Source organism: Sorghum bicolor, chromosome 3 (assembly GCF_000003195.3).
Source record: "Sorghum bicolor cultivar BTx623 chromosome 3, Sorghum_bicolor_NCBIv3, whole genome shotgun sequence".
NCBI lineage: Eukaryota > Viridiplantae > Streptophyta > Magnoliopsida > Poales > Poaceae > Sorghum > Sorghum bicolor.
The window spans coordinates 7,264,079-7,403,758 of NC_012872.2; the positions used below are offsets into that span (position 1 = coordinate 7,264,079).

The 139,680-nt window shown below is 44.7% G+C and overlaps 16 protein-coding genes and 1 non-coding gene across 61 annotated transcripts; 7 read left to right on the forward strand and 10 right to left on the reverse strand.

Moving 5' to 3' along the window:
* Positions 5,584–6,315, reverse strand: LOC110433609 (uncharacterized mitochondrial protein AtMg00810-like). Its single transcript, XM_021456086.1, has one exon. The coding sequence runs from the start codon at positions 6,313–6,315 to the stop codon at positions 5,584–5,586; it is 732 nt and encodes a 243-aa protein (XP_021311761.1).
* LOC110433610 lies at positions 26,434–27,153 on the reverse strand. The gene has a single exon (XM_021456087.1). It carries the CDS (start codon positions 27,151–27,153, stop codon positions 26,434–26,436), a length of 720 nt encoding a protein of 239 aa, XP_021311762.1.
* On the forward strand, positions 27,292–27,819 carry LOC110433611 (glycine, alanine and asparagine-rich protein-like). The gene has a single exon (XM_021456089.1). The coding sequence runs from the start codon at positions 27,292–27,294 to the stop codon at positions 27,817–27,819; it is 528 nt and encodes a 175-aa protein (XP_021311764.1).
* LOC8061362 (chloroplastic group IIB intron splicing facilitator CRS2, chloroplastic) lies at positions 30,948–38,952 on the reverse strand. 8 transcript variants are annotated; one of them, XR_002451509.1, is made up of 10 exons: positions 38,583–38,952; positions 38,369–38,453; positions 37,240–37,307; positions 35,718–35,795; positions 35,577–35,650; positions 34,927–34,985; positions 34,768–34,844; positions 33,674–34,678; positions 31,625–31,688; positions 30,948–31,298 (listed from the first exon to the last, which is right to left on the reverse strand). XR_002451509.1 is itself a non-coding variant. In XM_021457697.1 (8 exons), the coding sequence occupies exons 1-8, from the start codon at positions 38,820–38,822 to the stop codon at positions 34,622–34,624; spliced, it is 738 nt and encodes a 245-aa protein (XP_021313372.1). In that variant the 5' UTR covers positions 38,823–38,952; the 3' UTR covers positions 33,396–34,621. The 8 variants fall into 8 exon arrangements, 4 of the variants coding, with proteins under 4 accessions (XP_021313372.1, XP_021313373.1, XP_021313371.1 ...); XR_002451506.1 differs by having other exon boundaries at positions 33,674–33,899; positions 38,583–38,947; XR_002451508.1 differs by having other exon boundaries at positions 33,674–33,899; positions 35,745–35,795; positions 38,583–38,943.
* Positions 49,732–53,223, reverse strand: LOC110433612 (glycine-rich protein 1-like). The gene is made up of 2 exons (XM_021456090.1): positions 53,125–53,223; positions 49,732–50,076 (listed from the first exon to the last, which is right to left on the reverse strand). The coding sequence occupies exons 1-2, from the start codon at positions 53,221–53,223 to the stop codon at positions 49,732–49,734; spliced, it is 444 nt and encodes a 147-aa protein (XP_021311765.1).
* LOC8061363 (protein LOW PSII ACCUMULATION 2, chloroplastic) lies at positions 53,436–60,253 on the reverse strand. Of its 7 annotated transcripts, none has more exons than XR_002451326.1 (10): positions 59,464–60,243; positions 57,326–57,727; positions 57,164–57,239; positions 56,710–57,095; positions 56,420–56,615; positions 55,110–56,304; positions 54,141–54,293; positions 53,917–54,053; positions 53,764–53,820; positions 53,436–53,677 (listed from the first exon to the last, which is right to left on the reverse strand). XR_002451326.1 is itself a non-coding variant. In XM_021456934.1 (2 exons), the coding sequence occupies exons 1-2, from the start codon at positions 60,053–60,055 to the stop codon at positions 57,693–57,695; spliced, it is 627 nt and encodes a 208-aa protein (XP_021312609.1). In that variant the 5' UTR covers positions 60,056–60,253; the 3' UTR covers positions 57,247–57,692. The 7 variants fall into 7 exon arrangements, 1 of the variants encoding a protein (XP_021312609.1); XR_002451327.1 differs by lacking the exon at positions 57,164–57,239 and having other exon boundaries at positions 57,326–57,462; positions 57,679–57,727; positions 59,464–60,241; XR_002451322.1 differs by lacking the exon at positions 57,164–57,239 and having other exon boundaries at positions 53,467–53,677; positions 57,679–57,727; positions 59,464–59,765; positions 59,798–60,253.
* LOC8061364 lies at positions 60,796–62,738 on the forward strand. The gene is made up of 5 exons (XM_021457981.1): positions 60,796–61,182; positions 61,268–61,373; positions 61,476–61,787; positions 61,863–62,356; positions 62,451–62,738. The coding sequence occupies exons 1-5, from the start codon at positions 60,853–60,855 to the stop codon at positions 62,451–62,453; spliced, it is 1,245 nt and encodes a 414-aa protein (XP_021313656.1). The 5' UTR covers positions 60,796–60,852; the 3' UTR covers positions 62,454–62,738.
* LOC8073351 lies at positions 63,494–70,175 on the forward strand. 32 transcript variants are annotated; one of them, XM_021456429.1, is made up of 7 exons: positions 63,494–64,635; positions 65,755–65,929; positions 66,032–66,104; positions 66,621–66,741; positions 67,707–67,741; positions 68,342–68,413; positions 69,828–70,175. In XM_021456429.1, exons 1-2 carry the CDS (start codon positions 63,937–63,939, stop codon positions 65,815–65,817), a joined length of 762 nt encoding a protein of 253 aa, XP_021312104.1. In that variant the 5' UTR covers positions 63,494–63,936; the 3' UTR covers positions 65,818–65,929; positions 66,032–66,104; positions 66,621–66,741; positions 67,707–67,741; positions 68,342–68,413; positions 69,828–70,175. The 32 variants fall into 32 exon arrangements, with proteins under 32 accessions (XP_021312104.1, XP_021312106.1, XP_021312109.1 ...); XM_021456431.1 differs by having other exon boundaries at positions 66,698–66,741; positions 67,681–67,741; XM_021456434.1 differs by having other exon boundaries at positions 66,698–66,741; positions 67,685–67,741.
* Positions 72,473–72,546, reverse strand: TRNAT-AGU. The gene has a single exon. It is a non-coding gene; the product is annotated as a tRNA-Thr (tRNA).
* LOC8073352 (protein ABCI7, chloroplastic) lies at positions 72,747–76,427 on the reverse strand. The gene is made up of 3 exons (XM_002457385.2): positions 75,517–76,427; positions 74,876–75,135; positions 72,747–73,440 (listed from the first exon to the last, which is right to left on the reverse strand). The coding sequence occupies exons 1-3, from the start codon at positions 76,360–76,362 to the stop codon at positions 73,107–73,109; spliced, it is 1,440 nt and encodes a 479-aa protein (XP_002457430.1). The 5' UTR covers positions 76,363–76,427; the 3' UTR covers positions 72,747–73,106.
* Positions 76,605–79,694, forward strand: LOC8061365 (uncharacterized lipoprotein syc1174_c). Its single transcript, XM_002455203.2, has 8 exons — positions 76,605–76,897; positions 77,003–77,119; positions 77,265–77,393; positions 77,500–77,676; positions 78,100–78,240; positions 78,528–78,713; positions 78,897–78,968; positions 79,071–79,694. The coding sequence occupies exons 1-8, from the start codon at positions 76,640–76,642 to the stop codon at positions 79,275–79,277; spliced, it is 1,287 nt and encodes a 428-aa protein (XP_002455248.1). The 5' UTR covers positions 76,605–76,639; the 3' UTR covers positions 79,278–79,694.
* Positions 83,640–85,273, forward strand: LOC8073353 (transcription factor Maf). The gene has a single exon (XM_002455204.2). It carries the CDS (start codon positions 83,675–83,677, stop codon positions 84,581–84,583), a length of 909 nt encoding a protein of 302 aa, XP_002455249.2. The 5' UTR covers positions 83,640–83,674; the 3' UTR covers positions 84,584–85,273.
* On the forward strand, positions 86,953–87,807 carry LOC8073354 (Bowman-Birk type wound-induced proteinase inhibitor WIP1). The gene is made up of 2 exons (XM_021457487.1): positions 86,953–87,156; positions 87,423–87,807. Exons 1-2 carry the CDS (start codon positions 87,069–87,071, stop codon positions 87,632–87,634), a joined length of 300 nt encoding a protein of 99 aa, XP_021313162.1. The 5' UTR covers positions 86,953–87,068; the 3' UTR covers positions 87,635–87,807.
* LOC8073355 (Bowman-Birk type wound-induced proteinase inhibitor WIP1) lies at positions 91,356–92,682 on the forward strand. Its single transcript, XM_002455206.2, has 2 exons — positions 91,356–91,513; positions 92,226–92,682. Exons 1-2 carry the CDS (start codon positions 91,429–91,431, stop codon positions 92,450–92,452), a joined length of 312 nt encoding a protein of 103 aa, XP_002455251.1. The 5' UTR covers positions 91,356–91,428; the 3' UTR covers positions 92,453–92,682.
* On the reverse strand, positions 92,598–98,385 carry LOC8073356 (probable signal peptidase complex subunit 3). Its single transcript, XM_002457386.2, has 6 exons — positions 98,213–98,385; positions 97,708–97,755; positions 96,758–96,820; positions 95,506–95,559; positions 93,012–93,098; positions 92,598–92,921 (listed from the first exon to the last, which is right to left on the reverse strand). Exons 1-6 carry the CDS (start codon positions 98,336–98,338, stop codon positions 92,793–92,795), a joined length of 507 nt encoding a protein of 168 aa, XP_002457431.1. The 5' UTR covers positions 98,339–98,385; the 3' UTR covers positions 92,598–92,792.
* Positions 107,096–109,097, reverse strand: LOC8061366 (ethylene-responsive transcription factor 3). The gene is made up of 2 exons (XM_002457387.2): positions 108,827–109,097; positions 107,096–108,655 (listed from the first exon to the last, which is right to left on the reverse strand). The coding sequence occupies exon 2, from the start codon at positions 108,446–108,448 to the stop codon at positions 107,414–107,416; it is 1,035 nt and encodes a 344-aa protein (XP_002457432.1). The 5' UTR covers positions 108,449–108,655; positions 108,827–109,097; the 3' UTR covers positions 107,096–107,413.
* On the reverse strand, positions 122,635–123,759 carry LOC8063059. The gene has a single exon (XM_002457388.2). The coding sequence runs from the start codon at positions 123,551–123,553 to the stop codon at positions 122,945–122,947; it is 609 nt and encodes a 202-aa protein (XP_002457433.1). The 5' UTR covers positions 123,554–123,759; the 3' UTR covers positions 122,635–122,944.

The following is a 139,680-nucleotide window of genomic DNA, read 5'->3' on the forward strand; positions in this document are numbered from 1 at the left end:
ACATTTCATTGGAATAGCATTTAGTATGATCCTAGATAATTATTCGTCTGATTATTATGTTGTGTCCTTACCATAATAATACATCCTTTTCATTTGTGATTTTCTCTTTTTGTTGGGAACTACTTGTTTAAGAGTCTGAAGTAGTTTGCCTAGGTTCTAAACATTAAACTGTAAAATTAAGCTCTCTAATTTGAGGTAATCATTGATATTGCTTCTGCACATCTTATCAGCACTTAAACATTAAACTGGAAATTTTAGGATTCTAATTTGAGATGATAACCGATATTGCTTCAGCACTTCTTATTATGCACCCAAATCAAGATTTGGATATTATCATCTGACCTGATGTATTTCTTTCAGCAAATTTGATGATGTATTTGAAGGTTTCAATTGAAGGTTTGCTTGATTTCTTTGATGGCTTGTGGTGGGAGATCTCTATGCCACGGGCGGAGAGGGCACAGTTGGTGATGGCCACGGACATGGCGCAGTGGCTCTGCTAGAGATGGTATAAGTCAATCGACCTCACTATGAACTGGATCACTCAAGATCAGAGGCTCAACTCAGAGATATGGTACTGCTGCAGAACTTGCAACTTTTTTGTTTTTATTGCATATTATTTAAAGCAGCTTTATATATATATGCAAGAGCCATGAATAGGCACCAGGAACCACTTAGTGGCTCTTAGAAACTATTCACCACTTAGGCAACTGGACACTAATAACTATGACCAATCACCCACTAACACCACACACCTGTCCTCCTAATGACTAGCTAGGACAATGTTACCTGTAAAACTAAAACAAACAACTATTTATACTTTACTCTATCTACTGCTATTGAATAATGTGCAGGGAGTACAACCAACAGATTGTTGCTGAGCAGAGAGATATTATGAAGAAAGCAATAGTCCATGCAAGGAGTTTCTCAGTGCTCAGGATTTGCAGATTTGCAAGATATACATTTGCTAACCATATTGGTCAATGTTATCAAGTTGTTTTCCATCTAAATAGTATCAGTTTTGTTAGTTAAAGGTGCTAAGTTGGGCACATTTAGAGTATTCAGTCATATTGTTGGGATTGATTTGGTAGAAAAATTATCCTACTGTCTTTGATTAAATGATGTAATGTTGAAACTCTTAGCTATACAGGAGTAGGGGGAAGTAATTAGATCCTTGGATATAGTTCAGTGATTTCTTGTGGAGGAAAAAAAGAAAATGGTCTTTTAGCGTCAGGTGAACTGAAGTGTTAGACATTGAATTAGTATTTTCTTTTTTCTCGGGTTCAATGATCAGGGAGTGAACTACATGATCCACCTTTTAATTTTATTTTACTGCTTTGTCATGGTAGAAATATGTTGCTCTTTTGAGTTCCTTGGTATATTTACATTGGCAAATAATATCTTATTCTTCGTTTAAATGAATATATGTCTATCACATATATGATGTTGTAAAAAAAGGAACCACGGCAAAGTTGAATTTAGCTTTTTTTTGTTAAAATACTGATTCATACATGCGTATGTGATGACCCGTAGCAACGTACGGGTACTCAACTAGTAATCATATAAAGGTTTGCGTTAATTAACGAAGCAAAGTATCCTTAACTGATTTCGTACTGAGAAATAATTCATAAGAATAATTTAGTTAAAAACGAAAAGCATTTTACTGTAAAATTTAAGAAGCTCAAATCCTAACGGTCGTCACCCCACTGCTTAATTAGTAGTGCATGACCAATTGGCCATGAAACACCAAAGGTGTCATTAGCCACAAGGTGCACTGACGATGTAAGAATACATACTGGTGTAGTCCCACGTTGGCACCTTGAACCCCAACATAGCCCTAGGGCCAGGCAACCGAGGAGGGGAAACAAGCAAGCCGCATGGGGATATGCCCTTGTCCCGGGGCCGCACTGGTATGACTAGCCAGCATCATCGCCAGAAAGCTCCAATGGGGAGAAGCTCAATGCAAAAAGAAGTAAGATACAACGAGGAAAAATGAAACCATGCAATTAAGAAACTGGAACACCAAGCACAACCCCACATGAAAATGGACCCGTCGGCCCTATGGCTCCCTAGGTAGGGGAACGTTATGTGTGTTCATAGATCTTTAGTGGCTCATGCCGCCATTGTTGCCAGAGCTAGTGGTGCCACCCGCGAGGGTGGTGTGCACTTTTCGGAGGAGGCCTTCTTCGCGGCATCACCTTCACCCTCGGCTCATCTCTCAGCTTTGGGAGCCTAGACTACGACCCTGTTTGTTTGGCTGGATGAAAAAAAGCTTTTTGTTGATGCTAATTTTTTGTGAGAGAAAAATACAGTTCCACAATTGAAAAATAGTGTTGATAAGTTCAAGCGAACAAGGTACGTTCGATCATGGCGGCTGGCTTCGCCTCCAGAATGGTGTCGAAAGGGATCACTCCTCTAGCATCTCCTCTTTTGGTCAGGCCTTCTGCAGACCTACTTGGAGGTTCTCTCGCCATATCCGCCTCATTTGGGCCCAAACTCCACTGTAGTGGACCATCACTGGATGTTCTACACTCTGGCTAACGCCATCATCAGATGGTTACTAGAGAGAAGTTGTCGCCAACGCTAGGGCTGGGCAAATTACCCGATACCCATTACCCGTACCCGAATTACCCGAACCCGAGGTACCCGATCCTAAATTCGGATAGCGATTTTGATTACCCGAAATTAGTTTGGGTAATTCGGGTAATATCCTCCGGTACCCGAACTACCCGAATTACCCAAATATTTGTCTATATGTTTGTATTTATCATGTGTTGTTAGTTAAATATTAGAACTTATCAATTTATTAGAACATAATTCTCTTTGTTTGAACAAGTGATAGTAATATATTATTCTCTACAAAATGCTATTGAAATTCTATACAAATTGCTGCTGAAATTATATATAAATTGCTATTGAAATTTTGTATAGTGTGTTGTTTTTTGAAAATTTGGGTAAATCGGAAATACCCGAACCCAAACCTGAATTTGCGGGTAGTGTTTTTTCGGAACTAATATCGGGTAATAATTTTCATTACCCGAATTACCCGACCCGAAAAAATCGGGTAACCCGAATGCCCAGCCTTAGCCAACGCCATGCTTCTGGTGTACTTTTTGGGACCTCCCTTACGATATTAGGAATGCGCGCGGCTGCAATCTTCGAGTTCAAGGTCACACAGCTGATGGGGGTGGAAGAGCACCGTGTGGCGGTGTCCTTGCGGACGCTAAATAAAGATTGCGAGTGAAAAGCCACCTTGACAAAGGAATGAGTCTTTGAAAAAAAAACTTTTTTAAGTGACAATCAATGAACGAAACAGTTCTTATTATTCCATTTGCGTGCTGTCTCTTATTCTTTTCATTTACAACCAATTTCCTACGCACACTAGTGTATTATATTCTTATAATCGCTTGCGGTAAAACATGAAAGCTTCTATCACAATGCCACAACAATATTTGGGATGTGTAAGTTTCCAGTCTGACTGGTATTTATATGGTCCATACAAACACAAGGCAAAAGTAACACTTTATAAAAAAAGAAATAGCTAAAGCATAAGAAATGAAAAACATATCTTACCAAACTAACTAATCAGCCACCTTTTATATATATCAACATTTCACGTCATTCAAGTAATGAAACATGACGATGTGTTTAATTATTGATAGTCTACTCATGTGAAAAGAGTTCCACTTGCTGTACTGCTACCAGAAGTGGGAATTAATCAACAGCGATAGCCAGGATCGATGAAAGATCTAAATATAACAGCTGCTCAGAAGCTACATGTTAAGAAATCGGTCTATAGTACGGAAGCAGCGGAAATTGTGCGACTGACAAAAATGGTTGGGGAGACAATTTTCTCAATCATGTTTTATGACTTTCTTCTGTACTTGAGTAGAACATCAGCTAGTGGTAGTTAGTGAGCACCGAGCTGCACACCTAAGATCATTATATATATAGGATAAACAAGGACAGACGACAGAGCCATCTGATGATATTCCTGTTGCATTGTGTAATTCTACTTTGTATCAGTCGTGTCTACCCAGAAAAAAAAAAGAAGCATGCATGTTAATTAAGAACCTGGGCAAACGCAATGCGACGGTCTTCTTGTCGTTGTACTTGCCATCACACTGCTTTGAGTGAATCACTGGCACTAACTATATTATACCTTCTCAGAAGAATATCGTGTTTGACTTCAAGTTAAAAGGTGAATGGAGCCACCAAGTATTTCAGTTCGTGCAACTTTGGTATTGTCCAGCAATATCAGTGGTGCCTGGCCTTTACAGATCTCAGCTGTAACTAGTGCGCAAAGATCACCCTCTTCCCTTGGGTGCGTTTTCACATGGCTAAACAAGTTGGGACAGCACAGCACATCAAAGCCAGTGTCGTCTCCAGCATCTATATGAGTTCAGATCAGCAAACTTTTCGGTTAGACTTTTGCTTCAACCTGGTTGGAAAGAAATCTGCCCAAATCCTACTAACCCCAGAGAAAGCTGGAATTTCGCAGCTTTTCCTAACGCAATCTCATCTCCACCATCCACGAAAGCTTCTTTGTGTGTCTTTCACCCAGAATTCCCTTCTCCACGCTCTTTCTCAAGTCTTTCCCCAACTTCCAAACAAGGCCCACCATGTCCCCTAAACTTGGCACCCATTTATTCCTCTCTTTCTATCCCTTTCAAATAACAAAACATGACTTACAGAACGCTATTGTGGCTATATAAAAACAATATGATATCTTCAGTGATCTATTATCATTTGTTTATTACTTAGAGGAGACGTGGTTACATATAGCTGTCATCTATGATGACTTTATTCCAGTACAATTTTTACCCTGTAATTTTTTAACTATTGCTTAGATCATGGGCATTTATATATGCTAGTTAAATGGTTTCAGGTTAGCTAAGTTGATCAAATACTTGATTGCATTGGTGGCCATAAAGTATATATGACCTATACTACGTACCTTTTTATTATTCTCCAAACATGGCACATCCGTAACAAATCAAGAGTCAAAGAATCATTTAAATAGGCTTCCCTGGGTGCTTTGGATCCGGTAACCTGCTGATAGCCCCGTGTCACAGCGACGAAGCCAACTTTCATCTGATTTTGACATCTATCTATAACCCTGCTAAATCACAAGGTGTGTAGACACAGAAACTAGGATAGATTATTATATATATGTATGAGAGACACAGTATTACAGGAAAACCAACTGCTACAAACTTGTAGACACGACTGATAAGAACTCACATGCACGGAATCAATCTTGCCCCCCCCCCCTGTTTATCTATTTTGTTGACGGTGCTACATATTAGATTCTAGACACAGATAGAGTAACCACAAGTTCATGAGTATATTATTCCACTATAGCAAAATGAGAGCCAATAGGTCTCGGGATTAGTAGATTGATAATCAAGGGTACAGAGTACATATATAGGCAAGGATCCCCTAAGGGTTTATAGAAACACCCAGATAACGGTGATCCTTGCCTTATCAATCTAACTTAACCACTAAGGCATTAGACCCATAACAGCCCAAAGGGCGCCTATTCTAACACACCCCCGCAGTCCAAACGTCAGCCACTTTGCACGTTTAGACTGGACCAAAACTCTGTGAAGACCGAAGAAGGCAGCCCTTTGGTGAAGATATCCGCATATTGTGAAGAAGTGGAAACATGCAGGACACTAAGATCACCATGGCAACTCGCTCTCGAACGAAGTAAAGATCAATCTCAATGTGGTTTGTACGCTGATGCTGAATTGGATTGGAGGACATGTAGACTACGCTGATGTTGTCACAATACACCATCGTGGCGCGTCTGAGGGGCGTGTGCAGCTCGATGAGAAGCTGTCGCAGCCAGGTGGCTTCTGCAACTCCATTAGCCACTGCGCGATACTCGGCCTCAACACTGGATCTTGATACTGTGTTCTGCCGCTTGGATGACCAGGAAACCAAGTTATCACCGAGGAACACTGCATAGCCCGAGGTGGACATACGAGTGTCTGGACAACCAGCCCAATCGGCATCAGTGTAGACGACAAGATCCATAGAGGAAGATGGACGCAGCAGTAGACCAAGATGAAGTGTGCTTCGGATGTACCGGAGAATTCGCTTCAGAGTAGCAAGGTGAGGCTCTCGAGGGTCATGCATATGAAGGCACACCTGCTGAACGGCATACGCAATGTCTGGGCGGGTGAATGTCAAATACTGTAGAGCACCAGCAAGACTGCGAAAGTCTGTGGCATCAGACACTAGGGCCCCGTCAGCTGCAGCAATCTTCGGATTGGTGTCAACTGGAGTGGAGCAAGGCTTGCACTCTGCCATACCGGCGCGATCCTGAATGTCCAACATGTACTGTCGCTGGGAGAGGAGTAAACCAGCACTACTTCGCTGAACCTGCATGCTAAGGAAGTGATGCAGTGTACCCAAATCTTTCATGGTAAACTCTCGCTGCAGGGCTGAGATGATCCGCCGGAGGAGATCAGGGGAGGAATCTGTGAGAACAATATATACCATCCACATATAGTAACAAGTAAGCTGTGTCGGAGCCGCGGTGGTAGATGAAGAGTGATGTATCTGACTTAGCTTCAACAAACCCGATAGAAAGAAGGTAGGTAGCCATGCGACTGTACCAAGCACGGGGGGCCTGCTTGAGGTCGTATAGTGACTTCTTCAACAGGCAGACAGACTCGGGACGAGTAGGATCCTCAAATCCAGAGGGTTGCTGGCAGTACACTGTCTCATTCAGAGTCCCATATAGAAAGGCATTCTTGACGTCGAGCTGGTGTATAGTCCAGGTGTGAGAAAGAGCCAGCGAGAGCACTGTGCGAACAGTAGCAGGCTTCACCACCGGACTGAAAGTCTCATCAAAATCCACACCAGGGCGCTGAGTGAAACCACAAAGTACCCAGCGGGCCTTATACCTCTCAAGGGAACCATCAGACTTGAATTTGTGCTGGAAGATCCACTTGCCAGTGACAATGTTGGCCCGAGGGGGGCGAGGTACGAGATCCCATGTGTCGTTCTGTAGAAGGGCATGGTGTTCTTCTTCCATAGCGGCTCGCCAGTTGGGGTCTGCAAGGGCACTGCGGAAGGTCTTCGACATTAGAGAGAGGGAGCCAGTGTGGTAAGCAGCCGGCATCCGAAAGCCACTCTTTGACCGCGATCCCATGGCATGCTGGTTGCTCACTGGGTGAACAGGAACAGCTCCCTTGGGCAATGGAGCTGCAGTCACCGGTGGTGGGGACGCGGGCACAGCTGAGGGGGCTAGTGCGGGCGCAGCCAAGGGTCGAGGTCGGCGGCTGTAGTGGTGCATGAAGTGACGCTTGGGTCGAAGAGGTGGAAAGCCAGGCGAAGGCCCACGGGGCGCCTGAGGTGGCGCTGAACCCGTCGTCGCCGTGGACGGGGAGGCGCCAGCATGAAGTGCTGGCGGGACGTAGAGGTGACGAGGCGAGGCCTCCATCTCTGGTGCCGCGCGTGGCGCGGGAGAGTGAAAGCCCAAGTTTGGTTTTGGTAATTAATGACACCAAGTTGCTAATGTCTTGTGTTTAAGTGATATGAGTTAGGCATAGCAACACATGTGATGAAGGTGCATGGTGGCATGAAAAGGTGGCCACATGATCACAAAGGGATGAAGCATGAAGTGAAGATCATGGTGATAGATGAGGAGCAAAGTTATCAAGGCAAAGGTATAAACATAGAGTTTTACTTTTGTCGGTCTAAGATGAGTAGAGAAGTGATTGACCGGGTTTAGGATAGATAGCCGACTATCAAGAGAGGAAATCACGATCATCTCTCGAATCAAGTGCTACTAGGTTCATATCTTGAGCATATGCATTAAGATCTAGTAAAGTGCTAACATAACTCCTTTGGTGAAAATGTTTGTGAAAAGCTAACACACATGCACTTTGGTGGTGGACACTTGTTGGTGTTAGCACATTTACAAAGGAGGTGGAGTTCCTAGGGTTGAGAGGGGTGTGGGATTCGGCGCTTTTGAGAAAAATAAGTGTATATTTTCTATTGCGCTGGTGGGAAATTTAGAGAAGTCACGGGAGTGTTTTTCGCTGAGAAACACTCACCGGACGCTGAGTGCAGAGGCACCGGACGCTGGCCTCAGAGTCCGGTGTGCTTGACCCTGCTAGGGTTGAGCACCGGACGCACTCTGAGAGCGTCCGGTGGTTAGCGTCCGGTGTGAGGGCGTTTTGCAACCCTCTATGTGTTTAAGTCCGGTGAGCACCGGACGCTCAGAGGTGCGTCCGGTGGCTCACGTCCGGTGTGAAAGAGCATCTAGACCCCTAGTGATTTCGGTGATTAATGACATCATGATTACTATGACTAACGTGTGTTTTGCAGAGGCAAAGTCATAGGTAAGGTCATGGTATATAGGTACTCGATGGACAGGGACGTACATGCCTACTTAATAGTGGAAATCATTTCGGTTTTCAAAGGATGGTTGGACATCGTCAAGACTAGACTAGGTCTAAGTGCCATATGGTGAAGAAGGGCACTTAGAGTAGTTTAGGACTTTGTTTTCCTTTGACCGTACTATTAAGAGGGGCTTTGATCTAGTAGCTTGACTTAGGCAAGGCTTTAGGTTTAGGTGTGGTGCACACTTGGTAAACCTAGCACTAGGCAGCTCAGAGATAGTCCTTAGATCGAGAGGAACCAACTTCGTTTTGGAGCGATCGCGTTTCGACGAAGTTTGGGTGCCCAAAGGGGCACCGGACGCTGCACCGGACACTCTGTGAGTGCGTCCGGTGAGGTCCCTAGCCGTTAGAATAGTGTGGTGCTTAGGGTTAGGCACCGGACGCTAGCACCGGACGCACCGGGTAGCGTCCGGTCCCTTACCCAGAGAGCTTGCGAGCTTTCCCTGAGCACCGGACGCGCCGGGTAGCGTCCGGTCCCATGCGCAGGGAGCATGTAAAGTTTTCCCGAGCACCGGACGGTGCACCGGACGCTGAAAGTTAGCGTCCGGTGACCTGTCAGAGAAAAGTGCAGGTAGCCGTTATGAAGCACCGGACGCTCGGTGCAGTGCGTCCGGTGCAACATAATGTGCGTTCGGTGACCACGTTTTCAGTGGAAAACGGTTGGCCGACCTTTGGACTTGGTGGATAGTATTTATACTCCTCCACCTCGTCCATGAGATCACTCTTGCCCATTTGAACATCAGAGAACCTTGTTGTGGAGCAAGAGAGTTGCAAGAGCCTAGAGAGGATTGAGATTTGAGTGTTTTCTTGAGAGAATCCTTCTCTAGTGAGTTCCAAGAGTCAAGTGTGCATCCACCACTCTCTAGAGCCTTGTTTGGGTCAAGTGAGAGTTTGTTGCTTGTTACTCTTGGTGATCGCCATCACCTAGACGGTTTGGTGGTGATTGAAGGCACGAAGACCGCCCGGATTTCTTGTGGGTGGCTCGTGTCAAGCTTGTGAGCGGTTTTGGGCGATTCACCGCGACGGAGTGTCGAAGAATCAGCCCGTAGAGAGCACTTGGTTCTTGCGCGGACCAAGGGGGAGCAAGACCCATGCGCGGGTGCTCCAACGAGGACTAGTGGAGAGTGGCGACTCTCCGATACCTCGGCAAAACATCGCTGAGCACTTTCTTCCACTACTCCTTTACTTTCTAGCATTTACTTTGTGTTTTTACATTCTTAGAATTGCCTTGCTAGAATAGGATTGGAACTAGGTTGCAAAACTTTTATTCGGTAGCACTCTAAGTCACACTAGGCACAAGGGGTTGAATTGGAGCTTATAGGTTGCTTAAATTTTTAGAGAAGCCCAATTCACCCCCCCTCTTGGGCATCTTGATCCTTTCAATTGGTATCAGAGCCTAGTGCTCATTATTTAGGCTTCACCGCCTAGAGAAAGATGTCTAACGGGGATGGACCGCCACCCATGTTCGATGGGAATGACTTTCCGTATTGGAAAATACGGATGGAGTCATACCTTGAGGCATGCGACGTAAAGTGCCTAAAAGCCGCGACCGAAGGGTTTGCCCCTCCGGAAAGAGCCACCGCTCTTACTCCACAAGAGCAAGAAAACGAGAAGTGGAATGCGAAGGCCAAAAACCACATCTTTAGAGGTCTTTGCAAAGAGGTGTTCAACCGCGTTCGGAGCCACAAAACCGCCAATGAACTTTGGAAGGAACTTTGTGCGCTCCATGAGGGAACAAAGAGTGAACGCGAGGAACGCTATCACCTAGTGATGAACAAGCTCAATACATTTGAAATGGTTCCTAAAGAAAATGCTAATGAAATGTATTCTAGCTTGAATGTCATTGTAGAGGAGCTAAATGGACTTGGGCTTACACAAATGAGTACGGCGGATGTAGCAAGGAAGATACTATGTGTGCTTCCCATTGAGAAATATGGGTACATAGTAACCGTGCTTCATCAAGGCGATCTTTCCACCGCTACACCAACCACCATATTGGGGAAGATCAATACTCATGAAATGTACATGCACATGAACCCTCAAGATGGCTCCTCGTCGGCCAAGAAAGAGAAGAAGGATTTGGCTCTCAAAGCTTCTCACAAGGGCAAAGCCAAGAAGATGGAAGTTGAGTCATCAACTTCAAGTGATGATGATGCATCTATTACCCTCTTGGTGAGAAGGACCACCAAGATGTTGAAGAAGCTCAACAAGAATGGAGTCAACTTTGATTCCAAGAAGAAGAAGTTTTTCACAAGTAGCAAGAGGAAACCCATCTCCGAGATGGATTGCTACAATTGTGGTGAGCTTGGTCATCTTGCTCATCAATGTCCAAAGCCCAAGAAGGACAAGTACAAGAAGAAGAACAAAGAGCAAGATGACTCAAGTGATGATGAGAAGAATGACAAGAAGCAATACAAGAAGAAAGGTGGCAAGAAGGAGCACTACAAGAAGAAGAATGGCAAGGCCTATATTGTTGGTGATTGGCTCACCGACATTGAGAGCTCAAGTGGTGACTCCTCCGGAAATGAAAGTGATGATGAGAAGGTTGCCGCCATTGCCATCGATGCTCCATCACCATCATCTTCACCACCATCTACATCCTCTACACACCTATGCCTTATGGCTAAGGGTGACCGGAAGGTACAAAGTGAGGATGAGAGTAGTGAAAGTGATAGTGAATATAAATCACCTTCTTATGATGAACTTGTAAAATTGCTAAACAAGTACACAAAGGTCATAAGAAAAACTAGAAGTGAAAATGAAAAGCTTGAACTTGAAAATGACACTCTTCTAGCAAAGCTTAAATCTAGTGATGAGCTTAGAGACCAAAATGAGATCATGACCACCAAGCTCAAGGAGCTCAAACTCTCTCTAAAAGATCTCAAAGAAAAACATGATAAACTTGAGAGTGTTCATGATGAGCTTATCACTAGATATAGAGCAATGAAAGAAGAGCTAACAACTCAAAAAGCAAACTATGACAACCTTGAAATTGCTTATGAACTTGCAATTGATGAAACACATGTTGCTACTAACAATGTTGCTAAGCTCGATGTAGCCACATCTTGTGATGACTTACTTGTGGAGAGCACAAGCAAATGTGTTGATTGCAAGGGCAAGAAAGTGGTAGTGGCCGAGAGCTATGAGGACACTATCAAGCTCAAGGATGAAATTGTCATGCTCAAGAAAGAGTTGCAAGAACAAGTCAAGCACAAGACCATTGTGATTGAGTCACTTGACCAAGATAAGAAGCTTGCATATGAGAACAAGTTGCTCAAGGAAGAAAATCAATATCTCAAGCTTGGTTTGATGTATGACAAGCAAGAAGAAGATGAAACATTCATCTTGGATGAGTTAGCAAGCAACAATGACCCAATCATCAAGAAGCTAACTCAAGAGAACAACAAGCTCAAGAAAGAGAAGGAACACTTAACCATGGGGTTAGCAAAGTTCACAAAGGGGAAGGACCTTCAAAGTGAGCTTTTCATGAACACCGTCATGAAGATGGACAAGAGTGGGATTGGCTACAAGGCTCATCAAACAAAGCTCATCAAGTCACTAGCTACTCATGATCAACCAAGTAAGCCAAAACCAAAGAGATGTTTTGAGTGTGGTCAAGAAGGACACTTTGCTCATGAGTGTAAGGCACCACTACCACCACCCTTGCCCAAGCATGCAAGACCATTTGCCTTCAATGCTCATTACATTGTAAGGAAAGACAAGTGTGGCAAGGTCAAGGTTAGCTTCATGGGGCCACCCAACAAGCAAAGGCCAAAGAAGATTTGGATGCCAAAGCAACTAGTAGAGAAGGTCAAGGGCCCTAAGCAAATGTGGGTCCCTAAATCTCAAGCTTGATCTCTTGTGTGTAGGTGAACTACAAGACCGGTGGATCACATTGGGTAATTGATAGTGGTGGCACTCAACATATGACCGGAGATCCCCGGATGTTCACCTCTCTTGATGAAGATGTTGACAACCAAGAGAAGATCACATTTGGTGACAATTCAAAAGGGAAAGTCAAGGGACTAGGAAAGGTAGCTATATCAAATGACAACTCCATCACCAATGTGCTCTATGTGCAATCCTTGAGTTTCAATTTGCTCTCGGTTGGACAATTATGTGACCTTGGATTTGAATGCCTATTCAAGAAGAAGGAAGTAATTGTGACCAAGGAAGATGACAATGAAGTGATATTCAAAGGCTTCCGGCACAACAACTTATATGTGGTTGACTTCTCATCCGATGAAGTTGATGTCAAGACTTGCTTATTCACCAAAACTTCACTTGGATGGTTGTGGCATAGAAGGTTAGCACATGTTGGAATGGGCACACTCAAGAAGTTGATGAAGAAAGAATTGATTAGAGGCTTGAAGGATGTGACATTTCAAAAGGACAAACTTTGTAGTGCATGTCAAGCGGGCAAACAAGTTGCAAACACTCATCCAACCAAAGCCTATCTCTCTACTTCAAGAGTGCTTGACCTACTTCACATGGACTTGTTTGGACCAACCACATATGCTAGTCTTGGAGGCAACAAATATTGCTTGGTCATAGTTGATGATTTCTCCCGGTACACTTGGACATTCTTCTTGCAAGACAAGGCCGAAGTTGCATCAATATTCAAGAAGTTTGCAAAGAATGCCCAAAATCATTGATGTGAAGATCAAGAAAATTAGAAGTGACAATGGCAAAGAATTTGACAACACCAACATTGAAGAGTATTGTGATGAAGTGGGAATCAAGCATGAATTCTCCTCAACATACACACCACAACAAAATGGGGTTGTAGAAAGAAAGAACCGGACATTGATCACCTTGGCAAGAACAATGCTAGATGAGTACAACACTTCGGAGAAGATGTGGGCCGAGGCAATCAACACCGCATGCTATGCTTCAAACCGGCTCTTTCCTCACAAGTTCCTAGAGAAGACACCATATGAGTTGCTCAATGGGAAGAAGCCCGATGTCTCATTCTTTAGAGTGTTTGGGTGCAAGTGCTACATCTACAAGAAGCGCCAACACTTGGGAAAGTTCTAGAGAAGATGTGACATTGGCTACTTAGTTGGCTATTCATCAAAGTCCAAAGCATATAGGGTCTTTAACCATGCCACAAACATGGTTGAAGAAACATTTGATGTTGAATTTGATGAAACTAATGGCTCCCAAGGAGCAAGTGATAATCTTGATGATGTAGGTGGTGAACCATTAAGGGATGCCATGAAGAACATGCCGGTGGGAGACATCAAGCCAAAAGAAGATGATGATGATGAGCAAGTCATTGAGCCACCATCCACCTCACATGTACCACAAGATGAAGACAAGGATGTGAGAGATGCTCATGAAGACACCCAAGTCACTCATGAGCAAGCGGTGGCACAAGCACAAGATGTTGATGCTTCCCAACCAACCCCTCAAGTGGCACCAAGAAGAACATCACATCTCCTCCAAGATCACTCTCAAGATCTCATCATCGGGAGTCCATCACGTGGTGTAACTACTCGTTCTAGACATGCTTTATTTATTGAACATCACGCTTTTGTGTCTCTTGAAGATGAACCAAAGACTATAGAGGAAGCTCTTCGTGATGCGGATTGGATCATGGCCATGCAAGAGGAGTTGAACAACTTCACTCGCAACCAAGTATGGACACTTGAAGAGCGACCCAAAGATGCAAGAGTGATTGGAACAAAGTGGGTCTTCCGGAACAAGAAGGATGATCAAGGCAAAGTGGTGCGCAACAAGGCAAGACTTGTAGCAAAAGGCTTTTCACAAGTGGAAGGTCTTGACTTCGGTGAAACCTTTGGACCGGTGGCAAGACTTGAAGCGATTCGTATCCTACTTGCATATGCTTCTAGTCATGATATCAAGTTATTTCAAATGGATGTGAAAAGTGCCTTTTTAAATGGGTATATTAATGAGCTTGTCTATGTTGAGCAACCACCCGGTTTTGAAGACCCTAGGTACCCCAAGCATGTCTACCGGTTGTCCAAGGCTCTCTATGATCTCAAGCAAGCTCCTAGAGCTTGGTATGAGAGACTTAAGGACTTCCTCATTGAGAAGGGCTTCAAGATTGGGAAAGTTGACACAACACTTTTCACCAAGAAAATGAATGGGGAAATCTTCATTTGCCAAGTTTATGTTGATGATATTATTTTTGGCTCTACTAATGAAGATTTTTGCAAGGAATTTGGTGATTTGATGTCCAAGGAGTTTGAGATGTCCATGATTGGCGAGCTATCCTTCTTTCTAGGATTTCAAGTCAAGCAAATAAAGGAAGGGGTCTTCATCTCTCAAGAGAAGTACACTCAAGATCTTCTCAAGAGGTTCAAGATGATGGATTGCAAGCCAATCAAGACTCCCATGGCATCAAATGGGCATCTCGACTTGGATGAGGGAGGTAATCCAATTGACAAGACTCTCTATCGCTCCATGATAGGAAGTCTACTCTACCTCACCGCATCTAGGCCCGATATAATGTTTAGTGTGTGTATGTGTGCAAGATATCAAGCAATGCCTATGGAATCTCACTTGATTGCGGTCAAGAGAATTCTTAGGTATCTAAAATACACACCTTGCCTAGGCTTGTGGTATCCCAAAGGTGCAAGATTCCAACTTGTAGGCTATTCCGATTCGGATTATGCCGGGTGCCGGATTGATAGAAAAAGCACATCCGGAGGGTGCCACTTTCTAGGTAGATCACTTGTCTCTTGGATGTCAAAGAAACAAAATAGTGTTGCCTTGTCAACGGCCAAGGCGGAATACATTGACGCCGGTGCTTGTTGTGCACAAATACTCTACATGAAACAAACTTTGCTAGACTATGGAGTAGTACTAGACAAAGTACCTTTGTTGTGTGACAACGAAAGTGCCGTAAAACTTGCAAACAACCCGGTTCAACACACCCGCACAAAACACATTGACATCCACCACCACTTCCTTAGGGATCATGTTGCTAAAGGTGATATATCCTTAGAGAATGTGGGAACGGAAAATCAATTGGCGGATATCTTCACAAAACCCCTAGATGAAGCTAGGTTTTGTATGTTGAGAAATGAACTTAATGTGCTTGACCTATCCAACTTCACTAAAAGATAAAAGTTGTGTATTGAATCTTGTAAATAACTTTTGCTTTGCATATCATGCATACTAAAACTAAAAATACAACTTGCATGTAGGGCTTGTCTAACATGGTTAAGATAACCCCCTGAGTGTGTGAAAAAGCTTAACCTTGGATCAAACTTGACAAGCATTAGTTTACTTTCAAGTGTTGCATTACAACTCATATCATATGCATGCTTGTTAATTGACCGTTTCTTTTCGGTTATTCGTTGAGCATCCGCTGTGTTCGTCCATAGATAGGGGGAGCATTCAAAGCTCATTATGATTCAAACCCCTAGCTTTATGGCCATACGATGCTCCTTGGTGATTTTCTCGAACTATCTTCATAAAAAACTACTAAGCCTATGGCTAAATATTTGTGAAAATTTGAGGGTTTGAGAGAAGTCACTCATACCAGTTCCATTTGGTGTTTAGTTGTGTGCTTTTGGAAATGGAACTTGGTTGGGTCAAAGTCGGACGTGGTGCTTAGTTGAAAAAGTGCTCAGAGGAGCACTGGACGATGCACCGGACGCTGCCTCTGTGCGTCCGGTGCGGTGAGTGTGCCAGACTGCACTCACCGGACGCAGGAACAGTGTCCCTGCAGCGTCCGGTGAGGTGCGTCCGGTGCTCACCTGGCGTGACTTGAAGCACCGGACGCTAAAGCCAGCGTCCGGTGCAATGCCAAAATGCAAACCTCTCTGCGCATGAGTCCGGTGGTCACCGGACGCGTCCGGTGGTCACCAGAAGAGCGTCCGGTGACCCCGCGGCGGGCGCATAAAGCCTGCGCCTAGAGGGTTTCGCGGGCGGTTTTCTTCCTTCTCTCCTGATTCTCTCCGAGCCGCCTGTGCCCTAGCCCGCAGGAACCGCCGCCGACCGCCGAGTTTCCTCCTCCGGCGATCCCGTGCTATCTTCCCTGCGCCAGATCTGCCCAGGGATCTCTCCCCCATCCTTCTCCTCACGCGCAGATCCATCTCGAGGGGATTTGAGGGATTGGGTGAGTTTCTCGATTGCTTGCCCTTAAGGTGTTTGAGTTTTTCGTTTCATTGCATTAGAAAAGGGTTCTTAACCTCGATCTTCCTCGTTAATCCTGTGCAGCACCATAAGGAAAGGGCTCGTGGTTTCCGGTGGTTGTCAATCGAAAATTTTCATCCGGAACACGACTCGTCCGTGAATCGTAAGCCATTCGCGTGTGTATCTTATCTATTCTTACGATCTATAGGATTGACTCATCTCTAGTCGATATGTTTTCTTATATATATCCTATCTTGTCGATTCCCTGCAGCGCGTTAATCTCCATTGTCAGTCAGTTGTTTGTCGGACGCTTGTTTTGCAATGGCTCGTACCAAGAATGTCAGTGGTCCGACAGCTGGCTCAGGAGGTTCCCCAGGAGGTGATGGTGGAGGTGATCCTCCCCGTCGCCTGTCAGCGGCAGAGAAGGGGAAAGGCAAGAAGCTGGCCACCAAGAAGCGGAAGGCCAGTGACAGAGATGCAGAGGTCGCAGAGGCAGTTGCAGCAGCGGCTGAGGCAGCCGAGAGGGGTGGTCGCTCAGGTGCTCTGAGGATAGGTGATGACCTCATGCCACGGCAGCGGCGTGCAGTACTTGAGGCAGAGGCATTCCATGGATCCCCTCCAGGCACCGTGACGATTGGAGGACAGAGGATTAGGCTTGTGGTCAGGGATCTAGCTCAGGAGGATCCAGACACTGAGACAGAGACCCAGGTAGAGGGTCCAGCACAGGAGCAGGAGCAGGAGCAGCCACTCAGGAGGTCGACTCGTGCTCGTACCCAGGCCGTTGCTCGGACCGGCACGCCGGGTCAGTCCACTTCCACAGCTCGTGCCACACCAGCGAGAGGCACACCAGCTTCACGCCCGAGGCCAGTCAGGATCCACAGGGATCTTTCTCTTGTGTCAACCAGAGAGATCCAGCAGCTGAGGTTCGTTCCGTTTCCCACCTGGTTTCCAGCTGCCAGGGATCCTAGAGCCGGTGCCAGGTTCTACACAGTCGTCCAGGAGGACATCTACGAGGCACTGGTTCGCTCTCAGGCTCAGTTCAGGGAGCACAGAGTGATCGACCTGGAGATACTGGGGAACGTGGTTGGAGCTGATATTCGTCAGTACTTTACCTACCTCCACGGACTTCCACAGTTACTAGCACTCCCCAGCACTTACTGTGAGCAGTGGGTCAGAGAGTTCTATGCGTCAGTGTGGGTTTCTCCAGATCACAGTTACATCCACTACGCACTGGCAGGCACGGACTACAGAGTGACAGCTCAGAGGGCTAGAGAGGTGCTTGGACTGCAAGCCTCTCCCACCAGGATTCACCAGCTGTGCTACGGGAACGTGGATCCCCCTCGTCGTCCTCACGGTGGTGAGATCCCACCAGTTGACTTCGTGGCTCCCTGTTTCCGTGCACCTTTTGGGGAGGGCTCCAGCAGGACAGTGGCAGATTTGACACGCCCAGCCAGGATCCTCGACTTTGTGTTGAGGAAGACTCTTCTCCCCCGGACAGGCTACAGAGACGGCTTCACTCGTATGCAGCAGTGGCTCGTCGCTCACCTTATCTCCCAGACGCAGTTTGATTTGTGGGATCTGATCGTCTCAGAGATAGAGGACACCATCTCGGAGAGCTTCAGGGGACGGCGTCAGTTGTCGTATGCACATTGGATCACTCTGCTTATTCTTCGTGCTAGGCCACTGCCCCTGCCAGCTCATTTGCAGAGGGAGTTGACAGAGTCCGACACCGTCTTCCCCCACTACGACCCCCGGCAGATGTTGAGAGCGCACCCGCACCTCCTCCTCGTGCTCCATGTGGACCGGTGCCCCCACCTTCTCCTAGGGGCACCCGCAGTGCAGCAGCAGTTGTAGAGACAGAGGAGCAGCAGGATATAGCTATTGACGTGTTTGCAGATGCAGAGGCAGAGGGCGAGTTTGACTTCGCCTCAGACAGCTCAGATGATGACTATCAGCCGCCAGTGATAGATCTCCCTCCCAGAGCTCACGACCACGAGGCAGGCGGTTCTTCGAGTACTTCAGACCCCGCCCTACTTGCTATCTTAGAGGGGATGAGGGCAGATCAGCGCCGTGCAGCTGAGGAGCAGGCGAGGCGAGACAGGGATCAGGCTGCCATCAATGCAGCCATGCAGGCCAGGCAGGATGAGCTCCAGCGTCAGCTTCTCACTTTTCAGGAGCAGCAGCTTGCTTTCCAGGCCCAGCAGACAGCGATGATGGCCGCTCTCATGGCTGCCTCAGGGATTCAGCTACCGCAGATCCAGCTCCCAGGCACGTCGACTGTCAGGCCACCTACTCCAGTGCCTCAGACTCAGAGCCCGTCTCAGCAGCCGCTTCAGCTACCAGCTCAGAGTCAGCCTTTTTCGACTCCTCAGCACCAGGTCTCTCAGGGTGCTATCTCTTCCGGCTTTGAGCAGGTACCTCAGTTCACTCCTCTTCGCTCAGGCTTCACTCCTCAGTCAGCGTCAGCATCACAGCTTGTGTGGGATTCGCAGACAGATCCGCACCTCAGCTTCACCTACAGTGCTCTGACTGGTGACCCTACGCCTCCTCCTCTGCAGGCTCCTGCAGTCTTTACGGCACCAGTTACCACTATAGAGCTTCTGTCGTCGTCAGTAGCGTTGTCCGAGCAGCTTGCACCGTCTACTACCGTACCAGAGACGACAGCTACAACGACCGAGTCCGTGCCAGTTTCGTCAGCCGGACTCGAGCAGCCAGCACAGCCTTTGACAGCTCCAGAGTAGACCCGGACCACTTCTCCAGCTCCTACAGCTTCAGAGGGTCACTCCACTTCCTCTGCCTCGACGGCCGACAGTTCAGATGATGCAGCTCGCTTCGTGGTCGTGCCGAGGGACTCCACTGCTCCGCCTCCTCCACCGTCTTCTTAGGTTTTTGGCGCTTGATGCTAAAGGGGGAGAGAGTTCGTAGTATGAAAGTTAGGAGTTAGGGGGAGCAAGAGAGGGTTTAGGAGTCTTCTTTTGAGGAGTCTATTCTTTTGAGATACCCTTTTTATCTGTGCTACTTTATCATGCATCACGTTTACTTTTATGCATTGCACTTGTGTGAGATACTATGGTTGTGAGATATGACTTGTGGTTATTGTGATATCTTAATGTCATGTGTTTTGGCTCATATTACCCTTTGCTTCCGCGTTTTACTCCGTTGTTCTTATGAGTCTTGTGTTTATATCCTGTTGTATTTCACTCACATATTTGGATGCAGGGTATTGGACTTGGTTGATATAAGCATGTCTAACCCTTTTGCTCTTATTGTATCATGCTTATTGAAACCAAGTCTCTTTAAAAAACCTCAACTCTTTTCATACTCGAGGTTGTCATCAATCACCAAAAAGGGGGAGATTGAAAGAGCATCTAGGCCCCTAGTGATTTCGGTGATTAATGACATCATGATTACTATGAATAACGTGTGTTTTGCAGAGGCAAAGTCATAGGTAAGGTCATGGTATATAGGTACTCGATGGACAGGGACGTACATGCCTACTTAATAGTGGAAATCGTTTCGGTTTTCAAAGGATGGTTGGACATCGTCAAGACTAGACTAGGTCTAAGTGCCATATGGTGAAGAAGGGCACTTAGAGTAGTTTAGGACTTTGTTTTCCTTTGACCGTACTATTAAGAGGGGCTTTGATCTAGTAGCTTGACTTAGGCAAGGCTTTAGGTTTAGGTGTGGTGCACACTTGGTAAACCTAGCACTAGGCAGCTCAGAGATAGTCCTTAGATCGAGAGGAACTAACTTCGTTTTGGAGCGATCGCGTTTCGACGAAGTTTGGGTGCCCAAAGGGGCACCGGACGCTGCACCGGACACTCTGTGAGTGCGCCCGGTGAGGTCCCTAGCCGTTAGAATAGTGTGGTGCTTAGGGTTAGGCACCAGACGCTAGCACCGGACGCACCGGGTAGCGTCCGGTCCCTTACCCAGAGAGCTTGCGAGCTTTCCCTGAGCACCAGACGCAAGCACCGGACGCGCCGGGTAGCGTCCGGTTCCATGCGCAGGGAGCATGTAAAGTTTTCCCGAGCACCGGACGGTGCACCGGACGCTGAGGGTTAGCGTCCGGTGACCTGTCAGAGAAAAGTGCAGGTAGCCGTTATGAAGCACCGGACGCTCGGTGCAGTGCGTCCGGTGCAACATAATGTGCGTCCGGTGACCACGTTTTCTGTGGAAAACGGTTGGCCGACCTTTGGACTTGGTGGATAGTATTTATACTCCTCCACCTCGTCCATGAGATCACTCTTGCCCATTTGAACATCAGAGAACCTTGTTGTGGAGCAAGAGAGTTGCAAGAGCCTAGAGAGGATTGAGATTTGAGTGTTTTCTTGAGAGAATCCTTCTCTAGTGAGTTCCAAGAGTCAAGTGTGCATCCACCACTCTCTAGAGCCTTGTTTGGGTCAAGTGAGAGTTCGTTGCTTGTTACTCTTGGTGATCGCCATCACCTAGACGGTTCGGTGGTGATTGAAGGCACGAAGACCGCCCGGAGTTCTTGTGGGTGGCTCGTGTCAAGCTTGTGAGCGGTTTTGGGCGATTCACCGCGACGGAGTGTCGAAGAATCAGCCCGTAGAGAGCACTTGGTTCTTGCGCGGACCAAGGGGGAGCAAGACCCTTGCGCGGGTGCTCCAACGAGGACTAGTGGAGAGTGGCGACTCTCTGATACCTCGGCAAAACATCGCCGAGCACTTTCTTCCACTACTCCTTTACTTTCTAGCATTTACTTTGTGTTTTTACATTCTTAGAATTGTCTTGCTAGAATAGGATTGGAACTAGGTTGCAAAACTTTTATCCGGTAGCACTCTAAGTCACACTAGGCACAAGGGGTTGAATTGGAGCTTATAGGTTGCTTAAATTTTTAGAGAAGCCCAATTCACCCCCCCCCCTCTTGGGCATCTTGATCCTTTCACGGTGACCCTGCAGGTTTGCGGAACTCTCTGCGCATGAGTCCGGTGTGCACCGGACGCGTCCGGTGTGTTGCAGGTAGCCGTTAGAATCTGACACGCGAGATTCAAGAAGGACACGTGGCTAACCCCAGTGCACCGGACGCTAGGGGTTGAGCGTCCGGTGCTCACTTGGTAGCGTTCGGTGCCCCTGATTTCAGCCCATTGAAAGTGGCCAACGGCTAGTTCTTTGAGGGGGCTTATAAATAGTTGGTGGCCGGCTTTGGGAGCTCTCTCTTACACATTTTGATTACTTGAGACATACTTTGAGCTAGAGAACACTCCCTCCACTCATCTCCTTGCTTGATTGCTAATCCTAGTGAGATTGAGTGAGATTCAAGTGCATTGCTTTGAGAGTTGCATTTAGTGGCACTTGATTCTTGAGTTTGCTGCGGATTTCTTGTTACTCTTGGGTGTTTCTCGACGCACTAGACAGCTTGGAGCAGCGGTGGTGTTGAGCTCGTGATTGGAGATTGTTTCGAGCCTCACCAAGTGATTTGTGAGGGGTTCTTGAGCCTTCCCCGCGGGAGATTGCAATTAGCTACTCTAGTGGATTGCTTGTGGCTTGGAGGATCCCCATCTTGTGAGTGGATGTGCGGCACCCGCTGAGGGTTTGGCTTTGGATTGCCAATTAGCTCGTGATCTATCAAGTGGGTGTATCGCCACAACGAGGAGTAGCTTGCCGGGAAGCAAGTGAACCTCGGTAAAAAAATCTTGTGTCATCTCTTGCCGAGGATTATCTATTGTGATTGTGATTGTGAGTGATTGGTTGGTTTTATCTCTACTCTACAACGTTGGTATAACAATCACTCTCCACTCCTTTTCTTACTTGTATACCTTGCCAGTTGTTTAGCTTGTTTAGTTTAGTCTTCTTGTTTAGGAGTGTAGCTAGCCTTCTCTTGTTGTTGTGTTTTAGTGTTTAGCCTTGTACTAGTTTGTATAGGTGGCTTGCATAGCTTAGTTGTGCTAGTGCTAGAATAGCTTCGCCTTTTGTTTTACTAATCAACTTGTCTAGTTGAAGTTTGTAGAAAATTTAAATAGGCTATTCACCCCCCCTCTAGCCATTTGGACCTTTCAGAGAGGAGGAACTCATGGTCGCGCGTGGCACGGAAGGAGGCCTCGAAGACCGAAGCACCGACGGGACATAGAGCGTAGGCACTGGGACGTCATCATCAGCAACCTCGGGCGCCCCAGGCATAGTCACAGAGGGACCGGCAGGGGCGTTGATATCACCAGGGGGTGTCTCAAGCTCAGCCACACAAGGACCGGCAGGGACAACAGGAGCGTCGGAGGTGCTGGGAGACAAGCCTACAGGAAACAAAGTGTGGGAGGGTACAAAGTGTGCGAGGGTCCAATAGGAGCTGACACCACATCATCAGTAAAATCAAGAAATTCCAAGTCGGCTGAGGTGCTGGGACATGACGCTCAGCAAAGGAAAAGGTTGTTTCATCAAAGATGACATGCCTAGAGATGATAACTCTATTGCTGGAGAGATCAAGGCAGCGGTATCCTTTATGGTGAGCAGAGTAGCCTAAAAAGACACAAAGAGCAGACCTAGGAGCGAGTTTGTGAGATGCAGTAGCAGATAGGTTGGGGTAACATTTGCAACCAAAAACCCAAAGATGATCATACGTAGGCAACTTTGCAAATAATGCAAAGTGGGGCGTAAAAAACTGGAGGGTCTTGGTAGGCAATATCTTTAGGAGGACAGTGGCGGTGGAGAGGGCCTCCACCCAATAGGAGGGAGGCATGGAGGCCTGAAAGAGAAGTGAGTGAACGACATTATTAATGGTACGAATAATGCGTTCAGCTTTACCATTCTGAGCTGAGGTGTAGGGGCAGGACATGCGAAGATGGAAGCCCTGAGCGAGGAAAAAGTGACGAGTACTCGAGTTGTCAAATTCTTTCCCATTGTCGCACTGGACCGACTTGACACGTGTGTCAAACTGAGGCCTTGTTCAGTTCATATCGAATATTGCGGCACATGCATGGAGCATTAAATATAGATAAAAATAAAAACTAATTACACAGTTTGCCTGTAAACCGTGAGATGAATCTTTTGAGTCTAGTTACTCTATGATTGGACAATGTTTGTCAAATAAAAACAAAAGTGCTACAGTACCCAAACCAAAAATTTTTGCGAACTAAACAAGGCCTGAGTGGAGACATGGGCGATGAACTAAGCCAGCGTGCTGAAAGTGTCAGATTTGAGTCGCAAAGGAAATGTCCACAAGTAACGAGTGCAGTCATCAAGAATAACCAAATAATATTTATAACCAGAAACACTGACAACTGGAGAAGTCCACAGATCACAGTGAATAAGATCAAACTTATTTGACGCACGAGAGGAGGACGCAGAAAAGGGCAAACAAACATGACGCCCTAATTGACAAGCATGACACAAATCTAAACAATCACTAATATGACACGAAGTGCTGGACGCAAACTTGGACAACGCTTCATGGCCGGGGTGGCCAAGTCGCCGGTGCCACAGCGGGGAAGAAGCCTGAGCGACAAGGGAGCGAGCTGGAGCCTATGAAAGGTCCTTGTTTGGTTTTGGTAATTGAGTGACTACTTAAGTGGACTAATAGTGTTTATGTGAGATACACAGGAGATTAGTCCACAGGTGATTATGTGATGATGGAGGTGCTCATTGCATATGAGACATGACATTGAGTCATGTGACCAAGGTGGAGAAGATCAAGATGGGGCTTGGCTCGATGGACCGGTTGCAAGAGTGAAGGGCAAGTCGGAGGCTTTGAAGCGAGGGACCGCGTGTGACGGTGAAGCTTGAGCAAGACTTGGCGCCGAGAAACCGCGTGTGACGGTGAAGCTTGAGCAAGACTCACCGGACACTGGTGTTGGCAGCACCGGACGCTGGTCCAGAGCGTCCGGTGTGGTGTCAGTCTGTGGCGCAGGTGTGCAGAGTGCATCGGACGCACCGGAGTGAGTCCAGTGCTCAGCGTCCGGTGTGCGGGCATTTTGGCGACCCTCTTTGCGCATGAGTCCGGTGAGCACCGGACGCTCAGGGTGCGTACGGTGGCTCGCGTCCGGTGACCCTGTGAGTTTGCGGAGCTCTCTACGCACGGGTCCGGTGTGCACCGGACGCGTCCGGTGTGACGCAGTAGAGCGTCCGGTGGTGCTGTGCAGGCGCACGTGCGCAGTAGCCGTTGGCGGCAACGGTCGAGTTCAAACAGCTTGTGACACATGGGTGACGCCTGAGCACCGGACGTTGGGGGTTGAGCGTCCGGTGCCCTCGTGTTTTGCCCAGTGAAGGGGCAACGGCTAGTTTAGCCCTTGGGGATATAAATAGAAGTGGTGGCTGGCCTTGGCTAGTGCTGAGCACCCTTGGGACTTAGTGTCCATGCTTGGGGAGTGCTAGGAAAGCCTCTAACTCACTTGTGCTTGCAAGAGAGCGAATCAATAGCGAGTGAGTGATTCTAGTGCGTTGCATTGAGAGATTGCATCGAGTGGCACTAGGTGTCCGTGTTGCAAGCCGGTGGTGCTTGTTACTCTTGGAGGTTGCCACCTCCTAGACGGCTTGGTGGCTTGTGACTCCGTCGAAGCACGCAAGGAGATTGTGCGGTGCTCCGGAGAAGAGATTGTGAGGGGTACGGTGCTCACCCCACGGGGATCGCGAAGAGCAACTCTAGTTGAGCGAGACGTGAAGAGCGACAAGTGGTTCGGCCGGGTCAAGTGCTAGAGCTTGTGGTAAGCACTCCACGTGGGAGAGTGTGACTTGTGGGTCACCACTAGCAAGAGGACCGTCGGCAACCTTGAAGCTTGTCTCAACGGGGACGTAGCTTGGTGGCAACTAAGTGAACCTCGGAAGAAAATCATCGTGTCAATATTTGTTCTTCCCGTTGGTTTGCAAGTCCCCAACACAAGCTTGTTCTTACATTCATATATTTGTGCTTGTGTAATTGCTCTTGTAATTAGTTAGCTTGTGTAGCTTTCTAGTTACCTTCTTACTTGTGTAGCTAGAAGTAGTTCCCTTGCGTGACTAATTTGGTTTGTGTAACCTTGTTAGTCACATTACTTAGTTTGTGTAGCTAAGTAAGTTGCGCTCTCTAATTTGGCATTAGTTGCCTTGTTATTGAGCTTGCTAGTGACCTTAGGCTTTGTGCGCTTTGCCTCACTAGTTTGTGTAGGAGCTCCCCTGGTTTGCAAAGTACTAGTTGCATAGGTTTGTGTGACCTTGCTTCTAGATTTGGTTAGGTGAGCTCTTGCTAAGGTAGCACCTTGCTTGCTTGTTTAGGATCTTTTCAAGGTGCTAGAGAACTTAGATAGAGGGGTGTAGTCTTGGCTAGACCGATAGTTTTAATTCCGCACTTGTTTCGGTTAGCCGGTGCGATAAGTTTTAAAAAGGACTATTCACCCCCCTTCTAGTCCGCCATCTCGACCCTTTAGCCTAGAGGTAGGCGCAAAGGGTATAACAACCCGGAGCTATTGCACCTGACGATCTCGGTCCGGGAGGGAAGAACCATCACAGAACATCCAGCCGGGTCAAACTCCACAGAACAATTATTGTCGATAGTAAATTAACGGATAGAGATGAGATTCTTAATAAGTTGTGGTGACACAAGAACATTATTAAGACGCAAGGAAGGAGACAACTCTGTAGAGCCCGTGGCAGTGACAGGCATGATGGAACCATTACCTACGACAATAGATGAAGGAGTAGGATAACGCGAAGGAAGAATATGTGAAATAGAGGAGGACTGAGAGGTCATGTGGGAGGTAGCACCTGAGTCGAAGTACCAGTCGCTGGACGGTGGTGGAGTTAGGGACGTGGTACTGAAGGCGGAGGCAAGCGTCGTCGGATCCTAGGAGGGAAGACCAGCCACGGGGTTGTAATACCCGGGGGCAACCCAATGTGCAACACCATCGGAAGCAGCAGCAGCAGCCGGGTTGTGATTGATGAGGGCCTGCTGCTACTGCGCAAGTAGAGCCTGCTGCTGCGCCTGCTATTGTGCCTGCTGTTGCGCCTGCTGCTGCGCCTGTAGGTGAGGGGGCACCGGGATCGGTGCTAGCGGAGGACGGGGGCCTCCTAGCCACATCTGAATGGAGCAGGCTGCTGTTGCTGAGCACTGGAGGACTGCTGCTGGGCGCCACCAGAGCCCGACGCCGTTACTGCTGCCTTTGTTGCTGCCGCCGCGTTTGTTGCGGCGGTTGTTGGATGACTTGGAGCCACCCCCAGCGCCACCAGAGCCCGACGCAGGAATGGTGCTGGAGGTGTACGGCGTAGAGGTAGCAGCGAGAGCGGTGGCAGGGGCATCCTTCCTGTTCGCCAAGGTGAGCTCTTCGAGGATGAGGTCGTCGCGAGCCTCCAGGAAGGTGGGGAAGGGACATGCTCGACGAGGGAGGGTGTCGACGTGACTGAAACGCTCGTTGAGACCGTGAGTGACGTTGAGGACAAGAGTCCGGTCAGGCACGGGCTCGCCAAGAGCGATGAGGTCGTTCGCCATCTTCTTCAATTGGCGGTAGTACTCGGTGACGGAGGGGTCGCCCTGGACAAAATTACGGAAACGTGTCTCCAGGTGGATGGAGCGAGTCTCTCGGTTGCCAAGAAACTGAGACTGCACAGCAAGCCAAGCATGGCGGGCGGTGGAGCCTTGGGCAGAGATGATCTCTGCCAGGTCGCCCGTGAGGGTGGCGATGATCCAAGCCTTGACGACGCAATCCATCTGGTCCTAGTCAGGTGACATCGGGACTGGAGGCTCCTCACGGACGTGATCGCACAGGGAGAACTTGCCGAGGATCAGCAAGAACTGATCACACCACCGACTGAAGTTGCCGAAGTCGACGTCCAGAACAGTGGTGACATGATTGTGGATGTTGTTGACAGCGACCGCCTGGGAGTGGAGTTGCAGCAGGGCCACGGCTTCATGATGAAGCATTGCGGCACGAAGATCAGGGGCAGGCGCACCACCGGCTGGTGGAGGATCAGGGGCCCCGTAGGTGCAGCAGCGGCCTCAGCGGCAGCGCAGGCCTGGGCGGCGCGATCTAGGGCATCGCGGGCGCGCTGGGCGGCCGCATCGCGCTCTTCGGCGGCAGCGGCGGCCTCTGCATGCCTCGGCCTCCTGGGCGCGGGCAAGAGTAGCGTCGCGCGCGGCCAGGCGCTCACGCTCCGCGCGTTGGGCCTCGATGGCGACGGCGGCGTTGGCCAAGTCAGCGGCCTGGCGCTTGGCAATTGCTTCCGCCTGAATCTGGGAGGTAACAGAGGAGTTGGCATCTGCGGCCTTGGGGGAGGGTGGAGGCGTCGCTATGGGGAGAAGGCGCACGCGCGAGGGGTAAAAGGTGCGCAACACGGCGAGAGTCGGCGCGCGGGCAGCGGAAGAACAGGTCCTTGACCTAGGCGGCTGATACCATGAGAGCCAATAGGTCTCGAGATTAGTATAGGCAAGGATCCCCTAAGGGTTTATAGAAACACCCAGATAACGGTGATCCTTGCCTTATCAATCTAACTTAACCACTAAGGCATTAGGCCCATAATAGCCCAAAGGGCGCCTATTCTAACACAAAATATTACCAACAAGGAAAGATGATGTACTTTTAGGCGTACATGTGCCCAAAAGACTGTTTACCAACAAAGAGTTGGAGAGAAATTTCCTCAGACAACCTCAGACAAGTCAAAATTGTGGTTAAAGTTTCTCAACAGATGGAGTCAGTATCTTCGTACAAATATAGGAGTTAAGTTTGTAGAATTTGGTGACTGCCAAATTCAGTCAGTAAGCACAATCTGACTCCATATTAGTTACTATATCAGAATTAGTAGTTGCTTTGGAAAACATGCTCCAGCACAATTACCGAAAGAGAGTATATGTAACTGAGGCTCGATCCACATGTGAATAATATATAACATGCCCATGAGAAACAGGAAAAATAGAAAAGGTTTTTGGACTTCCGTTTAATATATTGCTACATTTTTTTTCATGTCTGTATAATCAAATGATTTGATGCACATTTCGGAACAGCAATCATTTGATAAAGGAAAGTTGTTCACAACTATGAGTAACATGCATGCTACAATTGAGATAGATTCCACTCTTACATGCATATATATAGGCCAAATTTCAACTATTAACAAAACTAAATTCGGATCCAGTCTCATATACTAACAGGATACCCTGACAAAGCAGTTGAGTTGTTTCTTTCATATTTATAGTCATATTAGTACTAAAGTTATATATACCTTTAGTGTAATAAAATAAGGGGAATTGCAACAAATTATCTTTTAATTCAGTAACAGTATTCGATGTTCCATCTGATCAGCCAAACAATTATTTCTCAGTAAAAAAAGGTACAAGAACTCATCCTTTTAATTTGTATTGCATGGTAGAAGCTAATGGTTAGTTAGAACAAGTTCCAGCCCATCCCACATGCTAGTTGTGACCCTGTGCTATAAAAATACAAAAAATGTAGAGAAGCCAAGTTGCTATGTTCTATAAAGAACCTTTGTCCTCTTTAACTTCAAAAGTCGTCATCTACTTGTCCTTTTCTTCCAATTCTAAGCTTCCTTATAGGATGAGCAACTCTAGGACCCCATAAAGATACCAACTTCTTTTGGAAAAACTATTTTGTTTTGATCCCAGGAGAAATTGTCTTAAAGAAGTTTGAGTGGTTGGCGGGTAAGGGATCACAATTGCTTTCCTCACAGGCTGCAATTTGCAGCAAAGCACATGGTCTTTTCTTTTAATATATACAAGTTCTGCAGGACAGTTATTCATTAGTTTATGCCCGCCAGGAATCTAACATGCACTCTAACCAGCCAGCATTATATATACAAGCATTATCTTTTGAGTTAATTTCAAGTCATAATTAGTCATCAAATACTAAAACCCACATAGATATTAACAGAAAATTTTCAAAAGATATTAATTAGAAGAAGTGAATCAGTGAACGAAAACTAGTACACGTACTCGCAAAGTAATTTCTCGAACTATTTATATGCATATTTGGCTATTATGATACCAATTAAATTGTCAAGAAGCAAAGCTACACAGGCACATGGTCCTAATCCAAAACAATAATTCATTGATGCCTTGGGGTTTGGGCATCCCCTTTAGCCAAAATATAGTTAACACAAGAAGCTATGAATTCCAAAAACTTGTCCCAAAATCATGTATGTTGTACAAGTAAAGTTAAATAAACCAGCAAAAATCAAACCAAAAAATATCTCTGATATTGACATTTAAAAAGACACAAGTTGTTACTGACAACATATACGAATAGTGTAAGATTGACTGCTTGTCGATTTTGTTTCATAACATCTAGGTCATCAAACCAAATTAATTGCATATATATTTAAATTTATGGATTTTTGAAACTTTGCAACATGATAGATTCAGTATTGATATGGCCACACCCCGGATACGGAATCTGTACTAAGCCAAAAATCGGGTTCTTGTAATAAACTAATAACACTTCCAGCTAATCCTATACAATTTATTATTCTTTTATCCTTAGAAATGCAAGTAATCATTGTAATATAAGAAATTGCTACAGAAGAAAATGGCGGAATTAAGTCCAAATACAAGAATGATTCACCATTATTAGGCTTTTATTGTTTGTTAGTCATGGAGCTTTAGGTTTATTAGATATTGGCAATTTATGTTGGATCCGATACGTTGCATCCACGATCCAGTAGTATATATAGGAGTCCCTAGGCAGTTCTCTGTCCATGCTTATATGCCCCTTCTTGATGATGATTCTATTCTAATATTTAGGAATCAAATGCTAGGTGCATCTGTTTTTCTTTTGTATCTTTCCACTAGCCACTACCTAGTCTATGACCATAAACAAACATAGGGTCAGTGAACCATCCCAGTGTTCTCCTGATTAAACATTAGGGTCTAGACTCCAAGGGACAACTTCATTTGGGTGTTGCATAGGTCAATAACTTTTTCCTTGCTGCAGTGGTCTCCACCTTGCGCAGCAGTGTACCTCATCTAGACATTCTTTAGTCCTTAGAGCAAAAGGTACACAGCTTATCTACCCTTACTTGCTTCCACACTGTTGTTCTATGCGAAATTTTTAACATGTACTCAAAGATTTATGTCAAGAATATTCTGTCTGCAAACTAGCTATGCATATTGTATACTTTATTTTTCTTAGACACAATGTGTTAACATCTTGTAATTCAAAAAGCAAAACGTCTCATGCTGTAAAAACAAGATAAACCTGGTTCTGAAGATCCGATTCTGAATATGCTGATGAAACTACTGCGCAAATGCTCTTGGTGTGTGTAAGGCAAATAAAGAGGAGATAGATAGCATGTTGCTAACTTAGTGTCACACTAAAAGCTTCTTAGTCAGAACCCTTAAGTACCTAATGCAATAACACATGTGACCGGACATTAAATCACAATAGAAAAGAAAAACAAAATCACTACTTAGTAACCTTGATGGAGGCCTGATAAGCAACAAGAGCACGTCACTTGGGATTTGATTAAAAGCTAGGCTCCTCACTAAGGCACAAGTTTGCGTTGAGTTTGTTGTATTGCCCCTCAAGAAAGGATCCTGGTCACATCCACAACATTTTTGTTAGTTGATTGCAAGCACAAAGTAGGCAGCATTTAAGATCACCCGAATCCCAGTAGGGTCCCGCACGAAATTGTGCTGTCAAAGGAAAATCCTTCTTTTTGGCTCATGATGACAATAGTTTAGAGCGTAGTTTAAAACCCATGGTGACCTCACCCATTTCACCGCTAAGAAAAAACATATGTACAATATTCAGCAACCATATCTCTTTATTTTCTCCATAAGTGCTTTTTGGGCCACCACAGGATAATAAACAATAGCTTCCCTTAATAATTGAGCCTGATGTCTTCCTGCAGAGCAAGTTTGAAAGCTAGTTAACAAACCCAAGCAATGTGGGCAAGGACTATAAACTATATTCTATTACTCCAAGTGACATTACCTACTGCATAAAAACAAGCACTTGAGATTGGGTGGATTTCACTTAAAGTCATGTGAAGTGATTCCCCAGTATACTTAACTATGTAACAAGTGACTAAAGAAACACCTAGACCAAAATCATATCGAGAATGTATAAAGCTAAATAGCACAGAGAATAATTTAGAACACAGGGATCCAGTATAAAGCATTGAATAAGCTAATACAGCTACGATTGCGACACTTGGAAAAACTACTACACCTCTGTATGCGAGTGATCAACAGATGGAGATATATGATTACTTCACGCCCTCGTTGTGTTATGCCTTTAAGAAAGGGATTAGCAAAGAGTTTAGATAACATGATGGTGGAAGAAAGAGCTTTATAAATGTAATCTTTAAAACTTTAGAGCCCACTTGGTAATTTGAAAAGAACTAGGCACAAGTTTTTTAACAGCAAAAAGTAGTGGAAGTGAGGTTATTAGATGTTTTTAGGTCTTGAAACTAAAGTCAAAACTAAGCCTTTGACAAACATCACATCTGGTTTGATGTATTAGACAAGCCACCTTATTGTTATTTGGACATTACAGCACAAGTTATCTGGCTTTCACAGATTATAATCAGTAAGCACTCAGACTAGTTTTCCTTATTTGCACTTGGATGTCTAGTAGAAAAGCTTTAATCAGAGACTCAGACAGTGGGTGGAGATCGCAGTGGATCATTTACTCAAACTCCTCCCTCCTCGTGAAGTTATCCTATATATGGACAGCTCTTCCCACGAATACATAGTGGTCCTCGTGCTGGTATGGGAGAAGATTGAGGAACAGGACAAACACATTGCAAACTGTTGCTGAAGCAGACCTTTCAAAGAAATATATAATAGCAATTCAAACATATTTTTATCTTTGTATTGAGTATCAACAAAGAGTTAATAGCCATTAGCCCATTGCATCTTTACTTTCTGAACGTCTGTATTTGTAAGTTCATGTACAGAAATGACAAATTTATAAGTTCATGTACAGAAAGGAGTCAAATGACAAATCATGTATTTCATTTCATAAGGTTCAAGAAAAGATGCATTAACATAACATGACAACAAGGTATAACTTCAATAACAATACAAAATAAAGTGATAAAAGAGCGTACAAAGCTATTCAAATGGGTAACATAGCAAGGAAAAACAGACCCCGCAATTTAACATACAGACCAAACCTAGTTTGATTATCAGATGCCCTACAAAAACAACCTAGTAGTATTATGTATGCTCCACGCTACTTATCATGTGCTAATTCACACCTAAGCATGTTCCTGACTCATGACAGTAAAAGTATATGGTCCCAGGTCAAGAGCTACTCAACTAATTTCCAGTACATTCTGTTAGCATTTAATAGAAGATAAGCACATAGCCATATACATAGGTTTAGGTATAGGTAAACCAGGCATGAGATCTAAAGGTGATCCAATTATTATCTCCACCATTTGCTCTATCAACTAGGAAGTCCAACAGTTCTGTCAGAGGACATAAAAGTCTAACAGATTTCACCACCTTTGATTATCAAGACAATTCAAGACCTAGTTTACAAAGTTAATATATACATTGGTTGCAAGGTTGTTGTAGGCAGCATTTAACCATGAGAAAACCTGTTCAAGCTAATCACCGCAGCACTTCACTCTGGTTCTTCTAGATGGTAGTACAAGTTAACAGATGCAAGAAGTTATACTGCCTTTTAAATAGTAACACAAGTTTTCAATCCTTTGCCAGAAAAGTTCAGACTGGCATACCAGAATAAGAAAATAATAATTATATTTCACTTTCATGTCCTTATCAAAGAAGTTCTGGGGATCTCCTAAAATAGTTTTCTAAAGGACGAGATAACGTAGAGGTTTCGACATCTCTAACCATAGCATGGCACACTACTAAACAACTTTACCACATCAAGTTGATGAAAACGAGTTGTACGGACTGGGATAAAAAAATAGATATGTGATCTCTTTGCAGGGAAACTATCCAAACCAACAAGGATAGATGGTATGTATTTCCAAGGATAAAACCACAGAGTTAGGAAATGGGAAAATCAAAATGGTCTACATTTCATATTTTACAGCAAACTCCAATGCCTTATCATCAACTTACATTAAAAATGAATTATTTTACAATGCCTTGATCACAATTAGCCTACTATATATTCCAATTTCAGTCAATCATATGTTCTTGTTAGAAAAAATAAGGTGAAAATACTATGTACACACTGATGAGTACTTAATATCCTCAAAACTGCAGGAGCCTTTTGGAACAAACTAAGTACACTTGCCTGCATAGTTCAAAACTGCAAATCACCACATCCAACAGTTCAAATGATATTGGTGCATATCAGGTTTCTTGCAGAAGTAAACCCAACCATTTCACGGATCCTCAAGCATTCAAACTTTGTGGAACTTGTACTTCTGCACAAGGTTGAATCTTTCAGTACTCCCACAAAAACCCTTAAGCACAAGGGTTCTCACAGCGTCCACCCCTTGCTCCAGAGAAGCATCAATCTTCATCAAAATTATAGAGCAGGTTTAAATCAACAATCCAATAGCAGCTATATCACATAGTTTATACTAGAAAATGGTGCACCACTACAGAATGAGTAACTCGAGGCTTAAGTAAATAACATCTATCCTAGGGTGATACAGTAAAGTTTGAGAATCCTAATTCCTAATATGCTCTTTTCCAGAACCAACTTTGCACCCCCCCCCTCTTTATTAACAGCAGTTTGATTTGGTATTGTTGCGGACAGGCCTCTAGCTGAGTTGGTTAGGTGGCCCTAGTAGCACTCCTCAGATTGGGTTTACTCCCTGTGCGAGCGAATTTCAGGCTGGGGTTAAAGAAAATTTCCTTGGCTGTCCCACACCGAAGGACAAGTATAAGGTCCGGCCCAAGGTCGTGGTTGTTCTCACATGGGCTATGGTGCCGCTGTGTATGGGTGGGCCAGGGTTCAAGGGTTTTGTTGACCTATGTGAGAAGGTCTTCTTAGCAAAATGCCTGGGCAGTGTCATACCATGTAGGTTGGGTTTTTTTTTTTTTTGGGGGGGGGGGGGGGGGGGGTCGTGTTGGCACTACATGTAAATTAGGATAGTCCTGTGTGTGCGCTAATGACTCTTGCAGCACTACTCCAAACAGTGTAGTCTATCCAACATGGAACCAAGTCTTTGTTCTCTATATAGAATACGATATGTTTACTTCCCCGAGGTTTAGCATTGCCTATAGCCAACATTTATATGCACCAACTATGATAGCTCAGCCAAATGGTGGAAGGTCCTTTGTCTTTTTCCTACAATCAGTAGTGAAAATAAACAGAAGATGGTTTTAAATTTTGTCCTATCTTCTTTAGAATAAACAAAAATGTAGCAAAGGCAATACCTGGACTCGTTCCTCTGAACTGAACTTCTGCAGAAGGAAAGCTCGTGGGTCCATTTTTCCAGGTGGGCTACCAATGCCTATACTCCAGCAGCCAGCAACAAAATGGCATGAACTTTCCATCAAGTATAGAAGAGTCAGGACACGAATATAGTAGTGTACCTATAGATAAACGAGGAAATTCTCTGCGACCATCCAAATTCTCGATCACATTCTGTAGCCTGTTTCAAGAAAAAATGTTTTTGTGAAGGTAATGAATGTATACTACGATGACCATAAAGACAGCTTCTTCACAGGTATTATGTGCATAAGTAAATTATAGCATTGCAATCACAAAATGACAAAATTATGAAGTTCCATGACAATCAATTAAATTAATCTTGAGTAGAGAAACTCAAGACTATTACATCAGCGATGCACCCACATATTCAAGTATCAGAGTTTGTTACAATACTGAATTATTAGTTCTTCAGAGTCCAAACAAACATCTCTACACAAATTATCTATCAGATCATACAGGTTCCAATATTAATATTAATATTAAGATAAGTATTGCAGCTTACATTTGAGTATTTGACAAGTAAATCTATGTGTTACATTCGGCAAATACATCAGGCCAACTATTAGTGCATTAAACTAAGTCTCAATTTGGTTCTTCTTGATCTCTTACCAAAGAGTGTCACTAAATGAAGTGGCTGACTAAATCTTATGTGTTCTGTATGTGAATGACTACAGCATGTTTCTTTTGAGTTTTGACTAATAAGGTAGCCTATATATGAATTGGTCGAATGATTTGAAGATCCAAAGATTACCCGTTGTGGCGACCATGACCACCTTTCTTTTGAAGCCGTAGTACACCATTGGGGAGGCTCATATCATCATAAATCTGAAAAAAAAAGGGAACTTGCAGCAGTCAACTTTTGAATTTATGATAATAACTGAAAGTTGCATACCATCAAAAGAACACTGATGATGAGTACCAAGAGGATGTGTCGCAATGGTACTTGATAATAGGCCGCAAGAGGTCCAATCTTCACATGACAATAGGCCAGGTTAGGATAGTGAACTCATTATAAATGATAACAGATCTCAACTAGTCTTGACGTTTTCTAGTAGCACATTGCAAGACATGATGTGTGATGCTTTAGCAAGATTGCAAGAATATGAGGGAAACGAGAAATTGTATGTGTAGGCAACTCTGGATGAAATCATAAGATTAACAACATAATTGCCATGCTTTTTCTGTACTGTGCATTCAACCAAACTAACTTACTCATTTGATACAAATGGTTTCTCATTAATGAATAATATATCCATAGAATAGGCTAAACTTCAACTTCGATCGAATATATGAAGGGCGAATTTGCCTGTTGTGCACTTCATATTAATACTCCTAACAGGCAGTATTTCGTATCAACAGGCATCAATGTCCACTCCTTAACCCAAAAAAATAAACAAGTTCACAATTGTGCTCATGCTGTAATTGTATCCACTACTTTCTTAAGAGCAAATCCAGCAGTAGCCCCAAAAACAGGGCCCCTATTTTTTATTTGGGTGCTCCCTCTACTTTTGGGTGCCCAAAATTTTTGCTTCCACTCCAATAGCACCACCCAAATGAAGGCCCCCAGATCCAAATTGGCAGACAATGACATAGGGACCCACTCGTCATTGGGTCAAACCTTTCTTCCTCATCCTCCACGCAGAGGCTAGGACGCAAAGGAGATGAGAGCTCTCGGCGCATCGGGGCAGCGCCCACGTGCGCGGGGAAGGGGCCGCGCCAAAGTTGTGCACCGACGGATCCGCCCATGTTCATTGGAGCAAAGGCTGGCCATGGGAAAGGGAGGAGCAGTGTCGCTACCGCGTGGCCGCAGGAAGGGGAGGCTCGACGCTCGCGACGACCATGGCTAGGGCTGCTCTCGCTCATCGAGGAGGGGCCGCTCTCACCGGAGGGGATGAGGGTGAGGCCCAACGGTGGAGGTCGAGGGTGGAGGGAGGGAGCGCGGTAGTGGAGATCGGCGCTAGAGGGAGGTGAGCGAGGATGCATCTGTACGGTGTGGGGAGGTAATGGCCACACCATGCAGGATGGGGGTTGGGGTGTTGGGCCAAAAGGAACGGGGTCTGCAGGGGAGATTTGGGTGCCCACCCTAAATTGGGGGCTCTAGTAGGGGCCCTGCTGGAGTGTTGTTTTTAGTCTAGGCACCCATATTTAACTATGGGGGTTCAAGTAGAGGCCCTGCTGGAGTTGCTCTAAAGGTTACAAATACCAAAAAAAGAATGAAATGCATGTAAATACATTGCAAGTTTAAGCAGTAAGGAATGCAACTATCCCCATAAGTAATCAATCTTCATAGAAGCATTTATTTAAGTAACTAAAACATCATTGCCCCTTATAAAAAAAATAAAAAAAATGAACATCATTGCCCCTTACATTTCACAAGCTAATAATGTCATCTAGAAAGACTAAGAATAACTCACTGCCTCTCCACTGTAGTTCATGTATGATTGCGGTTTTACCACCAAGACTGGCACCTCGCCAATTGAACCTGCACTAAAATTCAACCCATGATGGGTTAAACAAATTAATAACATGAATACACAATTGTGAAAGTTATAGTCAATCAACCTGCAAATTGGACTTATCCTTTCAACAAGAAAATGTTCCTGGCATGCACATACATCTATGAAGATAGATTTATTTCATTTTGAATACATCACACAGGCGCCATTATGCATACCTAAAATCTCTATATTGTACTTTTCTGATGGGATGATCCACAGACCAAGTTTTAAATTTCAACCAGTACATCAGGACATTTCCTGTGATTGCCTTGGCAGCACAATAAGGACTAAGTAAACTGCACAACTTCTCACTGGATTGAATAGAACATAATGGAAACCAAATGGTAATGAACATGAGAAAATGATATCTTGTTGTCTCTTCGACCAACATTCTATTTGTCATTTTTAATAAACTTTTAGTTTGATATCGCACCCAGATTTTCAAAAGGAGAGCACGCATCAAATTGGGCCTACTTACCAAAAAAATCCCATCAAAGGGCACAAATGCACGCCAAATTTGTTATATTCAAGACATAGAAAAGAAGTAAATGATAACCATTTTTCAGTCTTCGCCAGGCAATATGTTCATTATATATTATACGATAACCAAATAATAATAACTTGAAGTTCATTCTGCTAAAACTTGCAAAAAAATAAGTTTCTACAGAAATCAAACCATAAAACTTGTCAACCTAATGGTTGGCTGAATTCTAAAAAAAAAACTAATGGTTGGCTGAGTAGAGGTACATGGAGAAATCTCCATAGATTCATCCCTCCAATTACCAGACTCCAGCTCGAATCTAAGTTTAAGTTGCTGGCCTGCAGCAACTGAAATAGACAAGTACACAGAGTACAGCCGAGATTGATGTCCAATTATACCAATACAAATGCACACCAGCATGACAAAATGATTGCAATACATATGTTTCCTTCATCACTGTCAATCCCCAAATTATGCAGTAAGGAAACTAAAGATAGAACACGGCATAAAGGAGGAACGTACAACCTAAGCACACACAATCCAGGTGATAAGCGTTTTAGTTACCAATTCCCAGCAGCGACTTGGACTGGATTGTGTTCATCGTGATCCCCTCCTCCCCCGCGATGCGATCCACCATCTCAAACCCCACCTAATCAATGACAAGAGCAGGCGCACAAGGGAACGGAGAGCGAGAAGTGAGAACCAGTGAACCACCACATCGAAGTTGCGGGAAATGAGAGTACGAACGAAAAGGGTGGCAACTGGCAACGGTTCTAACATTGTGCCGCGTGCCGTAGTACTTGTTGCCTGGGTTGCCGAGGCCGGCGATGAGCCAAGGCGTGTATTCCACCGGCCCCGCCGCGGGGTCGGGGACGGAGGCGACGACGGTCAACAGCCGCGAACGGCGGATGCGGTGGAGTGGGGCGGTGAGGTTCCTGCGGGGTACGTGGAAGGAGGGGAGGAGGGGTGCGGAGAAGTGGGAGGAAGTGGTGGGAGTGGCCGCGGCGAGCAACGACATGGCGAACGGGCGGGCGAGCGGTCGAGAGGAGGCGGTGGCGGCGCCGGCGCCGAACCGAAACGATAGGAAACGCGGAGGCCAGAGGATGTAGCTTTTTTTTTCAGAGGAATGAAATTTGGAAGGAGGAACATGAAAAAAAATATCAAACAGTGAGGCCGAGCCGGAAGCACAGAAGTACGGGTCGGACTGGAACTGGAGTAGAATACTAATGGGCCTGAAGGAGGTGAGTCATGTTGAGTTGGGCTCTTTTGGTTGTGGGCTAAACTGCTAGGCAGATTATCCGTGCGTCTCTGAATCCTAGAAATGTTTCTGGTCCGTGCCCGTAAAGAAAGTCGTTTTGAATAAAAAGTTATTTTAGACAATGTTTAAATAAAATATTAAAAACATAAATTATAAATAATTTTTAAGTTGTTGAGTTTAGAAATATAAAAATTATATAAATAGTTCTTAAAAAATACTTTTATAAAAATATACATATATCATTTTTTAATAAATATTTTATAAAAATAAGAAGTCAAAGTTACGTTTGGAGACTGTATCATTGTCCTAAACGACTTTCTTTATAGGTATATAGAGAGTACGAATTTTCAGTCCAACGCACGTGCTCAGCACATATAACACTCCAAATTTTTGAATTTCAAATTTAGTTTAAATTTGATTTAATTTTGGCTCAATTTGAATTTTTGGGAATTATTAAATAATTTACAAAATTAAATAAAATTAAATATAAGGTAGAAACATGTTTGAGTTTGCATTCATGCTGCAGTATAATTTTTGCTTGATTTTATTTACTTGTTTGTTTGTGCCTTTATTTAAATTTTGGAGCAATAATTAAATAGGAGAAATCTGTTTAAAAAAAAAAGAAAAAAAAAAGGGGCAAGCGCCCTCTCTGGGCCGGCTTCTCCCCAGCCCAGCAGCCGCGCCCCCCTCTCCCTGCTTCGGCCCAAGCCGCGGCCCAGCAGCGCCCCTGCTGCCCTGCTGCCCACTGCCGCTGACGGGTGGGCCCCACCCGTCAGGGCCGCCCCCAACCTCCCGTCCGAAACGGACGGGGCAGCCGCAGCGCCGCCTCTCGGCTTCCGTGCCGCGCGCGGAACGAGGACCCCGGGACCACCCTATTTAAGCTCGGCCTCGCCCGCACGCGCCCCTACGCGAAACCCTAGCCCGAGCTCGCCGTATTCCGCAGCGCCGCCGCCGAACTCGTCGAAGTCCGCGCCGCCGCCGTCGAGCTTCTCTTTGCCGCCGACGTTTCGCGAAGGTGAGAGTCCCATCGCGTTCGCCTCGTCAAGCCGACCCCGACGGTGCCCTTGGCTCGCCTCCCCGCGCCTCGAATCGCCGCCGCGACGAGCTCCGGGCGGCGCCAATGGCGCCACCACCGCCCGCCGGCCGTCCCTGCGCCCGCACCGCCCCTGCACCGGCGCGCGGTCCACCATGGACCGCGGCCCTGCGCCCCGTGCGGCCGGTCCACTGGACCGAGTCCAGGAGGCCGCCGCCCCGCCGCTCCGCAGGCGCGGTCCACCATGGACCGCGGCCTGTTCCCCCCCCCGCGCCCGGTCCACAGCACAGTGCCGTGGACCGGCCACTCCCGAGCCGCCACGTGGCCGAGCCGGCCAGCACCCACGCGCGCCCCTGCACGTTTTGCAAAAAGGCCCCTGTTTTTATTTAAAATTAACCCGCCATCCTATGCAGTTTAAAATAATTAAGTTTATGCCCTTAGTTCTTGCAGTTTAACCCCTGGCTCGGTTAGAATTTATATATTTAATCCTAAATGCTTTTTAATTCAGTTTTAATTAGTTTTATTACGAAAAATAGTTCAGTTTATCTACAGAAATGCCATTTAACTTGTTTTGGTCATAACTTTTGCGTCGTAACTCCGATTTAGGCGATTCTGGTCGCTATGGTTTCGTTTCATCGAGTAGAATACAGTAGTGCAGTTGCTTTATGCTTTTGCATGCTTTGGTGTACTGTTTCTGATTAAGTTTGTTTGCTTGCATGTATTGTTCCTATGATTGATGATTGTCGCGTTTAGCCAACGAGACGTTCGCGAAGGAAGAGGTTCAGGATCCCGCTGAGTTCGAGCAACCCGACTTCGATCAAGGCAAGTGCAGACACCGTTTGATCATTTTGAACCTACTCATTAATGTCATTTACTTTATATGCATGTGTCCAATGAATGCAAACCCTAAGGACATGACTAGCTTTACTTACTATTCCTTGTTCACCTGGGGTTATATATTTGGGTAGACTAGGCTATACTAGGTCTGCTTAGCTGCTCTACTCATCCTATACACATGTCTAAACAAGAATTACTCTCTACTTAACTTGATGCTTAAACTGTGCTGAATCTTTGGTCACTGCGGTGATGGCGATGTTGGATGCTTATGAGCATCGTGATGATGGTGGTGACAGGGGGAGCGGGTACCGTTGGTGGTCCGGTTTGCCGGGCGTACCCGTCTCTGCTCTCCGTAAGGACTTAGTCAGGGAGCGGCCCCCTGGGACTTACAGTGCAGCTCCAAGCTATATGGCTCTGGCTTGACTAATTAGCAGGACCTCCACTAGTAGGGTGTTACTTTCCGGGTAGGCGTGAGGAAGTAACTTGGGTAATGAATATTAAGTTGTCGGTTGATCGGTACGCCATGGCTATGGGTATCGACTGCCGAGCGCCCCGGCAAAAACTTGCGAGTGGCATCCTATTAGTTGGACCCTGTGAAAGGTCTCGTAGTGAGACCCTGCCTGCTCACCCTGGAAGTGTTTTGGGGAGTCGCGACCCCGGGCAAATGGGAATCACGACTTGGAGTGAACGTGCACACCTCTGCAGAGTGTAAAACTGATATATCAGCCGTGCTCACGGTCACGAGCGGCCCAGACCCTCACTTGATGAGCAAATTGGATTCACTGGTTGCTTGGAGATGGAACTTGGCGAGGTTGCTACCTCGTGTTTTGGCGGAATGGCTATTCCGTGTTGGCAGGATGGCTATCCTGTGTTAATAATTGGGGTTAATCCCTGGACTTCTATAATTATTAGGATAGTCATTTAAAAGATGCTAATTACTACTTACACTAATTAAGGGTTGGGTTTATGCTACTTATATTTAGTAATAGGTTGTTCCGGTAATTGTTATAATTAAAAGTGATCAACTAAAATGCTACCGCAGCCAAACCAAGTCAGCTTTACCTTGTTTTAAGCCTTGCATGTCATTACTTTCCGTCTGTGCTTGCTGAGTTCGACATGAGCTCACCCTTGCTATAATCATTAAAGGTTGCTCGGACGATCAGGAGTACAATTGCGATTTCCCTGAGGACTACCCTGAGTCTCCTGGTTGTTAGGCTCGTGTGGTTCTACCGTCGACCTTCCTGTGGCAAGGTGGTCCTGCTACGTCGGCGTTTAGTTTTCCCTTTACTTATGGAACAGTTTAGTTTATGTTTCCCCTCCGCACTTTGATAAACATTTGGCTTGTAATAATGTTACTTTTACTCTCATTTATGTAATTCGTTTGAACACTGTGTTTTGTACCATTGATGATGTCGGTCCATGTGTGTGAATTTGAGATCCTGGCGCACATGTGATTTGGCACCCGAATGCTCTTTTACATCCGGGTGTGACAGAAGTGGTATCAAAGCCGTGTTGACCGTAGGATCACGTAGCCTAGTTAGAAACAGCCGTCTAGATTGTCCCTTCTGGGTGGAATACACCATTGGATCTATTAACTACCTTACTAACCTGTCTCATTAGACTTTATCTATTGGCCTTATCTACTTACTTTTACTAACAGCTAGGTTTATTCACTTATTTCTTGCATTTATTACCTTGTTATCATTTATTGCTTTCTATTTCTCATATTGCATCTATATTCTTGTTTCAACTTTTACTACTTGTTATTTGAACCTTTCTTTTATACCTTGTCATTTATTATCATTCTACTCATATTACCTTCTTGTTCCTTGTTTTTCATTTATTACTTGAGTTATGTTTTATTTCTACCTTGGCAATAAATTTCATTACCTTGTTTTCACTTTATACCTTCATTACTTGCTTTTATATCTTACCATAAATACCAACAAAGTTCCTATTGTCCATCCATTGTATAATCTTGGTTCATCTTCATTACACATACACTTTTACCTTCATTTATGTTATTCATTTACCTATCATTGTCATGATCTATTAACCGTTTCCTGCATGTCTATGATCTTATGCATAAGTAGATGACTCGCCACCTGACCTGCCGCAAGAGCGTTATTCGTTTCCGCCCCGTTCAAGCCGTGGAGTTCTCGTTGACTGGTCGCGTGGATAACATCGTGTTCCAGCCTAACCAGCACCTTGATGACGGTGATAACCTCCAAGACGCGGAACCCTATGAAGGACAGCAACCACCTCCAGCTCTGGTGGTGCATGGAAGGGCGCCTTGCTGGGCACCTGGAGGAGATGATCCCTTCGGTGATGATGACATGGATGATGATGAGGATGATGATGATGAGGATGCACCTGGAGGACCTAGAGGACCCGGAGGACCCGGTGGACCTGGAGGACCTGGAGGTCAAGATGGACTTTTTGCTGCTGATGATGGGTGGATTGTGACAGTCTGCACCAGGGATGGTGGAGAGTGTTTCTTCCACAGCGAGCTGAAGCGTCTCCTTGACCAGCAGCTGGGACATGGCATGTTCTCAGTGGAGTACCGCAGTGAGCACTGGAGTCACCCAGACTACCCGGCGTACTGGAAGGTCTGGGCACACGTCGGCAGGCCTAACCCGACGTTGAGGGCACTAAGGATCATGTCTATACATGAGGCTGTGGCTGAGAGGTCTACCCAGATGGCGGGCATTAATGATGCTGCTCGCCAGGCTTTCTACGCATACCGTGATCACTTCTTCGAGGAGATCAGCCAGGATGAGCGTCGCTACTACCCTCGCCGTCGCCGTGGAGAGTTGGCGATGACTATTGCTTCCACCACTGATGAGCAAGACCCCCGCATGCACAGGACTGTCAAGCTGGTGGCGGTCACTAACACCGAGCTCAACAATTCACTAGTGGAGATGAAGCAAGTCAGGAAGGAGTTGGACGACGCCAGGAAGAGGATAGCACAGCTGGAGGCTCAGATCACGGGAGTGCCACCGCCTTCACCTAAGTGGCCTGCTTTCTCTCCGCCTCGTGAGGATCCCGCCTATGGGGATGCCAGCGCTCGTACTACTATAGAATAGGAGCTATTCCCAGCTTAGTAATAAAATAGTGCCACGCTCAGAACGTTAGCACGACCTTAGTTATGCGAGTCTATTGCTTAGTGGTTTGCTTAGTGTGCTTTGCTTGGTCTGTGTGAGAACTTGATTTATTATTGTGTTAATGGTGTGATTTGGTTCTTTGTAATGAGTGCGATGAGTTGTGGGTTATGTCCACAACGCACCAAGAATAAGATTAAGTATTAAGTTTATTTGAGATAGTTTGGGTTATCATCGGTCTCCTTCATTTGTGCCTTATCATATTTCATATCGCTTTATCTTATCAGTCTTACACTATCATGATCAGTTCATTATCTATATATTACATCTGTTGTGAGTACTGTGTTTATCAACTGAGAAAGGAAAGTAACTATCAGCTGGGTCATACTTTGAGGAAAGATTATTACATTGCAGTTTACATTACAGCTCAGGTTTACACATATGAACTACATCTGATTTATTATTTCTATATATCAGATGCCTGTCCACACCAGGAGCAACACCAATGGAGGAAACAATGGACAGTCCAACAACAACAACAATGATCAAAGCGGGACTAATGCCAACCCTCCTCCTCCTGGGAATCAGCCCATGACCATAGAGCAGTTGATGACTATGCAGACTCAACTGATGCAAGGGATGGCTCATATTATGAACCACATGCAGCAGAACCAAAACCAGAATCAGAACCAACATCAAGGAGGTAACAACGCGTTTGCCCCACCTAGGGACAAGCGTGGAGAGTTCATGAAGGGACGTCCACCGTTCTTCTCCCACTCAGCTGATCCTATGCAAGCTGAGGATTGGCTTAAGGCAGTGGAGAAGCAGCTGGTCATTGCTCAGTGCAATGACAGGGAGAAGGTTCTGTATGGCTCTGGGCAGCTTCAGGGAGCCGCACAGGACTGGTGGGATTCATACTGCTTTGCACATCAGGACCCGGATACTATCACTTGGGATGAGTTCAAGGCCGCCTTCAAGACTCATCATGTGCCTGCTGGATTGGTTAAGCTGAAGAAGAAGGAGTTTCTGTCTCTGAAGCAGGGCTCCATGACAGTTTGTGAGTACCGTGACAAGTTCACTCAGTTGTCGCGGTATTGCCCCAATGAAGTGGAGAATGATGAAGACAAGCAAGACCACTTCCTGGAAGGTTTGAATGATGGTCTGTCCTACATGATGTCAAATGTCAAGTATGCCAGTTTCCAGGAGATGGTGGACAGGGCTTTGGTGCTTGAGAGCAAGCGTCGTAAGATGGAGGACAAGAAGAGGAAGTATAACTCCTCTCAGCAGCAGGCTGGTGCCAGTCGTCCCCGTTACAACAACCAGCAGGGCCCTCAGTCTCGCCCTGCATATCAGTCAGGCAACCAAGGACAGCAGCAGAATGTCAGGTACAGCAACCCGAGTCAACAGACGAGCCAGCGCTACAACAACAACCAAGTGCAGCGCCCCGCTAGTCAGGCGCCTCGTCAGAATGCCCCAGCACCATCAGGCTCTCGCCAGAACTCCAACACTGTCCCAGCAAATCCCAATGCCAACCCCACCCCCACTGGAAATACCTGCTTCAAGTGTGGTCAGCTTGGACACTACGCGAATGCTTGCCCCCAGAGGCAGAAGAATAACAACAACAATGGAAGGGTGAATCATGTGAAGCTGGAAACTGCTGAGGAGGCTCCAGATGTGGTAGTTGGTATGTTTCTTGTCAACTCTTGCCCAGCTACTGTTTTGTTTGATACTGGAGCATCACATACTTTTATAAGTGCACAGTTTGTTGAGAAACATAGTATAGCCACCTGTACCATGCAAAACACCATGCTAGTTAAATCACCTGGGGGAAAGATGCATACTAATACTTTGTGTCCGGGAATGAGCATTAAAATAAGGGGGGTAGATTTTCCTGTCAATCCTATTGTGTTGGGTTCAGAAGGTTTAGATATGATATTGGGAATGAGATGGTTGTCCAAGTTTAAGGGTACTATTCAGTGTGCTGAGAAGACAGTGGCTCTAACAGCACCTAGTGGGAACAGAATTGAGGTCAGAGTTTCTATGTCACCTAGCAGTGAAGGAACAGTTTACCATGTGAGCAGTGGGTCAGTAGAAGACATTCGAGTTGTGAAAGAGTTCCCTGATGTGTTCCCAGAGGATTTGCCAGGTATGCCACCTGAACGTGAGATTGAATTTGTTATTGATTTATTACCTGGTACTGCACCCATATCTAAGAGACCTTATAGAATGGCTGTTAATGAGTTAGAAGAACTTAAGAAACAACTAAGGGAGTTACAGTCTAAGGGGTATATCCGTCCTAGTTCCTCACCTTGGGGAGCTCCAGTTATTTTTGTAGAGAAGAAGGATGGGACACAGAGGATGTGTGTAGACTATAGATCTTTGAATGAGGTCACCATTAAGAATAAATACCCTTTGCCTAGAATAGAGGACTTGTTTGACCAGTTGAAAGGAGCTTGTGTGTTTTCCAAGATAGATCTGAGGTCAGGTTATCACCAGTTGAGGATTAAACCTAGTGATATTCCAAAGACTGCTTTCACCACCAGATATGGACTTTATGAATATACAGTTATGTCTTTTGGGTTGACTAATGCTCCAGCTTACTTTATGTATCTGATGAATAAAGTTTTTATGGAGTATTTGGATAAGTTTGTGGTAGTCTTTATTGATGATATCTTGATCTACTCCAAGACTGAGGAAGAACATGAGGAACACCTAAGACTTGTGTTGCAGAAATTGAGGGAACATCAGCTCTATGCCAAGTTGAGTAAGTGTGACTTCTGGTTGAAGGAAGTGTCTTTTCTTGGTCATGTCATTTCAAATGGTGGAGTTGCTGTCAGTCCGAAGAATGTGGCAGATGTTCTTAAGTGGAGTCCACCTCAGACTGTTGGAGAGATCAGAAGTTTTCTTGGAATGGCCGGTTACTATCGGAGATTCATTGAGGGATTTTCCAGTATTGCCAAGCCCATGACTGCTTTGTTAGAGAAGGGTAAGCCATTCAAGTGGAATGAACAGTGTCAGGCTAGTTTTGAGGAGTTGAAGAAGAGGTTGACTACTGCACCAATTTTGACTTTGCCGGATGTGACTAAAAGCTTTTCTATCTATTGTGATGCTTCCAAGCAAGGTTTGGGATGTGTACTGATGCAAGAGGGAAAGGTGATTGCCTATGCATCTAGACAGTTGAAGAAACATGAGGTGAATTATCCAACTCATGACCTGGAGTTAGCAGCTGTGGTCCATTCACTGAAGATCTGGAGACACTATATTCTGGGTCATAAGTGTGATATCTACACGGATCACAAGAGTCTGAAATACATCTTCACTCAGAATGACTTGAATCTGAGACAGAGAAGATGGTTAGAATTGATCAAGGACTATGAACTGGAGATTCATTACCACCCTGGCAAGGCTAATGTAGTTGCTGATGCTCTGAGTAGAAAGAGTCAAGTAAATATGATGGAAGCCACGGAGTTACCGATGGAACTACTGGCAGAATTTGAGTATCTCAATTTGGGGTTTGTTGCTAAAACCCAAGGTACTTCCATGGACATAGAACCAACTCTTGAGCAAGAGATCCGAAAAGGTCAGAAAGAGGATGAAGAGATCAAAAAGATACTTAAGCTGATAGAGGAAGGTAGAGCACCTGGATTCAAAGTTGATCAAGAAGGGATTGTTTGGCACAAGAACCGATTGTGTGTCCCTGATATTCAGAGAATTAAGGATGTGATACTGAAGGAGTGCCATGAATCTGCTTACTCTATTCATCCAGGAGGTACTAAGATATATCAGGACTTGAAGCAAAACTATTGGTGGCCTGGTATGAAGAAAGATATTGGTGAATATGTGGCATTGTGTGACACCTGTCAGAGAGTGAAAGCGGAACATCAGAGGCCAGCAGGGTTGTTGCAACCATTGAAGATACCTGAGTGGAAGTGGGATGAGATCAGCATGGACTTCATAGTGGGATTGCCGAAAACTCAACGAGGTTATGACTCAATATGGGTTGTAGTAGATCGATTGACCAAGGTAGCTCATTTCATACCGGTCAGAACTAACTACCGTGGGGATCAGTTAGCAGAAAAGTATATGGAACGGATTGTGTGTCTGCATGGAGTTCCTAAGAGGATTGTGTCTGATAGAGGTACACAGTTTACATCAAAGTTTTGGGAGAAGCTACATGATGCTTTGGGAACCGAGCTCAGATTCAGTACTGCTTATCACCCTCAGTCCGATGGTCAGACAGAGAGAGTCAACCAGATAGTAGAGGATATGCTCAGGTCTTGTGCTTTACAGTATGGGGATAGTTGGGATGCTAATTTGCCCTACGCTGAGTTCTCCTATAACAACAGTTATCAGACTAGTCTTAAGATGACTCCTTTTGAAGCCTTGTATGGAAGGAAGTGTAGGACTCCATTGTTCTGGAACCAGACTGGTGAAAGGCAAGTGTTCGGCCCTGATTCATTGAGAATAGCCGAAGAAAGAGTTCAGTTCATCCGACAAACTCTGAAGGCAGCTCAGTCTAGACAGAAGAGTTATGCTGATGTGAGACGAAGGGAACTTGTATTTCAGGCAGGTGATTATGTATACCTGAAAGTGTCTCCGATGAGAGGTCTAAAGAGATTCAATGTCAAGGGAAAGCTAGCTCCAAGATACGTTGGTCCTTTCAAGATCTTGGAAAGAAAAGGAGAAGTGGCTTATGAGCTTGAACTGCCTGTTAGTTTATCCAACGTGCACAATGTTTTCCATGTCTCCCAATTCAAGAAATGTTTGAGAGTGCCTGAAGAACAGTTGCCACTAGAGGAACTGGATCTACAGGAGGATCTAACTTATGAAGAGAGCCCTATCAAAGTCCTGGACACAGCAGAGAGAATTACCAGGAGTAAAACTATCAGGATGTGTAAAGTACAATGGAAACACCATTCCGAGGAAGAAGCAACCTGGGAAAGGGAAGATGATCTAATATCCAAATACCCTCAGTTATTCCCTGGTTCATCCTAATCTCGAGGACGAGATTCTTTTAAGGGGGGTAGGTTTATAACACTCCAAATTTTTGAATTTCAAATTTAGTTTAAATTTGATTTAATTTTGGCTCAATTTGAATTTTTGGGAATTATTAAATAATTTACAAAATTAAATAAAATTAAATATAAGGTAGAAACATGTTTGAGTTTGCATTCATGCTGCAGTATAATTTTTGCTTGATTTTATTTACTTGTTTGTTTGTGCCTTTATTTAAATTTTGGAGCAATAATTAAATAGGAGAAATCTGTTTAAAAAAAAAAAAGAAAAAAAAGGGGCAAGCGCCCTCTCTGGGCCGGCTTCTCCCCAGCCCAGCAGCCGCGCCCCCCTCTCCCTGCTTCGGCCCAAGCCGCGGCCCAGCAGCGCCCCTGCTGCCCTGCTGCCCACTGCCGCTGACGGGTGGGCCCCACCCGTCAGGGCCGCCCCCAACCTCCCGTCCGAAACGGACGGGGCAGCCGCAGCGCCGCCTCTCGGCTTCCGTGCCGCGCGCGGAACGAGGACCCCGGGACCACCCTATTTAAGCTCGGCCTCGCCCGCACGCGCCCCTACGCGAAACCCTAGCCCGAGCTCGCCGTATTCCGCAGCGCCGCCGCCGAACTCGTCGAAGTCCGCGCCGCCGCCGTCGAGCTTCTCTTTGCCGCCGACGTTTCGCGAAGGTGAGAGTCCCATCGCGTTCGCCTCGTCAAGCCGACCCCGACGGTGCCCTTGGCTCGCCTCCCCGCGCCTCGAATCGCCGCCGCGACGAGCTCCGGGCGGCGCCAATGGCGCCACCACCGCCCGCCGGCCGTCCCTGCGCCCGCACCGCCCCTGCACCGGCGCGCGGTCCACCATGGACCGCGGCCCTGCGCCCCGTGCGGCCGGTCCACTGGACCGAGTCCAGGAGGCCGCCGCCCCGCCGCTCCGCAGGCGCGGTCCACCATGGACCGCGGCCTGTTCCCCCCCCCGCGCCCGGTCCACAGCACAGTGCCGTGGACCGGCCACTCCCGAGCCGCCACGTGGCCGAGCCGGCCAGCACCCACGCGCGCCCCTGCACGTTTTGCAAAAAGGCCCCTGTTTTTATTTAAAATTAACCCGCCATCCTATGCAGTTTAAAATAATTAAGTTTATGCCCTTAGTTCTTGCAGTTTAACCCCTGGCTCGGTTAGAATTTATATATTTAATCCTAAATGCTTTTTAATTCAGTTTTAATTAGTTTTATTACGAAAAATAGTTCAGTTTATCTACAGAAATGCCATTTAACTTGTTTTGGTCATAACTTTTGCGTCGTAACTCCGATTTAGGCGATTCTGGTCGCTATGGTTTCGTTTCATCGAGTAGAATACAGTAGTGCAGTTGCTTTATGCTTTTGCATGCTTTGGTGTACTGTTTCTGATTAAGTTTGTTTGCTTGCATGTATTGTTCCTATGATTGATGATTGTCGCGTTTAGCCAACGAGACGTTCGCGAAGGAAGAGGTTCAGGATCCCGCTGAGTTCGAGCAACCCGACTTCGATCAAGGCAAGTGCAGACACCGTTTGATCATTTTGAACCTACTCATTAATGTCATTTACTTTATATGCATGTGTCCAATGAATGCAAACCCTAAGGACATGACTAGCTTTACTTACTATTCCTTGTTCACCTGGGGTTATATATTTGGGTAGACTAGGCTATACTAGGTCTGCTTAGCTGCTCTACTCATCCTATACACATGTCTAAACAAGAATTACTCTCTACTTAACTTGATGCTTAAACTGTGCTGAATCTTTGGTCACTGCGGTGATGGCGATGTTGGATGCTTATGAGCATCGTGATGATGGTGGTGACAGGGGGAGCGGGTACCGTTGGTGGTCCGGTTTGCCGGGCGTACCCGTCTCTGCTCTCCGTAAGGACTTAGTCAGGGAGCGGCCCCCTGGGACTTACAGTGCAGCTCCAAGCTATATGGCTCTGGCTTGACTAATTAGCAGGACCTCCACTAGTAGGGTGTTACTTTCCGGGTAGGCGTGAGGAAGTAACTTGGGTAATGAATATTAAGTTGTCGGTTGATCGGTACGCCATGGCTATGGGTATCGACTGCCGAGCGCCCCGGCAAAAACTTGCGAGTGGCATCCTATTAGTTGGACCCTGTGAAAGGTCTCGTAGTGAGACCCTGCCTGCTCACCCTGGAAGTGTTTTGGGGAGTCGCGACCCCGGGCAAATGGGAATCACGACTTGGAGTGAACGTGCACACCTCTGCAGAGTGTAAAACTGATATATCAGCCGTGCTCACGGTCACGAGCGGCCCAGACCCTCACTTGATGAGCAAATTGGATTCACTGGTTGCTTGGAGATGGAACTTGGCGAGGTTGCTACCTCGTGTTTTGGCGGAATGGCTATTCCGTGTTGGCAGGATGGCTATCCTGTGTTAATAATTGGGGTTAATCCCTGGACTTCTATAATTATTAGGATAGTCATTTAAAAGATGCTAATTACTACTTACACTAATTAAGGGTTGGGTTTATGCTACTTATATTTAGTAATAGGTTGTTCCGGTAATTGTTATAATTAAAAGTGATCAACTAAAATGCTACCGCAGCCAAACCAAGTCAGCTTTACCTTGTTTTAAGCCTTGCATGTCATTACTTTCCGTCTGTGCTTGCTGAGTTCGACATGAGCTCACCCTTGCTATAATCATTAAAGGTTGCTCGGACGATCAGGAGTACAATTGCGATTTCCCTGAGGACTACCCTGAGTCTCCTGGTTGTTAGGCTCGTGTGGTTCTACCGTCGACCTTCCTGTGGCAAGGTGGTCCTGCTACGTCGGCGTTTAGTTTTCCCTTTACTTATGGAACAGTTTAGTTTATGTTTCCCCTCCGCACTTTGATAAACATTTGGCTTGTAATAATGTTACTTTTACTCTCATTTATGTAATTCGTTTGAACACTGTGTTTTGTACCATTGATGATGTCGGTCCATGTGTGTGAATTTGAGATCCTGGCGCACATGTGATTTGGCACCCGAATGCTCTTTTACATCCGGGTGTGACAGCACATCAGGTTGGTTTCGATATTTCTAAAAAAACTACTCTCTCCGTTCCAAAAAGTGACCTTTTGACTTTCAGACATCGTGTTTGATCGTTCACCTTATTTTAAAATGTTATGTAAATTGTATATAAATAAATTCTTATTAAATTATTTCTAATGATAAAATAAGTGATAATAAAATAGATAGTATTTGTATAAACAATTTTGAATAAGACGGACAGTCAAACAACATATCTGAAAATAAAAAAAAAATAACACTTTTTGAGACGAAGGGAGTACAGTATAATAAACCTTATAAATCAGCATAAGCATATGCATTATCTTGATCTTTGGTTATTCTACATAGGTAAATCACATTTGATAAAATTATGTTTCGTTGTTTACATTTTGTACACGTAATCAACTATCTCATGTTTACACGGAATACATAAGACTTCGAAATTTTCTACATGAACAAGTTTTGTCTTGTAGGTTGACCACACACTTGAAGTCATTGCTCCCCTTCCCACAAACTTCAACCGTACCCGATCATCTAGTCACATTCATCTCCAAATTGAAACTCTCCTTTAACCTCTTTCTTGATGTGTGGCAAAATTAATCATTCAAAAAAAATATTTTTTTGCTATTGTCCTCCATTTATCCTACTTCCCCATTAGTTATATGATTTTATCCATCAAATCATCCAAGTTCATTGCCCTACAACTCTTAATCTAGTTATTGAAACTCTCAATTAGATTGTACATAGTCAACCTTGCAATGAGTTACAAATTGGCTTCTTGTCCATATCCTTTCATGGCATGCCCTTATGTAATTCATTGCATTTGGTATAGCTTCATCCATTGCTTGCCAATACTTCTAAAAAATATGGAGACCATTAATAGGCCGTCGCCCATAAGTGGTCATAAAACACCTTTTTCCTTGATATTTTTTCTAAGTTGGTCACCAAATGGGATATGCACTCCCTTTGTTCAGCAGCTAGGAACACTGCTTGAACTAGTCGTTAACAGGACGACCAATCCGGTGCTCAACGGATACCTCCGGTGAATGTTTTTGCCTCAAAGTCCATGTTGCAGACCTCACTGGAACTCCAGTCTAGTGGGAGCTCCGGTGCGTCGGACACGCCCAGTGAATTCACGTGCTCCCCAACACTACTGCAACCTCTATCGTGACCCATGTCCGCTGGAAGTAGGTCTGATGTGCACCGGACATCAAGATGCTACTCCTGTTCCTCAACTGAAAAATGGGCACTACAGGTCTGGTGCACCCTGAACACGTTGGTTGCATGCACCGGACCACCAACTCATTCATTTGGCTCTTTGAGTTAGATTTTGTCTTTAACTGATTTTGGGCTTTAGCCGAGCTACCTAGCTCTAGTTTTCACACTAGTGAAATGCGCGCGTCATCGCGCGCGTAGGGATGCATGTAAGAAATATATCAGATAGCACATACATAGAGCCACTTCATACATAGATCATAGGTACATATATTTGTACATAATGGTTGGTGCGATTTATATAAGGTGGGATTATACATGCTGGTTGATGGATATATAGATTGAGTGAATGCGCTGATCTTAAATTCGGAGCTTCGGTCTGAAAGGTCTGCCTTCGTAGTGGTGGTCCATTAATCTGTAAAGTTAGCTGAGTTTGTAAATGGTATTTTACCTTATATCTTGTAATGTTAATATATGTAAGATGGCAGAATTGGGTTGTACCTGAATATTCGTAGAAGCACATGCATTCAGTATGGTGACTGCATCCGGATAGGCCACCTGATGTAAGCAGTACTTTATTTTATATGGATGGTTTGTTTGAGTGTAGTGGTCAATGGCATATTTTTTTTTTAAAAAAAAAAAGAGGTAGTGCACCTGGAGAATATGTGGACGATGTATCTCCCTGATGATCTCCGTGGTCAATAGGACATATGTCATTTGGGCACATATGTCATTTGGGCTGACACAGCTACGATTTCTCTGTAGGATTGTGGCTAAAGTGGCATCTTCATCTGAAAGGTAGTAATAAGTTATTAGTGCTGATTGTAGTAAGAAAATGAAAATAATATGGTGGAAAACTGTGTCATATTGATTTGGACCTTGCGATATTTCAGGTGTCGCATCAATACTCTGGCAGACTGGTCTGATTCTGTACCAGATTGGCCACACTTTGAGGAAGATGTCGTCGTTTCTCTTTTTTTTCACACCGAGTGTTGCATTGGTTGGAATAGCAGGGAGATTTGATGTGATAGCTTGGACCCAACATTTGTAGAACACAAAGTTAATCCTCTCTATTTCACAGAATTTTGATAGCAAACGTTTGACGGTGTGGTTATTGCAAAGGTGTGGCGGGATACCGGAAATTTCTATATCTATGGCTGGTTGGGAATATTAAATAGAAAAGAAAAGGAGGCACCAATATGCAATAATTCATTATTAAATATTCGATTTAATCGATAGTAACCACACTCATCCACTAAACTGAAGCCTCCCAACAAATAAAAACATGCACCCAAAGCAGGCATTGGCAACTAAATAAAGGGCTTTCTGAAACCAAATCTGGAACTTATTCACTGAAACCTACACTCAAAAGCATCCACCTGAAACACAGTTTCCACATGTTGAAGTTTGGGAAACATAATCTGGAAGTATAAACGTGGAGTATGAAATTCTGGATAACTATGAGTCATTGTAGTGGCAGGCATAGTCCCTATTAAATCATTAATAAGTATGGATTACCGCAGTGGCAAACACAGTCTGGATCTGTAAACATGGACTGTCGAATTATGTGGACCAATGTTTTTGGAGAACACAATCTGAATTTCTAAACATGGACTGTCAAATTATGGAGACAACAGTTTACCACATTCTGAACATTTGGGAATCATAGTATTAAATGATAAGCAGGAGTTGTTTTTGACGGTGCTTTGCAAAGCATCAAATGAAGAACCAGATTGCACAAATAAATGTGAAAACAAAAATAACAGGGGAAACATGTATTCTTCCCAAAGCATAACAACATTTTGCACATCATGCATCGTACATATATGTAAAAAGACATCAGTTACCTGAAGTTCAACAGGGGAGCAGCACGCAAGTCCACAAACACCTAACCTCACAAGGCAGCAAGGTAGAGCAGGAACCCGGTAAAAGAAACCGATGGGAGTGTACAGGAACCGGATTCCTGGAGCCCCCCCGTTGGTTGAAGAGCAGGGGAGGCCCCCGCCGGAGGCGACTAACACGGCCGCCAACAGCAGGGGCGCGCACCTGGAGGCAAGGCGTGCCGAAGCTAGGGTTCCACAAATTCGCGGGCAAGATAGTAGCGCAGGAACGAATCAAACTACGGCACAAAAATAGAGAAGTCCAGCGGCTGGAAACAAGGGAGGGGAAACACAGAGGAGGGGTTCCGCAGCGACACTGGAGGACCAGCGCCGGCCGGGCAAAGGACAGCAGGAAGACGGAGAGGCACGGGAAGGGTTACGAAGGGGAAAGAAGAAGGTGAGGGAAAGAAGCTGGAGATGAGAAGTTGGAAGCTGAGTATATATATCTCTCTTCCTGGATTCAAGCCGGGAGCCAAATAAGTCATTAGAAATAGCTAGAAGCCCTTAGAAGCAACGTGGAGCGATTAAAGCTGAAGCCGCTTCAAACATTCATGGCCACACGATTCGTGATCGGACGTCTAGGAAAATTATGGGAGACGTGGCACCTGGTTCTGGCCGGGAAGCTGGTGGCTTATTTAGGGGAGAAAGTGTGCACCATATCCACTCATTGGACTCAACTAGGTCAAGTTACTCATTCATACACCTTCTTATAGTATGACCAAAGGAAAAATAAAGATTATAGAACTAATCTGAGTGTCTCTCAACACTATTGACACTTAGAACTAGTCAATCCTTAATCTTCATACTCATCCTTTGAAAAACCAAAGAATACCAACTAGGGGTATGAAAACTATGATTGCCCAACAATCATCATTATCGTGGCCTCACTTAAGTAATGTCGTTACAAAACACAAATTAGTCACTATATTTGTGTCATCATTAACCACCTAAACTAAATTAGAAACTGCAAACACGGTACGATTAGAATAGTCTATAGGGAACAATTAATACAATGCTGAGCAAAAGACTCATGTATCTGACTTATGTATCTGCATTGTGCTAAGTTGTACTTCATATCCTCACATATACCAATCGCAGCAGCCATTTCTGTTGTAGTGTATTTTTTACGATATTCTGACATCTTTGTTAAAGCACACATTCTCTGAAAGCAAAGAATAACGAGAGTCAGTATTAGTATGACTTAAAAAAATAAGACAATATAATATATCACCTAATTTATCTTATTGAAGTTAGACTCCATGCAAAAATATACTTACGCAAAATTTCAAGTCCATGTGATGCTTCATAATATTATTATAATTTTTCATTATATTATACTCTCGAGCCGCCTGAAAATGAACTCCTATTTCGAAACAGTTCTCAGGGATGTCTCGATTATTCATTAACAACTCTTACAGATCCTAAACACTTAGAGCAATCATAGAGGGATGAAAACCTTTAACCCAAGGCTTCCTACAAAGCATTAGACATAGTTGATTATTTCCGTCATATAAGATAGCATACTATCATTAGTAAATAAAGTAATTAAAATAAGCAAGTAGCTTACTTCAAAATCGCTTCATCCTGAATTGCCATGACATAGTCACATAGTAATAGTAATTCAGTCATCTCTTCATTACTCATTGGCATATCTTTCATGACCTCAAATGCCCAAAACTCATCATCTTCTTGGAGGACATGGACTTGTGAGGATTTGTTGTGTGTCTGTATATGTTGGGTGTCCGTTTGAACCACTGAGCATTCGACTTCCTTAGAATGTTTTCTCTTTTTCATAGATGCTTGATGAGCCATCTTTGGGTTTTCTATTATGGTACAGTCACTTGGACTTCCAATATTTTCATTGCTATCAAGATATGGACAACCCTTTCGTTTATTTAAGTCCGTCGATAATAAAATCGCCGTAAGCTTTAGTCTAAACGCTTTCATATCATCCTGCATATTACATAGTATGAACCTAGTTAAATATTAATTACAAACCCACAGCTAGGGTGCTAGATTACCTAATTGAAATTATCTGATAATTCATTCCCGGTCCAATATTCCATAAAATTTATTAAGAATAATCCGCATGAAAAACTACATACAATATGAACAGAGATTTATATACACATTAGATAAAATGGCAAAGTTACAAAATATATGACACCATTATTTCAACATACCCATCTTTTTGTAAGAATTTGTCACGAAAAATCTCCTTGACCGGTCAATCATCAACTTTAACATCACGCCATTTATGCTCTTTTAGGCCTTTCTCCTCATTAAATACGAATTCCACGGTCAAGATTCAATTTGCATCCTGTCTCTAGCTATGTTAGTACTAAAAAACATTGTTACCACATTAATAAGGAAAGTTCATGTACAACAATTTTATACAACTCACAACCCAAGTTCTTAAACCATTCAATGCGATCCTGATTTACGGAGACATTGCACATAACAGGTTGTTAACTTGTTATATAAAGGAATACACTGTTGATTTGAAACGTTAAAAAGAACCTAGGAAAATTCACACCTGAAGCAAGATTTTCATTCGTTCGAGTGGAGCAACAGCAGTACGTGACCTGTGCAAAACACAAATGAAGTAATTTAGAGCATGCAGGGACACTAATAGTTATCCAGATTCCAGGCCAATAGTTTGTTTAATTTACAAGCCAAAATGAAGCACATCAATGAGCAAAGACCATTTCATCAACATATCATTAAGATATTCCTAGTTCCCATCTGTGTTTTCAGTATGCATCATTTGAAAATGATCAAAACGAATTAAGTAGGAAAATAGTTTAGGCTCTGACTTCAGATGACTATTAAAGCATAATTTGGCTAGTCCTAACAAAGTAACAATGGAAGACAAGATCAAGTCGCCATAGTCTTCTACCAACCAAGAACATCAGATAAAGTAAACATTGGTAGGCCTTCAGTGTTGCTGATGTAGATGATATGCAGTGATGACAGATGATAATAGGAAGAACAATATACTACTCAAAAATACTAAATACGTCTAAACTAATTCCAAATAGCGAAAAGTGGCGAGAGGCTGGGCAGAGACATCAACAACAAAATTCTGATACATGAACTCAGTGACGAACCGTTCCTTTTTAGGTAGATTTGTTAGTTATTACTGAACAGTGAACATTGACCAAACCAGAAAGACAGCTCGCTATGTCTATCTAGAACACAGTTTTACTATTTCCTTAAAAAAACAAATCCATCCTCGGATGAGCAAACTCTGTAGAGCACTGGACGCATCTCTAGCAATTTACCTCTACAAATGGCGGGAGCGCCCCACGCAGCTAGGGTGGACACGTCACCCGCATTATTTTGATTGGGCCACGTAGTCCCGAAATCCATTTGCGCGGCCAGCAACGAGCCACGTCGCCCTAAAAAACATCCACATATATTGGCCCGTGCTCTCCCACCTCACCGAGAAAAAAAACTACCCGTCCCTCCCTCTCTCTTCCTCCTTCGGTCTCTCTAGATGCGGCGGCAGGTGGGGCGATGGCGCCCCCCACGGGCGACGCACCGGAGCCCGCCCCCGCTCCCGGCTCTCCTTTCTCCCTCTCCTCCCCCGGCGTGTCTGGTGCTCCTCTGAGGTAGCTGTGGCGGCAACAGCGCACCAGACGGCCAGTGGCGAGGCTTCGTCGCGGACGTCCCTCTCCGTCTCCCGATGTGGCGCTTGTGGTGGGGACATGGTGGCCCCTTGCGTGGCGCACCGGCGCCTGGCCGGTGGCCCTCGGCACGGTGTGGCCACCAAACGCCCAAACAACAAACTACTCGGATTTAAGGTCCAAAAGAGGACCATTATGGCAACTGGCAAAGACGCATATGCATCTGAAATTTTTTTAATTATTCTTAGGAATGGAATCCTGTTTTGAGAATTAATAGCAGATCAACCAAAACTCAAGAATCAAGCCTCTAAATGTATTAGACTGAGCTACAGTATAGCTTCTCATTCTTTGAGAAACCATCTACTGATTTGCACAATCAGGGAAGCAAGTACCAGAGTAGGTTGAGTTAGAACAAGACCATACTCACTTTTTTCTATCGTGCTCTACTAATTTGCTCATTGCTCAATCAGGTAAGCTGTTAGTTTTCTTAGTATAGCGTTTTTGTTCCTTCACTGTCAGTTTCATTTGTAGAAAAGCATTTATATAGTACTAATGAATGATATACGCATTCTGAGCAATCCATAGTTTCGGTGAAAAACATATAAGGTCCTAATGAATCTGATTCCCATCACAACCAACTATAGTTATACAGTCTGCAACATATGGGACCAAATTGCGAGTGCAGATATTACCGGAGGCAACGAGTCCGATGCCCTCGACAAGGATGATGATGGCGAGTCCCAGCCAGGCAAGGAGGAAGGAGTTCTCGTTGGCCTGCCGCTGCCGCAGCTTCTCCTCCGTGGACCCCTTCCCAACGACGCCCCCGACCGTGGACACTGCCTCCTGCTGTTGCTGGAAGATGGACGCGCTTCGTGCCGGCCCGCGGCGGACTACGGGCGACGGAGGCTCCAGCACCTTGGTGTCCTGGACCTTGCTGCCGCTCTGCCGAGTCCCAGCCAGGCGAGGAGGACGGAACACGGAGGGGATGGGGGGCCTGCCGCTGCCGCACACGGAGGGGATGGGGGCCTGCCGCTGCCGCAGCTTCTCCGAGTCGATGCGGATCACGGACCTCCGTTGCCGGGCCTGCCGGTGCCGCACACGGAGGGGATGGGGGCCTGCCGCTGCCATAGCACGGAGGGGATGGGGGGGGGGGGGGGGCTGCCGCTGCCCAGCTTCTCCGCGTCGATGCGGATCACGGTCACCGAGTCGATGCGGATCACGGAGGGGATGGGGGGCCTGCCGCTGCCCAGCTTCTTCGAGTCGATGCGGATCACGGACCTCCATTGCCGGGCCTGCCGCTGCCGCACACGGAGGGGATGGGGGGCCTGCCGCTGCCCGGGATCGGGGTCTCTGCTCATTGCTCACGGTGAAGATAGGAAAGGGGGAGGGGATCACGGAGGGGATGCCGGTTTCCAAAGTTTGGACGCTGGGGAGCCGCAGCGGATGCACGACGGGACACGGCAGAAGGACGAAACCAAAAGCCACACTAAAAAAGTTCTTGTTTTAGTCTTTTTATTAGTTATTATTATATATAGGAGATTTTTTTTGTGAATTATACACTTCAATCAATACACGCTTCTAGCAAAGATTACAATATTTTCTGAAATATAACAAATCTGCAGAGGGTAAAACACGCCAAAAAAAATGTATTGGTAGATCTAAATCCATGGTCGAAATCATGTGAATCGTGTTCGAGGCCGTATAATTTAGATAGCTATAGCTATGGCCAGCCGACTTGACAAAAAAAAGGTCTCTTTCTCTTGAACATATCTTATGGAGGATTTTATCCATGTACATGATCACATAGGATGCTACTACTCCGAGATAATTAGCATGTTCACTTGGCATAGCTGACATATTTAGCAGATAAGCTCAAGTGAACAAGTTAGAAATTCCAGCCTTATTTATTCAAGGAATTCCAGCAGGTTTCATATGCACTTTTATACTTGATTTGATGAATCTCACAAATATGCATTTTATATGAATCTTAGAGCATATCAAACCTGGGGTCCCACCATCTCGTCCTGCCAGCTGGGCCCAACCGGTTCCCGTACATCGCAGCAATCAGCAGCAACCGCCTGATGAATTTTGCTCTACAGCAACCACTCCCTCCATCACCACTCTGCTTCGTTCGAACTCCTCTCTTCCTTCCTCGTCTCAGTGTCTCACCCAACCCACGATCCGAGAACGCAACCTCCTCCATGGAGCAAGACGAGCGCGAGGTCCCTGACCTGCCTGAGGGGAAGGAGAAGGAGCAGGGAGGCGGTGCTCCGGCGCCGGGCGGGGTGGCCGTTGCAGAGGGCGGCCTGGCTAGCGGGGCCGCTTCATCGGAGCAGGAGGGCGTCTCGGGGGCGGGCAATGGCGGTTGCCATGCCGCTGCTGCATCGGAGAGCGACAACGAGGATCTTGAGGCGATCTTTGCTTCGGTGAGGCGAGTAGCGATTCTGCATTCTGGAATGCCCCGTTCTTGATTTCGTTCTTGGTTCGTTGTAACAGGAAGCTTTGATGGAGAAGTTGGAAGGGGTCGCTCCGGTGGGCAATGCCGGCCGTGGCGATGCGCCGGGGAGCGGTAGGAACGAAGACCCTGCGACGATTCACTTCGGTAAAGGCTTCCATCCCAGCCCAAAGACCAAAGTGCTCCCCTGTTCCTTGTTTGTCTTCTTGATTCTGAGTTTCTAACTGACCATGGATTTGGATTTCTCAGAGCCTCGAAGGTTTCGACCGGCCAGGCGAGCGGTCGCGCACGCGATGCCGCCATCGTCCTACCGCCGCCTGCCACTCCGAAGCAGGAAGCAGTACAGCCCGACCCGCTTCATCTTCGCGGGAGACGCAGCGTCGGGCATCGTCAATGCTGATGATGCTGGCACGTCAGAAGCAGCAAGCGTCCCACTTCCCACCGCCAGCATCGGCTCACCGTCGGCGACGTCGCGATCCGCCGGTGTCTCTGCATTGGCCAATGCCGGGCATGGCGCCAAGAACGAAGCGACGGTCTCGTCGACGGCGACGAGATGCTCTGGTAAGGTGTATATAGCCTCGAGCGCATTCGTTCTTTGACGTCTTTCTGATGCATCTGGTCGAACGCGTCTGCCAGAGATTGACGTTGCGGTTGACAAGCCGTGCTCCGACGATCACAACACCGAGTCGAAGGATGTGGAAGCGGGGCGGGCATCCTCGTCATGCCGCCATCCTTCTCGCAGCAGGAAGCAGCGCCGCCCTGATCGCTGCATCTCTGACCCCGAGGAAGAAGCCGGTGCCGCAGCCGCAGCCCGTGCCAAGGCTCGTCGGGGAAACGTTGTCCTCGACAGGTTCCTCACTTACCTGATCCGCACCTCGCCGGAACAGAGGCCGGAGTGGGTGAGGAATGTCATGGCAGACGATGTCGGCGTCCAGGAGCAGCGTGGCAGCAATGTCTCGAGGACGGAGACAGCGGGCAGTCCAGAAGGGCCGCCGGATGGGAGCGCAAGGATTCTCGCCATTGTTGCCATTCTCGGCGCTTCCCTGGCGCTCAGCTTGGTCTCGTGCGTGCTCTTCTACATCGTCGATCAGAGAACAGGCTCTGGGCTGCCCGACACGAACCAGAAGAAGGTAAGCGTCTCGCTTCTGACGTCTGATGAGTGATTACTGATGGCTGATCTGCCTGCTGCTTCTGGGTTCTGACATGAATATGTCTGTTCTTCAGTGAGCCATCTCAATGGTCAGGCTTCAGCGTTCAGCAAAGGCTGCAAGTTCATGTGGTGTTGTTGCAAAGCAGTGAAATGTGAAATCCTTGGAGTTGAAATCTGTAACAAGTGGAAGTGTTTTGTGTCTGGAAAGTTTACTGTAGTGGGGAATTTAACTGAGTTATTGCTGTTCACTATATTCACTATATAGTTCTTGTACATCTGCTTTCAGAGTGACAGGAAGGTGACCTTTTCTGTGTTTAAACTCTCAGCTTCGCAGTTTCCGAATTATTATATCCATTAGTCTATGAGTCTATCTATACAATAGTGTTAAAAGATGAAAATATACACTGTTTGGGATTCGGAAAGCAATTCTTCACGGGCCTGTATTTTTTTTTCTTTTTCTCATGCGGAGCCATTGGATGATGATCTACCGACTAAGAGCCATTGGATGATGATCTACCGACTAAGATTATGTGCATTGTTCATCTTACTCTCGCCTCTGCACCAGCCTGACCAGCCACCAGCATCCCCCGCCACGCCGTGCTGCCCACCAACTGCCGCCGGCCCGCCGCGCCGACCATGCCTTCCCCTAATTTCAATCGTGTGACCTTGCCGTCTACCCCTCGCCACTATTGTCGTCACTGGCCATCTAGTTGCCCTACCCCGCCCCGATGGCGCGGCTCCCCCGCCGTCTCGTTCGCCACTGGCCAACTCGCCACCACCGAGCTGACCACCTCCAGGCCTAAAGACACTGGATTCCAATCGCCTGAACGTTGCCCAAAATTTAGGCGATTAGAACGTAGGAAGCGTGTTAGACTTTATGATGATCTAATGCTCTAGAATAAACAAGGCAAGAGGATGTACAAATTATGATATTAATAAAAAAAGAAATAAAAAAAATGCTATATCACACTCATGTGTTTTTGGTTGTGTTGGCACACGTTTTTCCTGTTCGTTGGATTAGCATCGTGTGTGTATCCTTGCCACTGCTGTTTCTTTCTCTGATCTATAGGGCCCACTTTTTTTTTTGGGTACGGTTAAAAAATTGGGAACCGCTCCTCTCTATTTCTTAGTGTTTCATTTCGTCTTCCTCCCCCTCCGCTTTTCCCCATGACGCGCACCCAAGGCGATTTTGTCGGTGCGGCGGCGATTTGGTCCAGCGAACTCGCGCTCCTCGACGCAGAGTGCTGCCGAAGGTTTGCGCTCCCCTGTTTCGTGGTTCTGTACTTTGTTGGGGTCAGAGGGATGGAGATTTGGTTGGGGGGATTTTGGGTCGGGAGCCATGATCCTGTGCTGCCACCACCCCGCCGTTTCCAGCCGTTCCTCCTCGTCCCCCGCCTACCTCCTCGCCGAGCTCGCCACGACGCCTCATCGCCGATTCCCAGACCCCGACGCGGTGCTCCTCCTTGGCGCTCCGACGAACAGGAACAGCCCACGCTGCCCCAGTGGGTCAGGAAGGAGGTCCATCTCCCCCGCTAGGTGTGCTGGGCGCCCGACAAGCACATGTTCCAAGGCGACACCTCCTTCGCCGGTCCCAGCGGCTGCCTGTGCTGGGTGGATCTGCTGCACGGCATCGTCGTCTGCACCAACCCGCACCAGGTTCCTCCCGTGCTCCGGTTCATCCCCTTGCCCGACGGGTGCCCCGCGTTCGGCTGGTCCGACTACCCGTACCGTCCGCGCATGGAGGAGTCTCGCTCCGCCGCCTGCGTCGGCGGCCGCATCAAGGTCGTCTCCATGGTAGGCTTGCTGGAAGGCTGGAACTCGCAGCAGTTCAGGCTCACCACCCGGACCCTGTCGTCGTCGGCGTTGCGGCCTGACGTCCTCGGCGGCGAGTGGCAGGAAGACGGCGTGTGCCCGCCCGAGGACCTCTGGGCGACGGAGGAGTACCGCGCGCTCAACCTGCCGCCGCGCACGCCTCTGTGCCCCGTGCTGAGCGCCGCGGGTGATGAGGAGGACGGCGTCGTCTACGCCGTCGTCAACGACATCGAGGAACGCGTCGTCGTCCAAGGACGCCTTCAGCAGATTGTCCGGGGAACCGAGCTGAAGCTCAAACGCCAGTATGTGCTTGGCATCGACGTGCGCAGCAACAAGATCGTCTCCACCAGCTCTAGTGTCCCGCCGGAAAGCCTGATGCAGATGACGCCTCACCTGCTTCCTTTTGATCTCTGTGCTTCCCTGCACGGTGGTGCCAAGAACCGCCAGGTAATGGCTGACGCCTGATAGTTCTCTGCATTGTCTGTCATAATCTAGTTCAGTTTAAATTCACATTGGAAACTCCGATGTAGGGCAGTCAGGTTGGTGAAAAGCCTTCGCTATCGTATCGCTAGTCATGTTTGTGGGTTAGACAATATCAAACTGAATTTAAATTAGAGCTTAGTCTCTCTAACACCATGAAAACATTGCTACTTGTTTTACAACATTCAACATTTCTTTTGTATAGCTAGTTGTGGAATGCTAGACAATATCAAACTGAATTTTAGTTAGAGCTCAATCTCTCCCACACCAGGAAAACATTGTTTCTTGTTTTAGGACAACTTTTGTATAGACTAAGCTAGCTGCGTCTCAGTTTAACGATCTGTCCAGAAAATTAATTCCAGAGTTGGTATGTAAATAAGTTTTCGACTGGTTCGGCCTGCAGGTGCTACTAGTTTAAAGTTTAAACTAGTCCCCTCTGTCCAAAGTTTGATGAACATATATAAGGCCCAAAAGGTTTTGAGAATTGATAAACACGTGATGCTTAGCAACTACTACACACCTGGGTGCTAGTTTTACTCTGGTCATCAATAAGGCGCTATGCTGATCATAGATGGACAGAAGGAGTAAAACAGAAGTAAAAGTTTGTTGTTATTCTATCCACATTCGCTTGATTGGTAATCAAAATTTAGATCTCCAGTCTTTGCTTCAGAGTTTTTGGTCTGCAACTTGTGATTTTTCTACTACTTATTTCTTATTACGTTCATAGCTGGTGTGAGCACATTGTTTAGCTGACGCTCATCAGACCTCTAGGTTCCTGGCTTGTGCCGAGATAAATTTGTTTGACTGTTGTTCATCAGACATCCAGTTTCCTAGATAGAGGAAAAATTTGTTTTGCTGGTGTTCTATGAGACCTCCAGATTCTAGACTATCTACAATTTTTTACTGGATGTTAACTTCAGTTTGTTGATTGCTAACTATAAGATTTAGAAAGCTCATTTTTGGGTTCTGACTCCTATTTGTTTCTTACTAAATGTTGTTATTTTGGAGATACTTGGATGTGAATATATACCACATGCAGTCTTTTCTATGTGTGTCTAGTAATATGTTTTATCCTGTAAACTGCAGTACTGCTCCTACTATACTATTTTTAACTATGTTATCCTTTGGACACTCGACGGATATGGTTGAGAAGACCGTATCTGGCATTTCACTGTGAATGGTGATGCAGGAATCTGGGTAGCAACTATTTCATTGGCAACCTTCCATACTCTATATAAAATATGGCTTTGATTGAATACATGTAAGCTGCTAACCAATGTGGCATTACCTTGTTACATTTTGTTTACAGAATATACTATTTATCATGCTGGAAAAGTACAATTCACTGAAACTTTTTATGCAGTAATCTCAGTCATAACTCACTTCCTCAGCAATTGGGTGATCTATTTGGAAGCCTCAACTCACTTTTCAGAGTTGTAAGATTTTCTGATCCTTTTTCTTCATTACAAGACTTCACTTTACCTCATTAATTTCTTACACCACCCCTCTTTCATCCCAAAGGTCAATGAGCAGATGAATTATGTTCTATGAAACGTAGCATTAGGAATAACAACGTTGCCTTTTCTTAAATCTTAAGACATCAACTAAGAATGAATGTGCTTCCCTTCTAGAAACACAGAATGTAAAAGGACTGAGTTTACATTAGTGGATCCGCAGTGGTTGCATACCAAAATAATATAAATTGCATATACACAGAACCGCAATTGTCATTCTGACTATATGCAATTTGGTTGTACAAGCTTGCTATACTATTTGTATTTTGAGTTTAGCCTAAAAACATCAGGTGATTTCTTACAGGTTGTCTTCCGGTGCTGATCATAATTGTAATTTATGTAAATTGCAAGTATGTAGCAGCGCAATTGTAGTTTTGATAATATGCAATATGTTGGTGTTGAACCATTTGCCTTGTTTTATTTTGTTTTTTCTGCTAGATGATCTTAATGGCCGATGATTTTGCATTTTTTTTGCGATCTGTCTTTCCTGTGTAAATATGTGCGGCACACTTCAGCGAGCAGCGTCCCCATCCAGGAGTTGTTCCATCTGCATGAGAAAGTGAGTGTCTCGATGTTATTTCTTCTAAGCAGTGGAATGTGTCGTAGTTTTATTTTCTAGTGGATGGTTAGGTCTGAACCCTGATAGTTGTGTTTGGTGGTGGTAAACGTTTTACTAACTTTGCTGTGGCACTTAGTGCCTACCTTGCATCAGCAAGTTTTAACGTGGAAGTTAGATGTGAAATGTTAGTTTTTTATTTGTGTTGCTGATACAATTATCCTTGGGTAGCTGTAATTTTTATTTGTGACTGCCCACACCAATGTTATATCCTTATCCATTTATTTTCTAGTAACACATCTTGAACTTTGTTAGTTGTCATTTGTGCCAACACAAACTATTTTTTTTGTCTTTGTCCTTTCATAGAAAAAAATTGTCTCTTGTGATTTGTGCTAACATATTTTTAAAATATGTTAATTATGTTTTGTGTTACGGTGTTACCATACACCTCTTATTTTTCTTTGTCCTTCTATAGAAAAAATTATCTCTTGTGATTTGTGCTAACACATTTTTAAATATGTTAATTATGTTTTGTGTTAACATACACCTCTTATTTTCTTTGTCCTTTCATAGAAAAAAATTGTCTCTTGTTATTTGTGCTAACACATCTTGAAATCTGTTAATTGTGTTTTGTGTTAGAAAAGACCTCTTATTTGTCCTTGTCTTTTCATAGAAAAAAATGTTTGTTGTGATTTATGCTAACACATCTTGGAATCAGTTTATTATGATTTGTGTCTACACCATCTTGTTTGAAAAGCTATCACGCTCTCGGGCTGTCTGGCTTAAACAAGAATTCTTCCTACTTATCACCCTTACCCAACTTAAGGCACAACCCACCAGCATTTTTTTTGGTTGCAGGCTATCTGTGGCCTGTGAGTGTCTTTTTCTGTGAATTTAATTTTAACTTGTGTAAACCGTGAACTGATATGAACTTAATTGTAGATAGGAATTTTTATTTATCATTGCAGGTGGCCGAGTTGGTTGACTGAAGTCCCGACAATCAGTAAGTATAGGAGCTGCATACATTAAATAGGGCAAACCAGCTCATGGTTACTTAGCTTTATTTTTTATAGTTAACACTACTGCACAGTACACTTGGCAAATATAATGCTATTATTTATATTGTCTTCTAATATAACATCAAGGCTTGAGGCTAAATCAGTGATTCAAATATACCAAAGTTACAACTGTTATATGTTTTTGTATCCTATCTATAAGTTTCTAAATTTTCATTTAAGTGTGAATAAGATTGGAGTTACTCTATATTGATCCTAGTTTCATAGATTTGATGTTAACTTGATGTTTTCTTGAGGCAGGGCCAACAAGATGTAGAGATGATATATAAGTTTTCTTGCACTGTACTTGTATACTTGTAGTCACTGCGATTATCAGCCACTGCTAAATGTTTCTATTCACATCTTCCTGATCATGAAAACTGAACAAAAAAATTAAGTTAATTAATTACAATCTATATTAATGTAAATTGCAAATATTGAGCATCGCAATTGTAGTTCTGAGCATATGCAATGTTTGGAAACTTAATTTACTTCATGAGTATAATTGGTTGTTTAAAGCAAATTTGTATTTGTGTCACTTTTCACAGGCACATGTTAACTCTAGTTGCAACAAGTTTCATACATGCACCAGCCATTTTGGTACACCGAAGCACATACAGGTTTTTATTTTTTTTTGTGTTACCACAGATCAGCTTTCTTGTTATTCTTTGACTAATATATAGAAATAGAATTGTAAATTATTGTCTCTATGTCCATACACATCATATTTTTGTGATTGCTTGTTTTTATGTGTTTTCATGTGTTAGTAAGAGTTGCAGATGGAAATATGTGTTGTCAGTTAAGTTAATCTCCACTACCTTCCATGATTTAGTTATAGATGACTTTCCTCCAAACAATAGAAGCCCTTCTTCTATACTATGGATGGGACACTTCTAGAACTATGTTAAAATAGATCAGCATTATGTCATTGTGTGATTTTCATCAACTAGATGCATGTGCAATTTAGTTTATAGTGGGAGAAGGTTTTGTCCAGTGCTTGCTTTCAACTAGTTGTAGTGCTTTGTTCCTGTTAATCTCTCTTGCTCTCTTGTTCATAAAAACCAAACAAATTAAATTGCAAGTTAATTAATTGCAATCAGCAATAATATAAATTATAAGTATTGAGCACCGCAATTTTAGCTCTGAGCATATGCAATCTGTGGAAATTTAATTTACCTCATGAGTATAATTGATATATACATTGTTCAAAGCAAATTTGTAATAACTTTCAATGTTTATTTCCAAATTCCTTGAACAACCAACCTTTAGATCAAAGAGAAATAGATTAGCTTACAACTTAGTAGTTCATATATTAATGCCTCATAGTTTGTCTACAGTGGGTGAGTACGGACATAAGATAGGTTTAATGGCATAGTCAATGGACCCAAATTTCCTTCAATATCTATTGAGAATCTTTGTTAGTTGTTATCTCTAAAACCTAAGTAAACGTCATACTGAAACTCCTCCTGCAAAGCATGTGTCACGATCATGGGGAAGTGACCGGACAGGATAGGATTGGGAAGTTGACGGCCTATAGTTATTATCGACCATAACATCTCTCCCCTCCTCTAGAAAGAGCTCATCCTCGATCAACGGTTTGATTTGCACCTATGATATTTTTTGTAATATCATAATGCTTCCAGATTACAATTTTGTTAATTGTGATTTGTGCCAGCACATCACATTTTTGTCCTTGTCCTTTCATAGAAATGGTTTTTTTATGATTTGTGGCAATACATTTCAGATATTTGTCTTTGTCCTCCTATAGAAAAACAATATAATATGTTATTTGTGATTTGAACTATAACACACCACAATTTTGTCCTTGCTTCCGATAGAAAAAATTGTCGGTTGTGATTTTGTGCCGACATAGACAAAACATTTGTTTCCTTGTCTTTCTATAGAATAGACATCTGTTTGTAGTTACCTCTGTTTCTTTGTTGAGATTTGAATTGTTCTTTTCAAAGCACTAGGTTTTTTCTGTGTCTATGTCTTTATAGTAGTTACCATGTGATTTTTTCTCTGCAAATGTAGATCTTTATGAAGACCCTCACTAGCAAGACCATCACCCTCAAGGTTGAGTCCTCGAACACAATTGACAATATCAAGGCAAAGATCCAGGACAATTAGGGAATCCCGCCAGATCAGCAGCGCCTAATCTTTGCAGGCAAGCAGCTCGAGGATGTTGTAATCCAAATTTGTGTTGTTGTCTATAGTTTTTGAAGGCTTTTGCTTTGCTTTGTGTGGTTCTGACCAGATAAGATGCTTTGCTTACCTTATATACAGAATACTCATTTTTTAGTTTAGGAAACCTCAATGATTGGTAAATATGCTCTAGCACAATCTCACATAAGCATTTAAATGAAAAGCATATCTTGTACATATTTGTTCTGCTATAGCTTCTACATATCTGTTGCATAGAAATTACAACATATTTTCTCTATATGGGCCTCTTTTAGAATGGAGGCAGCCAACAATCGTGTGGTAGCTTGTAATAAAGCACACAGTTTTTCTTTTTGTCGTAAATTATGTGTTTTGCATGTAGCCAACAACCATGTGCTAGCTAGTTTAAAAACACATGTTTTTTCTCTCTTACAAATCGTGTGTTTTGTAGCTAGCAAACAACCATGTGGTAGTTTTTGCTAAAACACATGGTTATTCAGTAGACAGACTCAAAAATGTAACATTGGATTTGACGATGATGGTCTAGAACAAACCAAGAGTCTATGTCGAATAATAAATTCAACAAGAAAAGAACATGGAGATGCAGATCAGAGCTTCTACAAATAAAAAGTTATGGTGAACCATGACCAATGAACATCAACTAGAGTCTAGAGTCACAAACTATAATATGTTTTAGCTTTCTAGATTCATAAATTTTGCCAATATGTATATTATGTCTCGATACATAGGAAAAGCTATGAATCTATAAATGCCAAAGCGTCTTATAATTTAGATGAAGTATTTTCTTTAGAAAGAAAGGACACACCGATTGTATACATATAAGTGTTTAATTGGATGCATCTGAAACTTTTATCCAAATTATTGAAGGGGAGAAAAGATCGACTAACATAGTATAAAAAGTACTAACTACCCGAGCTGTTTGTCAATCATCATGCTCCTCTCTCCATTTTGAGAAAAATCTAGGATAATAACAATGCATAATCTATGATATATAAACCCTTATATTAACCGCATGTATATATTAAACCTAGGATAATAACATGGTTTACTTAGGATAAAATCTACGACCATGTTGACAATATGAGAGATCTAGAGAGAGAAATAACGGCGTGGTTAAAAAACAATGCATGACTCCGTTCACTTGTTTTATAAGCCATATTTTTTCTGCCAGTCAACAATATTTTATCTTATAATAAATCAGCGAACAGTATTTTTTTAGACCATCGAATAGGCTGGCTAGTTGTATGTCTAGTAGGGCGCTTGACTGTAAAGTCGTTATTTGTCTTTTTTTTAATTTGCTTTCTTGTAAAACTAGGATGGCATGGGACTAAGAAAGTTGAACCCCACCCAAAAAAATGGGTTGGCATAGCTTGCGCCGTTTGTAAGCTTTGTAATTTATGCTCTTCCCTTATAAATGAAAGGTGATAACTCAAACCTTTCAAACAAAAGACTAGCTATAGAATGAATTCACAAAAAAGTGGAAACAATCCCCGTGTTCGTCAGAGTACTTTTCAGCAACGGATTAATGTTTTTTTTATAACATTTCAGCATCAGCATAAACCAAATTTCAACGAAATGAATCAAAAATCAATAAAATATTGTCTCAACGAGTGAAGAGATTTAAATGGTATGGCTACAGAATGAATTTGCAAAAAATAAAAAATGGCTAAAAATTTAAAGACTTTGTAATTTATGCTTTTCCGTTATATCTTTGAAAAAAAGGACTAGTCACAGAATGGATTCACAAAAAGAGGAAAATAATAGCTACAATTTTTTAAAAAAGGGGAAAAGGCAAACACGTGACATTTAAAAAGGTTGCCAATGGAATTCACAAAAAGAGAAAAATAGCTAAAATTCATAAAAAAGGAAAAGGGGCAACACGTGACATTTAAAAAGGTTGGCTACGGATAAAAAAACCAATAAAATATTGGTTCAATGAGTGGAGAGATCTAAAAAGTCTAGCTGTGAAATGAATTTTCAAAAAGAAAGAAGAGATTTTAAAGGTCTAACTATAGAATGAATTGAGAAGAGATTTATTAAAAAAATGTGCTTTCAAAAAATGGCTACATATTTAAAAAGAAGAGAAAGAAAGAAGAAATTTAGGTCTAACTACAGCATGAACTAAGAAGAGATTTATTAAACTACAGAATGAATTGAGAAGAAATTTATTAAAATACTATACTTTCGGAAAACTGCTACAGATTAAAAAAAGAAAAGATTTATTAAAAAATAACTGCAGAATGAATTGAGAAGAGATTTATTAAGAAATTGTGCTTTCGGAAAATGGCTACAAATTTAAAAAGAAGAGAAAGAAAGAAGAGATTAAAAAGGTCTAACTATAGAATGAATTAAGAAGAGATTCATTAAACTATAGAATAAATTAAGAAGAGATTTATTAAACTATAGAATAAATTAAAAAGAGATTTATATTAAAAAAATATGCTTTAGAAAAAAATAGCTACAGACTAAAAAAGAAAAAAATTATTAAAACATAATGCTTTCGTTGAGAGTCGAACTCAAGACCTCCCGCTTACTAAACGGGTGCTCTAACCAACTGAGCTACGAAAGCAACTTTGATTTAGATTTTAAGTCTTCGCTATTCATGACTCTGTGTCAATGTACAATAGCTACATCTGCTATTCTCCTCGCTAGTCGACCAGTCACGCACGAGCACAAATACAATTAAACGTCATGTTGAACCCAGGAATAAAATTGCACAAAAAGGGAATAAATATGCACAAAAGATAATAAGGCAAAACAACTGGAAACTCGGCAAAAAAATAAGTACCTGCCATGTCTTTACTTAAAAAAAATCTAAAAAAAAGCTTTATTTGTTCCACTGAGCTGCATCACTTTGTGGTATTTCTTTACAGAAAAATTTTCAACTACAGTTTCGACTTCAGGTATAAATGTAACATGTGCAATAACAATAATCTAGTCTGATGTCCACAGCATCTTCCCTTGCTAGAGACGAACAAGCCGGTTGCAAACAAACTGCATTTGCAAGCAAGAGTAGTATTGCTTACAGCATTTGAAAATGTGCTTATAGAGCCTCCCCTTGTTTAAATACTTGTAACCTTAGCTATTTTCCTCATCTCACCAAAATGTGTCAAACTAACTGAAACAATATCACGAATGAAGCTTGTCCGTTGTTTGTCTGGATGAAGCAAGCAACTCTTTGAACTGTACTAATGCCTTTTCACTTACGGGCTTAAACGGTATGCGCTTTATCACATGGGCTCCAAAGAAGTATAACAGGGCATCTGTTGCAGTTTCCGTGTTGATACCTCTCGCCTGGAAGTAGAAGAGCTCATTTGGATCAAGCTCACCACTGATGGCGGCACCATGAGTACACTTCACATCATCAGCAATAATCTGAAGGTTCGGTTTGACATTAACAAGAGCCTTTGGTGATAGGATAAGACACTTGGTTTCTTGTCCCGCATCAGTTTGTTGTGCATACCTGTGAATGAAGACAATCACAATATTAGGATGCAAATCTAGGATTGCAGCTTCAGACATAGCTGTGTCATGACTCATGAGTAAAACAAACATGGTGGACATCCTAGGAATTATATACCTGCATCTATGTATCACCGATACACGATACCAGTACAGGTACGGCAATACAGCGTTTGTCCAAAACCAAGAATAAGCCGATACGTCCAATATATAAAATTTGTAATTAAAATAATTGCATTTACATGCCCTCAGAAAGAGAATCTAAATGATTGAATCAATTTCAACAAGACGTATGAAGGAAAGAGAGGATCTAAATGAACAAGCAGGCAGGAACTGACTGGTCACCATAGCTAGAGTGCACCTATCTCTGAACCTTCAGCAGCTGCGCAAGACGATCTCCTAAGTCCCAGAGCTTCAGATCCAAACCGGTGGTACTCACGGGGACACGAGCACACCCAGTGGCAATGTGGCTCCCAGCAAGGTGGCAGTGCTAGCTTCTGACAGCACGCTCCTAGTGAGGTGGCAGCGCTAGATCCTAGCGGCATGTGCGGAGCAAGGTGGCAATGCTCGCTCCTTGTTTGTGGCGGCTCCGAGAAGCAAGAGATGGGAGGCGGAGATGAGACACCCGGTGTTCTGGGGTGAGGCTTGAGAATGGAATAATGGATGGGCTCATCCTGTTGGGCTTGCGTTGGGCTCTAAAATGAGGTACTATTTGGCTGTCACGAATGGGTATGGGCACAGCGTATCTCGCCGTATCGCGAGCTAAACCAGACGATTTTTTATCTAGTTTTTTTTCTGATTCTTGGTGATATGTGTGTCATGCCATATCGCTGTACAGCTACAGGTATGGTCCCTTCCTGGTGAATCAGTAATACATAGAACTGCATAACAATAAACTATAGTTGAAACAAAATTCAACAGTCGATAGGTCGTAAGTACAGAAGGATGATAAAACAGCTTTGTACAAGGTAATAACTAATAAGTAATGTTTGTGTGGCTTTCTGGTTTCTGCTAACTCTCTTTCAATTATTTTATGTCATGAAGCACACCAAACACCTTATACAACTACTCATACTTTATTATAGACTTCAAGTTAACTTAAATCTATCCTAAACAAATATTTAATCTTCGGATGCGATAGATTCAGTTACTGTGAAATGCGAGCAATAAAAAAAAATTCTGGACAGGCATGAAACTAGAAATATTTTTATGCCATGAACACATCATACGTGTTATGCAACTATATTTTATATTCCAGATTTCATTTAAAACTTATATATTCACCTACTGTGAAATATTGAGCAATAAAAAAGTGTATGGCACAGGCATGAAACGAGAAACCTATGCAATGCTGGTCAGGAAAATGACCGGAATAGATAACGTTTCTCCAAGAAGAACAAAACATCAAAAAGAAAAAAAAAAGCTGATAAATATACCTGTTGACCTTAATATTCCCATCAAATATGCTATTTCCAGTGCCACAAGCAATGCATTTGTGGAGCTGTCGTGAAAAACCTCTAGGGTGATCAAGTATCAGTCTGCTGTGCAGATCATGTATCTGCTTATTCTGAGATGTTAAGTGAAGTGTTGATAGTTCTGTCTCTGTCTCAGGACCTAACTGCTCGATGTGGAGATTGTGTCTATTCAATTTTGCTCCAGTGCTGACCTCAACAAACTCATATTTACTAGTTGTATCCTGCAAAAAGAAAAAAATAAAGTTTCACAACAAATAAGACTGATTTCCCCTGTTCAACTAAGATTCATTGATTAATCCCAGCCCAAACACACTAGAGCAAGCACAACTCCCCTAACACCCACAATGACTATTAACACTAGCAAATTGGAGGCAACTGTCTTGAGTCATGACTCATGAGATAGATCAAACAATGACACCCTGGAATGACAAATGTCCCCAGCTTAGAATCAATCTGAGTAACTCCAACAATCTCTCTTCCATAATTTGATCAGAGTTGGGTTCTCTTATCATCGCTATCCCATTTCATGAGCATATAACACTCATTCATAACTACAGTTACAAGTATCTTACAACATTTATTTATCTAAAATCCAGACTCACCTGCTTGACGACTGTCCATTTGGTGTGTGCTGCAGCAAATGATTGCTGTTGCACGTATGAATGAACCACTCTTGCGCCCTCGTCGATGATAATCTCTGCCACTGGATTGGCCCAATAGCAACCACCTTCTTCTCCAGCCCCAAAATGCTCCTCCACTATGGCCACCTCTGCTGCCTTCTCGGCCACGACCAGAACCCTTGGATTGGACATCAGCATACTCCCAGCACCGCTATTGGTATAGGCGAACAAGATGTGGATTGGGTCGTCGGCCATCTTGACCCCCTCAGGCACGTGCACAACAACGACGTCCCTCGCCCCAACGGCGTTGAAGTCGTAGAAGAGGTCCTTGTGGGCGAATTCAGCGGAGGCGGCGAGCGCGGCGGCGGCGCGGTCCCGGGCGCGGCCAGGGGGAAGATCGGCGAGGGTGCTGACATGGGCACCAGAGGAGGATAGGAGGATTCCATCCGAGAAGAGGACGTGTGAAGAGAAAGGGGAGGACGGTAGCGCGAGGTCGGGCTCCCGGGAGGGGAGGGAGATGGGGAGGGAGCGGAGATAGGAGATGTCAGTGAAGCGGAAGGCCTCGCTGGAGCGGCGGGTCGGCCAGGGCGTGGAGAGGAGGGAGAGCGCGGAGGCGGAGCGGAGGGGGTCGAGGAGCGGGGAGGTGGAGGTCACCGAGTCCTCGAGCTGCTCGGCGATGCGGAGGACGAGGTCGTCGGAGACGGCGGGCGCCGCGCGCGCCACGGAGGCGGATACCGGAGCGGAAGAGCGACGGAAGCGAAGGAGAGGCGGCGGCGCGCGGAGAGCGGTGGAGCAGGAGGCGGCGCACAGCGGCGACGGCGAGGACATGGCGTCCGCGAAGCTTCTCCTCGTCTGCCCAGTGGCTACGGTGCTGGTGCCGGACTGCGGAGGGCCCTCGTGGCCGTCGGGGTTGGCCAAATCCGAGATCCTGACAGGTGGGACCAGGAATGAGAACTGACAGCCCAGCCCACTCAAGGAAAAATATGGACCGTGTTGGGCCGGCTCATGTGGGCCTAGCCCTGATCCTGTGGAGCTGCGCGTAGCCTTATCCGCTTTCGTTCCCGCAGCTGTCGTTCGCTTCGCTTTGCCTTGCCCCGGCAAAGCAATGGCGCTCCGGCTCTCTGCTCCGTTCCTCACCTCGCGCTTTACGCCGTCGCAGGCGTCGGCCCCGCGCAGGCGCACCCGGGCCCGCTGTTTCTCTCCGTCCGCCGATGCGCGGGCCGCGTGTTTCAGGAGACCCTACACGTCCGTTCTGATTGTCCCCACGGGCGTCGGCGCGGCCGTCGGGGGCTTCGCCGGCGACGCCCTTCCGGTTGCGCGAGCCCTCGCCGGCGTCGCCGACTGCGTCATATCCCACCCAAACGTAACTTCATGGAGCCCGTCGTAAACATTATGCTGCTGTACTTGTGTTGCTGTTTCTCCATTTGAATTTGGTTGCTCACTTAGAGATGGAAATTTCACGTTGTAGGTGTTGAACGCTGCGATGCTGTACTGGCCGATGCCGAATACACTTTACGTGGAAGGGTACGCCCTTGACAGGTTTGCAGAAGGATCCTGGGCACTCCAACCTGTTCACCAGAACAAGGTTAGTGTTGATTGACTCGCGCTGTGGGGATTACTCCCACTTAGGACCCATACTACCACTAACATCCAGATTGGTTATAGTTCTGCTATGCACTATTGTTACCGAAAGAGATAGCCAATGACACATTGTAACTGATCATACCTAGGTAGGCTTGGTGTTGGATTCTGGAATCGAGGAAGATCTCCGGCTGCGCCACTTGCAGGTTGCAGATGCCACGAGGGCTTCTCTTGGCCTTCCTGTAGTGGAGTACATTGTCACAGATGCTCCTCTGGAGGTGCACATCGTGTTCTGAATTCTGATACTATTGCTGATAGTTGAGCATAATAAACTGCTTGCATAGTCTTGATGTTTATTTTAGGGCATGCCCTTGTTTGATGTAGATCAAGACATGGTTTGATCCCAGGTGTGGGAAGTCGACGGGGAGTGTTGGTAACTCTGATTCTCTTCTGAGAGCAGTTGACGCACTAGTCACACATTCAGACGTGAATGCTGTGGCAGTTGTTGCACGCTTTCCGGATGACGACCCAGAAGATTCAGATTGTTACCGGGAAGGAAAGGTTAACTCTTGTCTGCTCAAGTAGTTTGTTTTATTTTTATTTGTATGATGTCTTGCATGTACCATTGACATTTGCATCAAAGCATTTTTTATAGAGAATTGAGTTGAGAATGTATCTTCTCAAGTTTCAAGACATTCAATTTTAGAAGTCTGACAGCTACACGTATTCTGGATTTCTGGTCTAAAGTTTAGTGAATAGAGAGCTAGTGCTATCATTCCCCTAGAATATGGAGGTCATTGCCCCTTTATGACACTGGATCTGTATATTGAGGGGTCTGAGTTCTATTGAGTTGATGACAATTAACAGTATGCTGAGGTTATCATTTGTTGGCAAGCGTATCTTTCATTTTCTGCATTTCGTAGGTAGTGAATGTTTTTTTTTTATTTTTCATCATTTATGTTCTTGACTGATATTTTATTGCAGGGTGTTGATCTATTGGCAGGAGTTGAAGCAATTATCAGTCATCTAATTGTGAAAGAATTCAAAATCCCTTGTGCACATGCTCCTGCAGTGTTACCCCCATCACTCAGCCCATCAGTATGCCCTAGATCTGCTGCTGAAGAGGTATATGTCCATGTGTACTCGTGCATAACTTAGTTAAGTAATTATCAATTTACTAGTGATATGTTTCACAATCACACTACCATTACAAGGCTTATATTACACTAGTGCTATGTGTTCAGTTTTTAGTTACAACGTTTTCAGCCACCTTTTTGCCTCTTTGGTCATATATATAGATATATACCTGTCCTATGTCAACCTCTCCAATACTTTTTTCTTTTCTTTTTAATCTGATTGCTTATTACTTCTATATGTTGTTTGTTTATTCATAATATGTCTTTATCAAATAGATTGGATATACATTTCTGCCTTGTGTGCTTGCTGGGTTAAGCAATGCTCCACAGTATGTCATGAGGAAGGGAAGCTTGGACAATGGTTGCATAGTGGCTGGTGCTGTCGACAGTGTTATTCTTCCCAAAGACTCTTGTGGAGGAGATGGTACACTTGCTTTCGCTCGAGCTGCAAGAAAGAACAAGGTATAATGTCCATACTAATTAATGATGAAAGATGGAAATATGTATCCACTTTGACCGCACAGTGTGTTAGATAAGTTCATCAATGCAAGTTATGTTAGCATCATGATTGGAGCTAATTGCAAAAGGTGTTAGTCATAATTAACTAGGTCAGCTAAATTACTCATTTCTTCTTCTTCTTTGCAGCCCTTAATCATTACTGTACAGGAAAATGAGACAGTGCTTGATGATACTCCAGACAAGTTCGGCATAGAAGCGGTACACAACATATATCTATAATCTTCTTTCACATTCTCTCTGATTCTTTCTGACAAGCTCATAGATCTAAGCAATTACTGGTAACTTCGAATGTTTTCTCAGCTGAATGTCCGGAACTACTGGGAAGCAATTGGAGTCATTGCTGCTCACAAGGCAGGTGTCAATCCAAATGCTCTTAGAAGACAAGGGATTGATCATCTTAAGAGCTCTAGACGATTATACTCTGCTCACTCTTCAAGTCCTAAGCCATCTGCCCATCCTCCGGTGCACGATAAAGTACATATACAGCAGCTAGTTAGACAAATTTAGTACTAAAAAGAGCACCAGCATTAGTAGAATCACTTTAGATAGGTCACGATTAGGAGCTTCCAAAATTTTGAAGCATAGGTACATATTTTCCAGACCGTGCTGGAGTGGATCCTACACATAGCATCTACACCGAATTTTGTTGTGTCATCCAGTCTGGACTTGGCTGGCGGCATGCATGAATCTTTCTCCACTGCCTTACATTTCTCCAGTCTCTAGTAGGTTTGTCAATCATTTACATCATTATTTCGCCAAGGAAAACACAGCGCTTGTAATCATTTTTCTCCGACAATATTTTAGTAAGTTGGGTAGAAGCAGTGTAGTACTGTTTTGTTTCCAGCTGAACATGAGAGTTTATGCTGAAATGCCAAGCTGTTATGGCCTGGTTTATCACATCAATGCGCATTTGCATCTACTTTAGACATATTGTCAATCAGAGTTGCATTAGGATGGCCTGGCTTATACTTCCTTTGTTCCAAACTTTTAAGTAATTTTAGATCTGTCCTTACTCCTATATATATGTCAAACAACGCAAACTTATCTACAACATAAAACAAGATTGATTGGACACAACATGAAATATATTTGATAGTGCATTTACTTGATATTGTATATGTTTATATTTTTTCTATAAACTTGGTCAAAGTTTAGACAAAGTTTGATTTAGGACAACACTAAAACAATTTACTATTTCAAAAATGGGAGCATAAGCAAAGGAATTGTGGATTCAATTTGTTTGTCTCAGACACTATTACTAAAAATCTTTACTATATGTTTCCAATGTACCTCTAGTTCTTCTCTCCTCACAGCTGCCCCCGTTGCCAAAGCTGTGAGGTGGCCTGGCATTGGCATGCCAGGTTCGGGCACCTTAAGCTCCATGGACTCAAGGTGCTCTCTAGGGGAAGCTGCTGCTTCCATGTGGTGTTCGAAAGAGGGAAGGCGTGAGATTGCAGCAAAGCCGGAGGTGAGCCCAAGCTCCGTAGGCTCGGAGTCGGAGCCATTCCATGGCGAGTTCATGACAGTGTGCGACTGATCATGAGGCATCGGTCAGACAGTCACACCGTAGGGAGGCAAAACAAACGCCACGCCCCATACATGACCACTAGAACTCAACAAAACGAGAAAGAAAAGGAGAGTGCATGAACATTTGCATGTGCGTCTCAATTTAGGCTAAGACAGAGGCACCGAGCCTAACTTATTAACTGAGCCGAAGTAGATGATCACGAGCCAACGGAGCCAGAATTATATCCAAGTCTTTCTTACTTTTGCTACGTCCAGATGGTCTCCAAAAACTTATCTGATGAATCATTTGCCATTCAACCACTCAATCCGCGGCCCGACAAGTGGAACAGTAAGAGATTGTGTACACCAAAGGCCACCACGGATTCAGGAACCAGCCGGACCCATAACTACAGAGCACGCAAGCAAGATCAGAAGCAGCTAGCACGGGCGATCGAGATACGCCAGCCAGGTAGAACAGTGATCAACACTGAGGAGGAACAGTGTCTGTCTACGAGCCTAACGACTGCGCCACACGACCAACCATTTGCTGATCCCAGCTTCTTCAGATCATGCATGATGGGCTGGGCTGATGGCATGATGCTCCCCCCTAGCTAGTAACCGGCCGGAATTCAGGGACGGCGCTGCTCCAGATGCCCTACCGCTTGGTGCCCTAAGCTAAGCTAGCCGAGCTTGTCTTCATGGGCAATTCAGGGGCTGTACCAGGCTACTGGTACTGAGCAACTGGCTGACATATATCAGTCACCTGAATTTACACTACACCAGCCAACCATTAAGATGACATTCTTTTCTGACTGCAAAGATGTTGCTACTGACATCGATGCAAAGCTAGGCCAAATCATTTTTGCATGCATTACAGTTGCAGCGCACAATAATTCGCGCAGTCCATTGATCTGGTCCAGCGTTGCAGAAAAGCGAAGGAAGGCACGTATGGATGAATAATTGAGCGCGTGTCCACGAGGCAGCAACTATGATGTGCTGCGCATTTTCACGACACGTCACATTCAGAACAAAAAAGATGAAGAGCCTCTGTTACACAAGTAGTAGTAGTAGCAGCAGCTCCTCCATTGATTTCATCAGAATCGTCCTTGCTGAGTTCTCGATCTCATTCTCACCCGTTTTCGGTGCGCCTTTTCGATATTCCAGTTAAAGATTGCTCCACTTGCGCATTGCTATCTTTTTTCGCCTATGGAAGGAATTGAAGGGAAATGGGTAGAGCTTCCTTTCTGGATCTTCTCGCATGCTGCCATGGCTGTATGTCTGACGAAGTACCATGATTTGGAGGGAGGTCCTGATCCGAATGTTCATGAGAGAGATTGAGCCGAAACATGGGGCTCCCTTTCCCATCCCCCCGTGTTTTCGCTCTGGTCCCCTCCCATCATATTCTGCTCCCAACTACAGTAGTGCTTAACTCGGAATCCCTGTCGACGTCTCGCCATACAGCGTAAACAGTGGTATACTGGTATATATGAAAGAAGTCTGATTATCTGACACAATCCTCTGTTCTTTCTTTTTTCAGCTCAAAAGAACTGTTGCTTCCAAGCCAACTGAGCTCTGTACGGTGGCGATAACATCACATCCATCGCCGTTGCGTACTTCAAGCAGTTGATCTGATGAGGTCGCCAATTAAAAAGATTTCGATCGATCGAATTCTTGATCTTGAGATTAGCCAAAAAGGATTTAGCTACTCTCTAAAATAGATGACAAAATGATATTAGAGTACTTCAACAGACTCTATAAAGGATGGCTAGTGAGGTAGGCTATCCAAAAGTAGAGAGCGAATAAGGTGGGATGGAGAGCTGCTAAATTTGAAGAGTCATTTACAGAGTCTGTTGGAGACGTTTTTTCTTCAACAATAGCTAAATTTATCTTTAAAAAATAATTTGACTAATCTCTTGGAGATGCTCTAACAGTACGATTGCATACATACTCCCACACATGCATACATGTATGTGGGCAGTGAGACAATTAGGCCTTGTTTAGATCTGAAATTTTTTTTGGATTTCGACACTTTCATTTTTATTTGACAAACATTGTCCAATCATAGAGTAACTAGGCTTAAAAGATTTAACTCGCGATTTACAGATAAACTATACAATTAGTTTTTGTTTCTATCTATATTTAATGCTCTATGCATGTCCTGTAAAATTTGATGTGACGGAGAATCTTGAAAAGTTTTTGGTTTTTAGGTGAACTAAACAAGGCCTTACTGACGAGTGGCTACACGCCTGCACCGTAAAGCAAGCCGGCCCAGAGGATTGGACGTTGGACACGAGAAATGTGAGTATGGAATGGAGGAATCAAAAACAAAGGAATGGAAAAAACTACAGGAATAGGATAGATGTGTAATGGTAAAACAGAGGAAAGAAAAACTGCAGGAAATGACTAGTTAGAGGTTTTTGGAACACAGGATTCATAACACAAGAATCTTAAAACATATATGATTATAAGTGTCATTATTAGTGCTAAACGATGGGGCCCAATAAAAAAATCCAGCAGCCTTCTCTCTCCTTTATCATTTCCTAGAAACAAGGCTCGAGCGGATGCGATCAGGCGCTGGTGAGGCAAAAGGACGGTGCAGCGGGGTGCTGGCGGCGCGGTGAAGCGTTCAAGCGCGAGCGTCGCAGGAAGGCCTGGTGCAGCGAGGCTTAAAGCAGCATGAGCGAGCCAAACATCAGCGAGATCTGGAGTGGCACAGCGGGGCGGCACCGCAGGCAAGCACTCCTCCGCGCTCCACGCTAGCGCGCGTGCTCTCTCTCTCTCTCTCTCTCTAGCGCGCGCGAGAGCCCTCGGTCTTGCACGAAAACTTTGGCCAAGAGTGGATTTTAAAATTCCTACGTTTTGACGAGCGAAGGAAACCTTTCCAAACGGTAGGTGACGTCAGCAAAATACAGATTTGGCAATCCTTTAAAATTTCTTTAAAAATACTTCATTCCAAACAGGCCAATGGTTGATCGCTAAAGTTTCACGTCTGGAACGAGGAGGACTGGACGAGAAAACGGCAAAGGAAGCTGCCATTCGCGTAGCGTAGGTTGGTGACCGACCAAGGGACCGGGCACGAGTGCGATCGAATCAACCTCGCGAATTCGGGTGCGAAATTTGTACCCCACGGACCACGGTCCCAACCTGTCACTCTGGGACCGCCGGGGCTCTCGGCTTTAGTCTATATTACAGCCCTGTTTAGTTCGCAAAAATGTTATTTTTATATTATTTTTGTTCATATTTAATAATCATTATTTAATTACAGATTAATTAGACTTAAACTATTCGTAAATATTTAGCTTTAAGCAAACTGTGTGACTAGTTTTTATTTTTGTATATATTTAATATTTAATATATATGTCTAAACGTGACAGGAAATCTTAAAATTTTTTAGAAACATGCCTATATGTATCGGTTTCCCTCCCAACTCCCTCCGTGTGCCGGCCTCTGATCTGCCACTGACATTCCTGACACCGCCAATGGAAGAAGCACAGGAGGAGCTGATCAGCCCCAGGATCTCCTTCTCGCACGACCTAGCCGTCGCGACACCACCGCCTGCAGCAGCCGCCCTGCTCGCCGGGCGGCGGTCGGACGCGTCGCTGCTCGTCGTGTCACGGCCATCACGCCTCCCGGCCGAGCCGGAGTTCGACTTCGCCAACGCCGTCGCGGCCGACGACGTCGCCCCCGCCGACCGCCTCTTCGCCGGCGGCAAGCTGCTGCCAATGCCGCCGCTGCCGCCCGCCGCTCCGAAGCCCACCACCCCGTGCAAGCCACAGCAGCCTTGCCGTGTCAAGGCGCAGCAGGAGCAGCAGACCAGGCGGCCGGGTTCGTCGTGGGCGGCGTCCCCGTTCTCACGCAGCAGCAGCGTCAACTCCGCCACGACGACGACGAGGACGACGACGGGCGCGCCAAGGTCCGCGGCTGGGAGGTTCGGGTGCCCGCCGTTCCCGCTGATGCGCAGCTGGTCAGTCGGCTCCGCGGCGGCCGTGGCGCGGGAGCGGGATGGTGCCGCTGCCGCCGTCTCGGACGCCGCCGCCGGCCACCGGCCTCGTCATCAGTACTACAAGAAATTCGGCGGCGCAGCGGCAGCTGCAACTGCAAGCAACGGTGGTGGTGGTTCAAGAGCTTACTACTATGGAGGTAGTAGCAGAAAAGGTAGCATCGGCGGCGGTAGTGGTCGCAGCCATGGTGTTAGGGTTCCGCCGGTGCTTAACGTGCCGTTCATCGGCACGAGTGTGTCCAGCGTGCTCAGCTACTTGCTTTGTGACTGTAGTAGCCACAAAACCAAGAAGAGCAGGGAGTTCTAGAGTGTTAACTGGCCTGGCCTGGCGCCCAGCTAATATGGTGAACAATCTCTCTGGCCTGTGAAACTCACAAACAAAGAGCTTGTGAATTGACGTACGCACGCGTGCATTCCAAAAGCAGCATGGCTACAAGTTTACAGCCATGCATGTATATGCAATTAATTAAGAAAACTTGCCCTCGGAATTGTGGTCGGATTAAATTGAGAGAATGGGTGCACACGACAGGAAAGGTACGCAATGATAGAGCATGCAATGGTCTTTTTTTCCTTCTTGAAAAGGTCATCCCTTTTGTTTGCTTGGCATGCATGCATGCATGGGATCGATCGGAGGCGCTTTTTGGCTGTGTTGTTGTTGATTACCGGTTGCTCTTGCTTGGCGGGGCATGGAGTGTGATCAAAGTATGCCCATGTGTTTGTGGGGAAACCTTGTTCGAGGGAGCTGCGAGCTCATCAAGGATGGCGTGCGCATGCAGGTCCAGGTGCAGCGCGCGGGACAGTCCAGGCCGTCGCTTCGTGCTCGCAATATAATCTCGCATCGCTGGTGGTGTGGCTCGCAGTATTGCTAGCACGTGGTTTCAGTACACACAATGTAGATCGTATGATAATAACAGTCTTATAAAATATCTTGTCTAAATTTAAATTTATTTGTAACGAATTTCTAACAAAAAAAATCTGTGGGGCTTGAAATAGCAAATCCAGTCTGTTGTGAGGCGCGGAGGCCGAGGCCCAGTCGCCCAGAGGCCGTGGAAAGGAAACGTGGCCTATTAGCACGTGCTGAGCCGAACGGGCTGTACGCACTGTATCGAGACGAGGAACTGATACGGGGCCAATAATCGCTGCGAACACTGGAGGCCCATGAGCAGGCCGGCCGGTGAGCGCTATGGCCCGTTAACCATCCGGAGAATGCGGGCCTGGGCCTGTTACGTGGAGTGGCAGGGAAGAACCTGCGAGCAGGCCGCTAAGTCGCGCATCCTTTTTTCTGGCAGTTCATCCGTCGCCTTCGCCATCGCGTGGCCAAACCAAAACTTGAACATCCCCGCGGGGCGCGGGGCGCATCAAGATCTCGAGACGACAGTGAGTGAAGCTTCATTGCTTCGTCTACCTCGAAACTCGCTATCAACCACCACTGGACCGTTCACGCGAGAGACGCACGTCGGCGTCAAACCGGCCGGTGCCGGATCAGTTCATCACCAATAGCCGCCTCCAGGGTCCACAGGCTAGGCGACCAAAATGAATACTACAACTACTGCTGAACGTGCGCGCAGCAGTGTGAAAACGCTTACGTCGTTACCTGGCGAGGGGAGGGGAGACCGGGAGCAGCAACGGCCGCCGCTCGGCGGCGCCGCGGCGTGTCATGCTTATCCATCCGCATGTTCCTTGTTGTTCCATACCATCTCTCTCTCTCTCTCTCTCTCTCTCTCTCTCTCTCTCTCTCTCTCTCTCTCTGGGGCTTTGGGCTGTCAGTGTCACGGACTCATAGTAACTGCACTTAACTGAACAGTAACCATTTTATTTACAGAACCAGTGATCGTTTTTTTCACAGATAAAAATGTTACATTCTTCTTCGTCGTCGTCTTCTTCTTTATATATATATAAAAAAAAGAAAGAAATTAAAGAAAAGAAAAGGAGCAGATTGTAGAGGAAACTACCTTTATGTTGAGCAAGTAAAAGTTAGATCATCAACAATAACAACAAAAATATTAAGAATCTTCAAAATAACAGGTCAATATACATGTCCATTATATCAATCTGGACCATTGTTCACAAAAGTATGATAATTAAGATGGCACTGCCTGATTAGAGAAGGAAAGAGTATAGCTGTGTGACCCTAACTTGATTAGAGAATTTGACAGTTTTCTCAGCACCCTAAACATACAAAATGCTCTATGCACCGATAGCAGCTTAGGATGATCCGTTTCTATTGAGAGAATGGAGGACAGTAACATTTTCTTACCACTGCAGATATATACATATACATTACATTCCGATTATTCTATTATTTTACATCCTGTTGAAATTGCATGCACGGTCAAGGTTAGGATTATTGCATACCGCATAATACTATATAATCCAGCTGCGCCTTAGCCACAAAATTGTGCTGATCCGATAACGTCATCGTCACTTCCGTCCATTTTGGACCAGAATATATAATGCTGATGAGGATGATTGGACATGATCATGAGAAAGAAATGGGTTATCGTTATACCATACGACTCGCGCGCAGCCATGAGTCAAAGTTTCGCCTAACAAACAACAAAATGCACGAGCTGGAAGCATCGTCGTCCCCAAAAGTACATGCGATTGGCAGGACTATACGGCGGCAATGCATGCCATGTTTCAGATCTCGGCGCCTATAAGTAGCTTCTCCACACTGCCTTGTTGGCACCAGCAAAACCAGCAAGATAGCGAGAGCTACTAGCTCCTACGAGAAGTGGTAGAGAGAAAAACAGCTGCTGGCGGCCGGTCTGAAGACGACGCCGATCGAGACCATGAAGAGCAGCACGCTCCTGCTGGTGATCCTGTGCCTCCAGGCCGCTCTGGTCATGGGGATCTTCGCCGCTGTGGCTAAAGAAAATGGTGCGTTCCTTGATCGACGATATTATGATTCTAATCGTCATATATACTGGTTGACGTTCTTTCAAAAAAAATATATACTGGTTGACTGCATGCGCTCTGCCTTTTCTAAATGCCGATTGTAATTTGCCGATGGCTAGCTAATAAAGCTTCTCTCTTTGCTCGCAAAAAAAAAATGCTGGTTGACTGATCTGATTATCTGAATGAGTCTGCTACGTCATGTGTTACCATGATTGATGATGGATTGAACTGATTCTGTGCATATGCAGCCGTGGGCGAGAGCAAGGCCATCGACATCAACCCGGGGCAGCTCAAGTGCTGCACCAACTGCAACTTCTCATTCTCGGGGCTCTACACCTGCGACGACGTCAAGAAGAACTGCGACCCCGTCTGCAAGAAGTGCGTCGCCGTGCAGACGTACTCGGGCAAGATGTTCAAGTGCACCGACACCTTCCTCGGCATGTGCGGCCCAAACTGCTAGAAGATTTGCTGCTTGTGGTTTACTACTGTGTGTCATTGTGCTTCTGGGTTTGTGTGTTCGATTCTTGTTCTCGATGGACGTTGCACGCCAACAATAAACCGTTGTTTGCAATAAATAAATAAATAAAATAAAGTTGTTAAAAAAAAGTTGATGCTATAGGCATGTTCCTTATATATACTTCATCTGTTCTAAAATAAATGCTCAAGAAGCGAGTCACTCTCAAGTTAAACTAGATTTATACAAAATAGTACTCCCTGTCTCACTCAATTCAAAATTACATGTTATTCTAACTTCTTTAGAGAGTGAAAGCATATGAAGTTTGACCAAAATTGTAACAAAAATTTATAACATCAAATAGGTATATTATGAAAATAAAATTAGCAAAGGATCTAATTATATATATTTGTATCATAAATGTTATTATTTTATTATATAAATTTGGTCAAACTTGATATATTTTGACTCTTCAATATAGTTAATAAAGTGACTTATAATTTAGAATGGGAGTGTTATATTTGCACCTCTAAATAGATCTAATATATCAATACATTCTTGCATATATGTGGTCAAGTTTAAGATCGGTTAACTTCTCAAAGTGTGAGATGTGCATTTATTTTTGAATATAAGTTTGTTTCACTGAAATTTGACTTATACTAATACTGATTTGTTACGAGAGAAAAATTCAGAGTAAAATATAGTGATGAAGAATAAGCCAAATCTCTTCTTAACTAAACCTGGCGTAATGAACATGATATTCCCACGAGGATAAAATTCCTAGAAAACTTTCAACCCCTATTCTGTTGAAAGAAAACAAATAAACTCATTTGCCTGCTACCTAATCTCGAATGATCATCGATCCACACAGGCACGGGTCTGAGTGTTGCCGGGCCACGAGCTCCATACCCCAATGACGGAGCTCTTGGTATGACAAGGAGAGGCCATTATTATCATACCTTGAGCTTATCTGATATCTACTGTAGCATGTTTTTTCATTTGCTACAGATGCTATAAACTATAGTTGATTGTTCCATTAGACCGTATAAGCCCTATCTTAATTCTTCCCTGTCCTCCGCCACTGCCGTCGCCCGCAGCCCGGCGGTTGGGCCGTCGCGTTCATGCATGCATGTGATGCGGCCAGGCGACGACGGAGCCACGAGAGGCCGGCCTACCTTGCCGGCGCCGCGTGTGTACGCTACGCCGCCACTGTAAGAAACCAGCAACGTACTACAGTGTTGGGATGGGTGCTGCACAAGGTTGGTGTGGCGAGAGGCGAGGCCAAAAACCAGAAAGACAATGCTTCACGCAATGAGATACTAGGCTACCAGGGACCGACAAAGAGTGATGCATTACGGGGAGGAGACGTGTGATGCTAATTATCCTCGTGTTAATTAGCAATCGATTTTTTTTTTCTTTCCATCAATAGCAATCGATTAACGACTACTCTCTCCGTCCCTTTTTAATTATCGCTTGCGCTTTGCGAAAAACAACTGCCGACAATTATATATTAAAAAATATTAATATTTATAATACATAATTAGTATCATTACAAAGATCTTTGAATCTAGTTTTTTTAACAAATTTATTTAAAGATATAAATGTTGCACGTATTTTCTATAAATTAAGTCTAACTTGTGGCATGCATACCAACAGCGACAATTAAAAAGAGAGAGACAGACGGAGTACGTATGACATGCCAAACGACGACGACCATCCAAATGTCCAATCAGTCACAGGTAATGCGCATGCATGGTCCACGTGACATGCCACGCTGCTTAGCTAGAGAGCCATACAAACAAACTGTTCGACCCCTTGGTAATTAATATACGTACTGGGATTATGGCCATATGTTGCAACGAGAAAATATGATAATTCAGATTTGAACATGTGTGTATTGTTTATTGAAAACAGTATTTTGAGCGAGCCTAACATTTCATTTGTAGCTAGATGCATTGTAGCTAGAAAAGTGGAATATTTTGTGCCAACCAAAACAGCAAAGAGGTGGTTTAAGAATTCAAAGTCTAGATATATAAAATAAGCATCTTTTGAGCAAATAGCTTTTTCAAACTTTGTAATGAGGAGGGCACCTAGCAGGAGTTAACAAGGAACAAGTAAGTGAATAACAAGACTCTAAGTTTGGTTTCACAATTTTGGAGTTGTTTGTTGGGAATCAAAGATATTTTCTTATATCTAGAGAGTTTTAAACTAGACAATGGAACTATATTAGATTTTGGGAAGACACATGATCGGGCTCCCAAGCTTTGAACATCCAATGTCCGAGTTTATTTAATATACATGTGCGTAGCAAACAAGCAACAATGGTATGTACTTAATTCCACCCCCTCTCAATATACTTTTTTTTTGCGGAACAAGTTGGAATAGCAAAGTTTGCGGGAGTTGCTTTTATTAACTTTATAATTAATGAGGATAGGGATATAGGAACGTAAATAATAATGGCTTGTTTTCTGTTAAATCCATGTACTTATACATAGTCAATAATGGGATTAAGGTTATCTAGAAAAATCTGCATATGAAAGTGCCCCTAAGCCCTAAAGATTAATACTTTCTTTTTTATTCTTAAAGAATGGGGTGATACCAACAAAAAGAATCTTGCTAAAAGGACTTGGAATAATGGTAGTAAGATTTATTGTTTTTTTAGCAAATTTGAAACTATCCGGCACTTGTTTTTATTGTCATTATGTCAGTTTCCTTTGGTATGTTGTGTTTGTTTTGCTTGGCATTAAACGTCTAAGGAACACGAACAATCTTTTGGATAGTATGTCAAAGCTAGGGGGTTGCATGCTCGCAAAAAAAGCTAGGGGGTTGCAAATATAATCATCTTTTATCGACTAGAGCTGCTGCTTTTTTGCTGAGTAATATGAATCATAAGGAACAATACAGTATTAGACAGATATTGCGTAATTTTTTTGCGGGTTCTTTTCAGAAATGGTAGCCACCGTAACCCTCCGTTTATACAGCTCCTTAACCTAGTATCTCAAAATAACCGTGTGTTTGGTTGGGGGTTGGGTGGGTTGGGTTGGATCCAACCCAGTTTTGGGGGACGGAGCCAACCCAAAAGAGTGTTTGGTTGCACTTCGATTTTGGGGACAGACCCAACCCGTTTTAGTGTTTGGTTGAAGGATTGGAGACGGAGCGGCTCCGTTCAGTGTTTGGTTGAAGGAATTCAGTGTTTGGTGAACATCAACCCGGCTGGAGCGGCTCTGTCCGCCAGATTTTGACGGACGAGTCCAACCCGCATCTGAGAGGAATATTCCACTCTGGAGCCAACCCAACCCTCTCATCCTCCCACCAAACAGCCACGGGAACGGGTTCACTCCGACCCGGCTCGCCCCCCTCTCCATCCAAACACACGATAAAGTTACCACACTGACTCTGCATCCTTATGGGAAGTCGTGTTACGTTACTGTTAACGGACACATGATGCATATGACGAGTTGATGATGATAAGCTACGGTGTGTTTGGTTTGTAAAATCATTTCATGCTTTATACGTAGTATATCATGTTTTCATTCTATGAATTTTGGCTTTTAGCATCGCTGGCAGCCTGGCTCACTGCTGCCTTGGACCATGCACCATGCTGATGAGGACGGTAGGGCCAGCATTAATTAAATAACACAGATGCATGACATCCACAACTGATGTTTCCGGAAAGATATTCGATCAGAGGTATGGTGATGTGCCATTTTCCCGTGTCTGGACGCCTATATATAGAGCTGCTCTGCTTTGGCCAGCAGCAGCAACACAAAACATTCTATAAGTAGAGGTAACAAAGCCAGATGAAGGGCAGCACGCTGTTTGTGATCCTGGTTCTCCAGGCAGCTCTGGTCATGGGAATCTTTGCAGTTGTGGCTAAAGAAAACGGTACGTGTATTCTCTTAATTACATGCTGAAAGTTTTCACCGAGGCTAATGTGCCAATTAGTTTGCTCGTTTTCTTTTTCTGAAAGAGAGAGGCCGTGCTTTTCAACAATGTGTCTATGGAAACAACTAGTTCTGCCAAATTCGAATGGAATTATAACCATAAGGCTTCCGAAAATTGGATTTGGTAACTCGCTTTTCAACTATACCACAGAGAACCACAAAATAACCCATGGCGCATTCTGTCCTCGTTAGTTTATAATCTCAGTATGCTATTTTTCTGCACTGATGCAATGTACTAGAAGCTGAAGGGATGAAAGACAGTTAAAGGATTGTATATCTTCACCATTTTTCTCTTAGGCAACAAGGTCATCAGATTTTCTGGAGTCCCCATCAGGCAGATAGACTTGTAGATGTAGCCATATATATTGGGCCCGACTACTCACTGTCAGTGGCACTCCACTTGCTATATGCACAAACAAACTCAGACTATAGCATGCATGGATCCGACGTGCCAGCCTGAACCTGATGGTAGATGTAGATGGCAATCCACACCACTCGAAAACAATACAGATCGCCAGACATCTATCCCAGTTCGCCGCATATTTCTACGTGCAACTACTTTTTATTTTTTAAAAAAAGACCAGCAGGTAGAGAAAGATTGTCATGCATGAGCGAGATTTAAACTGATGTGAACTCAAACGCGTGGCATGCAGCTGCCGTCGGTGAGAGCAAGGGCAACACGGAGACCAACGGTGGCAAGCTCGGGTGCTGCACCAAGTGCAACTTCTCCTTCTCCGGCCTCTACACCTGCGACGACATCGTCAGCAAGTGCGACCCCGTCTGCAAGGTCTGCACCGTCGTCAAGAAGTACCCCGTCAAGCAGTTCCAGTGCACCGACACCTTCCTCGGCATGTGCGGCCCACCGTGCAAGAAGAACTAGGGCTCAGCATGGCCCTCCTGACTGAGCTAGCTCACCTCACGCAAATGTATTCCACGCTACACGCCATCAATAAAAGCCGTCGAGGCTTCCATCCATCTATCAGCTAGTATGTATGAGCGCCCCTGCTCAATCGAGCATGGGTGAATAAAATTTATCGTCAAACTTTCCTCTGATGTTCGATGTTCAATGCTTCAGTGCTTGATCGAATATCCAAAATACCCCATTTGCTACTGTCAGCGCTTACTATGAATCAGATCTGCGTTCGTTTGGCAACCAATTGTGAATAAGGATTAGAAATGGGCTAATTAGAGGATTCTTCCCAGATCAATAAGCTTTTCTTTCAAGAGGTATAGGAGTCCGGCAGTCTGAACTTCGAGAGCGGCATCCGATCTCTGATCATGGCGCCAGCATTGGGCATAGCATGCCAGTGTAGAACAAACTGAAGCGTCTTCCCCCGCAGACTGCTACCCTGAAGTATTGTCAAGAAAAACTCAGCTCAGGGCGCATATCGGCATATGCAATTAGCCAATGAAAAGCAAGACGGAAAAAAAACCTTTACCTGGTCTATCAGGGGATACTTGCTCTTCACCTCTAGTTGCAGCTTTGCAAGGTCCTTGTCAGGTATAATATGGTCCCACAACGAAACCTGCCAAACAGAATAATTTGAAGCACCGATCAACCAGCCACTTGAATACAAACTGGAGGACTTCATCTAATATTCAACTAAGTAGCCTCAGAATGACCTAAAAAACTCTAACTTCAGAATGACTTGCTAAAATAATTCAATAGAAAATTCTACTGTTTAGCAAGAGTCACTGCAAACTAGATACATGTGCCAGTATCACCCACATGCTCATATTAGTGTGTAACTGTCTGGCATATAACCAAGAACAGATCTCCTTAAAGTATCATAAAAGTATAATATATTAAGGTCAATCCATAAGCTTAATTACGAAGAAGCATCATGACGCACCTGCTTGGACAGATCTCCTTAAGTCAAACCTATCTATCTACGAGGAAGAAAGATTTTGACTAGAAATGGCAAGAACACTTTATTCTGGAGAGATCCCTGGGTGACTGAAAACCCGTTGCTACATAGGTTCCCTCTTTTGTTCTGTCTTTGTGAACAACAAGATATCTCTGTAGCACAGGCGAGAGAAATGCAGTTCCAGTTAAGCTTTAGAAGGACCTTCAGTCTACTTGACTGCATATCCAATAGCAAGCTATGGATTTGAGTTTGTCGACAATGAAGATGAGATAGTGTGGAAGTTTAACAAAAATAAGATGTTTACAGTTAAATCAGTGTACGATGCTATGTCATCCAATGATTCTGGCAGTAATCATAAGTTGACGTGGAAAGGCAAAATCCCTGCAAAAATCAATTTTTTTTCTGTGGTTGATGGAAAATAATTCTGCGCTTACTAAAGATAATTTGATTAGAAGACAGTGATCTGGAGATCCAAAATGCTGTTTCTGTGAATTGGATGAAAATATGGATCATTTGTTCTTCACTTTCTAAAATAGTTTGGGCTGTGGTGGCTAAAGTCATTGGTGTGTCTGGCATTCCAACCAATATGACCTAATATTGGTCTTGGATCAAAAAATGGTTACCAAAGGAGAAGCTCTTTACCTTTAGCATTGCAGCAATATGTTGGGCTACATGGAAATCTAGAAATAAGGCAGGTATTTCCATTTGCTGTCTGTCAGATGGGTTTCACTTTTCGCCTTTCATTTCTTTTCTGATGTTCTAAGAATGTTGTATTTCCGTTATTTACTTATTTCATAATGGAAATGGGGAGATCCTCGATTCAAAAAATATATATAACCAAGAACAGGACAATCTACACAAAAATGAAAGCATTAGTGACAGGGCTAAAGATATCCTCCTAAATAGACTAAAGACGGCACTAGTGTGCAGACTGTTATGTGGGGACGGATATATAAAAGGTGCAACAAGCAGAAGGATCACAAGCTTGTGCTGGACCTGGACCCAGACCTGGAAGCAGCACAGGGAAGTGGCTGAAGCAGGACAGACTCCGAGCAATTCTGGTGTTCGGTTTGTCAGAGAAGTTCAGAGTTAGCGCATTAGTTGGTCATTAGGAGATTGAGTTAGTTTCGGTTTAGATAAATAAACCATTGGTTGTTAAGAGGTTTGCTGATCCAGGTGATTGTGTACCCCTCCCTATAAAAGGAGGCTATGGTCATTTAGAAACGTTACCCAATGGGGTGGCGTTTGGATAGGGTGGGGATACGGAAAGGGAAATATAATGGGATAAGAAAGAGGGGGTAGAGCACAGGGATATGAGATTTTATATCCATTTCCATGTTTGGGCTATCATGGTTTGGGTTAGGGATATATTGTGGGGCCCACCAAAATTTAAATGCAAACCATCGACAACGTGGGCGAAGGGGATCTGCACTTTTGATTTCCCAATATAACCCACCCCTCCAGCTTGATTGAATCGACAGGATATGAGCTACCCATTTCCCTATCCCAGAGCAGCCTCATTTCCCAAACCCTCTACCCAAACTGGGGAAAATCTTATCCTTCACAACACTTCCCATTCCCACCCCAATATCCCATTATCCAAATGCCACCTAGATTCAATCCATCTTCTCCCTCATACTGTTCCTGCCGGTCACAGTGTGGAACCAATAGATTCTGAAGACAAGCAATAACTTAACTTTTCATGTCCTGTGGCCAAGAGGTACCATGCAAGTAGACATGACTGTCGCTTGTCATTCATGGCAAGGAGATTTACTAAATGAACTTTATCTGACTTGGATAGCAAGAACATATGTTCATAAAAATGCCAATAGCATCTAAGACCAGTACATTAGTTAATTATGTGATACAATTTAGTGACGCATAGATGCTACTACTTTTTAATATACATGAAGATGGACGCCCACGTACAAGTTATTGATTTATCCTAAGGTGGCTAAGGAACATTTCAAGATATAAGCAACATCAATTTCAACCAGTTCTCTGTTAAAAAAAACACTTACACAGACAGGATGCATGTTGACAATGGTCACAAACAGCAGCTTACCTGGTTCAGTGAATTTTTCGTGTTTTCATACTCAGCTGTCAGAAAGACAAAGACCTATATCAAGAAAACAATCCAATTACCGTCTGTCTGTACAGGATAGTACAACAATTGAATATGAATAGTATTGTCAATAAACATGTTGACATTCAGTAGTTCATCAGCAACCAGACAACATCATACCAGTTGGTTTCAGCAAGGCAATAGTCATGATCATGACTCATGGCAGCATTTAGTGATTGTTCCAATGATATGTGGTTTTGCAGTGTTTCTGAATGAGCATTGCAACATCAATTGTTCAGTAAATATGTTTTATTAACTGCCTCAAATATACCTAATCTGTATTCTTACATGGGTACATTCTATTATGCATGATTGGACACAGTAATTTCAATATAAAAGATATCACCAATCCTTTTTACAAAGCATTATTTGTTGCTGAATTGAAAAGATGAAAAGGGCTTAAAATGGCATACAACAGTATGGGAAGACCACAACAAGATGTTTCTTATACAATGCTCCCTCCAGCATACCAGCACTTTGATCTACTGATGCTGAGTTTTACGGTATCTTAATGTAGTTGGAAATATTCATGAACATAGTGTACCGAAAATACAGATATTGCATGAGAAATTGGTAGTTATGATGTAGCAGCACAAGTAGTAACACAAGCAATTAAACAATCTTGTCATTTGAACAGCATTTAGATTTGACATGCATCTATTTTACTCACTGTTAAAGTTGTTCTAAATGTATCATAGGCATGTAACAAATTTTCATTTGTAACATTGTTATGACCGGCGTCCAATATGAAAGGAGGAAGCCCAGAGGTGGCTACAGGGGGGGGGGGGGGGGGGTCTTCGGACCATATTTATTAGAATTATTTAAATATGAGGGGGATATTTATATATTACTAGTGGTAGTATAAATACATGTACTTTGGACCTATTTGGAATTAAGCAAGAGCATTATTCTGCTCGGCTTCCCTGAGGGAACCGGGAAACCCTAGCCGACCTCTCTCTCTCTCTCTCTCTCGCGCGCGCCCAGCCAGCAAGCACGGCGCCCCTGCACCGTGATCGCCTCCGTCCTCCTCCTTCCCATCCCTACAAACTGCGCAACAAGCCTGGTAGGATCCGAAATCCTATCAGACATACACACATCATTTTTTAGTGGACCTGCTGCGGAAGTGCTCAATTCTTATACACATTCATGAGATAGCTTGCTATTCCATGCTGCACCAAAACGAAAGTATCACCTGTTTTGTGTTCCATGTGAATAGTGACTCCAAATTTGCAGATACATTGAAAGTCAATGTCACCTGAAAGACAAATTGACAATTTTATCATTTGGAGTGGAATAGAATATGTATGTGATGCATCTGGTTGCAGCTTGAGTGAGGGAAATATATCCCTGTAATGGTTTGGAAGATTCCACTTGAGATTGGAGAAAAATAGTTGGTTTTGAAAACCTATAATTTATAGGATATGCAGTAGAATTCATGGTAGTACATGACAAATTGCTCAATAGGTGACTGGAACAAGTAAAAAATGGCTCACATTCAGTAAGAAAAGGCACTTATCAACTAGAAAATATTTCTTGTTTCCAGAGTCTAATACAGGTTTGCAGGAAAACAAGAAAGTAAGCTTTGCTTAAGGCCCTGTTTGGTTCCCCTTGCTAAATTTTAGCTAGCTAAACTTTAGTCACTTTAGTAGCTAAAGTTCCAAACACATTGACTAAAAGGAGCTAAAATAGTTTAGTTGCATTAGTCACCCAAGAGTAGCTAAAATAATTTTAGCTAGCTAAAATTTAGCAAGGGGAACCAAACGGGGCCTAAGTTTGTTGAACTAGAAGAACCCATTAATCATCAGTGTGGAAAATTGAAGGGCATTGCTTTGCTTAAGCTTGTAGTGTGCAATTTATCCCATAAACTGAAATATAATCGAGCTAATTCTCTTAAACAAGATTTCTGCACAATGAGAAGAGGGCTAAACCTTGCAGCATAAGCATGGAAAAAAATGGCAAACAACAAATAGAATGCAACAACATAGAACATGCCCGTATGCTATTTTATTATATGAGACTGCTCTTAAGCAGTAGATTGGATATCTGTAAACCTAACCCCTCAACAAAATGAAAGAATCATGCTTCGATCATAATCTTATATACAAGAAATATGGTCGAATTAGATCTGCACCAGGCACAAACCTTGTCATTGCCATTAATCTGTTTGTGGAACCGGTTGATCTTCGTAACCTACAAGATAAGTTACATAAGAACATTGATAACACAATAAGCAAGGATGTTAGTTGGACCATGCTTCTCTATGTCGTCAATGCAGAATTGCAGCCCAAAAAAAGGAGATTCCTATGTGAGCATAGCTACATTGGTGTAAATGATACTGCGAGAATAGCTTTACAATTTCTGCAACTGTCAGAATCAGAATCATATTCGCTCGCAAAGGTTAGTCTACTGAAATCAGTGTCCAGAACTCTAGATGCTTGATCTAGCTAATAATTGCACAATCCAGTCGGCCATAGAATCTAAACAAGTCTATGATTTCATCCAGTATCCTAGAATCCATGACTTCTATTCTGTTTTCCACACTAATCGTGCCGAAACATACTCGAGACCCTTCGCCGCAAGGGTTTGAGTCGCAGACCGCACCAAGTTGACAACAGTTAAACAAGCGAGGAGAGGATGAGATCGATACATGGGCTTGGGCTTGGACGGCGGGGGCGTGGAAGGCGTCGAGCGCGGAGGCGGCCGCGCACACGGCGGCGAGGAGGACGCCGGCCGTTGTCGCCGCGGCCAACAGGCGCAGCGTCCAACTGTGCATCGCTTTCGACCGAATTTTTTTCCCCCTTTTCCGAATTTTGCTTTTCCTCGAAACTTTATCTGCGGTTGTTTATAGCGTGATGACGCCACACGTGTAGCGTGTGAGCTCTGGCAACCGTTCGATTGGAAATCGATGGCTGGCCAATTGTTCTGGTGTACAGCGGTTCTACAACTGCCGCTGTAAAGTACGGAGTACGGCCAACTGTCCATAAACTACAAGATTCGTTGATTTCGTGCAAAAATGTTTTGTACTCCAAGCTCCTCATCATAATCAGCGCATGGCGAATTCTGAATCTGCAGTTCCTGAGCTGTTGAAGATCCACCCTGACGTCCCTCAAATTTTCTTATCCACGTCCGTGTTTAGGGCCTGTTTAGATTGAGGATGAAAAATTTTTGGATGTCACATCGGATATGTCAGAAGGATGTCGGGAGAGGTTTTTAGAAACTAATAAAAAAACAAATTACATAACTCGTAAGGAAACTGCAAGACGAATCTATTAAGTATAATTAATTTGTCATTAGCACATGTAGGTTACTGTAGCACTTAAGGCTAATCATGCACTAACTAGGCTTAAAAGATTCGTCTCGCGATTTTCAACCAAACTGTGTAATTAGTTTATTTTTTTATCTATATTTAATGTTTCATGCATGTGTCCAAAGATTCGATGGGATGGATGAAAATTTTTTAGGTGGGGAACTAAACAGGGCTCTGAAGAAAAAAATTTCATGACACTATAGTATTTTTGTTTGTTTGTGATAATTATTGTCTAACCATGGACTAACTAGGCTCAAAAGATTCGTCTCGTAAATTTTGACCAAACTGTGCAATTAGTTTTTATTTTCGTCTATATTTAACACTTCATGCATGCGTCTAAAGATTCGATATGACGGAGAATCTTGAAAAATTTTAGGTTTTGGATGGAAGTAAACAAGTGTATGATCACAGTAAAGGCAATAAGATTGGAATTGAACGATGAGGGGCCGGTTTTATAGCATGGCTAGCTGCATGACGCGATTAGGAGTATACCAAGCAGGCAAGAGGTCAACAGGAGATGGCACTAATGTGTTCATTTCCCTTGCTGATCTTTTGAAATGGTCTTCAGCGATAGAATTTCCCAAGATGTTGAGGCCTGGGAACGGGAGTGGTCTCGAGGACTTAGTGGTCCTTGTGATGCGATAATTCCTCAACACTGAAGTAGTACGGAGTACTATTATAGTACAGTGCCACATTAAAATGTCAGCTGAGACCGATAGAATTCTGCATCACCTTTCTCCTTGTTTACAAGTACCCTGTGAGATGTCAACGCATTCGTGGATTTCAAGCTAAAAAATCGCCATGGAATCGAGAACATTGCGCCGTGCTCCAACGGGAAATTTCCCTATCAGCTACCAGCAGGGGCTAGGCCCTATGCCGGCATCTGATTCACCATCTTTTTTTTTTTCCGAATCGATACGGGCCACGGCAGCTGGGCCTCAACATCTTCAGTAGCTTCTTACTGGCCTAAATCCGGCAAGCGTCTCTTTGTGTCGAAAATCTGAATCCATCCCCCCTTTCCAAAGAAATAATATATACTTCCAAGAAGGAAGAAGATCGATCCATCCTTGTCACTGATATCTCCGTCCCAAAGTCCGAAAGCTGCAAAAAAAAAGAAAGGGAGGGGATAAACATGGACAAATATCACCGCTAGTGCATTCAGCGTTTCGTTAGTGCTGATCTTTTCAGAAGATTATCACAGGAGTGAAAGCAAAGCAACCACCTACTACTCACCTGACAGGCACAGCACAGCGGGGTCAAAAGACGACGGACAGATTCATGACGCAGCCAGACGGAATGGAGCTCCACAGCCATGAATGATTGATTCCACACCACCACCTCACACACATGTTGCTGTAAAACAAATAAACAACGCCAATAATGCAGGCAGCAGCAGCAGCAGGCAGACCTCCACTCGTCGTCCCAACTTGGCTGGCCATCCGGTCTTTTGACCCCGGGGGCGTCGGGGTCACAGCGTCAGCGTCTCAGCGAGAGCGAGCGAGGTGCTCCAGTGCTCACTGTCACTGGGCTCACAGTGCTCAGCTCAGCGGATCCGCTCAGCTGCCCACGTGGTTGCGTGAGTGAGAGCGACAGCGGCACCCCGGGAAAACGTTGAGAAACCGGGGCGGAGTTCACCATGTCCGCCAGCTGCCAAGTGGGTCAGACGCTGTCGCCCGTCGTGGAAGAAAAACACCTTTGTCCCGGCTCGCACGAGCTTGACCCGAGGCGATGTACCTGGATGGATCTCGTTTTTTCTTTACACAGCGTAAGGTCTTTGGAGCTTCTCTCCTTGTCTTCAGAGTACCTGTCCTCTTGTAGCATACAGTAGCGCGCACGCTGGCGATTTCGATACCTTCCTGTCTTCGTCATAGTATCAGCCCAGCTATCAGTGTACAGTATGCGGGATTAGTAGTAACTACTCCATAGTTTACCCCCTCCCTGAAAAACCGCTTTAAAATTGGCAATTAGTTTAGAGTCGACTTTGCCGGCCCAAGATCCGTCGTCCATCATCTCACAACGCATCCGAGAAATACTAACACCGAGAACAGGTGGAAAGAGCTTGGAAGATCGAAGACGCCACGATTTTGTGTGGAAATTTTTGTACGGGTTCGATACGGGACTCTGGGATGTCACCGGCGATGGGGACTGTCTACTTGCCGGGGACACGAGTCATCGCATTGGATCCCTTCAAATCGGATTCAAAGGCCGCGCCTGTTGTTGTGAGCTGTGCCGCGCAGGAGCGTACCACTGCTACTGCCTCCTTTTGCTCGGTCCTCTCCTCGCTGTCGCTGTGCCCGCGCGTCACGCTGCCGGCCGATTCCTGTTGTGATCGGCGCCGAGCTGAGCGGTGATAGGAACCGGATCATGTCGATCGCCCGTTCGGCGCGGCGCGTTGCGGTGCGAGTGCTTCGCGCGCGTTCCTGCTCCTGGTGCTGGGACGCTGCGGCCTCGGATCGCCATCGGCAAATAGGAGGCTGGGGCGGAGGATTCAACGGACCGGCAGGCGGCAATTACTCGTCAAACACGCAACCCCCGCGCTGCTGCGGACGCCGCCGTCTCCACCAACTGATTTTCGGCTGCGGCAATTGCGCCAAGCGTGCCAATCCATCCATTTTTCTGGCTCAAGCAGGTGGTGTTGTGAGGCACTATTGGAACAATTAAATGGCAAATATATTCGACCAATAAGCTTTACCGAACAGGATTCCCTATGGCACCACTATTTGTGATCCGCTACCTCCATACTAATCCGCTGTTAATCCATTATATTAACATAGCCTACCTATGGTAGCTTGGGTGTGAGGCGTCGACCGAGCAAAGCGACGGCTACGGAGCCTATGTATGTACGTACAAACCATACGCGAGATAAATTCGCTTGATATAAGTCTTTAGTTTCTAAATTTTTTTTTGTTTGTTTGGATGATAAGCCGTGACATAAAGTATTGATGGCTGATTTTTTATGAGATAAAAACACTGTTGAATGACCGGCTGATAAGCTTAAGTGAACAAGTTTGTAAAATTTTTCAGATTTTCTGTCATATCAAATCTTACGGCATATGCATGTAGCATTAAATATAGATAAAAAATAACTAATTACATAATTTATCTGTAATTTGTGAAAAGAACCTTTTGAGCATAATTAATCCATAATTAGACAATGTTTATTTTGTAAAAAAATTGAAACTAAACACGGCCGAAGATAAGACATTCGCGAGGATTCGTCCCTCGATTCGGAGCTGGAAACGTGCAGGTGGACTTGGATTCCGTATCCGAACGTTCAGAGAAGCCTGCCATGTCGTTTTCCGGGTTTCCAGCTGCTGCGACGGATTCGGACGGTTGTTTGCACAATGCAAAACTGGCCAGTGGCAAGGTCATTGTCGGAGTCGTCGAATAATGTTGTTTGAGACAGGCAGGTCACAGCCAGCCTCACCTTCCTCTCCGACTGTTTTCAGCTCAGGTTCAATGTTCAACTCCATTCACCAACATTCAAAAGGAGAGGTCCCATATTCTTCAACTCAAAATATAGACTATCCGAACTCCCAAATTTTCAACTGCAGTTTCCACCGGATCCTTCAAATTTCTTCTAAGCTTCGAGTTTTAGTGCAGCACTGGACTATAGACTACATAGTACTGCCGCCCGCGAAGATCACCGGCAAAAGACGTCGAAATCAATGTAACATGAGGGGGCTTCCATAATTAGTCATCCTAATTACGTGAGAGATATGGGAAAAGAAGAAAAATTAGTATTTTTTGAGCCAACCGAAGCGACAAACTCATGAGCTCTGCAGAAAATCAATAATTACGTAGGTCATTGAATTGTAGCCGAGATCAAAATACCATTCATGTTTCCAACCACATCTTTTTCCCTTAGGTTATTTTTATGTTTATTATTGTTTGTTAAAATTTGACTCTGTTTGTACAATACTAGTCATCTAGGTTCACTTTCTCCTGTCAAGTGGAGCAAAGCAGGTTAGATCGTTTAAAAAGAAAATTGAAATCTATGTCAACGGTTGATAACGAATAACTTTTCCCCGTCTATAGCCTAAAGGCACTGAGTGCACAACTAGTGTTCCAGCGCAGCGACCATTTAGGATTAGAAGCGCTATATGTAATACTATGGCTACAAATGAACGTGCTTGTTTGCCCTCACTCCTCCTTAAGGTACTCCTCTGAAGGATCCAGAGGGAGGAATTACTCCTTAATATAAGGTATTCCTCTCAAAGAGCAAAAGTGAGGAGCCACAAATTGTAGCTCCGGCTCCTCTTACATGAATTAAAAAATAGCTCCTGCTTTCGAAGTGTTTATTATGGACGTCCACTGAATCTTTTGTTGAAGCCAGAGCTGGAGCTACCGAATATACGTTTGGTTTAGGTACCATGAGGTGTGCGCTAGATCCCTTCCATCTCCATGTGAGTATGGTTGATGGTCAAGCTAGGTCAGGAAACTCCTCTATATAATATATCAGGAATATACCCTCAAATGGAGAGATGACCTCGTCCCCTAAAAACAAATGGACATGCATGTCCTCTTTCGTCGATGTCATATCTCACTTTTATGTGCGTGTGATATTGGCAATGTGCACGCGCTCAGCAACCATAATAACAACTCCTTCAACGACACATCTCTTTTTGTATTGTTCAATTTCATAACAGCGCGGAGGCAGGTGAGGACAATACCAGTTGCTAAGGGCAAGGGGGCAATGGGCAAGGCAGGTGAAGGGTGGTGGCTATCCATGGCTGGTGAGGGTGGCCACTCCGAGTGAAGTCACCGGTCTAGGATGGTCAGTTGTTCTAGACGAAGGTTGAGGCGTCAAACATGTAGGCATGGGGTCTGATGTGTACGTGGCTAGTCGATATCGTAGGTAGCGGATGAGGCAATTGTGGTGATGTACACGGGCGGAGGGTGGGACTTGGAGGAGATAACCATTGGTAGGATGACGCATGGGACCATAGATGGAATATCTGGGGCTCACATCTAACCATTTACTCGCAGCGCCATAAAATAATGTTGTCTTATTTTTTTTCCCACTTCCTCTAATTAAAACAACAGGAAGACAATATCAAAGAAACAATAAGCAAAATGGAACCATCCCAACTCAGAAAACATGAATAGTTTGTGATATCTCGTAGTCTCCAAACAAAACTCATGCTAGAGCATCTCCAAGAGTTCCTAAACCTTCTCCTCATCCTTAGTTTCTAGAAAGATGAGAAAAACATCACTCTCCAACATCTCTTAATACAATCTCCTAACATTTTAGGAGTTGGGGAAAAATCCCCTCATCCGCATAACTTTACACGCCTTAGACGCGCACGTATCCTTGGACTCCCGCTTGGTTTCCTTTGCCTCCCGCTCGGTTTCCCCTTGGCACCATATCTTGCCACCATCACGTGAAGGAGATCTTCACCGCTGGCGTTGTCTAGAGGACTCATCAACTCGAAGAGAAAACACGGCAGGAAAGAGGCGTACAAGTACACAGTGACGCAACGCAGGCCAAGCTCCTCCTTCTCAAGATTGGATATGTTGCGGCACTCGGCCACCAACTCACGCGAGTCATGTCGGAGACGTCCTTGGAGTACTCGGTGAGCGAGGACCGAAGGACAAGGATGAGACCTTGCGGAGCACGGACATCGGTGACGACACCGCCGATGAGGACTTCGCCCTGGAGCCAGAATTAGTGGCGGCGGAGACTCACGCGAGTCATGTCGGAGTCGTCCTTGGAGTACTCGGTGAGCGAGGACCGAAGAACAAGGATAAGACCTTGCGGAGCACGGACATCGGTGACGACACCGCCAATGAGGACTTTGCCCTGGAGCCAGAATTAGTGGCGGCGGAGGTCACGCATACTGTTGCTGACGTCGATCAGTGTCACGAGGTCGAGGGGTGCTCGCTTCTCACCGTTGACCAAAGTTGCGACCACCGACTCTAGTGTCGTGGCGTGCACAAGTACTGCGAAGCTACATTGGACGAGCCATACTTTTGGAGCCACCTTATTGTGCCCTCATCGGCCGCCTAGGTGCACCGCAATGACACTCTCGGCTAGCAGCATGGGAAGGAGGCCTTATAGAAAAAGCATGGCCCTGGCACGCGATGTTGTCTAGCAGCTCTGCCGCCATGGGCTACCCATCAAGGGAAGAAAAACATTAAGTAGGACTAACATTTGATTTTTTTTTTTAGAAGTTAAATATTATTAACTATTGGAGATGATTTTTCTTTCTCACAGTGTCTTTTTAGGAGTTAGAAAACTTGGATTTTTTAGGACTAATCTTTAATAAACTCTTAGGACACTCTCAATGTAAGACTCTATCACAGAGTCCAAGACAATTAATTACATATTATTTATGATATTTTGCTGATGTGGCAGCATATTTATTGAAGAAAGAGATAGAAAAAATAAGACTCCAAGTCTTATTTAGACTCTAAGTCCACATTATTCGAGATAATAAATAACTTTAGACTCTATGATAACTTCCCTTGTGCGTGTGCAACAGCAGCCACATCGCTGCAAGAAGCACAAACGAGCACATCCCACACAACTCGTGTCAATGGCGCCACGCACATCGCGTGCTCCAATCCGATTGATAGACGGCCCCGACCTCGCCGCCCCTCCGCCACCCACCCCACCCGCAACCGCGCATCCGCATTCACTTTCCCAGCGAGTTCACTCCACTCCCACCAGCTGTCCCTCCTTGGCGTCCTCGCGTGGCCCCGGTCCATCCCAGTCAGCAGCAGTGCCGCAGTCCTAGCCACGCCTCAGCCCAAGGCCACAGTAGTGCATGCAAATATGCAGCGCAAAGCATATCGCAGCAGCATCATTTGCCCGGTGGCGAGCGAGCGCTTTGCGGAAAGGCACAAACAGAAACGGCAGTAGGCACGGCCGGCGGCGGCAGGCTCGACAGCAATTTTTCTCAAGAAAAAAACAAAAGCCTAAAACGTCGGCGTCGTGGGCGTACAACAGCGTGCCGCCGTGCGTGTACCACCGCCCGCTCGTCTGGTCCTAGAATAGGATAGCCACTCCACCCGTCGCGCGCGCCGTGCCACGCCGGGGGCGCGACGGGGATGCATGGGATCCGGATCGGAAAGCGCTACGCCACCGCGGCACGGCAGCGCGGCATCGACGACGCACCGCACCTCCTCCTCCTCCCTTTTCCGTCCCCCAACTTGCGGCTGCGCGGGGTCCCCGGCGGCCGGCCCCGGGTCGTACCGAGCCACAGGATGCGGCCTCATCGGGAACCTTATCTCCAGCGCGCCCGGGGAGAGGCAGTGAGGCACCTGCGCCGCGCCACACACGCACACACCGGCAAAAGGCCCGGTCCCCGTGCCCGTGTGCCCGCGCGCCGCGCCAAGGATCAGATGGCATGCCCCGTAGGACGAGAAGAGCGGCAAAAGCGCGCCGAGTGGGCGGGCGGATACGTCCTCTCGTCTCGTCGTGTGGGGGTGGGGCTACTGGCCGTGGCCGCGGCCGGTCTTCATCGTGTGCGTAGCGCGCGGGGACTCGTGAGCGCAGCACAACAGGCTGCCGGCTGCCAGCGGCAGCGCAGCGGTGGCTGAAAGCAAAGGACACCTCGGAAGCGACAAGAGCGCGGCATGGGTGCGCTCCGCCGAGTCACGAAGCTCTCGCCGCGCCGGGGGAGAGGAGTCTGGACTCGCTGCAGAATGCAGGTGCTGCCTGGCAGCTTGGGTGTTCACTGTCCGGTCACAATCAGATACTAGTACAGTAGTACTACAGTAGGAGTACTTAACAAAAAACATTAGCAAAGTCTAACGATGCATCGGATATAATTAGTCAGATACAATCAAAATTTATTTATAGTTCACAAATAAACCCACGCTCGTGCACGAACGATTTCCTGCACATAAACTAACAACGAAACGAACAGGAAGAACCAGTCCAATGGCATGGTGGACTAAAAATTTGTTGTTTACTGACCCTGAAAGAATAGATTTCTGGCCTAAAAATTTCTGGCCTAAAAAATCTATTCTTTGGACGGAGGGAGTATTGATTATAGGCTATCAATTTGTTGTTTACTGACCCACGCCCTGCCCAAAAAGGAATCTTTGATTACCACCACGATCACGGCATAAGTATCCAACCGCATTAGTCAAACACACAACACTCGCCTGCACGACCTCCATTCTGGAATCGCACTATCAGTCAGTCCATCACAAGCTCGGAACCACACAAGCATCCGGAAGCAAACACAGTAAATGAGGCGATGCGCACAGCTATAATCACGAACTTATTTTTCTTTCATAGCTTAATAGTAACAGCTCAATGACTTGTCCACTATAATGTCTTGACAAGCATTACCAAATAACATAGGAAACAGAGCACAGCCACTATAACTTATCATAATGTAACCTACTACCAAAATTACTCTCTCCGGCCGCAAGCTAATGTGCTGTTCGAGAAGAAGAAATCTCTTGGGCACGAGCAGATTGAATTGCCCGGGGAAAAAACCCAAGATCATCCCCCTTCCAAGCACACTCCCGAGGCCCCGATTTATCAAACCAACAACCCTAACATATTAAGGCACACTCCTTAATTCACACGCAGAAATCGACGGTTTGCAGGAAGTCGTCCATGCCGCGGCCCAGGTCGCAGCCAGGCATCTCCGGGAAGACGTCGTTGATGTCGTCGAGGTCGAGGTCAATCTCCAGCTCCTCATCCCCGAAGTCCCCAAGCAGGAGGTCCTGTTCGTCGTCCAGGCAGAAGGCCGCGTCCGAGACGTCCAGCGCGTCCAGCCCGGCGCGGAAGTCCATCGGGTCGATGTCGGGCAGCTGCAGGCCGCGCAGAAGGTCCTGGTAGAACTCTGGGTCGTCCGGCAGCTGCGCAGCAGATTCAGTGGACGGCGGCAGGACGACGGGTGTTGGTGTCGCGACCGGCTCTGGAGACTCGGGGTTCGGCGCTGCTGCCTTGGTGGTGGATTCGAGCACGGACGACGGCGACGGGTGCGCGAACGGAGCAGTCGAGGTGGACGACGAAGAGGACGCCGTCGGGGTAGCGCTTGCCGAAGTAGCAGGTGAGGAAGCGGAAGCGGGCACAGCCTGCCCGCGGCGGCGCCGCTTCTCGTCGGCGAAGCTCCGGGAGGCGGAAAGGTAGGCAGCGGAGGCCGCACCGGCGGTGTCGAAGGTGCCAAGCCACTGCCTCTTGCCGGTGAACGGGTTGCGGATCTCCGCCGCCCACTTGCCCCACTTGCGGAGCCTCACGCCGCGGTAGCTCTCCGGCGCCCCGCCGCTGGTGCACGCGGCGACAGTAGCCGCCGGAAGGACCGGCTTGGCTGGGGCCTTGCCGATGTACGCCTCAAAAGAGAAGAGCTTGGTCCTTGTTGCAGGGCCCGTAGTAGGGGCGCCGGCAGCCTCCTCCTCGTCGTCGGAGTCCGAGTCCGTGGCGTCGGGGTCCTCAAAGAGGACGCGGACGCGGCGCCTTGGCTGGACCGGCGCCGGCGGCTGCTGCTGCGGCCGGGACTTCAGGAGGGCAGCGGAGGGTTTAAGGCCAAACCCAGTCATCCTCTTGGTGCTGTTGGGTTTCTTCGCCAGGGCCTTCTTGATGAGAACCTGGTGGTGGTTCAACGGAGCCATCTCTCTTCTATCTCCTCAGCCGGAGAGAACTCTCACCAAAATTGCCAAAACTAAGGGGGAAAACTACTAAAGAAAAACAAGAAACTTTCTCTGAGTGCAAAAATTTGACGGAGCCGAGCACAAATCGGTCGAATCCGTCAGTCTCCTCGACAGAAGCCGCACGGCCTTATGTGGAGGAATCCGGAATACTTCACCCCGAACCCGTCCCTGCCATCACAAGAAGAGATTTTTGTCAAAACCCCATGAAAAGAGCAGCCAAGAACTCCCCAGATCTGGACGAACCGGGCCATAAAACCCGGTCAAAACCTCCCAGATCGGTGAAAACATGAATCTTTTGCGGGTGAAAAAAGGGGGGGAAAGAAGGGGGCGGACAAAGACCTGAGCATCGACGAGGATTTGTTCCAGCCGTTGAGCCCCTTGCGCATAGATCGGCTAGAGCAGGCGAGGGCGCGGAGGAGGACGGCGACGACGGCTACGATGAGCGCTACGACCACCACCAGATCGGAAAAGGGGCAAGAAGACATATACGAGAGTTGGCTGCTTCTTCTTCTCCGACGCCGGCGCCCGTCGTCGTCGCCTCCGGCCTCCCTCGCACTCGCTTAAACCCCAACCCAAAGCGGCGAGAGGAGCGAAAGGGGTTGGCCAAGCCTCCTCCGCCGATATTTAATCCCCCGTGCCCGCCGCACCACGCGAGACCTCGCGTCACGCGTCGGCACACCAGCTCCACACGCTGCCAGACGGGCCCGAGTCACTCCTGGACCCACGCGTCATCGAAGATTATCTGCCTAATGGAACGGCGAGAAAAGGAAGGCGGCAATGCGCTGGCGCTGGACGTACACTAAAATCTGCTCCCGATGCTGTTTGTTACGCACACAGTGACTTGTGGACCCAGGGTACTGTTGGCCCCCACAGTCAGTATGGAACGTGCTGGTTTTCCTAGTACAGGACTTCCGTGCCAAACTTTTCTCCGGTTTTACCTGACATGTGGGCCCACGGTGTTTTCGTCCCCACCTATCATCGAGATAGAGATGGAATGCTAATGGTGCGGCTAGTGTGGTTTTGGTGGGGTTTATGGATGTGAATGGGCGACGAGAGGACGGCAGATGGAAATGATAAACCTTCGGCTACACGCCTCGCACGAATATCCTGCTCTTTCTTTGACAGCTGGGACCCACACACGAACGGACCCACCCCGCTGCGGACCGAGCAGCCCATCACTTCCGGATCCGGGCGATGGGGATCCCCTCCGTTGGTCGAGGGGAGCTCGGGAGGGATTGCGATTGCGATCCTATGGCTGAGATCCCACACCTCCCGCGTGACCCGCTCAGCATTTACCAAGACCGTCAGTTTGTAAATATAGTAATTACCACATTTAGAGGGCCCAAATTTTACGGGGGTAAATAAATGGTGATTATGTAATACTATACTAGGGAATTAGGAAAGTAGTATGGCACCATTTCATTAGCCCAGGTATAGTTGTGCTTAACCTGTCTAGCTCCTGTTCGTTAGTATAAAAAATAATGAATCAAACTATTGTTCGCTGATATATTTTAAAAGAAATAATGCTGACTAATAAAAAAATACAGTCTATAAAATAAGCGAATGGAGTAAGAGACATGGGACGTGACTGAGCTGGGGTAGTTTTCACGCATCCTTGAGGGCCAAGCTAGGCCTTGTTTAGTTCCGAAAAGTGAAAAGTTTTCGGTACTGTAGCACTTTTGTTTGTTTGTGACAAATATTATCCAATCATAAACTAACTAGGATCAAAAGATTTGTCTCGTGATTTACAGCTAAACTGTGTAATTAGTTTTTGTTTTCGTCTATATTTAATGTTTTATGCATGTGCCACAAGATTCGATGTGACGAAAAATTTTGAAAACTTTTTGGTTTTCAGGGTGAACTAAACAAGGCCTACTAAAAAGGAGCGATAAAACAGAATTGGAATATTTTGTTTTCCATTCCAAAAAGCGAAGCCAAAACGAAAGGCCACGGGGGGATTTGGTGCCGTTGGGCTTTTTTTAGGTGCCGCAGGTGACACGTGGACGTGCTTGTCCTGGTATCTCGCCATTCGACGCTTGTTTAGTTCCTGTCGTCCGTAGCATTTTTAGCATATTTTTTTTGAGTTTATTAGAATCTGTCCGTTATTTAGTAGTTTTTTCTTTCGTAACAAATTAACAACAGTACATTTTATCATAACTTATCAGCCAAATCAGCAAACCTAAATGTTAACATGAGTTTGCTAAGACCTTGTTTAGTTCCTAAAAAAAATATTTTTCAAGATTTTCCGTTATATCGAATTTTACAGTATATACATGAGGTATTAAATATAGATAAAAAATGACTAATTACATATTTTTTTCTATAATTTACAAGATGAATTTTTTTAAACCTAGTTAGTGCATAATTAAACAAAGGCCTTTTAGAGTTTCAAAAAATTTTGGGTTGGTACACTATAGCACTTTCGTTTTTATTTGACAAACATTGTCCAATCATGGAATAACTAGGCTCAAAAGATTCATCTCGCGATTTTACTGACAAACTGTGCAATTAGTTTTTGTTTTTCTCTATATTTAATACTCCATGCATTTGCTGGAAGATTTAATGAGACGGAGAATCTTTAAAAGTTTTTAGTTTTTAGGGTGAACTAAATAATGCCAAAGTAGCCTTCTTAATGCGGAAACTATCATAAGTTTCTATATACATAAATTGTGGTGCCACCGATGTATTTTATTAACGTGGCAAAAAAGTTATTGAAGAGATAGAGCAAAAATCATAGAAACCGATTCTAAATTAGAAACTACTCCATGTCTACACGAGATCAAAGACACAAAGTGATATGATTTGTTGAGAATGGAGAGTGAATAAATGTGATTGGACATAAAATTTATGTTCTAGAAACTATCCATTCTAACCATAGTTTCTATATATAGGGTTTGTTCAGTTAGCAAAAATTTAGGATCTCATTTAGTGTAGCACTTTTGTTTGTATTTAACAAATATTGTTCAATCATAGACTAATTAGGCTCAAAAGATTCGTTTCACAAATTTCAGATAAACTATGTAATTAATCTTCTTTTATATTTAATACTCTATGCGTATGCCACAAGATTCAATTTAAAGGAGAACCTAAAATTTTTGGCAAATTTTTTGAAAACTAAACAATACCATAACATTTATAGAAATTAATAAATATAAAAATTATATGTAATTTTAACATTGAGACTGCCCTTAAAAAACTAAACAAGGCTTAGGTTCATCTCGTCCGGTACAAGTTTTTGGAATCCAAGGACGCCGTGTCTGTCTACACGGTGCCTGGGATTCACATGGCGAGTGTTTATGCCCTGCTGGTACGTGCCGCACTTGGGAGTTGGGAAGATGGAGCTCGCGGGGGCAGAAAGGGAAAGGGTGACGGACTTTTTGGCAACGCGACGTGGAAACAGCCAGGACGCAATGCGTGGCTGGGGGCCGCCGGCCGGCCTTGGACGGACCTTGCGCGGCGCGGCGCGGCTGGCACGCCGCGAGATGCGTGCCCGTGCGGACGCGTCCCCGTCCGCTGGCGGCCGCGCGCCACGCAGACCAAGGGCGCGTGCGCCCTGCCCGCACCCCGCAGGCCGCCGCAGCGCGCTCGGCGGGTCACGCGACACGCGACGCGAGCGCGGGAAATAACAGTAGACTCCTGGTGGGACCCGCGGCGGAGTCGTTGTCGGTTGGTGCGCCCAAATTGACTATTCGAGGCGTGCCGCCGTGGCCCGCGCCCGTGCTGTGCTGGGACCCTGACTGGGACGCACGTGAGCGGCTCGTGCGATAGTAGTATTTATTTTAGTTCGGGCAGATATTTCCCAGAAATCATTTCTTTTTTCCCCTACGAACGAACTGTAGCGGCGGTGGATGCTAAAGGTTTGGCGGTTGTGCGTGCGTCGAAAAGGTATGTGTATGGGCGTGGCGCGAGCGACGCCGGACGCCGCCGGCGAGCTTACACGTATGCGCGCACGGCCGTGGCATGGCTGCCACGTTACACCGGCGCTGCTGCGGCGCACTTGGACCGACCGACCGCTCTCGTGCACACACAACGCCTTTTTCTATGTGCCACTGCTACAGAATAGAGATTCACCAAGGTCTTGTTTAGTTCCGAAAAACTTTCGGATTTTGTTACTGTAGTACTTGTGTTTTTATTTGACAAATATTGTTCAATTATAAACTAATTAGATCACAAAATTCGTCTCGTGATTTATAGACAAACTGTATAATTAGTTTTTGTTTTCGTCTATATTTAATATTTCATGCATGTGTCGCAAGATTCGATGTGACGAGAAATCTTAAAAACTTTTTGGATTTCGGGTGAACTAAGGCCTTGTTTAGGCCTTGTTTAGTTCGCAAAATTTTTCAAGATTCCCCGTCACATCAAATCTTGCGGCACACGCATGGAGCATTAAATATACATAAAAAAAAAGCTATTTGTACAGTTCATCTGTAAACCGCAAGATGAATCTTTTGAGCCTAGTTACTCTATAATTGGACAATGTTTGTCAAATAAAAACGAAAGTGCTACAGTGCCGTTTTTCACAACTTTTTGCGAACTGAACAAGGCCTTACTTCCACCCAAAAATGCAAAATTTTTCAAGATTTCCCGTCACATCGAATCTTTAGACGCATGCATGGAGTATTAAATATAAACGAAAATAAAAACTAATTGCACAGTTTGGTCGAAATTGACAAGACGAATCTTTTAAGTCTAGATAGTCCATAGTTAAATAATAATTACCACAAACAAACAAAAGTGCTACAGTGTCACGAAATGTTTTCGTTCACGAACTAAACAAGGCCTAAACAAGCCCCAACTCGAAGCAGTAGCACCACCACTAGTGGGCTGCTGATCCTTTTTTTGTCGTCCAGTCGTGTGGACTGCTCGCTGCTCGGCGGGAAGCGGTGGCCGGTTCCCGCGCAAAGTCATCACACAGACAGCACCCGGTGCCGGTGGCGGGCGTGCTGCCACTGTACACGCAACGTGCGCCCATGTGCGCTACTGTTAAAAAAGGTCAGTCGCTGTAATAAAATAAAATAACGACGGTACAGCGTATGGGGCGGTGTGTCGAGAGCGGTTAACGTTAACCTCGTGGCCTCGTGCAGGCGGTGATTACCGTTAGTAAGTACTCCTCCTGTAACTAATAAAGTCACTGTGATACGACATGAGGATGGTGAACTCATGGACTGATGATGATGCTTGCTCTCCTTCGTGGAAGGTGAAAGCAGTTGATTACGAGTAACCCTAGGCCTCTGCTCTTCGTCTGCTCATGCTGATTTTCAGAGGCCTTGTTTAGTTCACCTAAAAAGCAAAATCTTTTCAAGATTCCCCGTCACATCGAATCTTATGTCACATGCATTGAGTATTAAATATAGACGAAAATAAAAACTAATTACACAGTTTATCTGTAAATCATAAGATAAATCTTTTAAACCTAGATACTCTATATTTGGGTCAAATAAAAACGAAAATGCTACATTTCCGAAAACTTTTCAGTTTTCGAAACTAAACAAGGCCTCTAGTTCTTGTTTAGGGCCTGTTTAGATTGGGGATAAAATTTTTTTTGGCTGTCACATCGGATGTGTCGGAAGGATGTCGGGAGAGGTTTTTAGAAACTAATAAAAAAACAAATTACATAACTCGTCAGGAAACTGCAAGACAAATTTATTAAGCATAATTAATCTGTCATTAGCATATGTGGGTTACTGTAGCACTTAAGGCTAATCATGGAGTAACTAGGCTTAAAAGATTCGTCTCGTGATTCTCAACTAAACTGTGTAATTAGTTTATTTTTTATCTACATTTAATGTTCTATGCATGTGTCCAAAGATTCGATGGGATGGATGAAAAATTTTTGGGTGGATAACTAAACAGGGCCTTAGAAATGCGGGCCGTGCAAGTGCAAGGCCTGTGTGGGGCGATCCATCATCCATGTGATGATGTGAATCTTCGCCCCCCTGCTTTGTGTGGCCATAATAAGCCCACAATTGAGGAAAATAGCCGTGTGTGTATTTGGGCCTGCCTGTCTGTACCGGAGGACGGGTACAGTAAGACTGGGCCCAGTTCTGCCAAGGATTACAAGGAGGGACCGAGGGACAATTCAAGGTCAGAAATCTCTGTTTGTACTAATTTTTGCTTTTAAGCCCAGCGTCAGAGGTCACTAGTGGGCAAGTGGCATCGTATCAAAATATCCATGGCATCATTCTTTTGGCCGCATACCATTTTCACAATCTTGGACACTGCTCCCTCCGCTCATTAAAAATGACATTTTAAACTTCATACCATTTTATTTGGCTATTTATCTTATTTAAAAATTTAAATAAATATTAATTATTTTCTTATTACTTGTTTATTATTTAAATATTTTAATAATAATTTATTTATTTTATGATTTGTAGAAAAAATGGATAAGATGAAGAGTTAAACATGGTATATAAAATTAAAAATGATATTTTTAATGGGACGGACGGAGAAGAATTTTACGAGTCTCAATTTTACATTTGCTGACGTTGTAATTGTACATTGTAATCGATGTGTTCATGAATTTGCTTACCGGTATTTGTATAGTGACCGGAGCATGACCTTATTCTAAATTTTGTAAGAGCACTCGTAATGCAGACTTTATCATAAAGTCTAAAGTTATTTATTACCTCGAACAATGTAGATTTGGAGTCTAAATAAGACTTGGAGTCTTATTTTTTCTACCTCTTTATTCAATAAATACGGTGCCACATCAGCAAAATACCATAAATAATATGTAATTAATTATCTTAGACTCTGTGATAGAATCTTGCATTGGGAGTGCCCTAAGGCCAGTCTCAGCATAGTTTCATGGCACAGTTACCAAGACTATAAACTAGGTAAGCGAGTCACAAGAGTTTCATGGGGGATGAAACTCCTCTCTCATTTGATGAAACTCCTTCATTTAATGACTTTGCCAAATCAGCAATTTTACTTATGTGGCACCCTATTTAATGTGCATAACACTCTCATGAAACATGCATTGATACTGGCCTAACAGCACTTGCGGTAATGGTGATTGATTCGTAGCCAACGGACAAGATTTGCATGGTCCGGACTGATCTACGGATGGGTGTGCTGTCAGCCTGTCACCGGATATTTCTGCTGATTGCACGGCAGATTAATGGCACGAGGCGGACAGTTTGCAGTTACGGCAACAGCCAAAACCATTGGCCATGTATTTACGCAAACACCGTACGAGTAATTGCGATGTGGTGCTCCCGACCTTCATTTCGTCCCAGAGCTTTCCTGTACGGGAATGGCCAGGAAAGGAACCGCAAAAAAGTGTTTCAACTCGGAGATTTAGTAAACAACTTTTACACGTGAGAGATACGCGACTTGTTGTGAGAAAAAAACTGCTGAATTTTTGACAAATTCAACGAATAAGCTTAAAGAAACGGACACTATAGTGGTAAAAAAACAAGAATTCCTACTCCCTCCATACCCATAATACTTAACGTCGTGGATCAAGAGTCAGTTTTGAAAAAAAATGACGTAGTAGACTTAAACTTGACGCGTTTGCTCTTGCGCTGTGCTACGTGCCTCTTCGGCTGCCGCAACGCTCGCGCGCTGGTTGCGCATTAAAGGCGCATGCCTCTCCTTGCTGGCCTTCCCCAAAAAATGTTGCGTTGATTGGGTTTTAAACTCTGCACCCCGCACAACAAGTTGTCTCCGTCGGGGTTTACGGGTACAGGAATGGTATGCATGCCCCCGTCCCCGCTCTCTGCGGAGACCCAACTCTGAAGGCCCATATATTTGCAAGGTTCAATAATTGTGATATATGAGCAAAGTTAAAATTGTAATCTTTCACTTTCTCAGTATCAAATATGAATCTTTATAGAAGAGATTTGTTTGTATACCATTAATATAAATTTGTGAATATGTGAATAGTTGACATCACATAAACTAATATGTACTAACGCAGAAACGGGGAACCCCATGGGGATTATTCCACGCACGGCGACGGGGATGGGGACAAAATCTCCCCCGTGACATTTCACGGGGACGGGGATGGGAAGGGACTCCCCGACGGAGAATTTCTCGTTGACATCTCTACTCACAGGCTGCTACTCTAGAGACTTGGGCTAGACAATTTTCTTGTTTGAAGAGCAGTCTTAACTCTATTTACTAGGGTTAGATATAGAAAAATACCCCCTAATTAATCATTTCTTGGTAAGCACAATCACGTTTTAAGCGTCAAGAATTTTAGATATGGCGGGAATATTAAATACTAGGTAGCTTGGCAACTAAAAGGGGCTTTAGCACTTCACCTCCTAAAGACCACAAATGGTATGTCACTTTTATTTCAAAGAACGAGTCCTTTTCTATTTTCCTATTATATATGAAAATAATTGCATTCCTTTGTTTCCATAAGCACCAAAGAATCATGAATGCCACGCTATGTTCCATCTTACTTTCCTTCATTGATAACTTGTACAAACTAGTTTTCTACTTTAGTTTCCACTCTCCACTGCAATGGGTTAAGCTTCAACCAACTGCTCCAAAGTGCAACCAACCCCCAAACCTTAAGAGGGTAGGGGTACTCGGAGAAAAGATGTAGACGTAGAACCATCTTAATATTTCTTTCGCATAGCACATAAAATTAGTTATTTTTGCATTCCCTTAGCTGCACCCACGTCGACATCCACAATTATCTTGGAGCAGTAGCCATAGTAAAAATTTACATTTCGGAAGTGCCCATATCTTTCGGAATAAAATTGGGAAGTTGGTCGGATCTGGCCTTCATACTAAATACTGTAAGCTGGCTATGTACTCGTTAGAGCTTTCTAAGGTCCATGCGATCGTATCGTCTTCTATGTCATCCAAGTCTAACTTGCGTAAACTTTAATGTCAAGAAATGAGAAGATAGGCCATGTGAACAACAATTTTTATTTGGCGCTCATGCCCCGCTTGAGTTTCACAAGCCATGTTTTCCGAAAACAACTCTTTTAATTGGTTAGTTTTCTTGCACAACTTATTTTTCTCTCTTGGATGTATGTTTGGTTTTCCATTTATGATTCATCCATATCACTATAGATGCCAAACATTCAGGTCACAAACTTAGGTTAAAAATGCCTAGTCAAGCTTATAGCCAAGAGGGCACATTTAGGTGGTAAGGCAGCACGACAAAAAAAAAGAAGTGACTTTGTGGATCAAAGTGCTTCGATGATTTTTCATGGGGATGCCAAGATATTGGCGTGTTTAGGTTGTTATAGCGTTGTGCACGCTTGTAATCCCTCTAATAAATTTCCTAGGATTTCCTTGACGCTTATTGCTATATTTATAACAAAATCTAGTTTAAACTCTGCAGAGCCATCTTCAAGTCATATCATATCTTGAACCAACATTAGGCATTCATGTGAACTCCTTGATTGGGGATATTTAAGTTTTTGCCATTATAGCAGTTGGCACCTCTTCGGATAGCACTTTAACAGTTGCCACTACATTTTTACCAGCCGATAAAAAAAAACCAATACAAATTTACCATATTTGCTTATGTGGCACACCAGCCAAGCGTGCCAGCATGGATCCAAGCTTGTGGGTCATGCGAAATGTCCCTCCTGCCCATCTCTTCTTGCTGCCTTTGTTTAGTTCCAAATTTTTTTGTAAATTAACACTGTAGCATTTTCGTTTGTATTTGACAAATATTATCTAATCATGGACTAACTAGGCTTAAAAGATTTATCTCGTCAAATTTGACCAAACTGTATAATTAGTTTTTATTTTCGTCTATATTTAATACTCTATACATGCGTTTAAAAATTCAATGTGACGGGGAATATGCAAAATTTTTTGAAAACTAAACAAAGCCGCACAGCTCACTGCACTCTCTCCTTCAGTTCTGCTCGCTGCCATGCAAGTTTGGCGACACAGCGACATGGCAGGAGGCCGGGCATTGTTTAGTTCCTAAAAGATTTTACAAAATTTTTCAGATTTTCGGTCACATCGAATCTTTACACGTATGCATAAAGTATTAAATATAAACGAAAATAAAAACTAATTATATAGTTTAGTCGAAATTGATGAGACGAATTTTTTGAGCATAGTTAATTCATGATTGGACAATATTTGTCAAATAAAAACAAAAGTGCTACGGTATCGATTTTCTAAAATTTTTTGGAACTAAACAAGGCCACTGCTTTTGCAACGGCGAGTCCATGTTGTTAGCCATCACTCCAGGAAATCATGCGCTGTGCTGGCTGCCCCATGCACTCGCCCGTTGAGCCTCCACGCTCGCGTGCTGGCCGCTAGCCATTCCTGTTCATGGAGCGCACCATTGAGGAGTGCTGCGAAGGAGTTCGAGCCCACCCTCACCTTGCTCGTGCTCTAGTCTGCCATGGTGCGTTGCAGCAAAGACCAGGCGTGTGTAAGAGCATATCAGGGACAAAGGAACAAGAGAGCAGGGGCAGGAGGGACATTTCACATGCCCTCTGCTGTCTCGATCCAACCTGAAGTGCAGTGCTGGCGTGCCACATCAGCAAATGTGGTATTTTCATATGAGTTCTCTTCATTTCATGGTAAAGTTGTATTGACATCCGTTAAGATGCTATCTGAAGAGTCACCACTCGCTATAATGGTAAAAAGTTAAATTTCCTCCTTGATTGGGAGTACTTGTGGTTTCTTGGAAAAGTCCTCCTATTTCGCTCTTTTCAGACATTTGATGCCGTGTGCGTAAGAATTGTTGCCGTTGTTTGCGACTGAGTATAGGATTACTCCCACCAATACTGCAACGGCAGCATGTCTATGAGAAATCAACCAAATGCAATCTTTTTTTTTTGCGACAGTAGGGATTTCATTCATTGAACAATACCAAATGCAATCACCCCCAAATTTCTAATAAGAAGACAAAGTTCCAAACGAAATGGACAGTGAACACAAATGTAAAGTGTTGTCTATTGATATTGGTCACACAAAAAACAGGTTGATTACATGAGCAATCCCTCTGCAAGAGATTGTCCACGTTAGGATCTTTGTTTGTATCAGAAGCCATGCAAAGAGCCGGTGTTTTCCCTCCGCATGTGCCCTATAAATGGACTCACATGCAGTCACCATGGTTGATGATATACAAATAGAAGGAACTAATCTTTCAAGCGAGCTTAGTGAGCAAGAGCGAAGAAATCATGAATCCCATGAGCCTATTTTCCCATGTATCGATGGCCAAACGGATGGCACGACACTATCAACCATGATCGGGTTAGTCATATCTTGTCATCGTGCCCAAGTTGCGTCTAGACATAACACTATAGGTTGTTAGCTCTACCATGTTATGCCTCTGCCGCTCGGAGCCTGGTGTTTGGAAAAGATATGGGTCTTGTTTAGTTTCTAATTTTTTTTCAATATTTTTTAGATTTTCAGTCGTATCGAATCTTGCAGCAGATACATAGAACGTTAAATATAGATTAAAAAATAATTAATCGCACAATTTGCTTGTAATTTGCGAGGTGAATATTTTGAGCTTAGTTAGCCTATAATTATACAAATATTTGTCAAATACAAACGAAAGTGTTCTACGGTGCATATTTTGAAAAAAAAAACTAAACTATATGTTGTCTTATCTAACGGAACCTTAGAAAAGATCGAGCCACATCACGACGGTTCAAAAATCGTGCCGTGACCATGCCAGTCAGCTAGGATCGTACTCCTGCCGAGCCATCGTGCGTACGCGATACATTCATACACACACCGACCTGCCGAGTGGGGAGCAGGCGCACGAAGGCAAACTAGTGCAGGCGTTGAGCACGTCAGTTCGTTCGGATCCAACGACCACCAGCAAGCGGATCCACCACTCTTCCATCAGTTCCCATGTGCCGCCGCTTCAGGCCGCTGCACCTGCCAGGACCGACCAGTGGCCATGCATGTCCTCGAGATCTCGCAGCCGCTGCACCTTTTTTAAAAATTCCTTTCGCCACGAATTGTTGATTGCCACCTCTCTTCTTCTTCTGCTGCTGCAGTAGCAGTACAGCGCCGGTGCGCCACTCTACTAGCGTGCAGAGCCGGCGTTGCAGGCCGCCAGGGCCCCGGCCAGTCGTGCGCCGCGCATGTGCTCGCCTCGCCCTGCCCCCCCAGATCGGCCGATCCAATCCAACCACCTTTCCAACCAACGACGCTGCCGCCTGCCGGTCCGTGCGCGTAACCTCAGCTGCGGCGACTCTCCGAGTCCAACCGACGGCGAGTACAAGCCCAAACGAACGGCGGCACGGCACCAGTGCAAAGCAAAAGGAATCGAATGATTTGTGAGGCGTGATCGTCCACGACGGGCAAAAAAAAGCCGTGCCAGCGCGTGCCCCCCCCGCCCGCCGGGGTACGTCGCGGCGGGTGGCGATGGATCGGCCGTGCACGCCGCGGCAACTTGTTGGCGGCTCGGCCCGGCAAGCAGCAGACCACATGCGCCGCGGCCGGTTCCGTCCGGTGCTGTGCTGGATCCCGTTTCGTCTCGGCGAGGGGAAAGGAAAAAGGAGGCAGTAGACGTGATGCGTCATGCTGCCATGCCCCCGGCTCCAGTCGTTCGTTCCGTGCGTGGCGTGCCCACCTTTCGTACGGGGGGGCTCGGAGTGCCTTCACGTCGGGCGGCATGTGTCGTTGCCGGGTTTCTTCGGGCCGCCGTTTCGGTTGGTGCTGATGCTTTGGGTTTCAGATCAAAAACGCCTGTTCCTCTCTGAAAGTCTGGATCGACTGCAGCGTATATAATGGAGAAGAAAGAGTACCCGAGCGTTTGCTGGTGAAGGAATTACTGACGTCTTTGCAAACGCCAATACACATGTTGGCATGTAACAAAATCGCCAACTTTTTACCAGACCTGTCTCAAGTCTCAAGGTACCTACTAGCTAGTACCATACGTACATTTTTCCCATGGTCTGTCATGAGGGAAGACAAAAAAAAAAAAAAAAAAAACTCCCACGTCTTTGTAGAAGTGTTTGATGCGCATATAATGATAATAATATACACAGAAAAAAAAAGCAGTCAATATCACGTAAATCAGGTGTCCCGTTTGCACATCGCTATAAGAGGTGAAAGTACATCTAAGGACTAGAAATTAGTAGTCCGATACGATAAATTGATAACAAACTATGGATCTGCTAGATAAGTCCACCAGAGCTAATGGGCCCACAACTATTCCTCCCATTTGACATCGAAAATCTATTATTACTTTTTTTGGTCCAGGATCAAACAGCTGACCATTAGCTATGTTAGTCAAAAGAAAAAAAATCTAGATAATTCTTTATTATAAATTATATAACATATACATAGATTATTTTTATACTTAGATAGATATATATAAAATCATGATATACAGTGAATTCAAAATAATTAGAATGAATGGAGCAATCGTTACCTAGGTGATAGATAAAACATTAGCTGGTTTATTAGCATGTTTTCACCAACTAATGGCCAAGCAATTTCGACGTGGAAGATGAGGACATGAACGGGCCGCTGCTTGGTAAAAGTCTTTTCCATAACTGAGGAAAAGAAAATGAGGAAACGTCAGGTTCAGTTAAGACTTGGCTGCTGGGGCAGCGGTAGTGCTCCACGCCACAGCCTGGACAATGTTTCCAGTGTGCACATCTCAGCGCCAGCGATTACCTCACGACGACGGCGAATGGCAAAGCAAAATCCTAAGCAGGAGCAGCCGGTGGCTCACGCTCCTGTTCACTTATCTCGTTCCCAGGCAAAGTAAAGCCCTGTTTAGTTATAAACTTTTTTTTACAAAATGACTACTATAACACGTTTGCTTATATTAACAATTATTATCTAATCATACACTAACTATATTTGTTTGTTTTATAAACTGTATTTTTTCTATCAGCAAGTTTTCTTAACGTACCAGGTCAACCGTACCAGGCAGAATTATTCTCTCCATCCATGCGTGCTTTCGCCTTAGAATAAAATAAAAGTTGTCAAAATTCACAGATTCTTCCAACTTGGAGTGCTGGAACCTTCCAAGTATTTCCATCCTCTCTTTTTTCATCATCATCGATATTGTTTTTTCGAAAGATTTGGATTTGGGGCTGTCACGTCAGTAGGTCAGCATCCATCCAGCGGCCACATGTGTCGCTGTAATCGCCCAACTCCAATCCTCCATCCACGCAACCAACGTGGCGGCATATATCTTTTGGCTTCACTGTTTTATTATTTTTATTTATAACTTAATTAATCATTACTTTATACACTCGCTTGCTTATTTGCTTTTTCCTTTTACTAATAAGCGAGAAATAAATTCGAAGGGCAAATTGAGGGAAAACCATTTTCAGATTCTTTTTTCCCTGCTAGCTGAGAACCTTCCCCAAGTTTCCACGCCCCTGTTTTACCCTTCTAAAAAAACTTTACATTCAGGTTAAAAAAAGGGTGCCCCCCTGCCCGCTAAGGTTAGCCAACCAAAAGGTAAAACAAAAAAAGCAAGAAAAACAAGGCTAATCCACCACTGGCTGCGGCTGTTGTGTCTGCCCCGGCCGGTCATCAGACGGCCGGCATGGTCTCGTGGCGCAGCGCGGCGAGATCCGACGGCCCGTACGCGTCGCTTTCGCCGAACGCGAACAGGCCGGCGTCGAAGCCGTCGTCGTCCCACGCCGCCGCGGCGGCGACGGCCGCGGCGGCCGCCTCCGGCGAGTAGCCACCGAAGCCCGCTCCACCGTCTATCTCGTCCTCGAAGCCCCAGATCTGGCCGCCGTCCAGCTCGGCGGACTCCGGCGGCGCCCCGGCGAGGCCCCCGCCGCCGCCGCCGGCCTCCTCCGACGACGAGGCGGAGGCGCCAGCCGGTGGCAGCCCCAGCTCGTCGTCCGAGGCCTCCAGCAGGAACCCCAGCTCCGGCTGCTGCTGCTGCTGCGTAGGCGCCGCTTCCGCGGCCCCCACGGCCTCGTCGAAGCTAGCTATCTCCTCCTCCAGGCTCCTCATGACGGACGCTAGGTCGCCGGCGGCGGCCGCGTCGGTGTCGTCATCGAGCATGTCCAGGAGATCCTGCGGCCGCAGCCTCTTCGCGTCCGCCTCCGGCAACGCGGCTGCCTCTCCGGGCCCGGCGGCGGTGAGGTCCACCACCTCCCGCGCCCGCTTGTGAGAAGAGCTCTCCATGAAATGAGCAAACGACTTGGCTTTCCTTTCTTTTCTTTTTTTTTTCTTTCCTCTGTTGCTCTTCCTCCCTCTCGGGCTCGCGCTGTGTGTACACGTACGTACGCCGAGCAACGCAACGCAACGCAACGCAGGCGAGCGATAGCGGGAGGGCAAAGACGGAAGAGTACAAAAAGCGAGGTGTTTTGCGCAGCGTCGCCGAGTTGGGGGCCGCCTTATATAGCGTTGCCCGCCCGTGGGCGGCTCTGCGCACGCCGGCTCTCCCAGGGGTGTTTCCGCAAAAATCGCTAGCCCCCGCGCGTCGCGAGTGTGCGGGGCGGTGGTGGTGGTGGTGCGGCGAGCGACTACTACGTACTCCTTCCTCCTAGGGTCTTCTCGTTTCGTTTGCTAGCTTTTTCTTTATTTGGTTGCCGGGTGAGGGGGGCTGCGCCGCGACGACGGGCGGACGGACGGGACGGGGACGGGGACGGGGACGGGGACCGTGATGTGTGCGTGTGCGTTGCCCTTGCTTGGCTGAGCCTGAGGCGCGCCATCTGGAAGACCCGGCCGGGTCGCGTGGGCGGGCGGGCGTGGCCGCGTCTCCGTCTCCGTCCGCGACCGCGCCTGCCTGTTTTGTCCACGCCCTCTGGATGGGTGGATGGATTAGGGCGTGTGTGTGTGGTGTTTGAACGGCGACGGCCTCCTCCTTCCTTGCTTTGATATTTCTTTACCTTTGAAAAAAGGCCATCTGGCTGGCTGGCTGGCTGGCTGGCTGTATTGGTTAGTGGTGATCTTTAGCCTGGGCTGGTCTCTTTTTAGTTATAAGGAAGTTGGGAGGTGGATCCAGCTTTTTTTTTAAAAAAAAAAGGTTTATTGTCAGCCTGAAAAGGTTTCTCGACAACGTGCCTGCTTGGCGAGGACATTAGTAATCACTCGGTCAAAATCCGCTAAGAAAGAAGTTGGTTCTGAACCTCACAAATACACAAAAGTTTATCATTAATTTAAACCATATACTCTTCGCCGTGGCATGCACTGGTATATATATAGTCATCATAATAATAATAAAATTCTGTAAACTAGAAAACTACGTGGCTTCGGCCTTGTTTAGTTCGCCAAAATTTTCGGTTTTGGCTACAGTAGCACTTTCGTTTTTATTTGATAAACATTGTCCAAATAAAAAGTAACTAGGCTCAAAAGATTCTTCTCATAAATTACAGGTAAACTGTGCAATTAGTTTTTATTTTTATCTATATTTAATGCTCCATGCATGTGACAAAAGATTCAATGTGACGAGGAATCTTGAAAATTTTTGTGAACTAAACAAGGCTAGTTCACCCCAAAAAGCAAAATCTTTTTAAGATTCTCCGTCACATCGAATCTTACGCCACATACATGGAGTATTAAATATAGACGAAAATAAAAACTAATTTCACAGTTTATCTGTAAATCACGATATGGTTCTTCTAAGGCTAGTTACTCTATGATTGGATAATATTTGTTAAATAAAAACAAAATTGCTACAGTTTCGAAAACTGAAACAAGGACTTCATTTATTTTCCAAGAGGAAAATAGTACGACGTCAGTTCCATTCTGTAAATAATGCATTTCCAAGTTGTAAAAATGTTGTAAAAAAAACCCAACCCCAACCCAACCCCAACCCCAACCCTCTTGTAAAAATGTTGTCAAAAAAAAAAACCGACCCGACCCAAATGTACTGTACAGTGCACCCAACCACCTTTTTATTTGGGAGGTAACGCCACGCACGCACGCTCCGAAGCAAGCACCAAGCATGTGACCCAACCGCCCTCGCATCTGCGAAACCGGGCTCTCGCAGGGACCTCGGCGCAAAACGAGTCGGTGGGCCACACCACACACGCAAATCGACCCGCCCAGGCCAGGGGCACTTTTGCGAATACATTTAACCGGGGGAGGCGCGGGATAACGGATCATGGCGGGGGCCTATACGCGAAAGGGCGCGCGGGAGCGTCGAGATCGGGATTCTGGGGCCATCCGTCACGGGCGTGTCGCCGCCTTTTTTTTTTTTGCCCCATTTTCTCCACACCGAATTTTCCTGATTTAAATTCGATTCTTTCTTTTTGGGTCCGCTATCAGCTGCGGTTCAAGTCCGGCGCCTGCGCGATTCGCGTCCGCGAGCGGAGCTGAGCCGACAGCGATTTTTTTTTTTTCATTTGGTCGGCTTGAGCTGGCGAAAGGTCAGCGGCTCGCCTTGGGACCTGGCTAGCCCGGCTCTAGCTCTGTGTGTTGGGGCTACTTGCCCCTGGTCCACGGTGTTTAGCTGGCGGTAGTTTTATGTGGTTTTTACGGTTTTACCTTTCGTGGGTTGGTTGGTGTCCCACTGATCATGACGCTGGTTTGGACGTTTCAACAGCTGCGCTAAAGAGTAAAGACGCGGTAAAAGAGCAAGCTAATAATACCGGAGTACCTTATGCTTGTGCTTACGTACACTTACCACTTATCTACGAGCCCCTGTTTATCTCACAAATTTCTTTTAACACACTCGGATTATAAACTCATAGCTTACTCTGTGCTTCTCTTCCTAGCCTATTCGCTTAAACTTATCGACCGAATCTACAAACTATTTAACAATATTTTTTCCGTACAACAAACCAGTCAACACTATTTTCTGTCCATGACTTAAGGCCTCTATTGTCCCCTCTCTCTCCACCTTACCAAGAAAAAACCTACTTATATTCTTTTACTATACTTGCTCTAAGGAATTCTATTGATATATACTTGTATTTTTACATCTAGCGTGCTGCGAGGTTAGTCTTGTATAGTAGTTGTATGCATATGAAACTATTCATTTCATAAATTGAAGATCATCTGTCTTCCTTTATACCTATACCCATAAAGAAAGTCGTTTTAGACAATGTTTGGGTCAAACATTGAAAATATAAATCATGAATAACTTTTAAGTTGTGGAGTTTGGAAATACGAAAACCTTATAAATAGATTTGTCTTGAAAAATACTTTCATATAAATATACATATACCACTTTTTGATAAATATTTTTATAGAAATAAGGAGTTAAAGTTAAATTTTGAAGACCATGTCGTTGTCCTAAACGACTTTTTCTTTATGGGTATAAAGGAAGTATTAAATTATGTCAACATATTTGCAAAGTTAGTAGTTTATTCAATGTCCATAAAACTTGCATTTAAAATGTTGTAATTTATGAAAAATAACGCCGATGTTATTACATCCATCACGAAAAATAATTTGATATATAAATACTTATATTTAAAATGTTGTAATTTATGAAAATAGTCTGTTACCTAAAAACTTACATTTCAAAATAGAGTACGATAGGAAACCAAGAATTCGTATATGATTCGTAACCTAGAATCTTACCATTCCATATTACTACCGGTTGAGACCGTACATATCCTACTATGTATCTTAAATTTCATCATATCTTGATCCTAAACGGATATTCCATACGATCCTATATGAAATTTCATAGTATCCCAATACTATGATCCTACATACTAGTTGATACAAATGGCTTTGTAAATAATCCATCCGTCATGAAAATATCATCCAAAGTTAAGGTGCACTGAAATAATATCCACAAGTCCACTTGTAAATTTGTGAAAAATGATAATTAAATTAATCAAATCAATATTTTAGGCCCGAACCTTCATGACATATTACAAATATTAAAATTATACTACGACCCGATAGTATGAGGGAAAAAAAGATCCTACCTAGGATGCTAATCCTACAACTTTGGGCACAACTTATTCAAAACTAATATAGGTCCATACATAATAGAGAATTAGATGTCTCATATGTATTGAAATGCATTATTGATTGGTACAAGTAGTCTTCTTTTTTTCAGTCCTTCATGTACCAATGATTTGGGGAAGGATGCCGTCCCTCACTATCAATTCGGCACTGCCACTTCCTTTGCACATGCGTATATAACCTTAATCCCTTTCAACTAGCTGATGTGGTGCTATTGGGACACGATGATTCAATAGGGCAACGAAATCCTTTTTACTATAGGCATGGCAATTTTTCTTATTCTTAGGACCGTAGAAACTATATAGTTTTTAGATAGACCAGTTTCTATAGAATATTTTTTTATCCAATCACATGCGTTCTCTTTCCATTCTGCACCAATCATAACTTTTCATGTCATGGTTCTCGTGTAGACATGATTAAAGCCAGGTTTTATGATTTTTGTTCTCTCTTCAATAACTATCATGCCACATCAGTAAAACACTTAGGTGGCAATACAATTAATGTTCATAGAAACTATGGTGGTTTGTGCATTGAGAGCGCCTTTATAATGCCAGAATTTGACATTTTGTAAAGTCTAAGAGGGTCTATTTATGTTTCTAATAAGTTCATTCAGATATTGACACAGATCAAGCAATACAGCAATTTAATTAGTATACTATAGAAACAATCTTAGATGGAATGCATTACAGATCGTGACAATATTGGCTATAGATGATCTTATGATTGTCCACATATATATGATCTTATATTTGTTTGTAAAAATTTAAAACAAGTTTGACATAGCCTAGCATAGATGAAGTTTTATTTACGACAAGAGGAAATAGAAGACATTTCCAAGATAACGTCACACAACAATAGTAGTATACTACTCCATCCGTTCGTTCTGAAATACAGGTTCTTCGAACGATAATTTAGAAAGTGAGATTTAGAAAGGCTCTTGAAGATGCTCTTAGAATTTCAGATTCAATCTATTCCTATTTTCTAGCAACCAAATTTCTTCAAGAATCAAGGAACCAAACCAAAAACCGAATGTTCACCCCCCTACTAACAAGTGTTTGTTCTACATACCTAGGATTACAGAGTAATACACTTTTCTCTGTAAAATTGATCAAAGGCAAACTATTTATTTAGAAGGAAAACTACACGACTTATATTTTAATTTAAATCCGTTGGAGTAGTGCACCACTATGTATAGTTGGCCATGCAGCCCGTGGCCCGTTGGCACGGCCCGTGGCACGACATTTTGGCCCGGCCCGAGCACAGCACGGCCCGACAACTATTAGGCCCGGCCCGGCACGGCCCGAGGCACCGGGCCGTGCCTGGGCCGCCACCGTGGCCCGTGGCACGGCTCAGGCACGGCCCGATGGCCCGGTGCTTAATGTCTCAGTTAAAAATATAGCTTTTTAATTCTAAAAAAGAAAAAATATAGGTATGTTTTGCCCATCCATCCATCCTGATTGGCCTGTTAAGAAATGTAGCCTACTAATTTTAAACAAAAAAAGAAAATATAGGTCTGCTACTGGCCTGACACGACCTTGACCCGGTGGCCCGCCGTGCCTTCGGGTCGGCCCGACGGCCCGCGGGCTGTGCCTTGGGCCATACCCCCGGCACGAGGCACGGTGATGGCACGGCCCGGCCGGCACGACGCGGCCCGGGGCAGGCACGGCACGGCACGGCACGCCGGGCCGGCACGGCCCGATGGCCATCTATACCACTATGATACACTTTACTTTGCCTAGCTCAAAATCACGTTAGCTTGCTATAGTAGTTGGGAGTAGCAATTAGGTGGTTCTGTTTCTAGGAGCATGTTTGGGCCTTGTTTAGTTTCTAAGCAATTTTGCAAAAAAGTTTCAGATTCCATATCATATTGAATCTTGCGATACATGTATGGAGTATTAAATATAGACTAAAAAATAACTAATTTTACAATTTATCTGTAATTTGTGAGACAAATCTTTTGAGTCCAGTTAATTTATGATTAGATAATATTTGTCAAATATATACGAAAATGCTATAATGTCTATTTTGCAAAAACAATTAGACCTTGTTTAGTTCCAAAATCTTTAGAGAAATCGACATTATAGCACTTTCGTTTGTATTTGACAAATATTGTCCAATCATAGACTAACTATGCTAAAAAGATTCGTCTCGTCAATTTCGACCAAACTATGCAATTATTTTTTATTTTCGTCTATATTTAATACTATATGCATGTGTCTAAAGATTCGATGTGACGATGAATCTGAAAAATTTTGCAAATTTTTTTTGAACTAAATAAGACCTAAACAAGGCCGTTTCGCCAACTCACCGTATCATAGCTATGGCTCACCAAAAGTTCGGCGGTGAAATCGAGCTCCAAACTTTTGGCCCGCATCGATGTACCTATACACTACGAGGGAAAGCCGCGGTTGTGCCAAACCAAAGACGCGGCGGCCGGCGGCAACCAAAACGCTGCTGTGGCATATACATGCCGTAGTTTTGGCAGGGCACGCTGCGGCGGCAACCAAAACACAGAAGAGCCAACTCATCGTGATGTGTACGGTCGGTGAGTGGAGTATACACGTAAATTTGATAGTAGTTCAGCCGGAGGGGGAGACTTGTTTATTGTGGCACTTTGATTTGTATGGGTAATTCCAAGTGTGTGTTGTTTGGTTGATTTCGCGCAGGAATCTGGGGACCGACAACAAATCTTCGTGGACTTGGAAGTCCAAGTCATAAGTTGCCTGCGTTTTCATTTCATCGGCGGTCTGTTTCCCGGCCGCCCGTGTTGGTGGTACAAGCAACTTTTAATATTTGCCGAGTTGGTTCGACGACCATGGAACAACCAAATTGACCCAAAACCAAATCGCAATTACTAAAAACTCGAGCCCTGGCTGATTAGGTCTGACTCCCGCTGTCAGCAGTGCGTGCGAGTCGCTGGAACCGCACCCGAAGGCTTGCGGCTCCTCTCAATCTCAAGCTAGTATAGTGTAGTAGTACATTACATCAATCGTATTGACAGCTATCTAGAACGAGAACAACACGATAACACCCATCCATCTCCCTACGCCCGCCGGTGGTTGACAAGCAAAGCAAGCCCGGCTTGGCGAGGTCAAAACGACGCGCAGGCAGGCATCGGCGTGTCCACTTGGTCATTGTGCGTACCGTACGCCGCGCGGCGCACTCCATCTCCATGCGTCTAGTCTAGTCTAGTCGACGGGCGGGCCGAGGAATCGTGACTTGGAACGAGGCATGCACCAACGCAACCCGCCCCGGCCGCCCGGCCGCGCACGCAAGCCAGCCAACCAACCAACCAATACATGTTCCGTCTCTTCTACTTGGACAACTCTCTCTCCCTCCCCTCACCGACACACCACATGTTGTCACGTAACGTAACTGACGCGGGACATGGACGAGGAATTTCTTTCTCTTCTTTTTTTTCCCCAGAATCCAGATGCATATATATATATATATATATATATATATATATATATGTGTGTGTGTGTGTGTGTGTGTGTGTGCACGCAAGGCTTCTTGTGGCAACCATGCATTTCGGTCGTGTGGGGAAAGGGGGTTCTCACTCCCCTGCTTTGCACGCCGGTTCGGCATGCATGCCCCGGTGATGCAAAGAAGAGACGCGTCCTACTGTTGGCCGTCTGATCTGATCTGTGACGGACGTCCTCTACGGCTGGTTTTCTTGGCTCGTTACGTCCACACAATCCCTATCCGCCTATCCGGCGTGGTCTTTCTGGCTGCTGCTGCTGCATGATGCGCTGTTGCGTTTCCGGCAACGTACGGGACTCTCTGTTTGCCGGAATACAGCAAAGGAATGGGACTGATTCGAGCAGGCGGATAAGAACGAGCTAGCTAGCAGCATGTTTGCTGTACCGGATGGTGTGTGTCCGCTAGAGTCCTCAAGAAACGAAGAAGAGGCCGTGTATGTGGTTCAAAGTTGTCTTATCTAGTAGTTAGTTCACGAAAAACAGGTCTCCCTCGCTCTATTTTTGGTTGAGATCGACGAAAAAAAAAACTGTGCCGTCTCATCTTATCTTATCTACAACTAGCCAGGACAAGGTTTTTTTTTTTGGGTGGGGTGGGGGGCAAAGAAAGTATTGCGCACACCATCTCTTGTTGGAATGGAAAAAAGGAATGAATTTACACCATACAAAACGTTGGTTTGTAACCTGGGATTATATATATGGAGAAGTTCCTATGAGGGATAATTTTCAGCATGATAATAATAGTTTCTTCCCATGTATTGACATCCCAACTTCGCAAGTACTCAAGATACTTTGAATATATTGGTTTGTTTTTTTCCTACAAAGTGAATTTTAAGATATATTGTAATTATTAGACAGTTGGGTCTATGGACAATCCCAAGTAGTATTTCCTCCGTTCTAAATTATAAATCATTTTATTTTTTTTGGTACATAGAGTTTGCCATGTAGCAAAACTGATGTATAAAAAAACTAAAGCAACTTATAATTTGGAACGGAGAGAGTAGATAATTACATTAATGTATATTCTTTGGCTTCAAATGCCAATTACTGGCACAATTATATTGGTTCTGCAGCATTTAGAGACATGTGTCGTGCTCGACTAACAAAATTTACAAACTATGTAAACTACAACTACAAGTAAATGCATTAAGTGTAAATAAAACTCATAAAAATAAGAGGTTAGAGAAATATTTTGGAGCATGTTCTAATGTTCTAAGGTACCACCTCCATAAAAAAGTACAATTGTAGAAGTATTTTTAATTAAAATGTTTAAATTTTATCCAAATATATAAGTAAAATATCAATGTTTATGACGTTAAATAAGCATAATATGAAAATATGTTTAATGATACTTATTTGATATCATAATTATATTTCAATTACCAAATTTCAAAACAAGACCTAAGCAAACAAAAAAAAATTCATTTAGGCTTTGTTTAGTTCCCAGAAAATTTTGCAAAATTTTTTAGATTTCCCGTCACATCAAATTTTTAGACGCATGTATGGAGTACTAAATATATACGAAAATAAAAACTAATTGCACAGTTTGGTCGGAATTAACGAGACGAATCTTTTGAACCTAGTTAGTCCATGATTGAATAATATTTATCAAATACAAACAAAAGTGCTACAGTATCAATTTCTCAAAAAATTTTGGAACTAAACAATGCCTTATTTGTGATTGGAGAGGGTATTAGTCATTAGATAGGCAAGCTCGAAGATAAAAGATCTCATTGAAGAAGCAGGAAGAAAGTTTTTTTTTAGTTTTTACGTAGAATAATAAAAAAACTAAGGCCTTGTTTAGTTCACTCGAAAAACTAAAAACTTTTCAAGATTTCTTGCCACATCAAATCTTTCGGCACATGTACGAAGCATTAAATATAGACAAAAATAAAAATTAATTGCATAATTTAACTGTAAATCGCGAGACGAATCTTTTGATCCTAGTTAGTCCATGATTGGACAATATTTGCCATAAATAAATGAAAATGCTATAATAGTGAAATCCAAAATCTTTTCGTATCTAAACAAGGCCTAAATGAAGTGTAAACAACGAAATTATTTTAGTGGCCCCCTTTTTCTTTTTGGCGATTCTAATTTTGCGGCCCCTCGCCCAGCTTTATTTTGCCGTTAGCACGTGAAGCAGGAGGCGGTCGGATGGGTTTGGTTTGGACGTGCGGTTCCGCTTGGGCCTGGCCTGCCGCCGGCGTGGGATGGATGGGCTGACCGGATCCGGATCCGATCCAAATCCGACGTGGGGGGTTAGGTGCCCGTACCTATCCCTCACCCGTCTAACCACGTGAACCCCGCCTACCACACCACCAGCCGCGGCTCGTGAGCTGTCCACCCCCCCCCCCGGCGGCCCGGCCCCTGCTAGCTCTAGCTTAGCTCATCGAGTCGCTTCGGAACTCCGTCGTCGGCTCCACCCCTCGAGCCGGCCGCTCGCGCGCGAGACGCCAGAGAGAGACCTGTGCCTGCGTGCCGGCGATCGCACCGGGCTCCGTGCAGCGCGCAACAACACGTCGGCGCGTGCACCCGTGCCGCTGCTGGCATGTGGCCCCACGGCCGTTTCATCATCGCGTACCTGCTCGGCTCCGCGGGTGGGACCCGCCCCAGCTGGTAGTACTACTGAAACCCCGGGCCCTGTCGTTTTTGTAGGAGGAGGGGTTACCGTTGCACCCCTCCAGACCCGGTGCAGAGGTGGCGTCACGCGGGGGCGTTGGCGTCATCTCGTCGCAAGGCGACGTAGCCCGACACGGGGGGCCGGGTTTGGCGCTGGGCGCCTGCGCCCTCGGACCCTCGCTTCGTCCGTAATCCGCTGTTCAAATCGTACGGTAGACCAGTTGCGTGACAACAAACACTACATGGCGCGCGACGGCGACGTTGCCAAACGAATATCTTATTTAACTATTCGTATTATTAAAATTTTTTATATATTGCTCATATTAATATACTTAACTTATTTGATTATTAAAGATATTTTAATAATAATTTATTTATGTTAGAATTTGCACACAAATTTTAAATAAGATAAATGGTCAAACATGATCTTTCAAAGTCAAAAACAGAGAGACGAGAGAGTAATTGAAGGGTGCTAGAGAAAATACATAAAAGCCTTGTTTAGTTACTATTTTTTTTAAGATTTTATGTCACATCAAATCTTTAAATTTATTAATGAAACACTAAATATAAATAAAAAGATAACTATTTTATTATTGAGTAATAATTAATAAATACAAACAAAATTGCTATAATAATTAAGAAATTGTCACAAACTAAACAAGGCCTTTATGTATTTTCGAACGCAGACAGCGAGAGTTATATTTTAAAGATTCCCAAAATATAATTGTCTGGGCTAGGCGAACGCAGACAGCTAGAGTTATAAACTTGCGCCTTGTTTAGTTCACTCCGAAAACCAAAAAAATTTCAAAATTTTCGGTTACATCAAATCTTGGAGCACATGCTTAAAGTATTAGATATAAACGAAAATAAAAACTAATTTCACACTTTGTTTGTAAATCACGAGATGAATCTTTTGAGCTTAGTTACTTCATGATTGGATAATATTTGTTAAATAAAAATAAAAATGTTACAGTACCAAAATCTGAATTTTTTTGGAACTAAACAAGGCCTACACTTAATTATAACCAGAGCCGTACTGTATTTATTTGGCGGTCCACGCACGCATGGCATGGCGTGGCCGCAGGTGTTTCTGGGCACAAGTGGATTAGCCAAAGGCCAAATGCATGCATTGACACGGTATTTGTACTACTGCTATTAGATTTGTTTAATCACGGCGGCCGGTGGTGGTTTTATTGCCGCCGCGGCTGCTCGTGTCTGGTTCTGGTCTGGTGGTGGTGGTGCTGCTGATCCACTCCGGTCGGTGGAGCAGAAGAGGTGCGGCAGAGCACGGCGAGGTCCACGTGAACCGGGCGCAGGACTGGGACGGGGTCGCCGAGGCGCATTTATCGCCTGCCGGACGCGCCAGGGAGGAGGGGCAGTCTTGGCATTTCAAGTCGTCAGTAGTGGGGCGTGGTCCCGGCCCCGGGACCTCCGCATGGAATCGCGTGACAGCGTCGGCATCTCTTTGGTCATACGGAGTACTACTCCTACTCCGTAGGAAGCTGGCTACTACTTCTCCTGGGCCGTAGCGCCGAGCTCTCAGGCAATGTCAGGTGGGTCCGATGTCCTTGGGCTCCACACGTCAGGGAAAGGAGGAGTACGTAGGATGGTTCAAGGAAAAGGCAGCTGCGGTGTGCAATCGGAGGCGGCAACAGGGGGGGCGTCGTGCACGTCCACGTCACCTGCGGTGGACGCCGATGGAGGCACACCGGACAACGGAGGGCGTGGGCATCTTTCTCTTTGGCCTTGTTTAGTTCCGAAAAGTGAAAACGAACTGTAGCATTTTCGTTTGTTTGTGATAAATATTATTCGATCATGGACTAATTAGGATCAAAAGATTCGTCTTGTGATTCACAGCTAAACAGTGTAATTAGTTTTTGTTTTCGTTTATATTTAATGTTTCATGCATGTGACACAAGATTCGATGTGACGGGGAATCTTGAAAACTTTTTGGTTTTTAGGGTAAACTAAACAAGGCCTTTCTCTCTCTGTGCTTCTTTTTTTCTTCCCCTCACAAGCCTCGTGCCGCTCGTCTGCTGCCCCACGAGACAGCATGGGCTACGCTAGGTGGGTCCCTGTCCGTCTTCTCGTTCGGACAGGCAGGCAGGCACGCCTCGCATTTTTGGCGTGTGGCCTCGTCGTTCTTCGCATGCTGTCCTGCCCGCGCCGCATGTGCCATCGCTCGTAGCGTAGCGCAGCTGCCCGCCCGGGCCGTGTGCCGCGACTTTCACACCGCTTGCCATGCACGGGCTCCCTCATCGATGCTGCAGTACGCCATCTGGCACCACGGGCTATGTAAGCACTGTAGGGTCTTGTTTAGTTCCGAAAAACTTTCGTTTGTTTGTGACAAATATTATTTAATCATGGACTACTTATGATCAAAAGATTCGTCTCGTGCTATGTAATTAGTTTTTATTTTCGTTTATATTTAATGTTTTATGCATGTGCCACAAGATTCGATGTGACGGAGAATATTGAAAACTTTTTGGTTTTCGAGGTGAACTAGTTCCGAAAAGATTTCGGATTTTGGTACTGTAGCACTTTCGTTTGTTTGTGACAAATATTATTCAATTATGGACTAACTAGAACCAAAAGATTCGTCTCGCGATTTCTAGCTAAACTATGTAATTAGTTTTTGATTTAGTCTATATTTAATGCTTCATGCATGTGACGCAAGATTCGATGTGACGGGGAATCTTGAAACTTTTTGCTTTTTGGGGTGAACTAATAAACAAGGCCCTAGATTGTAGTACTGGGATCGTCGCCACTGTGTACCGGTACCTAACTATGATTTGATAATATTTTATCACAAATAAACGAAATTACTATAATAACGAAATTTTAAAAAAAAATCGAATCTAAACCAGGCCTTAGTAGTAGAAACTTTTACAAAATGACTAATATAGTATTTTGATTTTTATTTAAAAGTTATCATTTAATTATAGACTAGTTAGTTTATAAAAAGTTGTCTCACAAATTATTATGAGCAAACTTTGTAATTAGTTATGTTTTATTAATATTTATATGTATGTTGCAAAATTGAATATAACGAAAAATTTTGCAATTTTTTTTGGTGTAGTAAAACCCCCTACTTGGCGCGACGTGAGTGCAGGGAGATCAGATCTTGACTGGCCGCGCGCCATCCGTCCAGATCGGCCGGCGTGGCCCGGGCCCCGCGCGGACGGACGCACACGTGTCGCGTCGAGCGAGCACGTACGCACGCACGCCGCGATGCCGTGGCCGCGCGAAGCCGCCGGGCCGAGCGGCACGAGCACGAGCAGTAGTCAGTCCCCCCACGCCGACGGCGACGCGCGCCGCTCGCGAAAGCGACCGCGCACCGAGTCATCGGGCGCCCGCCAAGTAACGTTACATTACAGACGCCGGAGTAGTGCCGCAGCTGCCCGGCGGCGCGCCTAGCTAGCTAGTAGCTACTCATACTACTACAATCTAGAGAAGCTTTGCTTTCGAAGATCTACATATCTGTTGATACGTTGCAAAAACTAATTACACATTTTGCTTATAATTCGTGAGACAAACTTTTCGACATTATAACACTTTTGTTTGTATTTAGTAATTTTTGTTTAACAATGAACTAACTAATCTCAAAAAGATTTATCTCGTAAGTTACAGATGAATTGTATAATTAATTATTTTTTACTATATTTAATGTTATATGTTTTTGCCGCAAGATTCAATTTGATTATATAAGGCCATGCTGTCCGTGGCCCGACGATTTGGCTCGGTCTGGCCTGAGGGACCAGGCTGTGCCTGGGCCGCCACCCAGGCACGCGACACAGCGCGGGCACAACCCATTCTAATAGTCGGTCTGGAAGCTGCCTGGTGAAAATTAACTATATATATATATGTGTGTGTGCGCGCGCGCCGTTAATTATTATACTAGTGAAAATGATGAATTATTGACGAAATGATGAAATGTTGTAGGATTTGATAACAATATTGATGAAAATGAGCTGTTGTCGACTTGATTGGCCGTGGGTCAGCACGGCACGAAAACCGACCCGCGGACCGTGCCTTGGTCCGAATACTAGGCACGAAGCCCGTAGAGGCACAACCCGCTAGCCACGACGACGCTGCACGGTACAAGGGTACGTACCTAACCTCCTTTCTTTATGTTAGGGCCTTGTTTAGTCTAAAAAAATTACAAAAATTTTTAGCGTCATATCAAATCTTACGGTACATGTATAAATTATTAAATATAGATAAAACAAATAACTAATTATATAACTTACTTGTAATTTGCGAGAAAAATCTTTTAAATCTAATTAGTCTATAATTAAAAATATTTATTGAATACAAACAAAATTATTATAATATTTATTTTTTTTTAAAAAAAATTAGAAGTCTAGGCATCAGAAAGCCAAGTTGAGGTCGTGCCCTCGTCGAGTGCGAGCGGCGGCGCTGCACCGATCGTCACAGGTACGGCACTTGCTCGAGAGTTGCCAAGTTGCATCGTCTACTCTCGTCGTGCACAGACAAGACTACAAAGAGACCATGCGCCTGCCGCCGAACATGTGGACGCCGGCGGCGGCGGCCGGCAGGACGGGCTATTTTCACAGCTTCTCTCGAAACATCGTGTCTGGCAGCGGGAAGTTGAAGGAATCTGCCCGGAACCAGTGCGTTTATAGTTTTGCCGCGTCGCCGGACCGGATCGCCGGAAAATAAACCTCCCTTCTGCCGGAGCCGGCGTCCACGTATCCGCCAGTCGCCGAATATCCTGCTGTCAACTAGCTACCTCTGCCGAATATCTTGCTCTTATCCTGCACTAATCATCTGAATTAAGGAAACCAAACTATACTATACTTACTAACTACCTGAACGGCTTCCTTAATTAAGAGCAAAATCTCTCATAATGTGCACGGATTATGAGATACTGATCGGAGCTGTGCACAGATTATGAGAGATTAGGAGTGTGCTTCTAGAGATACTCTCTCCGTATCAGATTTAGAAATCTTTTTGACGAGGTTTGAGTCAAACATCGATTATCAATGACTTTTAAATTGTTGTGTTTATAATTCTGAAAATTATATAAATAAATTTATCTTAAAAAATATTTTTATAAAAGTATACATATATCATTTTTAAATATTTTTATAAAAATAAGAGATTAAAGTCATATTTTGAAGACCATATTATTGTCGTAAACGACTTCTGAATCTGATACAGAGCGTGACAGGCTCAACCGCTCAAAACAGCTCTTTAATCTCCTTTTTAATTTGCTGTCTCCTCGAGCAGAGATCAAGCCCACTTCAGGTGACTGTGTTCAACTGTGCGCTCTGCGCTGTCAGCTCCAAATTTGTTGCACCAAACTCTCGGCGCATTTCAGCACATGTGAATGTGTTCAACACTTCAACTGTGCGTTTGGTTGCAGTAGCTTATGTGAGCAAGGCATATTCAGATTATCAGAACATGGCACGCAGAAATGTTTGGACATCGATGGCACGGCAACATGTATGGCCCACCAGGCTACGAAATATACTCTTTTCACGCTACTCTCTCGTGCCAAAAAATAATGTTTTAGGACTTCAACATTCTAGAAAACTTGGTGTTTTTTATTTTTCGACACTAGCTGCAATCCATATCAGCTTGAGATTAGGGCATGCATGTCTCTAAGCATATTTTAATTAGTGGCATTTTATTTTTTTCGTTTCATAAATATTTAATTTGCACTACCACAAAACAGAATAGCCTTAAGGGTCGCAAACTATCAAGGGAAGCATCAAAACCACCAAAAAAAATAAATTCTCACGGCTAACACTCAAAGATGGATCGCCAAGGTAGAGAGTCAGTGAAATCAACTCTCTTATAGTCGAGGCGCCAAAGAAATAAATAAGTGGTCAGATTTTTAACACTATCAAAGAAATATAACAACAACTAAGAATATATGTTTCCTTTAGTGCCGATGACACCCAAGAAAATATGACAACCCCCAAGGATGTATGTATCTTATGTGACAATTAGGGAAAAAATAATAATCACACGTTTGTTGTAGCTAGGAATCAAACTCATGACTTTAGTGGATCTTGTAATGAATATTAGGGAGCCTAAACAAGTTTAAGGGAAAAAGTTTGAACACAAAAGTTTTATATCTCGTCGAGTAGTAGAACTTTGGTTTAGATTGTATCACCAACTCGGGTCATTTGAAAGATGCAAAAAAATTCAAGTACAAAACTTTGAGAACTTAAAACATAGTTTGTACACTTAAATAATTTTAAATAAAAAAGTCATCAACTACTAAGTTGTATCTCTCTTCGGACTTTATAA

Excerpts from the sequence above, each read along its gene's own strand:
- LOC110433609 (XM_021456086.1), bottom strand. The coding sequence starts at position 6,315 with ATGGCAGAGTGCAAGCCTTGCTCCACTCCAGTTGACACCAATCCGAAG.
- LOC110433610 (XM_021456087.1), bottom strand. The coding sequence starts at position 27,153 with ATGGATTGCGTCGTCAAGGCTTGGATCATCGCCACCCTCACGGGCGAC.
- LOC110433611 (XM_021456089.1), top strand. The coding sequence starts at position 27,292 with ATGATTGTGGATGTTGTTGACAGCGACCGCCTGGGAGTGGAGTTGCAG.
- LOC8061362 (XM_021457696.1), bottom strand. The coding sequence starts at position 38,822 with ATGTCGTTGCTCGCCGCGGCCACTCCCACCACTTCCTCCCACTTCTCC. Across the intron at positions 38,454-38,582 it reads ACTACGGCACGCGGCACAAT|GTGGGGTTTGAGATGGTGGA; the intron begins GTTAGAACCGTT and ends GTCATTGATTAG. Across the intron at positions 34,986-35,576 it reads GGTCATGGTCGCCACAACGG|GCTACAGAATGTGATCGAGA; the intron begins GTAATCTTTGGA and ends TTCTTGAAACAG.
- LOC110433612 (XM_021456090.1), bottom strand. The coding sequence starts at position 53,223 with ATGGGTCACGATAGAGGTTGCAGTAGTGTTGGGGAGCACGTGAATTCA. Across the intron at positions 50,077-53,124 it reads TAGACTGGAGTTCCAGTGAG|GGGCGCGCGTGGGTGCTGGC; the intron begins GTCTGCAACATG and ends CAAAACGTGCAG.
- LOC8061363 (XM_021456934.1), bottom strand. The coding sequence starts at position 60,055 with ATGGAGGTCCGTGATCCGCATCGACTCGAAGAAGCTGGGCAGCGGCAG. Across the intron at positions 57,728-59,463 it reads CATCGGACTCGTTGCCTCCG|GTCACGTACTGCTGTTGCTC; the intron begins GTAATATCTGCA and ends TGTTTTGCACAG.
- LOC8061364 (XM_021457981.1), top strand. The coding sequence starts at position 60,853 with ATGAATTTTGCTCTACAGCAACCACTCCCTCCATCACCACTCTGCTTC. Across the intron at positions 61,183-61,267 it reads GCGACAACGAGGATCTTGAG|GAAGCTTTGATGGAGAAGTT; the intron begins GCGATCTTTGCT and ends TCGTTGTAACAG. Across the intron at positions 61,788-61,862 it reads GACGGCGACGAGATGCTCTG|AGATTGACGTTGCGGTTGAC; the intron begins GTAAGGTGTATA and ends CGCGTCTGCCAG.
- LOC8073351 (XM_021456415.1), top strand. The coding sequence starts at position 63,937 with ATGTTCCAAGGCGACACCTCCTTCGCCGGTCCCAGCGGCTGCCTGTGC. Across the intron at positions 64,636-65,754 it reads GTGGTGCCAAGAACCGCCAG|TACTGCTCCTACTATACTAT; the intron begins GTAATGGCTGAC and ends TGTAAACTGCAG.
- LOC8073352 (XM_002457385.2), bottom strand. The coding sequence starts at position 76,362 with ATGTCCTCGCCGTCGCCGCTGTGCGCCGCCTCCTGCTCCACCGCTCTC. Across the intron at positions 75,136-75,516 it reads AATGGACAGTCGTCAAGCAG|GATACAACTAGTAAATATGA; the intron begins GTGAGTCTGGAT and ends TTCTTTTTGCAG. Across the intron at positions 73,441-74,875 it reads GGGAATATTAAGGTCAACAG|GTATGCACAACAAACTGATG; the intron begins GTATATTTATCA and ends CTTCATTCACAG.
- LOC8061365 (XM_002455203.2), top strand. The coding sequence starts at position 76,640 with ATGGCGCTCCGGCTCTCTGCTCCGTTCCTCACCTCGCGCTTTACGCCG. Across the intron at positions 78,241-78,527 it reads CTAGATCTGCTGCTGAAGAG|ATTGGATATACATTTCTGCC; the intron begins GTATATGTCCAT and ends TTTATCAAATAG. Across the intron at positions 78,714-78,896 it reads GAGCTGCAAGAAAGAACAAG|CCCTTAATCATTACTGTACA; the intron begins GTATAATGTCCA and ends TCTTCTTTGCAG.
- LOC8073353 (XM_002455204.2), top strand. The coding sequence starts at position 83,675 with ATGCCTATATGTATCGGTTTCCCTCCCAACTCCCTCCGTGTGCCGGCC.
- LOC8073354 (XM_021457487.1), top strand. The coding sequence starts at position 87,069 with ATGAAGAGCAGCACGCTCCTGCTGGTGATCCTGTGCCTCCAGGCCGCT. Across the intron at positions 87,157-87,422 it reads CGCTGTGGCTAAAGAAAATG|CCGTGGGCGAGAGCAAGGCC; the intron begins GTGCGTTCCTTG and ends GTGCATATGCAG.
- LOC8073355 (XM_002455206.2), top strand. The coding sequence starts at position 91,429 with ATGAAGGGCAGCACGCTGTTTGTGATCCTGGTTCTCCAGGCAGCTCTG. Across the intron at positions 91,514-92,225 it reads AGTTGTGGCTAAAGAAAACG|CTGCCGTCGGTGAGAGCAAG; the intron begins GTACGTGTATTC and ends CGTGGCATGCAG.
- LOC8073356 (XM_002457386.2), bottom strand. The coding sequence starts at position 98,338 with ATGCACAGTTGGACGCTGCGCCTGTTGGCCGCGGCGACAACGGCCGGC. Across the intron at positions 95,560-96,757 it reads TCACATGGAACACAAAACAG|GTCTTTGTCTTTCTGACAGC; the intron begins GTGATACTTTCG and ends TTCTTGATATAG. Across the intron at positions 93,099-95,505 it reads CGAAAAATTCACTGAACCAG|GTTTCGTTGTGGGACCATAT; the intron begins GTAAGCTGCTGT and ends TCTGTTTGGCAG.
- LOC8061366 (XM_002457387.2), bottom strand. The coding sequence starts at position 108,448 with ATGGCTCCGTTGAACCACCACCAGGTTCTCATCAAGAAGGCCCTGGCG.
- LOC8063059 (XM_002457388.2), bottom strand. The coding sequence starts at position 123,553 with ATGGAGAGCTCTTCTCACAAGCGGGCGCGGGAGGTGGTGGACCTCACC.